The following is a 144,179-nucleotide window of genomic DNA, read 5'->3' as shown; positions in this document are numbered from 1 at the left end:
GAACACACTCAGTTTACAGACAAATACGGGTTAATGTATTCAATTACGGGCAACCCTAAAATAATAATTTGATTTTTTTTTTATATAACTTAATTTACTTGTTAATTTCCTTCTTTACACTAAACCTCAACAATTGATAAGCATTCATTTGTTAATCCAAACGCAATTCTGAAGAAGCCAACAGTAGGAACCATGCTGCTTATCCAAATGGTAGCTGAGCCTCCTGGTTGATTTATTTTTTTGCAAAGCTATTATTGGCTACAACTTTTATCCATCTATGCTTCCAACTGTGTTACAACTTGATGGTTGTATTCCATCCTCGGCGAAAGTTGCAAAAAAAAAAAAAAAATTAAGTGAACTTCAGTTCTTCTGAAACACAGGTCTCTAGATAAAGTCACATGTCTCCAGTGGTGGGCCGTTCTGAAAGTGTACTGCACCCAGGCGCCAATGAAATGCTTCAGAATATGGAAAACTGAAAAAATCATTGATGTGGGGCATTTTCACCAAAATAAGTAATAAGATTTACTGTATTTCAAAAGATTTTACCGTATTTTACATCGAATTTCTGGCTTTTACCAACTAGAAATGAGGTGAAAACTCCGAATTGCTTGCTTTTACCAACCAGAATTTTGTGTTTTCAGGATTTCCATCCTTTATTACAAATATATATATATATATTATATAAATATTTAAATTATTAAAAAATATATTTAAATTACAAATATATGTATATTTGTGATTTTAAAAAAATAAAACAGAAAGTAAATGAAACAGGTGCAGTAGGGGTAAACCAGTAGAGTGAAAAATAAATAAACCAACACATAATAAAGTTGAAAGAGGTGTGGGGGGGGATGAAGATAAATGGTATTGCTCCTGAAATAATTTAGAAAAAGCCAATTAATAAAACACCAAATAACATAAATTTATAAAATGCCAATTAATTCAAATTATCATTGTCCTGAAGACACCAGATCTAAATTACGTGAATTATCACTAAAATTCAAGATTCGGCCCTAAATGTATATCAGATGAACTAATGAGGCTCGTGGCAGAGAAGAAAAATGCATGGCATGAATATAAATTATCAGGCTAGTCTGTTATCAAGTGAAAAATACCTGAATTTTCACCTATCATCCACCTTTAACGTACCCCATACTTTTTTCCCTCTACTGTACTATAGGGAGTACGAAAAACAACACCGCGTTATTGGCGTTCCTCTCCTTCTTTCCCCCACTCGAGTCCACGTCTCTCTGGCATCACATTAAGTAAGGTCAGTAATTATGATCCAGTCCCACTTTTAATAGTTGGGCCACTGCACAACGAGAGACCATAAATTGATCAGTTTCTGACCAACTTTGTAACATCGATGAGAAAATGACTCCATTTTGCTTGCTGTACTTTCGTCACCAAATATCAGCCCTGGAAATTTCGTACCTCCACTAAGACGACTTATGGGCCAATGGGAGCATGGAAAGTGTAAAAGGGTGGGACCTATATATACTCAGGTGAGAACAAAGGAGGGAAAACCTTTTTGCTTGGACAGCAGCTTTTTGGTTCTAGCTTTTAGCTTAAGCTTCCCCTTCCTAGCGTTTCGCTCGCTCTTCTGCTACTTCTGGCTTCGGCTGTAGACTGATTGAAAGCTTAGGGGAACCTTTTTCTCCTGATCGATCGCCGTCCTTCTATCAACTGTTACTCCTATCGACTTCTGTAAAACAGATTACAGAAGTCGATACCACTGTTACCCTGAAGTTTCACTGCTCAAAGACCTCCCAGCTGAAGTTTCCAGTAAGACCTAGTAAGACAAAAGTGTTGCAGGCATACATCCAGACACAGTTGAACAAAAGCATCTAGTATACTGGTAAGTTCTACTTATTTTTACCCTCTTTAATTATTACAGAAGCATCGCTCCTCATTAAAACATTTAAGGTTGTATCACTTCATGATACATTACTTTACGAATTAGAGTCTAACTTATCTAGTCAATCCATTAGTGTTAATGTGATTACACAGACCCAGATTGTTATTCAATGTTGTGGTACAGTACCTGTATGTACATATACACGTATACTCTCGTGTGAAGAGGATTGTAAACTGGAGTACTGGCAAGATTCCACAGGAGGATCACACAAAGATCGCAAACTTATCATCAAACCCTTACCACTAGCTTAAGACATATTTAGTATAATTTCTATCTATGGTAGTGTGAAAGGAAGACATTCTATCTATATTATATGTATACCTTTCAGTAAGTAATAATGATTAATTATGTTTTCTATAAGTATCCTTGCCTCATATCTATTCTCCTGATACACGTTATCCTTAGCACAAAATTTATAGTAAATGAACCATTATTTGCGGCACTCTGAGTCCTTGCTATAATGTATAAGAGGATCTTGGAATGATTAAATTACAACGTATGATCTAAGCTGCAAGTTCTATTTGCCACGACGCTGAATAGAGCTTTAGGGCATAGAGATCATTGTCCTATTACAAAACCACTAGACAATTGCATGAGTTCATTGGTGCTTTTTAAATTAATGCGTGACATGGAAGCTTATGATAGTTATAAGCTGGTCTCTAACCAAGTCACAAAGAAGATAAGGCAGGCAAAGGCAGATTATGAGAAATCTTTGGCAAAGGATGCAAAGAAAAGCAGCAAAGAGTTCTTTGCCTATGTAAACTCTAGAAGGAAAGGGATGAATCAGATTGGTCCACTGGATATTGATGGTTCAACTGTTCATGATCCTGCTCTGGTGGCTAACAAACTAAATGAGTATTTTGCATCTACATTCACACATGAGGAGTTATTTAGGGAGGAGAATGCCAGAGGAGAATTGAACTCTGGCAGTGAGCTAGATGATTTTGTAATAACTGAGAGGAATGTGAAGGAGATATTGTTGAAGATAAACATAGAAAAGGCATCCGAGGTGGATGGGATCTATCCAGTTGTATTAAAGGAGGCAGCAAAGGAAGTAAGCAAACCCTTAGCCATAATTATGAGAGCTTCTTTGGACTCAGGGGAGGTACCCATGGACTGCAGATATGCAAATGTGACCCCAATTCACAAAGGAGGATCAAAGGCTGACACAACTATTTATAGACCTGTGAGTTTAACTTCTGTTCCAGGAAAATTAATGGAGGCCCTGGTAAAAGAAGCACTGCAGGATCATTTAAACAAGACTTCATTTATCTGCTGAACAAATTGGAGCAGTGTGGCATTCGAGGCAAATTGCTGCTATGGATAAAGGGATGGTTGAGTGGCAGAAGACAGAGAGTGGTAATCAATGGTCACTGCTCATCGTGAACTAATGTTATTAGTGAAGTCCCTCAGGGTTCGGTGTTGGGTTCATTGTTGTTTTCTGTATTTATAAATGATATTGATGATGGTATATCAAGTTTAATGTCCAAGTTTGCAGACCATACGAAGGTCGCCAGGGATACTAAGTGTTAAGGATACTAAGAAAAGTACGCTGCTGCAACAGGATCTTAAAAAATTGAGCAGATGGGCTGAGAGGTGGCAAATGAAGTTTAACATTGACAAATGTAAAGTACTACATATGGGAAGCAGTAACCCCAGAGTAACGTATCAACTCTGTGGTACTACACTGACAGTGGGAGAGAACGAAAAGAACCTGGGGGTAATTTTGCAGCAGATATGAAGTTTTCTGAGCAGTACAGACGGTCTGCAAGAGTAGCTCATGGTGTCTTGTCAATGATATGCAGGAATTTTTCTAGCAGGGATAAGGAGGTAATTATCCCGTTGTATAAGGCCATGGTCAGGTCACACCTTGAGTACTGTATACAGGTCTGGAAGCCTCATTTTAAGAAGGATGTAGAGCTGTTGGAACGAGTACAGAGAAGGGCAATAAGATTAGTCAATGGAACAAAGGGTTGCCCTTACGAAGGAAGGCTTAAGTTTAGCAAATTACAGTGCCTGGAGACTAGGCACTTACAGTGCCTGGAGACTAGGCACCTGCGAGGTGATCTGATTGAGGTGTATAAAGCCTTGAATGGTTTGAACATGCTCAATGCTGATGGGATTCTTCCTCTTGCTCAGAATAATCACCTGAGTGGGCATAACTTCAAATTGAGGAAAGACAGATGTGCGGAAGTATGCCTTTAGCCAGCGGGTAGTTGGTGGAGCAGACTTCCATCCTTTGTTGTTAGTATTAGCATTAGCATTAGCATTAGTAGAGGCATTTGATGCAAGAAAGGAAGCTTATGCAGCATCAGCCAAAAAAAAAAAAAAACACTTCCACTTCACCCCTCCGTTCGTTCGAAATACCTGTCCAGCTGGGCTAAACTTATTTAGGCTATCAACTTCCACGACAAAGGATGGAAGTCTGTTCCACCAACCAACCACCCACTGGCTAAAGGCAAATTTCCGCACGCCTATCCTACATCTGTTTTTCCTCGATTTGAATTTATGAACTCTCAGGTGATTATTCTGACCAAGAGGAAGAATCCCATCAGCAATGAGCATGCTCAAACCATTCAAGACTTTATACACCTTTATCAGATCACCTCGCTGGTGCCTAGTCTCCAGACGCTGTAATTTGCAGTGTAATGTTGTGGAAGTTGATAGCCTAAATAAATTTAAGGCTGGGCTGGCCAGGTATTTGGAACGAACGGAGGGATAAAATGGGAGAATTTTTTTTTTTTTTTTTTGGCTGATGCATAAGCTTGCTTTCTTGCATCATGTGCCTCTACTAATGCTAATGCTAATGTCTTCTGGGATCTCTTTAATCAAGGTTTCGTAACATCCAAACCATTCCCCGAACTTAGGCAGTGTATAAAGCATTTTAGGTAATTCGGAGTATTAAAGCCCAGCTCAGCATAACACTGATGCCGTGATAAAGGCCAAGGTAACAGAAGATTAGGCAAGTGAAGGCAGATTACGAGAAATCTTTGGCAATGGATGCAAAGAAAAACAGCAAAGGCGTTACTTATGTAAAGTCCAGAAAGAAGGAAATTAATCAGATTGGTCCACTTGATATCGATGGTTTGACTATTGATGATCCTGCTCCGCCAGCTGACAACTCGATGATTTTACATCTACGTTCACACATGAGGAATTCTGTAGGGAGGGGGAACTATCTAGTTATATTAAAGGAGACAGCAAAGGAAGTAAGCAACCCCTCATAATTATGATTGCATCCTTGGATTGAGGGGAGATCTCCGTGGATTGGATATGTGCGAATGTGTCCCTAAATCACAAAGGAAGATACGAATAATTATAGACCTGTTAGTTTAACTCATTTTCCAGAAAAAATAATGGAGTTACTGGTCAAAGAAGAATTGCTGGATCATCTCGAATTTGAACTCATCTCAACTCTCACCTCAATTCGAACTCCGCCACAGGTGAAACGCCACAGGCCAATCTCAAACTCATCCTGCCTGTTGAAGCTGCTAGAAAAAGTACTGCTGCCGATCCTAACCAAGCAGATCTACCAAATAACCCCACATAAATTCACTATGCAGTTTTACACAGATCAACTGTGACCAATCTTCTAGAAACTACCAACAGGATCATCACAACCTTTGAGAATAGAGAAGAACTAGCAGCCACCTACGTAGACATCGAATCTGCATTCGATATCGTGCACATCCTATCTCCCCTAAAGCTACTAAAAACCACTATCAAATAGGTGGTGACATCTTAGCTTTCCTGACATCTCTGCTGCATAAACGCATAGTGAAACTGTCTGCAGATAACTCCCAATACTGCAAAGTAATCTCGGTTGTACTATCCGGCCTCTTCTGCTCCGCCCTCATTATTCCACTGGTAATCCGAGAGATGAATACTCTAATATATGCCAACGACCTAAAAATACTCAAGCCAATTAAGGCAAACTAAGACCCTCACCAAATCTCGGAAGAGCTAACATCACTCTCTCAGCAATAGCTACCTACCTCAAGCAATTTGGTCTGCGCATAATAAGAAACCATGGTTTTCTCGCTGAAACAAACCCCAACAAAAATCTATCCAGCCCTCAATGGATCTTCTATCCTGCTTGTTCAAAATCACACTGACCTAGGGATCAGATTCGACCCAAAGCTTCTGTTCAGCTAACATGTAGACATGCTTCTCGCAAAAGCCTCTAGACTAAGATGGTTATTCAAGCAGCATTATCAACATGTGACAGACAAATCCACCATCGTCATATACATTTCAATAATTGTTTGTCCCCCACTTCTCTATGCTGCAGAGCTCTGGGCATCCGCATCTCCCTTTACCACCAAACCAATGTTCTCCTCCGAGTATTGGCTCCTGAAATGGGCTTGCCACAAGCTCAGCTTAATTCCCCAGTTCCCAACCACTGCTATGGCCAACATACCCGACATCCCAAGGCTCATGTGGCTCATTGATGAAAGAAGAACCGTCATCACAATCAAACTCATGACTGGTCTCATCTCCTCTTCCTCCTTCTGGGATAACTGTGCACAAAGGATCCCAGTGTCTCATCTGCGAGCAAATCCACAGCCATTACCTCTTCAAACACACCTTCACCTGTCGGACCGGTTCCCTCCTCAGCAAATGTTATTAAGCGTCCAAGATCTAGATGTCGATATCAACAAGTTTAGTCAGGATCGACATTATAGAAAAAGAATACTCCGTACTGGGTAGACAAAGTTCAAGCAACTTTGTCTTTACATTATATTGTTAACCCCTGGCCACTGTGCCGTGACGGAAAGTTGCAACTGCACTACTATGTACATCACTATCTCGCTCTTGCAATAAAGATATCTCTCTCTCTCTCTCTCTCTCTCTCTCTCTAGACAACACTGCAGTTATAGTTCAGACAGAGCGGGGGTTTGTTAAGGGGAAGTCGTGTCTCACCAATTTGATTCGATACTACGATGTAGTCACAAAGGAACTGCATGCAAAAATTAATTTTGATATCATATACAGTACTTGGATATCAGGAAAGCTTTTGATACTGTTGCACATTGAAGGCTGCTGTACAAATTGGAGAGGTATGGCATTAAGGGTAAGTTGCTACAATGGATAAAAGGGTGGTTGAGTGGGAGAATACAGGGAGTGGTAATCAATGGACACTGCTCTTTGTGGAGCAATGTTATAAGTGGAGTCCCCATGGTTCGGTGTTGAGAACATTGTTTTCTATAATTATCAATGATACTGATGAAGGGATATCAGGCTTAGTGTCGAAGTTTGCAGACGATACAAAGGTTGGCAGGGTTGGTAATGATAGTAATGATACTACGCTACTGCAAAAGGATCTAGAAAAGTTACGCAGATGGGGTGAGAGATGGCAATTGAAGTTTAACATTGACAAAATGCAAAGTCTGTGTCGCCTCACAATTTATATGCATCCAATGCAGTTTTCTTCTCTGCCACGAGTCCCATTATTTTATCTGACATCCATTTAGGCTTAAACCTTGAACAATATTTCTTAATTGGTATGAAAAGGCCTAGTAGCCTCCAAGATTAATTCCTTGAATGTTTAGAATTTTCTATTGGTAACATGATCAGTTGGCCCCCCACTATATAGAATTTGAAAACTGTCTGAGACTTATGAAAGCAAAAACCTTTTCCTTATCCCTGATAGTAGTGACATTTTTAAGTTAATAAATCACATGCTGATAATCATATCAAGGGTATTACCCCCCCCCCCCCCTTGGTTGCCTTTCAAAAATGCTGCTGTAGAAAACAATCATCCAATAAATCTACAAAAGCCTTGCTAGTGTGTGAGTGACCAAAGCACAAGTTCTAGTCAACATCTGGGAAGTTAAAATCCCCCATTATAAGACCTGATTTACTGGCCCGCTCTGTTTCTCTGTATAGTTGTTCATTGTACTTATCAGAATCGTTAGGCCTATAACGCACTCGTACTCTGAATTTTTGCTTTACTCATGTTACACCAAACTGACTCAACTTCACACTGCCCATCTGTGTCAACTGGATGCATTGCCTTAGATTTTATGTGTATTTTAAGTAACAATGAAATATCTTCTCCCTTCTTTTCCTGCTTATCCTTTTTCTACACATTGTACTCCATAAATTCCAGCTCTACATTCCTTATATCTGTGTGACACTGTGTCTCTGATATCCCAAGAATATCTGCTTTTGATTTCTTGACCAGCCCTTCAAATTCATTATTTACTTATGTTTTTTTACTACACTCCTAGCACTGGTGTACATGCAAGTATATACGAACCTATTCTTATTCTTGGTTATTCTAACACGGGCCATGTATTTACTTGTTCCATAATTACTCCCAGCAGTCCTGGAAATCCCCAGCACTTTGCTTTCTCAGATGCTGCTCATTCCAATAGAAGCAGCGCAAAAATCACTTTCACCTCTGTCTGCAGCTACTACTAATCTATTAGTCCAAGCTAGCAGTTTTCCGACCCACCGAACGCTGCCTCGATAGCATCAGCAAATATTCTTGTACCCTTTCTATTTAAGTGTATCCCATCCCTGTAGAAGCAGTCACCTCTGTTAACAAGCCCAGACCACATTGAGAAAAATTCTACCCCAAAATAACGTTCGCAATACATTAATTCTCTATTATTGGCCTTGAGGTTCTCTTACGAGATGGAACATAATGGCCAGTCTATTTTAATTTTGTTTTTTGTCACTTGTAGTTTGTTTTCGTCTCCGTTTTCAGTCTTATTTCATGGAATTTGAACCTGGCTATATTCCAGGCATCGCTAAATTTGAATTCATTGGCATTTTGTTGTTTTTTTAAATTATTTCAGGAGTGCGTCTCCAATATCCTTCATCTTCAATCCCCTACCCCTTCTTTTTACTTTATTATGTATTGGTTTATTTTTATTTTTCGGTCTACTGGTTTGCCATGCTACTGGCACTTGTTTTATTTACTTTTATTTAAGATATCATCATCCTTCTCTTTCTTGGTGATTCCCTTCTACTCTCTCTCTCTCTCTCTCTCTCTCTCTCTCTCTCTCAGGGTAACTTAGAATTTTTTTTTTTTTTTTCGGTTGGTGCAGCAAAAGCCTTGGACTTCTTTACACACCTTATGTCTAATAATAATACATTGCCACTGATGTTTGCTATACTAATTTTCTTTCTATTTTCTTGCATACTTAGTTAAAATTTACACACACACCTACCTAAAACTTTGGAATCGTAGCATGTGACAACAGTTTTCGTTATTTTACATATTTTTTGAAATTAGCTTTTTTGCTGTACCTGCAAAAAAAAAAAAAAAAAATCCCGATTTACCCAGAGAGAGAGAAGGGAATCATCAAGAAAGAGAACAATGATGATATTTACTATTACTACCAAATATATATATATATATATATATATATATATAAAATATCACAAAATGTCCAATGATACACCGCTTTATGTTTTGCAGAAACTAACAAATTCTAGAAAGAATAGAGCAAAGCTTATGGAAGCCATTAGGAAAACAAACAAGGGGGTGAAAGAAAGAGGCAATTACAGAAAAGAGAACAGAAGGGGGGGGGGGCAGCAGAAATGGTAAAGAAGGAAAGTCAATACCATGGTATTAGAAGTCTTGAAACTAAAATATAAAATAAAAGGCCCAATGTATACTCTGAAAAAGGGAAAAAAAGAAAAAGGCTGTTGAAAACAGAAATGGGCAGTTGCCTCAATTCACAACTCACTTGACATTAACTCAGACGTTCTCAAACTATGGGTCACTATCTTCAAGGGTTGGTGCCTCCGTAGCCAGGAGCAGCAGTGCGTAGCACATGCTTCTTGATTAGACCGGGGTTCGATCCCGGGACCACCAAATATGGAGGATGCGGAAAGGCCACGGAATGATCACCGCATATCCCCAGAGCAATATGGCCTTAGTTGCTAATGCTTCTTAAAACCAAATAACAAAACAAAACAAACAACAGCTTGCCACCACGTGATTCTTTTGAATGATTCCAACTTCGCTTTGGCCATTTAGTATGATTGTAGAAGCTGATACAATTCGTGGCCACCTCCACGTAGCATAGATGGGTACCAGGCAGTGATTTTGGGTATATAAGTGAATATTTTTGACTTATTTTAACTATCATAGAATTTGTTTCTTGCTAAGTATGTGCAAATACTATTAACAAATTTTTCTTATTGGAAGTTGTGTGAAACCACACAGAAGATTCTTCTAATTTTGCAATAACCCAAGCTGATCACAGGCATAAGGTTTCACATTTTTACTCCATTCATTGGAGTAAAAATGGCAAAAGTTTTATAGAGAAACCATGGCACAAAAAAAGTGAGGATCTAAATGACTCCCCACATGATACCTGTTTAGCCTTTTTTTTTTTTTTTTCCATCACAAACAGAAATGTAAAAGAAATTCATAACTCAGTATACATTTATCAAATATCAGCAACTAAACAATAAATATCTCAGTTGTGAACCAACGACCACATGCTCACCTACAGAGATTTTTTTTGATTTGTATGAGCATCAGTGACAACCACATTGCTCGATTATGTCTTATGTCTGTAAAATTTAAACACTATTATCCAAAGTTGAAGAGATAGTTGCAAACTGCAATCAATAAGTATTTCTCACTGTGGTCCCCCTAAACTTTCATTTGGTTTTTCTTATTTAGTGGGTGTCTGCATTTGCCTGTTGGGTTATATACAATGGGGATTTCCTAGCTCGTTTCTGGCAGCAGATGGACCATACTTTAAGCAGGAGACTATGCTGTAATGTTTCCACTGGGTAAGTGTAGGCTTTAGCTAATTCATTTATTTCTAAAATTTTTGATTTTTTTTTTTACTTGAGACAAAAAAAATTAAGTTTTCCAACATCTTTTTATTTTTAATTTTGCTTATATGCAGGTAGCATTACTGATAGCAGTTTAACTATCCCTTCAAATCAATGTTTGATTTTATAAATTATCCATATAGAGAATGTTTCGATTATAAGACACCGAGTTCTATCTCACTTGGTTCAGGCTATTTGTGATATGAAACTTTTGTATCATATTTGGTAAGAAATTTTTAAATTTGACATCAAATTTAAAACTAAACCGCTTTTAGGGATTAATTTTAGAGTTTGCTGCATACTAACATGATGCTATTGCACAAACTTGTACATCAGTTAAACTTTCATGCAGCCTGAGGCTTAAGCCCTAAAAGCGCTTGTCTGATTCACTTCCTACACCATCAGACATCTCTCATACTGTGGAGTTAACTTCATAACTGAATTGCCATCAATGCATCACCAAGGTACCTACCCACCCAATAAAGACAGGATAACTAGCCTTGAAATGGTGCCGTAGGGTGATGGTATCAACTGAGAAAAAATATCAATAGCTTTCTACATTGGTGAAGCGTTACTTATTCGAGGTAGTGTAATAATCATGGCAACTCCCCATACTTCTCCTTCAACCCATGCACGGTACTTAGTACTATAGGTTTTGATACCTTTCATGTTTGGGGTTTTCATAAAAAAAAAAAAAAAAACTCGTGAAAGTATTCACGAGATACAGGTAGTTCTCGACTTTACGAGTTAATTCGTTCCTAGCATGCGCTTGTAAAATGAAAATTCGTAAAACGGGAATTTATTTCCCATAGACAATGTTAAAAATAGGGGTTACGTTATCAACAATGAAATTAGTTAGCTAATTAGTTTATGTTTAAACAATGATTGATTTATCCAAAAGAAATGAAAACGTAGCCTGTAAAATCAAGCAAATTATAATAATAGAGAAATTATTTATGACTTACAAATGTTAAAGAATGTTTATTCTTCATCATCATCGACTAAATGCACACTCGTTGATCACTCATTATTGGCTCGGAACTTGTTGGTTTGTTATTTGGTTTTTAGGAGCATTAGCAACTAAGGCCATATTGCTCCGGGATATGCGGTGGTCATTCCCTGACCTTTCCGCATCCTCCGTATTTGGTGGTCACAGGCTCAAACCCTGGTCTAATCAAGAAGCGTGTGCTACGCACTGCTGCTCCTGCCCACCCGGCTACGGAGGCGCAAGTTGTTGCACAAGGAGTCGTCTTCAGAAATGCTTCAAGAGGCATTTATTTCCAAGATAATCTTCTCTTTTCTTTATAAATTTCAATAGCATGCATAAGCGTTTTGTAACGGAACAACAAATTGCAACTAACACGATTTGCGCGGAGTAACAAGTTTACAAAGCTAAAAAAAAAAAAAAAAAAGGAATGAAGAGAAGATTCTAAAAATTTATTTGTTTTTTATACGATTGAAGATTTCAGTAGAGGGCAAACACATTTCACCATAATAACGTAAAAATCCATACAATTCCAGGTATTGGTATTTTCACAAATGCAGTAACAGAAAAGCCCAATAAACCGGAAAGTGCAAATCGTTTTTATTGTTTTATGGTCATGACTTCCAGAAATGTGCTTTAGAAAAATATCACAAAGCCTGCACAAAATTGGTTTAATTGCATTTAATGATTTTAATTGGTAATTAATACAATTTATACTATAAAAATGACCTTTTAGGGAGTTATATAATGAAAATTTGAACTTCCGAGGTCGTGGAATGAATTACCAAAAAACAATGTGTTATTGGGCTCACATTACGATATTTTCACGACACGATGGTAATGGATTAATATTGTAAAGCGAGGTACATTGCATCATATAGCTACGCGCATGGTTTGAAATGTGGCATTTATGAATGTTTAACATTTATTTTTTGCAAATAATGTTCATATTTTTGAATTTGTTGATACTTGATACCTGGGGAAAAAAAAAAAAAAAAAACCTTGTAAACCTGGGAACTCGTAAAGCGAGATCTGCCTGTACACCTAAAACATTGTTGTTCTCAGAGTTTGCTGCGTACTAACATGATGCTATTCCACAAACCTGTATATCAAATTTAAAATAAAATAATCGGGCAAATATTGCTGTTTAGATTTTACAATTTGTACATTTAAATTTTGTCTAATCAAGTACTTTTTAATTCAGTGGGAAAGCTGGTCCTCCTCCTCATTTTAGTCTAAAAATGTCAATGATGTACAGTAAACCCCCGCTATTCGTCGTTTCTGTATTCGCCGTCGCTGATTTAATATAAAATGAAACCTAAAAAAATGTGAATTTTAAAGCGCCCTGAACATTTTCCGCCATAAAAAAAAACATGGGCGTGGCTAAAATTATCTTTCCCGGTCAAAACAGCGCTCAGTGGGTGGGGGAAGAGGGGTGAAAAAATCGCGAGCGTGGATGTTTCTCGCTAATCCTTGTTCAGTATGTGTTATGCGCTTGTCATGGAAGGTTTTAACTTTTAATTTATATGCTTACAAATTGAATAAATTTATCAATTTATATGCTTACAAAAGTGATAAATCTACCGTTTTGCAGTGTAAAACAGACTTTTTCGAGTGTGTTAACGGAAGAAAGTGACTTTATTGTGGACAAGTTCTTTCTAACCCGTACAAAAATATGGCTAGGAATAACAAGAGAAATGTGAAAAGATCAAAGAAAGTGATGACATTAGCGAATAAAATCGAGTTATTAGACAAAATTTCTAATGGTGAAAGTGTCTCCTCAGTGGCAAAACATTATAAAATCAATGAGTCAACGGTACGATTAATCAAGAAATCGGAAGAAAAAATCCACCGTAGTGTTCGTGAAAACACGCTAATTGCTTCAAAAATTTGCTCTGTAACTCGTGATGTTAAATTAGAAAAAATGGAAAAAGCTTCAAATCTGTGGACAGAAGACCGAACTCAAAATAAAATTTCGTTAAGTTCACTCATCATTCGTGAAAAGGCAAAACTCCTTTATCAACACTTTAGCGAAACTGGTGATAGCACTGGCGGGATAAGTTTTAGCTAGCAAAGGGGCTGGTTTGAAAGATTTGTTTGAAATTTCTAATAAATATTACATTTAATATTAAATTGTTTCTTATTTTCATTTCGATGCCATCTGCTTGCATTTCACTATGGAGGTACATATAATACATACATAGACAAAATTTTAGACTAGTTTTTCTTATACATTTCATACTTTGGAACGGAACCCCTTTATTACTATGGGAGTCATAACTCAGTATTCGCGGCATTTCTCAGGAACGTAACTGTACTCTGAAAAGAACATAAACTGATTTTATTTGAAGGTGTGGTGGGGGGACAGAAAGAAATAACAGCTGCAGTGTGAGGAAATACACAAAAGTTCTCTTGTAGTTAGCTATTCTACACAGTTAAATGTACATACTGAAAATAATAACATTAATATTAATCAGATCTACAAGGCTCAATAAATTTTAAGCTGCCATGATACTTAAAAGAATAAAAGAGATTACCTCAATGTGGGTTGCAGAATACTTCAGGATGATGCTGTCCAAAAATGTCAACAGATAAAATAATTAAATTAATTCTAGCACTCTCAGAACCATGAATGATCCAATGCACTCTGGAATTTAAAGCCACGAACCTCAAAAACATCAAACAACCCCCATGAAACTGAGTGTGAGAAGACGTTGTGTCAAATTAATTAAAACAAAAAAAATTGATCATGGTATAAAATCAATTAAAATAATGGCAATGAAATAAATTAAGATGAAATATTAAACAAATTTTTTTGAAAATTTCCTCTCTTAAGCTGACTAGGCTTTTCGACAAACACTCTTGGTCACAGATCAGAAATAACATGGTGTGTGATAGTTTCGCAGGGGTGGTTTGATGATTTTCAGGGTCAGGTTGGGGTCCTTGGCCTTCGATTCCAGAGTGAGTTGATCATTCATGATTCTGCGAGTACTAGAATTCATTTAATTATTTTATCCGTTGACATTTGGAGAGCATCATCCTGAAGTATTGTATGACCCAGATTGAGGTAATCTCTTTTATTCTATAAAATGAAAATAATAACATGTACAGCTGTTGCATTATTATTATCTTTTTCTTTAAATAAAATCATTTATGTTTCTTTCAGAAGTACACCAATGACATTTTTTGATGAAACCAAAGGTGGGGAACAAGTTTCCCACTGAGAGAGCAGCAGGTGATTAGGCAAAATGTTAATTTAGAAATGTTAAAACCAAAGGGTTAGTACCTAGTTCAGTTTTAACAACAATTTCAAAAAAATTCAGACCAAATAAAAAAGGTTCTGACAAAAATGTAACTTTAATCTAAAAATAAACAAGACAGCCCCTGTGCCTTTTAATGTGTTAATTACACCATGGAATTTTTAATTCACTTGGAGCAGAAACCATCTGACTTTAGAACTCTGGAATAATTTCTTCTCATTTAACATAAGAAAAACTGGATACTTTTGTCAGCAACCTTTGCAAGCAGCTGACTAATTCAGTCATAGTGAGAAGAAAGCCCAAAAATGTCTTTCCTTCAATCTCGGTTGAGTCAATCTGGTAATTTTCAATTCTGAATTAAGATTGTCAGAAAAGCAACAGCAAAAGTGTTAATTGAAACAACCCATATATAACTGATAATTATTAAGAGGGGGGAAAAAAAAAAAAAAAAAAACCCTAGATATAATACAGAGAATACATAGGATACCAGGACAAAATTTTAGAATGTTTTCTATGTTAATATAAATAGGATTCCACCAGTCTCAGGTACTTTCACTTTTTGTTGCCATAATTTGTCTTCTGACCTCCTCCTCTTCATTATTATAAAATCATTTAATTGGCAGTCTATAATCTGCCAATCTATAATGCATAGGAATCAAGTAAAAATGCAAAAAAATTAATATATAAAAGCCTTTATGTAAGAAAGTTTTTGTTTTTACAAAACTTTATAACAAAACTCACTCCCCATAGCCTGCTGCTATCAAATATTCCCTATTATGTATGCAACCCAACTAAGGTCAACTCACTCATGAAAGGGTTACATAGTTAAATAAGTTAAAGTTAAATTATATATATTCAATGATAAAGTTCTAAATTACAAAACATTACTTACACATTGTATCCAACATTACATATTAGTAACTAGTATCAATACTTCAATTCAGATTTGTATAAAAAATTAATTTCTATTTATTAATATGCTTTTATTATTTCTAAAAATTGGAACAAGTTTGCCATTTTACTGCAAATACATTTGAAATTACACAAAAAATCTATTCACTGGTGCAAATTTTAAACGTGGTTTTTTTTTTTTTTAATTAAATTAATTTTTTTATTAGTATAATCTTAAATTCATTTCATTTGTGTAAACTCGTACACCTTTTCGGATTCACCGAAATTCAAAATTTTCTTATCATAACGTCGTGGGAATCGTTTCTCATTATTGTGAATTCTCAGATGAGCTTTAAGAGCTCTATGTCGTAGAAATGCCTTTCTACATATAGGACATGAAAAGGGTTTCTCATTTGAATGAATTCTTACATGCTCTCTAAGATTTCCAGCTTGTGCAAATTTCTTACCACATATCAAACATAGGAAAGGTTTTTCATTGTTGTGAATTCTCATATGTTTTTTAAGATCCCATCTTTGCATGAATGCTCTATTACATACTGAACATGGAAAACGTCTGTCATTATTGTGAGCTCTTATGTGTCTTTTAAGATTTGAATAGTCTGTAAACGTCTTTCCACATACTGAACAAGGATAAGGTCTCTCATTAGTATGAGTTCTTAAATGCATACGAAGAGTTGATAACTGTTTAAATGTCTTGCCACATTCTGAACATTGATAAGGTTTATCGTTGGTGTGAACCTGTATATGCTTTTTAGCACCTGCAGGGCATGAAAATTTCTTATCGCATATCGAACAAGAAAAAGGCTTCTCGTTAGTATGAACTCTCATGTGAGCTTTTAAAGTTCTGCTTTGTGCAAATGCTCTATCACATAGCGAACATGAAAAAGGTTTCTCATTAGTGTGAATTCGTATGTGCTGCTTCAGGTTTCCAGAATATAAAAATGCCTTACCACATACTGAGCACTCAAACGGTTTCTCACCAGTGTGAACTTGTAGGTGACGCTTAAGACCTCCAAAGCGTGAAAATTTTTTACCACATACTGAACAAGGAAATGGTTTCTCTTCAGAGTGAACTATCATGTGCTGTTTCAGTAAACTACTGTAGGAAAATGCTTTATAGCACAATGAACAAGTAAAAGGTTTCTCATCAGTGTGAACTGCTGCATGTGCTTTCAGGATTACTAACTGCGAAAATTTCTTTTGACATACTGAACATGAAAATGGTTTCTCATCAGAATGAATTATTATATGCTTTGCAAGAGTTCCAGACACAGAAAATCTCTTACCACACACTGAACATGGAAAGGGTTTCTCCTTAGTGTGAACCCTTCTGTGCACTTTAAGAGAACTGGAACATGAAAAAAATTTGCCGCATATGGTGCACTGAAAAGGTTTTTCACCGGTATGAATTCTTATGTGCTTTTTTAAATTTCCTGGTTGTGAAAATGCCTTCCCACACGTGGAACATGGATAAGGTTTCTCCTTAGTGTGAACTCTTAAGTGTAGTTTAAGACCTGCAACGAATGAAAATGCCTTTCCACAAACAAAGCACAAAAAAGGATTTTCCTTAGAATGAATCCTTGAGTGGTTATTGAAATCTCCAATGCATGAAAATGTCTTACCACATACCGAACACAAGAAAGGTTTCTCATTGGTGTGAAGTTTTATATGCTGTGTGAGACATCTGTCTTGTGAAAATTTACTACCACAGACCGAATGTGGAATGGAACTATTTGCGTGAATTCTTGTTTGCTGATTATGATTTTCGAAGTGAAAATCTGTCTTCTCATTAGTGTGTACCCTTAAATGCTGCTTAAAATTTCCAGAAAACAAAAATGTTTTACCACATTGTGAGCAAAGAAAAGGCTTTTCGTTATTGTGAATTCTTATGTGTTGCTGAACAACTCCAGGATTTGAAAATTTTTTTCCACATATTGAACACAGAAAAGGATTTACACTGTTGCTAACTCTAATATGTTTTTTAAGAATCCTGGATCGTGAATATCCATTATAACGTTTTAAACATAGAAATTGTTTCACACTGGTGTCAGCTCTCATGTACCACTGATTCTTCTGTAATTCAGAAAGTGTCTCATCATTTGTTTCACGTGAAGAAAGTAACTGCTCATTGCAAATTTGCAGGTTTTGTTTAAGAAGTGATGGTTTGAGATAAACCTTTGTAATATTTTTCTGTACATGATCTGTGGTATTTACAGAAAGAAATTCGGTACTCAAATATGGTTTGTCTATGGTTCTACACACATAATTTGCAAAATGTTTTACTGAAGATGAAAGTTGTACAGATTCACCATCACAATCATTAATAAACTGTTTTTCCATGATGCATGCCAACTGCTGACAGCACTGAAGGTTGTAACCATTTAATATTTCTTGGCTGTAAAATTGGACATACTTCCAATTAATTCCATGCTATCTTTTAGCATTTCTTTACATGATTATGAAAAGTGATCTTCCTGGATATCAGAGAAGAATTAGCAGTCAGAAAGCCATCTCAACGACCTGTAAAAAGAAAGTGCGTATTTTAGTTAGAACAATATAAGAAATCAATAAAATATATTTAAGAATAAATTATTCAGCACACTTATTTGAAAAATAAATGTAGTTATCAAAATTACCTGAGGTTGTTGCTCTGAAGGCTTCTAGCATTAATAAAATATATGCCTAAAAATCTTAATTCAAAAAACTCTTCTCTACAAATCTATGTTTCAATTTGAAATGGATTAAAAATAAAACGGAAAGGACAAAAAAAAAAAAAAAAAAAGGGAAACAATTAAAATCATGTTGCCTATTTCAAAATGCATTCAGTCAACATGTCCACTAAACAAGCTACCCACGACTAGGCACAGAAACAAAAGTAAAAATAGAGAAAATATTAAGAATGCAATGGCAAAAAAAAAAAAAAAAAAAAAAAAATCTTTTTGAGATTTCACTGAAGAAATGCCATTAAAATAGTATATGCAGAAAAAGAAAACATTATTTATGTACTTGGAGTGACCATGAGAACATGGAGCATGTTTCTTATTGGTTGTTTTGAAACCACATTCTATCCAAGCACTAGACATTCAAAAATTTGCCAGGAGTCTGGCATTCAGAGTGTACACATAATCTAACTCCACTAAGGCAAGGACTTCTATAAAGTGTAATTTGTAGTTGCTATTTAATTTAACTAAAATTTCAGATTCAGGTCTGTGTGCCAAATTCTGCAAGTGAACTGAGAGTTCAGTTTGCCCTGTCATGTTGTGGAGATCGTATTAGTGAAAATACGCATGTTAGCAACATCTGCATCTGACAAAATCTGAGACACTCTTGGTGACAATCTTGTCACCAAGATTGCTCAGCTAAGAAATCACTTTTTCCCTAGGTTTGTTGGAATTTTGAAACATGGAGCTGATTTATGAATACAAGGGAAGAGAAGCTTTATGTCTGTGTTCTTAAAAATATCTGATTTTATGTGCTAATGTTTTGTTTGTTTGTTTTAGTTAGTTGTTGGCACATCGGCTTCGGTGGCCGTAATGCACCTCCCAAGGTTTTTGCAGTACTCTGATCCCGAGGTGGGATTCGAACCCGCGACCTTTGGGTTGCCAGGCAGGCACTTTACCAACCCGGCCAGCCTGGTTGGCATGTGCTAATGAAGTAGGATATAGCAAAGGCAATATTTTGCTACAATGTTCTAGTGCAGGGGTGGCCAACGAGTCGATTGCGGATTTAATTTCGGTCGATCATGACGAATTTTAAATATACAGTCATCCCTCGATCTGTGCACCTTGTGCAATGAAAATTTTTGAGATGGTAGATCGCGGCGCATTTTGAAGGAAAAAAAGTAGGTCGCATCACATATTAAGTTGGCCACTGCTGCTCTAGTGGGTTGCTCCTGTGAGGTGAGACTGCTAAGGCATGCATTATCATCTCATTTATACTAAGGGAATAATCTCTGGCATGTAAGAACAAAAATAAGTATCATAATTCTTGTTAAGCCTACATGCAGATGAACTCAACAGTTATTTTGCATCGATATTTACAAATGAAAAGCCTTTTGTGGCAATGGGAAATTGTGGGAGCGAAGTTAAAAAATATGTAATTAATGATATTGAAATTTCGCAAGATTATTTAATGAAAAAACTTTCAAGCCTACAGACTAGTAAGGCTCCTGGAGTTGATGGAATATACCCTATAATCTTGAGAGAGGCGGCAAGCGAGTGCATTGAACCACTGAGGCTGGTTATGCGAGCATCACTAGACTCTGGGGAGATTCCCTTGGATTGGAAAAGTGCAAATGTATCTCCCATACATAAGGGTGGCTCTAAAAGTGAAGTGGGAAATTATCGACCTGTCAGTCTGACTTCAGTAGTAGGGAAAATCATGGAGGCATTGATCAAGGGTGGAATTCAGGATCATTTGGATAGAATTGAAATTCTCAAGGATACTCAGCATGGTTTTGTAAAGGGAAAATCATGTTTAACAAATCTGGTTCGCTATTTCGAAAGGATCACTCACGAGCTGGATTTAGGAAATAATTTCGACATTGTTTATTTAGATTTCAGCAAAGCTTTTGACTCAGTCCCACATGAGCGGTTGCTTTATAAGCTGGAACAGGTTGGAATCACTGGGAAAATCCTTAGATGGATAGAAGCATGGCTTCAGGGCAGGAGGCAGAGGGTTGTGATAAATGGCTATTCCTCAGATTGGGTTGATGTAAGAAGTGGGGTTCCCCAAGGATCAGTATTAGGACCACTGTTGTTTTTAATTTTCATAAACGACATTGATGAAGGGATAGAGGGCGTGATGTCTAAATTTGCAGATGATGTTAAAATTGGTTGAGTAGTTAATGATCACTGTCAAGCTGAGCTTCTTCAGAGAGACCTAGATAGACTTCAAGAATGGTCAGAAAAATGGCAGCTGTGCTTTAATCCAACAAAGTGTAAGGTATTACACCTGGGAAACAGTAATCCCAAAATAACTTATTCACTTGGTGGAGTTCAACTAAACCCAGTACTGGAGGAAAGGGACTTGGGTGTTACGATACGGTCAGACATGAAATTCTCTGAGCATTGTAAACAGGTTGCAAGGAAGGCCCATGGTGTCCTATCGATGATCTATCGAACTTTTGCAAGTAGAGATAGGGACGTGATAATCCCATTATATAAGGCCTATGTTAGACCACACTTGGAATAGTGTGTTCAAGTATGGAGACCGCACCTAAAGAAAGACATCGAGCTTCTTGAAAGGGTGCAAAGAAGGGTAACTCGCCTGGTGAGATCGGCAAAAGGGCGTCCTTATGAAGAAAGACTTCGAATATGTGGGTTGCAGAGTTTGGAAACTAGACACCTTAGAGGAGATTTGATTGAGGTGTTTAAGGCTCTGAGAGGCATCAGTAAAATGAATGAGGACAAAATTTTCAAGATTATAAATGATGCTAGAACTAGGGGACATAAATTCAAGTTACGCGGGGAAATGTTTAGATTGGACTGCAGGAAGTTTTATTTTAGCCAGCGAGTTATAAATTACTGGAATAAGTTGCCTTCATGGGTGGTGGAGGCCGACAGTTTGGGGAAATTCAAAGGTCATCTGGATAGTACTTTCAGGTAAGGGAAGCGCATAGGATGATAGGATTAATTTCCTTTTTATTTAATTTTTAATTTCATTTTATTATTTTTATTTATTTATTAATTATTATTATTTATTTATTTAATTTTTGTTTTTATCATTGTTTTGTTCGGATTTTTTTTTTTTTTTTTTTGGCTGGTGCAGCATAAGCCATAGGCTTTCTTGCACCATACGGCCGTTACTAATACTAATACTAATACATATGAAAAGCAATACTTGTTTTTTGTATTGGGCACTTATGTATACAAACCAAATTTCTTTGCATCTAACAGTTGGTGTGAGCTGTAGTGTAGGAATGAGTAAAATTAGTAATGAATTTTCTAGAGATACGAGATACAACTTGTTTAGTAATGGTCAAATTTAGGAAATTTATACACCCCAAATTTTCTTAAATACATCCTAAAATTCTTAATTCTTAAATACCCCAAATGGTGTATTTAAGCTAGGGTTGTAATGAATTAAACTTAATAAGGAGGTTGTCTATTATAGTTCTTTTACTTATTATGAGAATATAGTCTGCAATCCTGGTAAATAACAATCTGTGATCTATAGTGGGGAGTACACTATTTTCTACCACATTTAAATACCAGGGCTTTCAATAAAGAATGATCATAATTTTTCATGCACAATTGTACTGCTTGCTATTTCTAGCTGAGCTATGGAACTTAAGACCAAACCAAGCTGCATCACACAGCAACTGTGCAGTTAACTTGTGTGCATGGTGTAACCTCCGCCGTTGGTCAAGTTTATGCCTGTTCGACATGAGCGGATCAGTATGCTGCATTAAGATTTTGTTTCCATCTCAAGAAAACATCAGCTGAAACGTATGAAATGTTAAAAGAGGCTTATAGTGAATTTATGCTTCCATATAGCACAGTTTGCGGGCAGGTTAGAATGTTTAAAGATGGACGTGATTCAATCACAAAAATTAGTGGTCCTGGAGCTCCAGTCACTGCTGTCACCACAGAAACTATAAACAATGCTTCTGTAATCATGAGAGAAGATCGTATAACAGTAAGGCAACTGGCAGAGATGTTGAGAATATCAACAGGGAGCAAGCACGATATTCTCCAAGACTATTTGCATATGACACATATTTGTGCACGCTGAGTTCCAAGACTACTTACACCTGAGCAATAGCAAGTTTGCAAGGGGTTTGTTAGGAGCCGCAATAGATAGTTACTGAAAACTGTGGCGTTCTGCACAAGATGATAATAGCTAATGAAACATGATTTCATCATTTTGACCCAACAATACGATACAAAGCTCTGTTTGGAAATCTATGTCATTGGCAACACGCAAAAAAACGCAGAAGTTGTAGCTTCTGCAGGAATGTTATGGTCATCCCCTTTTCTGACATTCAAGGAATGTTTTATCAGTACCTTACTACAGAACTGTACTGCACACTTTGTGGGATCACATTTGTCACAAATGACCACAACTGCACACAGGTGGGTAGATGCCACATCACAATAGTATAGTAATGTGAGACCTCACATTACTATACTGTCATCAAGTACATTGGTAGCATTAATGTCAAATGTATTCTTCGTCCACCCTACAGACCTGACATTGCACCCTGTGATTTTTTTTTTTTTTTTCCAAATTAAAGAAGCTGCAAGGAAAAGATTTCCAGTTGTCAGAAGTTGTAAAGACATTGGAGGCAATTCTCAAATGCAAAAATGCTTCCACCATGATTTTGCAGAATGGCAGAAACTTTGGAGTAAGTACATTTCATCAAATGGGGACTATTTGGAAAAGGACCATCAAAATATGGATGATTAATAAAGATAAAGTTCTGAAAAAAAGATTATGATCATTCTTTATTAAACAGCCTTCAAAATGCCCAAAAGCATTGATAAGGTTTGCCTAATGATATTCTCTTAATAAGTAACAGAACTATCATAGAGGATTCTTAATTAAATTTAACTGATTTCACTGCAAACTAAAATTCATCCTTGAGGTAGAGACCACCAGCAGTATATAAAGATATATAATTTCATATGCTTTAAGTGCTCAATAAAAAGTACTGCTCCAGATGGAGACTGCAGAGAAATGATTACAATACTTAAGTCCATCCTTCCCTGCCATTAGTAAATGCAGTCATTGCGCATGTTAGTCTCACAGGAGCATGTTTACATATTATGTTCCACTAAAATCAGAGAACTTTTTAGGAATATGGATATAAACTTGTCTTCTTTGTACATTCAAAAATCATCTTCACAGTTCAAAATTCCACCAAACTTAACTACTGAATAAGCAATTTAAAACATACATGTTCGTGTCAAACGGCACCTGGGATTTCTCCCATCTCCGCTTTAAAACATACAATAGAATTTCATAAAATACAGCATTAACAAATTCAAAATTATCAAAAATCTGACAATTTTTGAATATTTCTTTGAGGGTAATCAACCATACAAGGGCAGACTTAAAAAAAAAAAAAAACCACCACAGAGTCCCAATTTACATATCATGTTCCACTAATAATTTCTAAACTCTAATTTATTTCAGTTTTATGTATTTCCTATACTGAAGTCACTGTTACTACAAATTTGCAATATATAAAATCATTAATTTTGCAAGACATTCAATCCTAGTTCACAGTATAGTACTTACTTTTTACAGTAGTATTTAATTTTTATAACATTCTGAAGCACACACAATGTGGTTTTGTTAAGAAAAAATCATGTTTAACTAACCTGGTTATCTATTTTTACACAGTTATCCATGCTGGAGGGAGAAAATAATGTCAACATACAGTTTATTTGGATTTAGCAAGGCATTTGGTTCAGACCCTCATAAGAGGTTAATGAATATGCTGCAACAAGCTCGGATTACAGGCAAGATTCTAAGATGGATTGCAAGGTTGTTTGCACGGCAGAATTGCAATTGCAATGCAGGATTGTAATTAATGGATGTTATTTATTATTTATTTTTTTTTATGAAAACCCCAAACGAGAGGTATTAGAACCTATAGTACTTAGTACCATGCATGGGTTAAAGGTAAAGCAGATGAAAGAAGATATTTGTTGACATTAGCCATGAAGTTCTGTAGATTGTAATTTTCAGGAAATAGCCAGTGGGTGGTTGGTTGGTGGAACAGACTTCCATCCTTTGTTGTGGAAGTTGATAGTTTAAATAAATAAAAGGCTGAGCTGGACAGGTACTTAGAACAGAGAGGTGAAGTGGGAGTGTTTTTTTTTTTTTTTTGGCTGATGCTGCATAAGCTTACTTTCTTGCATCATATGCCTCTACTAATGCTAATGCTAAATACGTATGAAGGAGGCTTGTTCCCGAAAACAGAAGTTGAATAAGTATATGAGGAGTTGATGTTATTTGGTTTTTAGGAGCATTAGCAACTAAGGCCATATTGCTCCGGGAATATGCGGTGGTCATTCCCTTGACCTTTCTGCATCCACCGTATTTGGTGGTGACGGGCTCGAACCCCGGTCTAATCAAGAAGCCTGTGCTACGCACTGCTGCTCCTTCCCACCTGGCTACGGAGGCGCCAGTATATGAGGAAGAAGGAAGTTTGGTTCTGTGTGTTTGAAGTTGGACAGTAAAAGGATTTTGATTGGTTGCACCACATGTTTGGACTGCTTTGGAAGACAGAGTGGGAATTATAGAAGCTAATTCAGAAGAACAGTGCCCATGGAAGTATCTATAGAAAAGGCATGCAGCAGAAACAGTGCAACTATGAGACAGAGAGGAGAGACTGTTAAGAGATGAGTCATTAATTAACCTAACTGCCCACTTCTGAATGAAATCTAGATGCCTGAGAAAGGTTTTGGGAGCACCACCCTAGATGTGGGAACAATATTCCATGGAAGGGTGGATTTGCAATTTGTACAGAGTGAACAGCTGTTTGGAAGAAAAGAAACGTTGGGAGCGAAAGAGAAAACCAAGTTTTTTAGATGCAGAGGAAGCAACATTTGTAATATGTGCTTGTGCCAAGAGAGTAGGCCTCTGTAGCCGAGTGGTTAGGAGTAGAAGTGCTGTAGCACAAGCTCTTTGAGTACACCAAGGTTCAAGCCCTTGACCACTAAATACGGTCGATCTGCCAACCTGCACTGGACTAGCGTGGCAGATTATGGTTCATTTCCCTCAACATGAATTGATAATGGCCGCTGCTTGCTTGCTTACTTACTTTCGTGCCAGGAGAGATATATATCATCTTGATTGGAAATCGGAGTGTCACCAAAGATACGCATAGGAGCAGAAGAATTCTTTTTTGCGAGATATAAGACAAGATTGAGTTTTAGAAGGATTGAAATCAACTAAGATGTCTTTGCCCCACTGGAGATCGGCATTTAAGGAATTGGTGGCAGATATTCGAGAAGTTGAAGTTGATTGAGCAGGGCAAGGTTTCTAAAACTGGACAGTGGAATGCAATATACTATCATCACAAAAACTATGGATAGGATTTCCAATCAAAGGAAGAAGGTCATTAATATACAAGAGGAAATGAGTGGGGGAAAGAACTGAACCTTGGGGGCACTAGCATTAGTGGAGAAGTTAGAAGACAGAGAGCCATCTACCATCACCCTCAGTGAGCAGTCAGAGAGAAAACTGGATAACCAATTACAAAAAACAGTTGGCAAACCATAAGATGGAAGCTTGTTTAGAAGACCTTTATGCCAAACACAATCAAAAGCCTTTAAGATGTCAAGATTGGTATAGCATCAGCTGTGGGGTACCCCAAGGATCAGTTCTTGGCCCTTGTTGTTTCTGATTTTATATAAACAATATTGACAAAGGGATCAAGGGCACGATGTAAAAATTTGCAGATGATGTAAAGACTGGGAGAGTCATTAATGATCACTGCCAAGCAGAACTCCTTCAGGCCAACTGGGCTAGCCAGGTGGGTAAAGTGCCTGCCTGACAACCCAAAGGTCGCAGGTTTGAATCCTGCCTTGGGCTTAGATCAAAGTAAAATGCAAGAACTTTGGGAGGTGCATTATGGCCGCCTCCGAACATTATGGAGGTGCATTTGGGAGGTGCATCAGAAGCTGATGCGCCACCAACTAACAAAAAAAAAAAAAAAAAAAACTTCTTCAGAAAGACTTGGAACAGGCTTCAAGGATGGTGAGAAAAGTGGAGAGTCGTATTAATATAGAAAAATGCAAGGTCTTACACTTGAGGAATAGCAACCTCAAAATAACTTATACAATTGGTGGGGTTGAATTAGAAACTGTAGTGGAAGAAAGGGATCTGAGAGTTATGATACCGACAGATATGTTTTTATTTGAGCAGGTATGTAAACAGGCAGGCAGAAAACTCATGGTGTCCCATTGATGATATACTGGACAATAGAATGTAGAGTTAGTGGGTCATAATTACACTGTATAAGGTATTTGTAAGACTGCACTTGAAACTGTGTCCAAGTATGGAGACCTCATCTAAAGAATGACAATATCACCCCAGGGACTTACATCTGGTGAGTATGGGCTTGGCACACCCAGGGTCCTGAGCTAGCTGGATATCATCATTCTTCTCTTTCTTGGCGATTCCTTTCTACTTCTGACTCTCTCACCCTCTCTCTCAGGGTAACCTGGCAAATTTTTTTTTTGCTGGTGCAGCATAAGCCTCAGGCTTCCTTGCACCATATGGCTAATAATAATATCAGGAAAAATTTTGATTATGTGGGCTACAGAGCTTGGTAACCAGACAATTTAGAGGTATCCTAATTGAGGTCTATAAGGCAATGAGAGAGAGAGAGAGAGTGTGTGTGCACAAAATGAGGGAAGGCAAAATTTTCACAGCTATACAGGATTCCAGAACTAGGAGGCATAAATTTAAATTACAGAGTAAGAGTGGAGAAAGTTTTCTTTTAGCCCAGTAAGTTGTTGCTTACTGGAACAAGTTGCTCCACAAGTAGTTGAGGCTAACAGTTTAAAGAAATTAAAAGGTAAAATGGATAGTTAGCTATGTGAGGAGGAAAGTATATAGCCTATTTCTTATCAACTTTTTATATATCATTTATTTTTCATATGTTACTTTATATTTTTAATTTAATTTTATTATTATTTCTTTTTTTTTCTGCTTAGTGTAACAAACATCTGTGGCATAATTGCACTATATAGCCAATATGAAAAGCCTCAAGTTATGAAAACTACACACTTGGTGGGGTTGAATGAAAAACAGTGAAGAAGGAAAGGGATCTGGGAGTTACAATACAGGCAGATATGAAGTTTTCTGAGCAGTGCATAAAGACAGCCAGGAAAGCCCATGGCATCCTAGCGATGATTTATCGAACACTATCCAGTAGAGATAGGGAGGTCTTAATCCCAATGTATAAGGCAATTGTAAAACCAAATTTGGAATACTGTGTTTGAGTATGGAGACCTCATCTGAAAAAAGACATCGAGCTTCGTGAAAGGGCCCAAAGACGGACAACTCAAATGGTGAATTCGGCAGAAGGACGACTGTATGACGAAAGACTCTGATTATGTGGGTTACAGAGCTTGGCAACCAGGCATCTCAGAGGTGACCAGATTGAGGTTTATAAAGATCTGAGAGAGAGAGAGAGAGAGAGAGAGAGAGAGATTAGTAAAATGAATGAAGGTAGAATTCTCATTTTTCTAAACAATTCCAGAACTAGGGGTCATAAATTCAAATTACAGGGCTTAAGGTTTAGATTAGATTGTAAGAAGTTTTTTTTAGCCAGCAAGTCATTAATAGCTAGAACAAGTTGCCCTCGCTGGTAGTTGAGGCTGACAGTTTGAAGAAATTCAAAGGTCTACGGGATACTTACTTACATGTGTGAAGAGGAAAGCACATAATTTGTTTTATAATATTTATTTACTTAGTGGTTTGGTTTTTTTTGTCAGTGCAGCAAAAGCCTGCGGCTTCCTTGCATTATATGGCAAATACTATTATAGCAATGAGCAAATTTATTTTGTTACATCATGCACTGATCTCATATTGTACACTTTCCACAAGTTCTCTCAGTATTGCATTATAAATAATGAGCACTGCTCTAACAAACAAAAGGTTACTCTTACCAAGAAAGGCTTCAGTTCTGCAAATTGCAGCATCCAAGACCAGGACCAACAGGAATATCTGATTGAGGTATTTAAGGCCTCAAATGGATTGAGTAAGCTAAACGTTGATGACATTCATCCTCTTGCTGAAACTACACATACGAGAGGGCATAAATTCAAGTTGAGGAAGGATGATTGCTGGACAGATGTGCAGAAGTTTGCCATTGACTAGAAAGCAGTTTATTGGTGGAATAAACTTCCATCTGTTGTGGAAGTGAGAGATTTGAATAGATTTAAGGAAGAACTAGACAAATTCTTGTAGATTGAAGTGTGTAGTTTTTTTTTATTTTTTATTTTTGCTGTGCTTTAGAAGCTTGTTTTCTTGCATCATTTGCTAATACTAAATCAGAAGTACATTGCTATTTTAAAATGTCTGCCATTATTCATAACACAGTTTTTACCCTTTTGGTATCTCATTATTGGGTAATTAGCATTAGTAGAGGCATTTGATGCAAGAAAGCAAGCTTATGCAGCATCAGGCAAAAAAAAAAAAAAAAAGTAGGTAAGTATGTACTGTGAGTATTTAGTTGTTGATTATTAATGATAAAGCTGACTTATTTCTCCACATCTTAATTTCCTTCACTCTTGCATTGATGCTCTCAGTAAATCTTTTCTTATCATATTGAACACATCTCCCTCATTTCCTTGATTTCCAGGTATGTGGGCAGATTGATTCATCGATTGACAGACTCAGTGACAGATTGGATAAATGCTGAATAATCTGATGGTAAGAAGGCACACATCTCCACAGTCTGTTCTTTATCTTGTTTTATATCGTCATTTTATATTCTTATTTCATATTTTCCCCTCCTAGAAATTTGCTCATAACTCAGCCAATTCTAAAATTGTAAAATATTCCTACCATGGGCAGGCCCAGGCAGCAATCACCACTGGGACCAACAGCAAATTTGAGTAATTGTTTATCATAACTAATAGTCATGGCATAAGTGATTCATATAAGGTCAAAAGTGCTGGAAGCCACCAGGGCCAAAACCTGCCAATTATTTAAAGAAAGTAGGAATCAGTGACTGACTGGCCCTGATTTATGCTTTCTTAATTATTGTCTCTCATGCACTTAATGCTTTCCAAAGTTAATGAAGAATCTGTCGCTCACCAACTCTTATACTATCTTGAAGCCTTCAGTCTGATTAAACCGCTCCATTAGACCTGTTACTGATCTGTGGACTAATTCCACGGAAAAATTCAGAGAATCTTAATCAATTGCTTTCAAGATTTCCATGGCTTTTGTTCATATCTGACATGAATGTAAGTTTCATCTGTGGTCTGCGTTATGACTTTTGTTACTTGGTAACTAGTTTTCTTCCAGGCTTCTCAGTGTATGTAATGGTGGATGAACCTTTCTTCTAACATCTCAGTAAATGCTGGAATTTTCCAAGGTTTCTGTTTCTTTACCAACTCTTTAATGTATGTTAAAAACCTCCCACTGACTGGACATCCTACGCAGAGATTTCACTAATGATTACATTCCATTCGTGTGTTTAACAAAGCTTTTGCTGCTGAAACAACTAGAGCTTCCCAAATATCCACCACCAGTTACTTAATTGCTGGTAATTCTCCAGTAGAGATGGGAGGAGTTATTTTCAATACTTCTAAAGCTCGACCTGTCTTCTTGCAAAAAGAGAGTCAACAATTAATGTGTTTATCTTCAACACCTAGACAAGAAGACATTTCTGATTTCTTTACTTTGAATAGTCCTGGCTTCAGACAAACCTTTCACAGTTTAAGCCAAGGGTTCCCAACCTTTTTCAAGCATCGACCTCTTACAAGAAAAAAAATTTCCATTGACCCCCTTTTAAAACTTAATTATTACTATAACTCTAAAACTATGTGTGTATACTATATAAACAGTGTTAAATTTAGATTCTGTTCAGATGGAAGGACAATCTATGTACAAGTAGAATTTTAAACTTTTTTTTTAGTCTTCAACACAGAATTTTTGACTTTTTTTTATTGCCTAATTATCTTCAACGGAAACAAACAGGATTCTTAGAGTGGGCATTTCCCTCTACATAGAACCCAAAACACATATTGTTAAAGATTTCAAGATAATTATGATAAGTGTTTGGATTTTTTAATCAGTGGCATATTATATTATGCTCTAATAAAATTTTGTTCGACTGATTGAAATAAGCAAAATGTTCCTATAATAATTTATTGTACAAAATAATATTACATACAAGTATGAAGTCAGTAATAGTAAATAGGAAACGTAAAAAAAATATTTATGAACAATAGTACAAAAAGTATATAAAAATAAAAGAAATTAATATCATATTTATATTATTAATGAAATGGTTGGGCTTGATGTTTAGATATAATGTTTGAAATGTTTGGTTCAAAATTACTTAATATTATTCGTAAATCTCCGCATTTTGATATATTTAATCTACTTCTACTTTTTCTTAATAAATTATTCAGGTGTCTAAAACCTACCTCCACTAAATAAGCACTCAGAAAGGCTAACAATAAAGGTTCAAATATATGTTTTAATCCTGGGCATTTCTGCTGTATATTTTTTGAATTACAAAATTTTGCATAACCATTTGTTTTGAACAAAACTTTTAATTCGAAATCTTCTCTAATTTCAGTTAATTCTTCTTGTAAAGAAATATCTATTCCGGTTATGTCACATTCAAATGGCTCAACAATCCACGATGGTACATCCAAGTTTTTGAGATCTTTAAAGCGAACATTCATATCTTCTTTCAATTTTTTCAAATAATCAGTATATTATATAATAATATATCGTCAACAGAAATTTTTATCTTTTTCGAGAATAGACAGTTGTCTTAAATTTTCAAAATAACAAAAATCTGATTGGTTTAGTGTGGATAAAAAAAGATCAAGTTTAGAATAAAACCCAAGAATAATTATCTGCGCTTGAATAAGATTAATATCTTTTCCTTGTAACTTATTTTGGATGTTGTTAAATTGGGAAAACATATCTGCTAAGTAAAATATATGCCTTTTTAAATCTAATAATTGCATTCCCATAAGTTCATCAATTTGAAGGAGAAATTCTACAACTGTATCGAAAATTTTGACTAATCTCTGTAAACAATTGCATTTGGACAGCCAGCGCACATCTGAGTGAAACAACAAATTATTATATATTCCATCATTGCTATCACACAATTGTGCAAAAAGATGATCATTTAAAGATTTCAATTTTATAATATTTATAGTTTTTATGCACAAATCTAGAACATCAGTTTTTATGCACAAATCTAGAACATCAGTTTTTATGCACAAATCTAGAACATCAGTTTTTATGCACAAATCTAGAACATCATGAAGTTTTTCATTAATTTTTATTGCAACTAAATGTTGTCTGTGCAAAACACAGTGCACTGTTTGAACGTTCTGGACTTTTTTCTTCAGATGAGCTAGAAATCCTCTATATTTGCCAATCACTGCAGGTGCTCCATCACAAGCTGCCGCAATTACATTGCAAATAGGTATTTTATGTTTGTCTAAAAATTTTTCAAAACAATCAAATATAATTTTACCTGTCGTGTAAGTCTCTAATTGCTTAGCAGTAAGAAATTCTTCTGTTATTTCTTCTTTTCTTGGGCTATAATAGTGAACATAAATCATCAATATGCTCATTCTTCCGAAAGTTGCCTCGTCTAACTGAATGGCGAATTTATTTGTTTGTAGATCAAATAATAAAGACTTTTTAATATCCTCAGTCATTTTATCGATGCGACGTTGCACTGTGTTATTACTCAGTGGAATATTTTTTTAATATTAGATCTGGGTCTATCTTCATTACAGTACTTATTACCTTTTTTACTGCAGGTAAAATTAATTTTTCACCCACTGTATGAGGATATCCTCCTTTTGCAATTAAAAGTGATATGTTGCAAGATGCTTCCATTCTACCTTCAACATTTTTAGAAGTGGATGATTTAAAAAATGACTTAAGTCCCGTTTTTGAACGTAAAAGAAATTTTTTTCTTTTAAATTTTTAAAATACTCTAAATTATTTTCTTTTTTATTAGGATGCATTCTTTCAATGTGCTCTTTCATCTTTTGTGGCTTCATAGCATCATTAGTAAATGTTTTTTCAAAGATAAGACATAGAAGCATTGTATCATTTCCCGGCGTATCATAAACCCTAAGCTTCAATATTCTTGGGAATACTGCCAGCACTTTCTTTTTGGTACTGACATATTTATTAAATTTCTTAAAATTAAATAAAAATAATGAAACAATAACATCTGACAAATAATTATTATATATATACTTACAACTATTTGCACAAATTAATATATTTTTATAAACTGCATCTACCATAAAATAAATATAAAACTAATGTATGTTTAAATTTTGACCTTGCTCGTTGCACTCTAAATTCATACTGTTCATAATTCATACTTGCTCGTTGCACTCTAAATTCTGGTCACTGAAACAAGAGAAATTGACCGTGATGGTCACGTAGTGTTCATGTGAACAGTAGACGAGCCTAAAGGGCCCGTATTACACTGTACAACTTGCTAGCTGCACAAAAATACTAAACCAGACTTCTGAACAATACGAAAATTTTAAAATAAATGAATTTAGTTTATAAAAATGTATAAAAAAATTAAATATAATAATACAACATAGATCTTATTTAATCGATTGCCAGTTGACCACTAACAGTTCACTGGCCCCAAAAGACCCCTAAAGATTCATCGACCCCGTTGGGAACCCCTAGTTTAAGCATATCACAAATATTGCTTCCTCTACATCAATTGGTGCCTCCGTAGCCAGGTGGGAAGGAGCAATAGTGCATAGCACACGCTTCTTGATTAGACCGGGGTTCAACCCGTCACCACCAAATACGGAGGATGCGGAAAGTTCAGGGAATGACCACCGCATATCCCGGAGCAATATGGCCTTAGTTGCTAATGCTCCTAAAAACCAAATAACAACCTCTACATCAAAAAAAGCTAGGCTCTCTTTTACTTCTGATCTTAATTTTCTGCTAATGAGCTGCTAACTGTAGATTACAGATCCCACCATCCTGGAATTTTAATCCCACATTCATGGTAGTCTTCAGAACATTTCAAACTCTAAGAGCCTATCTAAAAGAGAACAGTCAGTTTCTGCCTCATTCCTTTTGAACAGATAGTTATTTTATTTACAGTTGGATTCACAAGCTCTCCTTAGTCTTTCTTTACATTCAACAAAATTGTTTGTCCCCTTTCCTTACTAGTCCAATAATCATTGTTGGGTGTGTTCAATATGGCATTCAAAAATCATGTATGTAAATACTGTATTAATCATTATTATAATATTCAAGGCATGTTTAGTTAAGTTTAATAAAACATTTTAAAAATTTAAATTTTTTTAAATGTTTTAACATCAATAGGAGGTTGTAAAAGGAGGTTGAAGGTAATAAAATGCAACTGCAGTACCTTAAGTGAACAGATTTTTTTCAACTTACATATAAACTTTCTTCATAAATATTGCTTAAAAAAGAAATCAAGTGTTATCAACAAAATATGAAAATACAATATGTACCATAACTAATGCTTGTAGTTTCAGAGGTTATTTTATTGTACAGCTCTGACTTGTTTGTGCAGCTATAAAATCCAAATGTGCAGTTCTAATATTAGTTTTGTGTGGTATAATTATATAAAAATCAATAAGGTTTGTAATAATCTCATAACACTGAATCCAATGGCTGAATATGAAAAACGTTAGACAAAACACAGGTTTTTTAAAAAGCATACCTTATATTAACAATATAGTGCACTAAAAAAGTCTAAAATAAATTATATATATAGATATATAATTTAGTAGTATTTAATTAATAGAGTCCAAGTACAGTTCTTGCTTATACTCTGGCACAACTACCAGATCGGTGGAGTTTACAATAAATCAATCAATACAAATGTTAATCGTATTTTACAGTCACAGGCTCGAAACCCTGTCCACTCAAAGGGCATGTGCTACTGCAGTCACACTCCTGGCAACTCGGCCACATCACGTAAATTATTAATCTCATGAATACACAAAGAGAAACAGTACTCTTTGTGTCTTCAGCACTCTAATGACAAAACCCAAACCAGATGCACAATTTATCACATGCAATAGATGAGCGACCATGTCAGTTCAGGTGAAAAATTCAACTGGAATCTCAGACTGGCAGTTATGTGGTTGCAAGAAAAAGATAGAAGTAATTTGAATTTAACCAGCGACAAACGAATTCACTCATAAAGAGTAATAGTTTAAAGGAGTATTTTCAGAAACAAAAACAAAAAAGCTAATAAAGATAATCACAAAAATTTAACTTAGGGATATACACATATACATTTTGTTCTTTTTATTATTTTTCTTTACTTAAATTATTGCAATGCATATGTATAAATAATATATATTAACAATATATGAAATATAACCATATGATTTTATTTTCCTTTTCAATTTCCTACTTGTATATGCTTTTGGAGTTATAAAAACAGCACCTACCTTTATGTTCTCCATTACATATCATTCGAATTGTTTTATTACATACACACATTGAAAATGCCCAAAAATTGGAAGTGGTAAAAAGTTTGAAATATTAGTATCTGTGCTTTAATTTCAAGCTTTTAGTACAGTTATATGGTAAATCCAAGAATAATTTATCACTTCACGTTAGTAAAGGCCCAAATATATATGGTAATCACTTAAAACCCAAACAAAAATGAAACAAATTCAAAATTAGTTAATTTTTTTTTTTAGAAAAAAATGTTTTCATATTTTAGTGCATTATATAGAAACATAAAACAAGTGTATGTGTGCGTGCATGAACCTTAGTAGAGAATCCAAATGCATGGTTACCTAATTTATAATTAGCCCTTTCTATCTTCGAATTTTTGGGTACACAGCATTTTAAAATAAACATACGTTGCCTACACTGGGAACGATGTAAACAAACTGCTCTACTGATAATTCCTAGAATTATTAGTCTCTATGATCCCTTTTCCTAAAGCCAAATTGTACGAGGGTTATAACCGGATTTAACCCTTCTGGGATCTTAAAAGGATTTAAGCGAAAGGCGTCTTTAAATGGGGTAGCTATAGACGTTAAAAAACCTGATGAAATTTCATAAATTTCACCATGGAATCAGAATAGCGTTAAAAGTGGCAGGTGTTATGACCTAAGTTCATTGAACATACGATAATATAAGCCACTTTCATTATCAAACTTCAAATTAATTTATAACTCTCGAGAAAACAACTACAATGAAAAGTAAATAAAATTAGACTAAAAAAAACTTTACAATGATAATAAAACTTACTTAAGACTGGTATTTTCTCACTTTGTTTACCTGAAAGCAGAAATACTTGACTGTCCAGGTCAAAACCAGACATCAAGCAACCCTATCTGAGAAAGTGTAATAAGTGGTATCTCTCCTTCAGTATAATTATTGCTAAAAAATTATTATTTTAAGAAAACAACCGATTTTTATGCTTTCAAAATGATCTTAATAAATTTTTAATTAAAGTTTAGTTTGACAGCAAACTCACCCGATAATTATTCCAACTACTTTAACAACTTCAGATACTTTAATTTCTTTGTAAAATTACTTTTAATGCACATAAATACTGATGGACATAATTAATTTATCGCTTTTATAAAAATAAAAAAGAAATTATTTATTTCAATTTAGATAAACACATGATAATAATAAAAAAAAAACGATAAGATCGATAGCTTCTATACAGCATTAACAAGTCTTAATTTCTACCACCGTACTGTTGCTAGCGCTGTGCATCAGAACATAACTACTTGACAACGATAAACAGAAGAGATACTCTAATTTAATTAAGAATAAGCAAATGGCTTCTTTCACTTAGCGTCGACATATAACAGAATTTTACAAAATACACAGTATATTATATTCACTGGAGAAAATTTCTATTCTGTAGAAGTAATAATGCTGAACGCTTACAGAAATGTGTGGTTAATGACAGTAATCAAGGTATACAACTGCAATAGGATCTAGAAATGTTATGCAAATCGGGTGAGAAACGGCAATTGAAGTTTAACATTGACAAATGACATCACAGTAACATACCAACTGTGGGGTATTACATTCATGGCAATGGAAAATCAAAAAGACCTGGAGGTGATTCTTCCACTTGTTCAGATTACGAACATAAGGGGGCATAAATTCAAATTAAGAAAAGCCAGATATAGAATAGATGTGCGGAAATTTGCCTTTAGCCAGCGGGTGGTTAATTGCTGGAACAAACTTCTATCTGTCGTTGTGGAAGTTGATAAGTTAAATAAATTTAAGAAGGAAATGGACAGACATTTGGAGGGAATGGTGTGATTATTATTTTTATTTTTTTTTTTTGGCTGATGCTGCATAAGCTCATACACTTCCTTTCTTGCATCACATGCCACTACTACTACTACTACTACAGGCTGCAGGACAGCTCATGTGGTCAATGATATACACGCATTTTCCCAGCAGAGATATATTTTAGCATTTAGCATCAGTAGAGGCTTATGATGCAAGAAAGCAAGCTTATGCAGCATCAGTCAAAAAAAAAAAAAAAAAAAACCCACTTCCACTACAGCCCTCCTTTCGTTCGAAATACATATACAGCTGAGCCTTAAATTTATTTAGGCTATAAACTTCCACAACAAGGGATGGAAGTCTGTTCCACCAACCAACTACCCGCTGGCTAAAGGAAAATTTCCGCACATCTATCCTAAATCTGTCTTTCCTGAATTTGAATTTATGCCCTCTCAGGTGATTATTCTGAGCAAGAGGAAGAATCCCATCAGCATTGAGCATGCTCCAGCCATTCAAGGCTTTATACACCTCTATCAGATCACTTCGCTGGTGCCTAGTCTCCAGACACTGTAATTTGCAAAACTTAAGCCTTTCTTCGTAAGAGTACCCCTTTGTTCCATTCACTAATCTTGTTGCCCTTTCTGTCCTCGTACCAGCAGTTCTACATCCTTCATGAAATGAGGTCTCCAGACCTGTATACAGTACTCAAGGTGTGTCCTGACCATTGCCATATACAAGGGAATAATCACTTCCTTATCCCTACTAGAAAAATTCCTGTATATCATTGACAAAACACCATGAGCTACACTTACAGCCCGTCTGCACTGCTCAGAGAACTTCATATCTGCCTGCACAATTACCCCCAGGTCCTTTTCATTCTCTACCACTGTTAGCGTAGTACCACAGAGTTGATACGTTTCTCTGGGGTTGCTGTTTCCCATATGTAGTATTTTACATTTGTCAATGTTAAACTTCATTTGCCACCTCTCAGCCCACCTGCTCAACCTTTCCAGATCCTGTCGCAGCAGCGTACTGTGAATAGTGTCCTTGACAGCCCTGCCAACCTTTGTATCGTCTGCAAACTTGGACATTATGCTTGATATACCATCATCAATATCATTTATAAATACACAAAACAATAATGGACCCGATACTGAACCCTGAGGGACACCACTAATAACATTTGTCCACGATGAGCAGTGTCCATTGATTACCACTCTCTGTCTTCTCCCACTCAACCACCCGTTTATCCATAGCAGCAATTTGCCTCCAATGCCACACTGCTCCAAATTGTGCAGCAACCTTTCATGTGCAAATGTATCAAAAGCCTTTCTAAGATCCAAATATATAATATCAAAGTTATTCGCTGCATCCAGTTCTTTTGTGACTGCATCATAATATCTAATCAAATTGGTAAGGCAAGACTTCCCCTTAACAAAACGATGCTATGTCCGAGCTATAACTGAAGTCTTGTCTAGATTATCCTGCAGTGTTTCTTTAACCAGTGCCTCCATTAATTTTCCTGGAACAGCAGTTAAACTCACAGGTCTATACTTACTTGTGTTGGCCTTTGATCCTCCTTTGTGAATTGGGGTCACATTTGCACATCTCCAGTCTGTGGGTACCTCCCCTGAGTCGAAGGAAGCTCTCATAATTATGACTAAGGGTTTGCTTACTTCATTTGCTGCCTCCCTTAATATAAGTGGATAGATCCCACCCACCCCAGGTGCCTTTCTTGTGTTTATCTTAAAAAATTTCTCCTCCACTTTACTCTCAGTTATTACAAGATTCTCCAGCTTACTGACAGAGTTGAATATACCTCTGGCATTCCCCTCGCTGAATAACACCTCATGTGTGAATGTCGGTGCAAAATATTCATTTACTTTGTTAGCTACCTGGGCAGGATCATCAACAGTTGACCCATCAATATCAAGTGGACCAATCTAATTCATCCCCTTCCTCCTAGAGTTTATATAAGTAAAGAACTCTTTGCTGTTTTTCTTTGCATCCCGTGCCAAAGATTTCTCGTAATCTGCCCTTGCCTGCCTAACCTCCTTTGTAACTTGGTTACAGATCAACTTGTATCTATCATAGGCTTCTGTGTCACGTGTTAATTTATATGTATCCCATGAATTTTTCTTCTCTGTCATATCTCTCATTAGTTCATCTGACATCCATTTAAGCCTAAACCTGAACAATATTTCGTAGTTGGCATGTAAAACCTAGTAACTTCCAAGATATGTTCTTTGAATGCTTCCCATTTTGAATTTGCTGTTGGTAACATCTTCAGTTGGTCCCACTGTATAGAATTTAAATACTGCCTCAGACCATCGTAGTCGCCTTTACGAAAGCAATAACCCTTCCCTTTACCCTTGATGGTAGTTACCTCTTTGAGTAAATCCCAGTTCAGCACACTGTGGTCGCTGCCACCTGGTGGTTCATTTACCTGCAGATTCTTAATGCATGAAGAATCACTACTGATAATCAAATCAAGAGTATTACTCCTAGTTGCCTCCCAAACATGCTGATGTAGAAAACAATCACCCAATAAATTAAAAAAACCTTGCTAGTGTGTGAGTGACCAATCCACAAATTCCAGTCAATATGTGGGAAATTAAAATCCCCCATTATATGACTCTCTGATGTACTGGTCCACTCTATTTCCCTGTACAGTTTCTTATTAATCTCATCAGAGTCATTAGGCCTATAGCACACTCCTACTCTCAATTTTGATCTCCCAATGCTTATGTCACACCAAACTGACTTGAGACTGTACTGTCCAGCGATGTCGTCTGGCTTCACTTCCTTGGATTTTATGTGTTTCTTAACTAGTAGCATAACCCCTCCTCCCTTTCTGTCCTATCTATCCTTTCCCTAGACGTTTTTCACTCCGTGGCTGAGTTAGTCGGTCTCAGGCGTAGATAGCAAGGTTTTTCTCCCCAGTAACTGGGGTTTTTTCGTCCAGCAAAACAGGCAAATCGACCATAAAACATACACAATTTACAGACACAAATACGGGTTAATGTTTTTAATAACGGGCAACCCTAAAATAATAATAATTTGAATTTTTATTTTTTTCTCTAGACGTTGTACGCCGCAAATTCCAGTTCTGCATTCCTTATATCTGTGTGAGGCCACGTCTCTGATATCAGAACAATATCCGCCTTTGATGCTTTGAGCAATACCTCAAATTCATCAAATCTATTTACCAAACTCCTAGCATCGGTGTACACGCAAGTATACATGCACCTATTTCTACTCTTAGCTACCCTAACACAACCCATGTTTTTACTTGTACCGCAATGACTCCCAGCAGTCTCTGAAATATCCTGCATGTTGTTTTTCAGGCTTCTGCTCATTCCAATAGAAGCAGTGCAAGAATCACTTTCACCTCTGCCAGTGGCTACTGTTAATCTATTAGTCTTTGTATCCCCACAAGCTAGCAGTTTTCCGACCCACGTAACACTGCCTCGATAGCATCAGCAAATATTCTTGCACCCTTTCTATTTAAGTGTATTCCATCCCTCTAGAAGCAGTCTCTCCTGTTAACAAGTACAGTTCAGGCTGAAAAAATTTCTACACCTTGAGCCTTGCACAATCTTTCCAGGGTCGAATTGATCGACAAGGCTCTCATCATATACTCCCTCCTATCTTGTCTCGGCCGAATTGCAGACACTTTCAAATTCAACCCTAATTCACGGCTTTTTTTCATCAGTGACCTGTACTTGTTAAGTAATTCTGCCGGTCTCCTACTCTTGATATCATTAGTGCCAACGTGTACAACTATATCACCTTTTGTGCCCTTAAAAGATGATATGAAGGTGATTGTCCCATTGTATAAGGCAATGGTAAAGACATATCTTGAGTACTGCATACAGGTCTAGAGGCCTCATTTTTGGAAGGAAGGAGAGCTTCAGGAACGAGAAGAGAGAAGGGCAACGAGATTGGTGAGGGGAACAAAGGGGCACTCTTATCATGAAAGGTTTGAATTCTGCAAATTGCAGTGTCTGAAAAGTAGGTATCTGCCAGGTAGTCTGATTTAGGTGTTTAAGGCTTTGTATGGAGTGAGAAAGCTCAATGCCGATGACTATGAACATGAAGGAACATGAATTTAAATTGAGGAAGGATGGTTGCAGAATACATGTGTGGAAGATTGCCTTTAGTCAGCAGGTAATTGATTGTTGTTGTTGGAAGAAAGTTCCATTTGTTGTTTTGGAAGTTGATAGCTAAAATTAATTCTAGGAAGAACTAGAAAAAACTGCTGGATGATAGGTGATGAGTTGATAGGTGAAATGCAAAGTGTTTTTTTTTTTTTTTTTTTTGGCCGATGCTGAATCAGCTTTCTTTCAAAAAGCGTTATAGAAGAGAAGGCTTGTGATACACTCTGAACCCTGGGGTATTCCACTAATAACATTAGTCCACAAAGAACAGTGCCCATTGATAATAATTGTCTTCTCCCACTCTTTTTTTTTTTTTTCACTTTATTTATATTTTTACTTATTATATATATATTTATTTTTTAGCCCCTTGCCACTGAAAACTTCAGAAATTAGGTGGCAGGGCCTGCCAGAGTAATTTAGCAATCCCTCTACTGCCTGACCTGCCTCCTCCGGGCTAAGTGTGGCCAACGGGGGGAGGGTCCCACTAGGGACCGAACGACTAAATGGTCAGAAGAACAACATAACACGGCACTACACAACGCTAACACACACACATTACACTTTCTAAACCGCTGGCCTTCACAGAGTTCTGTGATACACAAACAGAGTACACAACGCAGAGATAGGGGGAAACCACTGGAGCCGTTAGACATCGAACAATTTACACTTTCACCCATCCCTTTATCCAAGCAGTAACTTGCCGTTAATACCACAGTGTTCAAATTTGTACAGCAGGTTTTTATGCAACGGTGTCAAAAGCCTTCCTGAAAACTAAATATATGCTACAAAATTATTTTACGCTCCCAGTTCCTTTGTTACTGCATCATAGCATCCAATCAGATAGGTCAGACAAGACCGCTCCTTAACAGATCCATGCTATAACTACAGTATAATTGCATTCCCATCTACATGGTCTTACATTACTTCTTTAACCAGTGACTCTATTATTTTCCCTGGAACAGACGTTAAGTTAAAGGTGACATGAATAATTACAGGTCTGTAATTAACCATGTCACCTTTTCTTTTCCCGGTTGTGAACTGGAGATACATTCGTACATCTCCAGTCCATATAAATCTCCGGTGAATTCAAGGATGCTCTCACAATTAAGGCTAAGCTTATTTAAGACTCACATTAAGGGAAAACTTACTTCCCTTATAATTGGATAGATGCCATCCATCCCAGGCGCGTTTTTTCACGTTTATCTTCACTAATCTCACTTCAACTTTACTTAAAATAAATCTTCTCTTTAACTTGCCGGATAACCACATTCAAAATATTTCTTCACCATTTCAGCTCTATGTGCAATGGCATTTTCGTCCATGAAAAGAAAATCTGGGCCCACCGCGCCCCTAAAAACAGTGCAAATAGCGTTTCAGGATCAGTTTTCGGTACCTCTGCGCAGTTCCGGTACACCTATCAAAAACATGAAGAGGGATGTGGCCGAGTGATCATTATTCAGCCCCACAAGAGAACACCGTAAGTATCCCTTTCTCTGATGTTGGAGGGATCGGATGGTACCACATTCCTCGTTCTTTCCAGATGAAATTACGTCTAAAATCTGTTTGTAGGCCAAAATGGCACTCCTATTTCATTGTGAACAGTGTCGCCGAAGACGCTGTTCACAATAAAACATTTTGTTCTGTTAATTTTGATCAGGGTAGATTCTAAACACGAAACCAGATATGACATTTTGCAGTTTGAGCATTCTGTAAGGCATTCTCTAGGTTTAAAAAACAAGATTCTTCAAATGAAAATTCTAATTGAAGGTAGACTGATAGAGTAATAAGACATTTGAAAGAACAAAGCAAGATTCTTCAAATAAAAATTGACCAAATAGAGTAAAATATACAAGTTAATGAGAGAATATCGTTACCTCCAGCTGAGCAGTTTCTTGATGGCGATTCAGAACAGGATGCTTGAGAGCTATATTTAAGCAGGGAAATGATTCTGAAACTGAGCGGTTTGGATGGTGATAATTAGCATTAGCATTAGCATTAGTAGAGGCATTTGATGCAAGAAAGCAAGCTTATGCAGCATCAGCCAAAAAAAAAAAAAAAAAAAAAACCACTTCCACTTCACCCCTCTGTTCGTTCAAAATTTGAAGAAGAAGAAGTGATTCTTTTGGACACAGGATCTCAGTGCTGCTCAGGATTTCAATAGCTCTTCATCGGTGAAGAGCTCCTGAAAAAGTTAGACCGGTAGAATGTGAAAAAGTTAGACTTCTGTGAATTCGATTATTGAGATGTTGATTTCAGGATTCACAACTAAGGTTTATGAGTCCATTAAGCTAAAAGTATAATTTCATGCTCAACCTTGTTACTTTGGATAGACTTAAAAATTTCTAATGAAACTGCTTGTAATGGATACCAAATAATATCAATTTCTTGGAGAAACATTTTGTTCAACAGAAGTATGCGTGCAAGAGTATTCCAATTGGGAAATATCAACTGAATTAAAGATATCTGATAAGACAGTTATTTCTTTGCAAGTGGACCTATACAATTTAATCATCAACGAACATCATGCAAATTACCATAATTGCAGTACTAAGAAAGCCCTCATGGGTAGAATCACTGTCCTTCCCCATACCTGGTGGAAAAGACCTGAGTTCGAGTCCCGTCAATGACGTGTGGAATTTTTATGGGCCTTTTTCACAACGTGGCTAAGTTAGTCGGTCTCAGCAAGGGTAGCATTATTTTTTCTCGGAAGCTCAGTTTTCCGTCCAGCAATCAGAATATCAACCACAGAACCCACGCAATTCACAAATAGTATACAGGAGCAATATGGCTTTAGTGGCTATGCTCCTAAAAACTCAACAATAACTATGCATTCGCCACAACAGTTCCTATTCAGCTAACGAAAATAAACATTCTGGGTAATTCCACATTCACGAACAGACTCGATGCGCTTTTTCACAACCAATTCGAACCAAATGTCTAAGCTTCCTGATCCTTTGAGTGCCCCCGCAATGATGGAACTGGAGGTATGGATGTTTCATCACCGCTCCTGTTGCCAAAGCATCAAACTACTTCCCTTAGGACGTCGAAAACAATTTTGAGTCACGAATATCCTCAATTTTATGCAGCATTGCCCATTTAAGAAAATACAGAGCTTATTATATATGGATGATTGAATTGTTATAAGATAACAGGGAAAGTGAACCTTGCAGTTCTTGTTAGACCTGCAAGTTACTCTCGAAAATGAGTGTTGTGCATTAATTGCTAGTTCAATGATAATGGCCAAAACTTTTATTTGAATAGTTTTTTGAAGTGAACAATTATTGTTTACTTGGAATTATAAGCGCAGAGGTCCTTTCAGATCCCATGACACTGTTTACAATTTGGCTTTTGCTTCAATATGTTAGTTTCGGTTCAGCATCTCATACAAAACATTTTTGAGAATGAAATTAGCATGATAGCTGCTTTGACTGAAGTGTCTGCTAGAGAAATTAGATCTTTTTTGTTCAATAAAATTGTTTTTTTTTTTTTTTTTTTTTTAATCTCGATTGTCCATCATTGATGTCAAATAGTTTTTTGTTTAATATCATTATTTATTTGACTGTTCCTTTAGTTATTTGACAAAACATATTAACAGTGCACAGTACAAGTTTGAAATTTCAGGCTCTTATTGGTTTTCTGAACTGGAAAATAGAAATTACTATTAGTTTGTTTATATTTTACGCTTTTAACAAAGTTTGTAAAAATTTTGTTTCGTTGACACTAACGTAAAAAAATTTCAAATTTTCATTTTCATTAACAAATAAAATATTACATTTAAAAAGTATAGCAATTCATTAGTAAAACCACTGGTGAACGTCAACGTGGGTGAGTTAGTTGGTCTCAGAGGAGAGTAGCAAGGTTTTTTCTCGGAAAATAGGGATTTCCATCCAGTAAAACAGACAAATCGATCACAGAACATACAGACAATATATATTCATAGTGATCACTGAATTATGACTACCTACTTAATACCTTCTTCGACCACTGTTCACATAGGCATTGACTCCACTAAAGATTTCAAGTCCGTAGGGATCTGCAACAGCACCTGCAAGGAATTCCAGTTTTGGAATGGTGATCACATGTTCATGTCTCACTTCCCATTCCAAAACATCCCACAGGTGTTCAGTTGGATTGAGATTTGGCAAATTTGGAGGGTAATCAAGATATCACCTTCACTGTTCTTTGAACCATTCATTCATAGTGATCCCAATGACATCACACTGTCTCGGAAGATTCTGTTTTCTGTCCACGAAAAAATACATGGCAAGGTACATAATCGGCCTCTAAAAGCTGCCAGACCACACCAGTGAAACATGGTCCATACACACCAGGGGTCCTAATTCTTGCCAGCAAAACATGCCTCATATTAAGTAACCACCACCTTCCTGGACAGTGGGCATCATGCATGATGGGTCAATGGATTCATGTTGCTTGTGCCATACACGAAGGCATCTATCAGATGTTGCACTATGTATTTCGACTTATCCAGCTAGCACTAATTTCCAGTGTCCAACTAGCATGTTGAAACAACATCATTTGCTGTCAACGACGATCAGCAGTGAGAGGGTTTGGGTCGTCTGCTGTGGAACCCCATAATCTGAGTGTATGGCACATCATTTGGGATAATGTGCTTGCATTTCTCAATTTGTATTGTGATCAACTGTTGCAAAGTGATTTACTGTTGAGCTTGTATGTGCAGCACCCTTCGCTTACCATTACCATGTCAGCAGGAGGTGGTTTGACCCATTCGACACCATCCTTTGTACACTGAATGCATGAGCTCCCACAATCATGCCCTTTTGAATCTGCATATCTTTACTACATCCCATATTTGCTAGTTTATCACTTTGACTTGCACGTCCAGATGCAAATTACAGCTGCTTGTCATATGAAGCGGTTTGGCTTTTTATACTGCAAACTATACAGTATTATGGATGAGCTGATCAGAGTGTATATACGGAGTAATATAGCCAAAGTTGCTAATGTGCTTAAAAAATGCTTAAAACCTTACAACAAACTAGTGAAAATGTCAAGTAGAATTAAATCACAAAAAAATTTTCCAAAAATTAAAAACAAACTTGGGCACCTGCTAAGTTCCGCATGATCGTTTTGTTAAGGCACAGGACACTACGTTTAAGTAAATGGAAGAACCATTGATTTAATTGTCATCCTGGCCTCAATGCAAGGAATGTTTATCTGATGGAACAGTTATGGATTTTTCCAGGGCAATTTGCACGACTGAATTCTCTTCAACTGTGACTCGACGATAGGTACCCGCTAAGAGCCTATTCCAATTCAAGGCTCTAAATGGATAAAGGGAATATGATATGAAAAAGGTCAAAAAGCCATCTTAATTAGAAGTACTGATAACTACTATAGTTCAAATCAGGAGTTAAAATATTTCAATATGAAATATTTAAGAATATTTGGCAAAGGATGCAAAGAAAAAGAGTTCTTTACTTATATAAACTCTAGAATAAAAGGGATGAATCAGATTGGACCACTTAACATAGATGGGTTGACTATTGATGATCATGCTCTGGTAGCTTTCATAAATTGAATGAGTATTTTGCATCTACATTCACACATGAGGAGTTATTCAATGAGGGAATGCCAGAAGTTTATCAAACTGTAACAGGGAGCTAAGTGATTTTGTAATAACTGAGCAAAGGTGGAGGAGAAATTGTTGAAGTTAAACATAAGAAAGCTCCTGGGGTGGATGGGATCTATCCAGTTATATTAAAGGAGGCAGCAAAGGAAGTAAGCAATCCCTTAGCCATAATTATGAGAGCTTCTTTGGACTCTGAGGAGGTCCCCATGGACTGGAGGTATGCAAACGTATCACCAATTCACAAAGGGGGTTCAAAAGGTGACACAAGTAACTATAGACCTGTTAGTTTAACTTGTGTTCTTGGGAAAATATAATGGACTCACTGGTAAAAGAAGCATTATAGGATCATCTAGACAAGCTTCAGTAATAGTTAAGACACAGCATGGGTTTGTTAAAGGGAGGTCTTGTCTGACCAATTTGATTGGATACTATGATGTGGTCACAAAAGAACTGAATGTCAAAAAATAATTTTGATATCATATACTTGTATTTCAGATCTGATGAGTATGGGCTCGGCACACTTGGGGGTCCTATCATCATTCTTCTCTTTCTTATTGATTCCCTTCTACTTCTGTCTCTCTCTTTCAGGGTTAATTCCTCTTTTTTTTTTTTTTTTTTTTTTTTTTGGCTGGTGCAGCATAAGACTCAGGCTTCCTTGCACCATATGGCTAATAGTACTACTACTAATAATATTTTCAGGAAAGCTTTTGATACTGTCGTACATGGAAGACTGCTGTACAAATTGAAGAGGTACTGCATTAAGGATAAGTTGCTACAATGGATAAAGGGATGGTTGAGTGGGAAACAACAGAAAGTGGCAATCAATGGACACTGCCCTTCATGCACAAATGTTATTAGTGGAGTTACCCAGGGTTCGGTGCTGGGTACATTGTTGTTTTGTGTATATTCATCAGATATTGATGACGGTATATCAGGATTAATGTCCAAGTTTGCAGATGATACAAAGGTTGGCAGGGTTGTTAACAGTAAAGACAGTATGCTACTCCCACTGGATCTAAATAAGTTGGGCAAATGGGCTAAGAAGTGGCAACTGAAGTTTAATATTGACAAATGCAAAGTACTACATATGGGTAGCAATTACCCAAGAGAAACGTACTGTGTGGTACTACACTCAGGGAAGTGGAAAAGACCTGCGATTAATTGTACAGTCAAATATTAAGTTCACTTAACAGTGCAGACGGGCTGCCAGGAGTCTTGTCAATGATATATAGGAATTTTTCTGGCAGGTGATTGTCCCGTTGTAGAAGGCAATGGTCAGGCCACACCAAGAGTACTGTGTACAGATCTGGAGGCCTCATTTTAGGATGAAGAGTTACTAGGAGTACAAAGAAGGGCAACAAGATTGGTGAGGGGAACACTCAAAGAAAGTCTGCCATAGCTGAGTGGTCAGGCATGCAGGTGCATAAGTACATGTGCCTTGAGTGACCGTGGTTCAAGCCAGTGACTGCTGAATACAGTAGTTTCTTGTATTCTCTCTACCTTATAAACTCTTCTGACTGTGTGGTTGTTCTGGAGTGTAAAGAGAAAAATTTATTTATTTAATTTAACAAACTTTAACAAACAGGTGGTTACCAAGAAAGTCTTAAGTTCTGAAAATTACCGCACCTGGAGAGTAGGCTCCTGCAAGGTGATCTGATTGAGGTGTACAAGGCCTTGAATGGGTTGAGCAAGCTGAATGCTGATGGGATAATTCCTCTTGCTCAGATTAAGAACCTGAGAAAGCATAGATTCAAATTGAGGATAGACAGCTGTAGAATAGATGTTCGGAAATTTGCTTTTAGCCAGCAGGTGGTTGATTGGTGGAACAGATTTCCATATTTTGTTATGGAAGGTGATAGCCTAAATAAATTTAAGGTTGAGCTGGACAGGCATTTGGAAAGAATGGTGGTTTTTTTTTTTTTTTTTTTTGGCTGATGCTGCATAAGCTTGCTTTCTTGCATCGTATGCTTCTACTAATACTAATTTCATTAAATTTAAGAATACTTCAATGTGACTAAGATAAGGTGTTCATATTCTGGTGACTAGGTCAGAGTTCACATTTAACTATTCTGTAAATGAATACAATTATTAACTGTAACCAGCAGTCAAATGCCTTCAACCACTGTCTGCTGAAATGTCGTGCATTGCTGCACTCCCTCAATTAATCACTGGTCTACATTAGGTATGCATTGAAGCAGAAAGCTTTCTTGTGAGATTATGTCCAATATGTGCAAAGTGATGAAGCTAATAGATTATTTTTGTCATGGCCTTTATAACATAGTACTAACACTGATGAAAGGGGTGAAGAATTGGGGAAATGATCGGGGACAGCTAATACTTCTGGATACGAGTATCAATATTGATGCAACTTGTGCAACTTCAAGTTTGATGCATAAGGTGATGAACCGAATTGTTAAATCTGGGTAGACTTCCTGTGACAACCAGCTGGCAGAATTGCTGTCCTCCCCACAACAGGCGGAAAAGACCCAAGTTCGAATGCTGATGAGAGGAATTTTTATGGGCCCATTTCATATGGTTGAGTCAGTCAGGCAAGGATAGGACGATTTTCCCTCCCTGAAACTCAGGGTTTTTTGTCGAAAAAACCAACACATGCAGTTTATAAAAATAATGTATATGTTGCAATACGGCCTAAGTAGTTGATGTACTTAAAACCCTACAGCAAAAAACTTTCAGTGACCACTGTATTATATATTTTGAGAGTCAAGATAGGCAAAATGTTAATGTGGAATATGAGATAGAAAGATATTCTTTAAACACAATGGCATGCACAGAGTTAAATGACTGCATAACGCAGTTCTAGGATCACATGTTTTATCTTTAAACCAATTGTGAAAACATCTTGTGCAACATTTCATGCAATTAAACTGATGCATAGAGGAACGAGAAATAGAAATCACAATGAAATTTTCTTGACAGCAACATATAAAGAACAAGAATAATGCAAGAATTGTATGTGTGGTTAACAATATTTTAATTTGATACAATATGTTGGGTGGGGAGAAGAGTATACTTCACCATAACAAAATTTTTTTAACTTTATCAATAATGCAAGTTAGTTGCAAAAGGTTTTCACTTTAAGAATAATTAAAAATGGCCTCTTAAAGCACAGTTCAAGGTTATGTCGAGGTTGGTCGCAAATGAAATAGATCTGCTCAATTCAACTGAAGAAATTATTCACATGCTTGCTATCACAATTTTCTTAAAAAAATATACATTAATGCAACGGTTCCCAAACTGTGTGCCCTGCAATATTTAAAATTTTAGAGAGAAACACAGATCGCAATCGACAGGTCAGACACCGTGAGAACTACAAGCTTCAGGTAGTTCACAGTTTCAACATTACTCTTAAGTTTTTTAAACCTAACTACTTAATAAACAGAACTGTTAGGTATTTCTTTTGGCCTAGGAGTGCCGTGAAAAAATTACTCAGACACTAAGGGCGCTGTTTTTTTTTTTTTTTTGGTAGTTGTTGGCGCATTGGCTTTTGTGGCCATAATGCACCTCCCAAGGTTTCTGCAGTACTTTGATCCAAGCCCGAGGCAGGATTCAAACCCACGACCTTTGGGTTGCCAGGCGGGCACTTTACCCACCCGGCTAGCCCGTTCGGCTAAGGGTGCTGTGAACTGAGACAGTTTGGGAACCTCTGCATTAATGTATTATAGTAAATTGTTTTCATACCAAAGGAGTTTCTGTTCCTATTATAAAAAAGTGTATACGTGTGTTTGAATATATTGTATGTGTTAATCTAATGATCAGTAAATAAATATTATAAATTCATAAAAAATGTTTTTTTCTCTTTAGAAAAATGAAGGCAAGTTAAAAAAAAAAAAAAAAAAAAAAAACCACAAAAATTTTAGTACCATTCTGGCCTGATTCAATCTTTTCTTATTTGTACTGACATGAAACACTCTATCCCCATTCTTTGCTTGCTTAACCAATGAGTTCTCATAACTGGACGGGCTCTGCTAGTCTAACCCTTTCTGTGGTACTATTATAATGAAGCTGTTGCAAGTTTCAGCACTTTCATTGCTTTTTAAATTTCCCATGCTATCTTTGGCTCTATTAAACTGGCCGACTTATTATTCATCCATACTGACAATCTTACATTTGCTATCATGAACTGTGTCTACTAAAGCCAGTTTATAACAGATGGCTGGAAACACAGGTAGGAGATTGCAATATGTAATGGAAAATTTAAGCCAATTTGTACATTGGAAAACACATTGTTTTAAACGTTCAAAATTTAGATTTACATACGACTGGGAGCCCACATACAAAAAACATTGATTTGCATACATACTTGTGAAAGGGTTAAAAAATCACTAATTATTCAGATACCTAAACAGAAAACTGTGTACAAATTTATAGTAGAGGGAAAACAACCACAAACGTTCAGTGCTTAAAGAGTGTCTCTCTCTCTCTCCCGTTTCATTATTTAAGTCTTTGTCTATTACTTCTCATATTAGCATATGCTGCTACTACCATTTCTCTAATTAAATGGTAGAATGTCACTTCAGAATGAAATTTATTGTTGATGTCTGCATCCTATTTACAAATGTAGTAGCCAGACATAGCCACTTTGTCTCTTCTTCACATTAAGTGATAATAACATTTCTTTACTCAGCTCAACAAGTGACATGATACATACTAAGCAATAGCCTGTAGGGCAGTGCTTCTCGACCTTTTATCATTCATGGACCACTTCAAGCATTCTTTACTTACTGCAGACCACCAGGTACAGTAGGGTTTATGAAAAAACTAGTATTGGGTTGACATTTCAAAAATCCTGTTTTTAGCCATTTATCCATGTTGTGCAGTATACTATACTGAGTATAGGGCTGATATTAAATTCCTGAAATAAATAATTCCAATCTCAAACAAAATATCACTAATTAATTAAATATAATTAAAAATATACTAAAAAAACTCACCCATCATATACAATCAAATAATCACTACAACCAACCGGACCATTAGTGGCCTGCAGACTACAGGTTGAGAAATACTGCTGTAGGGTTATCTGTCCACTTACATCGAAAGAAATCTGTTTCTTCTCATTTGTGCATCGAAAACCATACAGATTTACTTATTTATTCAATGATTACAATCTATCGTGCAATTTTAATCACTATTTTTTATAATTCACAATGTCAAAGGTACACTGAATTTTGATAAACATAAAATAGGCTGAGTTAAGTTGCATATTCAATCACAAAATTCTAAATTACAAAAAAAAAAAAAAAAAAAAAGTGCACATTGTTCCAAAAATTACATATTAGACAAATACCTCAACAACAGTGTATGCTGCTTTCACTCCTTTCTACATTTATTTTTTTTATAAATGTACATTTATATTTTCTGCAGACAACAATATATGTTCTTTACCACATACTGTAAATATCTCAGAGGTCTATTCCTCAGTATGAATTTTACATATTCGTTTTATACAATGCTCTGAAAATGTAAAAAGCTTTTCATTTGTGTGAACTCATATGCCTTTTAAGACTTCCTGAAAATGAAAATTTCTTATTACATATTGAACAATGAAATGGTTTATCATTATTATGAATTCTCAGGTGAGCTTTAAGAGCTCCATTTTTTGGAAATGCCTTTTCACATATGGAGCACGAAAAAGGTTTCTCATTTGAATGGGTTCTCATGTGTTCTTTAAGGTTTCCAGCTCGGGTAAATTTCTTATCACACATTGAACATGGGAAAGCTTTATCATCACTGTGAATTCTCATATGCTTTTTAAGATCCCATTTTTGTATAAATGCTCTGTTACACACTGAACATGAAAAACGTCTGTCATTATTGTGAATGCTTATATGTCTTTTAAGGTTTGAACACTGCGTAAACGTTTTTCCACATATTGAACAAGGATAAGGCCTCTCGTTAGTGTGAATTCTCATATGCATATGAAGGGTTGATAAGTGTTTAAATGTCTTGCCACATTCTGAACACTGAAAAGGTTTATCACTGCTATGAATCTGTATGTGCTTTTTAACATCTCCAGGGCGTGCAAATTTCTTATCACATATTGAACAAGACAAGGGTTTCTCGTTAGTGTGAACCCGCATGTGAAATTTTAAACCTCTTCTTCGTGCAAATGCTTTATGACATAGTGAACACGAAAAAGGTTTCTCGTTGGTGTGAATTCGTATGTGCTGCTTCAAATTACTGGAATCTAAAAATGCCTTACCACATAAGAAACATGAAAACGTTTTTTCACCAGTGTGAATGTTTGTGTGCTTCTTAAGATCTCCAAAGCGTGAAAACTTTTTACCACATGTAGAACATGGAAATGGTTTCTCTTTAGAGTGAACTACCATGTGCTGTTTAAGACATATACTATGAGAAAATGCTTTAGAGCACAGTGAACATGCAAAAGGTTTCTCACCCGAGTGAACAGCTGCATGTCTTTTTAGGAGTACTGACTGTGAAAAAGTTTTCCCACATACCAAACATGAAAAGGGTTTCTCGTTACAGTGAACTATTTTTAAGTGGGTTGTAAGCTTTCCAGACACTGAAAAACTCTTACCACATACTAAACACGGATAAGGTTTCTCCTTAGTGTGCACCCTTCTGTGCACTTTAAGATAACTGGGATCTGAAAACGTCTTGCCACATATGGAACACTGAAAAGGTCTTTCACCAGTATGAATCCTTGTGTGCTTTTTTAAATCTCCAAGTTGTGAAAATGCTTTCCCACATGTGGAACATGGGTAAGGTTTCTCTTTAGTGTGAACTCTTAAGTGTAGTTTAACACCTGCAGAGTACGAAAATGCCTTACCACACACAGGACATGAAAAAGGTTTCTCCTTAGTGTGCACCCTTCTGTGAACTTTAAGATAACTGGAACATGAAAACATCTTACCACAAATGGAACACTGAGAAGGTTTCTTACTAGTATGATTCCTTGTGTGCTTTTTTATATCTCCAAGCTGCGAAAATACTTTCCCACATATGGAACATGGATAAGGTTTCTCTTTAGTGTGAACTCTTAAGTGTAATTTAAGACCTGCAGAGTATGAAAATGCCTTACCACAAAAAGAACATGAAAAAGATTTCTCGTTAGTATGGATCCTTGAGTGCTTTTTGAAATATTCAGAACTTGAAAAACTCTTACCACATACTGAACACAAGAAAGGTTTCTCGCTGGTGTGAAGTTTTATATGTTGTCTAAGATAAATGTCTTTTGCAAATGTCTTATCACACATGGAACATGGAAAGGACTTATTTTTGTTAATTGTTGTATCCTGAATAATATTTTCAAAGTGAAAAGCTACATTTTCATTGTAGTGTACTCTTATGTGCTGTTTGAAGTTTCCGGGAAATAAATATTCTTTAGCACAATGTGGGCAACGAAAAGGCTTTTCATTATTATGAATTCTTATGTGCTGCTTAAAAACTCCAGAATGCGAAAATGTCTTTCCACATATTGAACACGGAAGAGGCTTTAAGGTGTAGCTAACTCCAATATATCTTTTAAGAATTCTGGTTCTTGAAAATCCATTCCACCATTTTGAAAATAAAAACTGTTTTGCATTAGTGTGAGACTTCACATACTGCTCATTCTTCTGTAATTCAGAAAGTGTCTTATTATTTGCTTCAAGTGAAGAAAGTAACTGCTCATTGTGAATTGGCAAGTTCTGTTTAAGTGATGGCTCAAGACAAACCACTGTACTATGTTTCTGTACATGGTCTGCAGTATTTACAGAAAGAAATTTGGTACTCAAATATGATTCATCTATGGTACTACATATATATTTTGTAATATTTTTTACTGCTGATGAAAATTCTACAAACTGACTTCCACAATCATTAACAAACTGATTTTCCATGCTAAGATTCAACTGCTCAACAACACCAAACTTTGTAATCACATTTGTAGTCCCATATTATTTAGAATTCTTTCAATGAATGTTCTTCCTTTAGCATTTCTTTACACAATTACCAAGGCGATCATAGTGGATAATGTGAGAGAATAATGCCAGTCGAACAGTACATCTCAGTGATTACCTGTAAAGAATAAACATATATTTCAGCCAGTACAATATACATAATCAATATAACATATTTAAATATAGGCATTGGGTATACTTATTGGAAAAATGAATGTACCCCTTCTAGCCTTACCTCAGTGCCTACCTCCAGAGTTAAATCCTTATTTTTGTCTCCTTTTGACACTGATTCTACCAATGGTTTTCCTTCTTCGTGAAAATTTCCCCACAACAGTAAATTCTTAAGTTGTTTCCCTTTTAAACTGGATGCTTTGCAAATTTATAGAGAAATCCACTGATCATTAACTTAATTCTGATTAAAGTATGAATTTTGCCAGTGCTAACCAACAGATAACATCTTGGCTTATGTTACTCATCTGTGGACAAGTTGTATGGAAGAGTTGAGAAACTCAAACATTAATCTCAAGGCTTTCAACAGTATAGTATTTGACATTAAGGCCTTCAAGTAAGCTTCCATCTTATGGTCTGCTTTATGACTTGAAAATTGGCAGCTAGTTTTCTAAGTGATCTCACACTACTACTATCATCACTAATACTGTGTACTGCTGACCTGAGAAATATGTTCAGTTCTAACCACCTTTCACTTCAACTTTAGTCTTTAATAAACGAGTATAATGAAAGCAGAACAGAATATTCTTTAATGCTTTCATTCTACTCTTTTATTTCTAATTTGATTACTGAAGAAACAACAGCAAAGAGCTATGAAATTTCTGTAAGGAATTTAACAATTGCTGAACTGCTGGGGGGGGGAGGGGATCCACCAGTTTAGTGTACAAAATCTTAGCATTTTAGAGTACTAGCTCCAATCTGAAACTGCTTTTGTCAAGTCACAGGGACAGAGCATGTTTGTTACAGTATCAGTTCAATAGTACTGTTTCAAAGATTTTGCATATTTTCAGAATATTTAATTTATGATTTACTTTTTTTTGTTGTTATTTTATTTCAACCCTCCGCTACTAATGTGATGTCTGACAGACACTGCTTTCTTTTTCTTTTTAAGTCTGTAAATGAAATCAAATCCTCCCATGTACCCCTCCCATCCAATATTCTCTTAACGCACAAAGATAAATTATTTTTTTATTTGTCATTTAACAGATACTGGGTGAACAAAAGCACAACATGAACAGCTGACAAAAAAATACAGGTGCTGCCCATGTGGCATCTGGCAGATAATTTCAATTTGGAGGATAAGTGACATTGATAATTCTTAAAAATAAGATTAAAGCATTCTTTAGTATTTTTATTGTATTTTTATGTTTTTCTAATTTATTTTTGTTTGATATTTTAAAAAGATAAAAAACTATAGCCTACATTATTAGAAACTATGTTCAACTACTCAGCAAAAAAAGCTATTTTTTTACAAACTGGAATGATTGACATTTTGTATCACAGCAATAACCATGAGCAGCAACTGTAGTCATAAATGTTGGAAAAGTATTAATTGTGCAACAGACTAGTGAAGATTGTGATTTGATTTCAGATTTCATGGTGCATGGGCGACAATGGCCATGATGCACCAAATTCAGACTTGTGAAGAACAATAGTGTTTAGCAACATTTCTTCCAGAGACAGAATCTAATTAACAGAGCACAGAGTGCAAGAAACAACCTCATTAAGAATGTAGTTGTATGCATAATTGTAACCAGCCAGATTCTTTAGTTTTATACAGACAGGGGGCTCAACAGACAAAGATGATCTTGCATTTCAGTAAATGTGTTTGTGGCAGCTCATTTTTCAAAAGAAGTCACCCGTCACGCAAATCATACAGCTAATCATTAATCATTTCCTGATCTACTCTTGCATGCTTGATATGTGAAAGGACATCAGAGTGTAAGAAGTGTGTGTGTTGTTTGGTTTTTAGGAGCATTAGCAACTAAGGCCATATTGCTCCGGGATATGCGGTGGTCATTCCCTGACCTTTCTGCATCCTCCGTATTTGGTGGTGACGGGCTCAATTTATTATTATTATTGTTATTATTTGGTTTTTAGGATCATTAGCAACTAAGGCCATATTGCTCCGGGGATATGCAGTGGTCATTCCCTGACCTTTCCGCATCCTCCGTATTTGGTGGCTCACGGGCTCAAACCCCGGTCTAATCAAGTGTAAGAAGTAAGTGTTGATGAGGAAACACTTCTTGGTTTGGTACTCTTTTAACCCCAAGGGGCTCACATCTACAGGTTCCCCGAGATGGATATCATCATTCTTCTCTTTCTTGGTGATTCCCTTCTATTTTGACTATCACTCACTCACTCTCTCTCTCAGGGTAACTCAAATTTTTTTTTTTTTTGGCTGGTACAGCAGAAAACCTTAGGCTTTCTTCCATATGGCTAATAATAATAATAATATTTTTATTGCAAAGAATGTGAACACTGGATGGAAAGGCATTCCAATGAAACTGGGGATCCCTAACAATGCAGAGCCACTAGTGAAAAATAAAATTGAAATAACACAGATACTGCAAATATCCAGTGTTAACAATCACTGCTTTTTTTGTTTTGTTTTTTAGAAGTCATAGATCAGACAGCTACAACACTAGATGCAATCATTTGGGATGATTTTTTTTTTTTTTGTTTGTTTGTTTTTGTTATTGTGCCCATCCTCCCCTTGCCAGAATACAACTTATAATCTGGCATATGTGAATGAATTAAAAAAAAAAAAAAAAAAATCGCAGAGATCCCACTAACCTTACCTGGAAGTAACACCACTCCCAACCACCATAGCACTACCCTAATTACCTCCTGTGAGTTCATGTTACCTTCTGCCCTACTAACACTTTCTGCACATACAAACAGAGTGGCTACTGTTTATTTGTCAGAACATGGGGATTTAGCTGTGCCCTTGAATAATGGCACAGCTAAATCCCCAAATGTGGCTGTTCTTCCATGATGAATATGAGCTTAACTCTTGAGTTCCTTCTCCAGATATTTTCTGGAAAAGTACAGTTGTGCAATTCATGCACAACTGCAGCATTCTGCAATCCATCACTGATACAAGGTAGTGTACATCTCACCTGGGATAATACTTCTGTAGATTAACTTGGAAATTTGATGTCCTACCCACCCCATAGGAAAAAACCCCTGATGCCATCCACTCCTCTTCTCTATGTACCACTGACTACCATAATGTAGGCTGCCATAGATAAATTGGCAAATGTGAGGGTACAGTACTACACATTTCAGTTGACAGTGATTTTATTGATAAATATAGCAATGTTCACATATTATCTCTCTCTCTCTCTCTCTCTCTCTCTCTAGTGAACTCTTATGACCTTATGCAGTCATCCCAGAGTATAAACAAACACTTACTTAAACAATTTGATTTTTTTAGGAGTCTTAAGGTCTGAGAGCATGCATGGTAATTGTGCCTATGGGAGGATTCTTCCTTCAAGCAGCTGCAGGCATCTATGTGATTCTCCTGTTAGAACAAATTCTGGTATATGGCTGACCTACCTCATGCTTATTCAGTATTAGCCACAGGGTTAATTTCATTAGTCGATTAGTGATATTTTATTAACAATGAAACAATCAACAATTTTAACTTTAGTACAGTTTGTCCACAAACCTGATGTACTTTATCACATATTATTGTGTGAATAGGGTACATGATACAAACCTGAAACCAGTTGAAATTTTAAGATATCCTCCATCACTTCCAGGTGATAGAGGATATCTTCAAGTTTTTATTCACCAGTCAGAAAAGTGCTTACTGTGGTAGATGGCTATACAATTACAAAATTGCAATTATGGCAGAATTTATCAACCCTGAGAAAGTGTGACGAGTACTTTGGTTCAATAAACTGCAGTGTACCACAACTGTTGTGTGTAAATTTTGAACATGGTTTAAAAAGAGGCCAATAAGTAGACTTTCAGTTCTGCAATGGTATGGAAAATTCAGAGGATTCCTGTTTGTACAATCATTCTGACCGGAGTGGTGGACAAACAAAAGTCAGTGAGGGTAAAGTGGCACCAATTTAAAGAAGTCCTATGCAAAGCCAAGAGAAATCCATATAATGTGCCAGTGATGAGCTTAACATGTCAAAATCAACAGTTTGTAACGTTTTACATTGCAATCTGAGGATAAAACTATATGACTCACAGCTCGTACAGAATCTGTTAAAACCGTATGACTCACAGCTCCTACAGAATCTGTTAATCAGTAACAAAACCAAGAGGGTGGAATTTTGTTGGTAAATTCCACCATAATTATAGTCTTGTAGTTATGCACTGCAGCATATCTGACATCCAATCCACTGTATGGTTGTCAGCTTATTTGACATCCAATCAGGTTTAAATCTTGACCTAAATGGATGTCACACTAAGTTCTGTTTTCATTATAGTTTTTCTAAAGATGAAAAAAAATATATATTAAATTAAAAAAAAAAAAAAATATATATATATATATATATATATATACAGGGTGTTTCAGTTAAACGTTTCAGAACTTCTAAGAGGGGTAGGGTACATCCTGACAACTCGAAATCATATAGCAATGTGGGGTCGGAAATGCTTTCCTGAAGCGGTGTTGTACACAGAAGCACCATAAAGAAAAGAGACCGTAAGTGAGAAATCGTTTTAATAATACATGAAAAGAAGCAAAAGGCACATGGATTAAAGTAAGTGTTCGAAGTTTCTTCCACGGGCTACAATGCACGCCTCACATCTCCGACGCATGGACATCCGAACATTCTGGAATACTCCAGGCGAATTTCGAATTTCTTCGGCAGCTACTGCGATTCTTGCAACCAGCTCCTCAGCATTGTCAACAGGGGTGTCATAAACTAGCGATTTCATATGACCCCAGAAATAAAAATCAAGACATGATAGGTCGGGTGACCGAGCAGGCCAACGCACGGGACCACCACGTCCGATCCACTGTTGACCAAATGTGACATCCAGGTAGTTACGAACATCTCCGCTATAATGGGCAGGGGCTCCATCGTGTTGGAACCACATTGTCTGTTGCGTCGATGCAGAAATCTGTTCATCTCTCAAAAGTTGTGGCAATACTTGCTGCAGAAAGATCAAGTAGATAGGTCCGGTTAGACGACACGGTAACAGGTAAGGTCCGATGAGGTGATCTCCCATAATACCGGCCCATTCATTGACCGAAAATCGAATCTGTGCTGCACGACGACTTCTGTGTACAATACCGCTTCAGGAAAGCATTTCCGACCCCACATTGCTATATGATTTCGAGTTGTCAGGATGTACCCTACCCCTCTTAGAAGTTCTGAAACGTTTAACTGAAACACCCTGTATATATGGTAGTAAATGATTTGTTGAAAGAATTTTTTAAAAATTTGCCACAATCTAAAATTTGTTGCAAATTTTTTATACAACTGTTTAATTTATGAAAAGTTGAGACACACGACTGAAAAGGGATGCAAAGGGACTGAAAAAATTAATTGAAGAAAATATGTGAAATTATTAATTTTAAAAAACTAATCTTATACTTATTATCTTTTAAAATTAAATCTGGGATTGCAATGGAAAAACCAGTTTCTGTTGATTAAATGTAACCGATAATACTGAAACCTCCATAACTTTAGCATTGCAAAAATGTTACCATAAAAGGGGCTTTAAATTATCTTAAATTTCAGAATGCAATAAATTGCTTATTCATACTCGCTTTCATTAGCCAGATTTTGACCTTTATATTGTTTCACATGATTCTGTATAATTTAATAATTAAGCTGCATAATAAAAAAACAATTGTATTTCACCTACTGCAAATAATGGCAAATACTTTTATAAGATAATAGCTGTTTGTTATTTGGTTTTTAGGAGCATTAGCAACTAAGGCCATATTGCTCCGGGGATATGCGGTGGTCATTCCCTGACCTTTCCGCATCCTCCGTATTTGGTGGTGAAGTGCCTCCGTAGCCAGGTGGGAAGGAGCAGCAGTGCATAGCACAGGCTTCTTGATTAGACCGGGGTTCGAGCCCGTCACCACCAAATACGGAGGATGTGGAAAGGTCAGGGAATGACCACCGCATATCCCGGAGCAATATGGCCTTAGTTGCTAATGCTCCTAAAAACCAAATAACTAACTAACTAACTTGGTGGTGTTGGGCTCGAACCTCGGTCTAATCAAGACGCGTGTACTATGCTACGCACTGCTGCTCCTTCTCACCTGGTTATGGAGGCGCCAAGATAATAGCATAATGTTAACAATATACAGATTGCACTTCTCACACCACTGCATTAACAAAGCACTAAAGGCACTCTCCAATTATTATTATTATTAGCCATATTGTACAAGGATGCCCGGGGCTAGTGCTGTACCAGAAAACAAAAACTTTCTGAGTTACCCTGTGAGAGAGAGAGAAGGGGGGGGGGGGTGGAGGATCACCAAGAAAGAGAAGAATGATATCCAGCAGCTCAGGACCCTGGGTGTACCAAGCCCATACTCACCAGATATTGGCCCCTGGGGATTATATTTAACTCCATGCTTACTGCTCTGTGGTATGCAAAATAGGAAATGGTAACTATTATGGCAGATATACCCTGAACATAATGCAAATGTCAAACTTGGTTGGTAGTACGGATATATATATATATCACTTGTCAAATAAGGATGGTTAAACACTGAAAAAAATGTTGATGTTTAATCATGATAGGTCGTTCCCCATTTTTTTTTTTTTTTTAGTGTAGAGTCATTTCTAATTAATTTGAAATGATAATAACCAAATACGTGAATTTCTTTTATTATTATTAGCCATATGGTACAAGGATGCCCGAGGCTTATGCTGTACCAGAAAACATAAAGGATCCACGTAGTACATCCTTTACAACCCTCCCCCTTTCCGGTATGTGCAGCTGAAGCCAGACGATGGGATGGATTTAGCACCTGAGGAGGAGGTAGATAATACCAAAGGGAATCAGGAAATGGTTCAGGATTCCCTTGGAAAGATACCTGTTGAGAAAGTGGGAGGGGCACCTGTTAACACTGCACCTCGGTCTCCAGACATCTTAAATCGGTCCCTGGCCAAACAAGATAACTCATTTCAATCTGAATGGCAAACTGACTGAACCAAATGACAAGTCCCATCGTATCCGCACAATGGATAAAAAATATTTAAAAAAAAACATAATAATGATAAATAATACCTTAAACAGATTCACACAGTCTACAAAAAGGCAAAGCTCAGAAAGTCAATGCACAACCAAATAAATATCACAAAATGTCGTATTTATCATTATAAAACATAACAAAATCCTTGCAGTATCTACTTACGTTTAGTATGGTTAAAGACGCCACCTACCATATACTACCATATAAATTCAAGCATTTTTATGCGCAAAAGAAAAAAAAAAACAGGGAAACAAAATCTGCTGTACGTAACTGTCATATACACTGCCCTAGCATTAATATTCGGACACCTGCCTTTAGACAAAAAAAAAAAAAAAAAGTAAAAATAAGAGCTTTTATTGTGTCATTTAATATTTTGTGCTGAAACCTTTTACTTTTATGACGACCTTCAATCTTCGCGCCATGCTCTCAACCAGCTTTTTATAAATTTCACGTGATATGTTCCTCCACTCGGCTCTTAATGCAGCCACCAGTTCGGCCTTGTTCTTTGGGCGATCTCAAAGTGCACGTACCCGACGATCCAATACATCCCAAAGATGCCCGATAAGGTTCAGATCAGCACTCTGGTCGGGCGAATCCAACATTTCCATACCCGTGTCCTCAAACCACTCTGTTACGACCCGAGCAGTATGGCGTGGCTCGTTGTCCTGCTGATACAGGTATGGGCCTTCCCGGAAGTATTGCCATAATGTCGAACGTGCATAATTGTCCAGGCTGTTCTGGTATTGCACAGCATTCATGGTTTTGTCGATAACGACTAATGGACCCAAGCCAAACAATGAAAAGTAGCCCCATACCATGACACCGCCTCTACCAAACTTCAATTATGGGAGAATACAATCAGGAAGCAACTGTTCCCCTGGCATTTGCCACACCCAGGAACGTTCATTAGACTGGTAGAGTGGGAACCTCAACTCGTCTGTCCACAGGGCTGTTTTCCGCTGCTCTATAGTCCAGGATTCGCGCCCCATATAACGTGTTAATTGGCGTCTAGCATTTGTTGAGGTGATCAATGGCTTGTGAACAGCTGCACGACCATTGTAAACCATATCATGGAGTGTCCTTCGTATTGTACTATTTCTGACATTAGTCCTAATACTCTCACAAAGGGTTTGTGTCACTTAAGACAAGGGCAAAATACGATTTTCACAGAATTCTCTTGTCCCGTTCTGTTAGTTTTCGGGTTTACCAGGCCGTTTTTTGGCAGATTCAGTCCCATTTTTCTTCCATTTGCATATGCTAACTGTTGACCTAGGGATCCCCAGAGTGACTGCAATGTCTCGTACAGAACACTCGCTATGTGGCATCCTACTATCATTCCACATTGGAAGTTTGTTAATTCTGTTGAACTTATTATTTTGCATGCCCACTTCTGCAATTGTCTTTTCGAAGCCCAGTGTGCATATTTATAGCAGGTTCTGTGACACGTTGCATGCATAGGACCTGTTTCACCATCCTTGAAGGGGTGTCTGGATAATAATGGTAGGGCAGTGTATATTAGCGCCTCCCTACAACTAACATATACAGTACATGAACGTAAAATTTATGTCCATAAATTGTGTTCGTTCTCGAGATCGATTTGTCTATTTTTCTGGATGAAAAACCGATTTTCCGAGGACCCTTACTATCTGCGCCTGAGGCCATTTAACTCAGCCAAGTAGTGAAAGAAGAGCCCATAAAAAGTTCCGCTCGTCATTGAAGGAATTCGAACCCAGGCCTTTTTCCACCCGGTGGGGGTAGGAAGGCAATTATAACGACTATGCTACCCATGTAGACGCTCTACATAACGGCCGCCGCAGTTTTATCCAGAGAAATCTCATCTGGACTGCGGTACAGAAAACCAGTGACGAAATTATAATTCTAGGTCCCCTGCCAGATTAACAAAAAGCCTCTAGCCTCCAGGTGATCATCAACAACCATACCAAGTCACCGGTCGAGACACCCTCTCCACCCACCATTCTCCCCACGCCGGGTGAAAAAGACAACCCTGGTGTTGGTACCCATGCCCACCGACCGATGATAGGCCAAATAGCCTTGAAACGGTCGTCTGAGTGGTGGTATACACCGAGAATAAGGAATAACAGTCTTCTCCATTGGTGATGCCTTACTTATTCGAGGTAGTGCAATACCAACAACTCGTTGTGAAGGTATTCACAATTTGAGATATGATAAAAAAGATGCCATTTTACCAATTTGGTAATTCACTTACGGAAAAACATGATGCAATTCTACTAACCTTTTCGTTAACTTATATCAGATATAACATAATGAGGACGGGGTATTTTTGATCCGAGATCCGGCCACAGAGTGTTAATGGCAATTTAGAATCAAGGGCAAGCAACAGTGCCAAGAAGGAACAGTCTCAAAATATAGATTCAGGAGGGATATATAAAAGAAAGCGAGATCATCATAGTAGGGAAAGATCTAAATTTAAAGAGTCTTAACATGTTAAAGAAATAAGAGGAAGATTGAAAGCCTATTTATTCGATAAATATAGTCAAGTTCCTACAGCCGCCATGAGAATAATCTTGGAGATGTGGAATGTGTTGGAATCAAAAGCAATGGACGTATATACGGAGAACTTGCTATTGAGGGAAAGATTAGATAAAAAGGCTCAAGAAGTGAAAACTTATGCTGGAGAAATACAAGAAAGTCCAAAAGAAAAGACGGTCACAAAGGTATTGTTCATAAAAGATGATAGTGAAAGATTCAAAACCACTGAAGAGGTGAAAACGAAATTATCAAAAGAAGTAAAACCCTTCTTTGTAAACCAGGATGTAAACCAAGAAGTGTTCCTGGATCAGTTGTGGCTAAGGAACTGTAAAGACTATGGAGTGTCCAAGAAGGCATTCAATAAGAATGTTGAGCTTGTTTCTGTAAATAAACCTAGGAATAGTGATAAGGTTAATTGGGTGCTGGAGGTCAGGCCGAAGGTTGGGAAACTTATCGGAAAGTGATTTTTTTTTTTTTTTTTTTTTGATTTGGTAGTTGTTGGCGCATCGGCTTCTGTGGCCATATTGCACCTCCCAAGGTTTTTGCAGTACTTTGATCCAAGCCCGAGGCGGGAATCGAACCCGCGACCTTTGGGTTGCCGGGGAGGTACTTTACCCACTCGGCTAGCCCGGTCGGCCTTATCGGAAAGCATGAGAGATTAGATACCCTATGGATGGCATATAAATTCCGTGAAATCTTCTCGGTAACACAATGTTTCAAATGCGTAAGTTGTGGACATATTTCAAAATATTGTCAGAGAACTGTTGTTTGTGGACACAGTTCCGAAACAGGTCATTCTTACAAAGATTGTACTGGTAAAAATGAAGGATGGTTTGTAATAATTGCAAACTGAGGAAGAGAGCGACGAACCATGTTGTAGTGGATAAGAATTGCCAATAATATAAAAGAGCATTGCAAATGTATAAACAGAAGATAAATTAAGGCTGAAAAACTGTGGTACAGTTAAATGCACAGAGAGCAAACGGTGTAGCATCACAATTGGCATATGAGATGGAGAAGAAAGAATTAGATACTGCTCTGGTTCAAGAACCTTATGAAGTGATTCATTAAAAACTGTTATTTTGGTAAGGAATGTAGAAATGATGCTGACCAAATTAACTCATCTTTCAGATGAAAGTATGTATATGTTGGGAAATTATTGGGAATTTTGGGATGATCTATTTTGCTTCCTTATATTGTCCACCTTCCGAGGAAATTGAGCCATATATAAATAAGTCAGAGAGGATATGCCATGTGTTATTACCTAATGATATAATTGTTGCTCTTGATTCTAATTCCAATTCCCCACTCTGGGGTGCGAGGAAATCCAATGAAAGTGGTGAGATTCTTGAGGATTTCCTTTCTGCCTCGGGGTTGCTGGTAATAAATACACCAGGACATCAGCATATTTATTGCACTGTACATCTGGAGTCCCATATAGATTTAACCGTGAATCTTAATAAGATTTCTGTTTATAGCAAAATAGAAAATTGACGGGTCCTTGAAGACTTTTCGACTAGTGACCATAACGCAATTCTCTTTGAAATAAGTAGTGTTGTAGTTGCCAGAGAAGAGGAGTTAGTGAGATTTGCGGTGCATACTGCAAATTGGACCAAATTCGACATGGCTTTCTGTACTCAGATAAATAATGTGAAATGGAATGAATTGTTGGATATTGAGCATGTACAAGAGTTACAAAAAGCTTTATATATATCATCAAGGCGTAGTATGTGATAAAATCAATTTAGAAGGTCCTGTAAATTGGCAGAAAGGGATTACTGGATTTACAGAGAAAGGAGTTAAGCACTGTTCGAAAACAATTTCATAACACAATTCTCTTTGAAATGTGTTGGGAAATTATTGAACAAACAGTTTTACCGTCGTGTTGGTGACGTTAATATAGCTGATATACACTGAGTGATCACTGAATTATGACCACCTACCTAATACTTCGTAGGTCCTCCTTTTTCCCTCAGTGCAGCAGCTATCCGACGTGGAAATGATTCAACAGGATGTCGGAAGCTTTCGGGAGGTATGGTCAACTAAGCTGTGTGTAATGCGCTCAGCAATGCAGATGTGGAGATGATTGGTGTATCCAGATGCCTGATATGCCTTTCCATATTGTCCCACAAGTACTCTATGGGATTGATATCGGTGGAATTCGTAGGCCAATCGATATGCTGGAAGTCAGAACTGTGTTCCTCAAACCATTCCTGCACAACAAGTGCCCGATGGCTCGGTGCATTGTCATCTTGGAAGACACCATCGCCATTCGGGAATAAGAACATAGCTGGGTGTACACAGTCAGCAAGCAGTTGACGATAACGGAGACCACTGATACGTTGTTCCACATGCACCAGGGGTACAAGTTTCTACCAGTGAAACAGGTCCGACACCACTGCTTCAGACAGAAAACATTGATGTGATTCAACATCAACCTTTCGCTGACCTTTGCGGTTTTGCTGTTGGGTCGTTGTTTGACACGTCCTAGTACACTTTAACGACGGCAGCTCTCGAACACCCCACCAGTTCAGCTGTTTGGGAAATCGAGACACGAGCTCGTCGAGCACCCACAATCTGTCCTTTGACAAAGTCCAATTCCTTCCTTTTACCCATCACGCTCGGAATTTTACTACCTACTGAACCACTGACACCTTATCTATGCTACGTGGGTCGACTAACTCCGCACTCTCGTACCTCACGTGGTCAACGTGTCGCATTCAGTTTTCATAGGGGTGGTCATAATTCAGTGATCACTCAGTGTATATAAATTAGAATATAGGAGGTTAAGGAAATAATATGTTAAGAGTATAAAGGTTGTAAAAGAAACTTCTTGGAAGAAGTTTGTGAATGAGAAAGGATCGAGAGACCAATGGGGATCAATTTTTAAGATTGTAACTGAAAAAGTATGCTTAATGAAATGAGTTATGCAATTAATAGTAGAAATTTTAATGCCATTGATTGGTACGATTCCACAAACATAATCTTGGATCAGTTGTTTCTGGCATTAGAAATGGAACAAACAGATGCACATCAAGGGATGGTCAGAGGTAATGCTTAATATCAATCTGATAAGGATGAAGTTTCAAAGGCGATTGCACAAGCTAAGGGCGACCAATCGGCCGGGCCTTGATTTGATACAGGTAAAAGTAATGAAAATAGCATTCCATTTGAAACTTGTTTAGATAAAGGTTCCTTTCCCCAGGCCTGGAAAACTGCGCTATTAAGATTAATTATAAAAAGTCCAGATAAGATACTAGAGGAGCCTGGTGCATACCAGCCGATTGCTTTACTATCTGTGCTGGCAAAAACATATGAACGACTATGTATTAGTAGAATTATGATTATATACGAACGAATCCTGTTGTCCTTTTGTAATCGATTTTGTTATAGGAAGGGAAGATCAACAGAAGATGCCGTGTGTCAGACGGTGAGGTATACACAGGAGTTTGAAAATCCACAAAAAACAAGTAAGTACTTGGTTTTTTGTGGATTTTCATGGTGCGCTTGATAGGCTGTGGTGGGAAGGGATCTTAACTAAGTGAAGAGCAACAAAATGTTCTGAAAAATTGTTTTCTGTGTTTCGACAATATTTTGAAGATAGGAAAGTTGTAAGAACAGCTTACACAGAAATTGTGAAAGATGTTGTGAGAGGTTGTCCTCAGGGCTCTGTGATCGGTCCTCAGGCCAGGTGTATGGTAATAGATGAATTCCTGAAACGAGATTATGTGGTGTTGATGCGATAACCTATGCCGATTACCTTCTCTTTCTGGTGTATGGTAATGCTCGAACTCGTATAGAACAGGATGCAAGAGTTTTGGGAGATTTAATGGAATGGTCCACATTATATGGCTTACAAATTTCTGAAACCAAAACTGTGCAACTATTGTTAAAAAGACAATTGAGCAAGAATAGGCGACCTTTGGTTCGTGTACAAGGAGTGTCTGTTCGATATGTCACGACAGTTAAGTACTTGGGTGTGTTGACAGCAGATGAATTTGTCCCATATGCTAAGTATTTGAAAAAGAAGATAAGAACAATGTATGCCAAGCTAAAAAGAGTTATAAGGATGGACTAGGACATAAAGGGCAGAGCACTTAATCTGTTGTATGACTGCCTCTTCGTCCCAATAATAACTTATGCCTCAGCAGCTTGGCTTCATAGAATGACAAGCTGCTGATTTAATTTAAAAGTATATTTTGCATGCTCAAAGGTTCGCTCGTTTGTCGATCACTAGAGTATGTCGAACTGTTTCGACAGACGCTCTTCAAGTTGTTTCAGGTAGGCTGCCGGAGGATTTTTTGATTATGTCCGCTTTGATGTATTGCACAAGGAGGAATATAAGAAAGACCAAATTAATTGTGAGTTCGTGCCCGAATGATGGAAGGCTGTATACCAGACAACATGTACAATCTGAGAAAAGGATACTGTCAGAGTTAATGTTAGAATGACAAAGGAGGTGGGACACCTCAGATAAAGGTAGGGTTACCTACACGTTCTTGCCAAAAGTTAATATTATTGATGTAAGGAAAAAAGTCTGGCAGCAGTTTGGTGTGAATGTAGCCTTCCTTAATACTGGCACGGTCTTGCGAACAGATTTTGAGTTAGCGTTGGCACAATATCAGAATTTCCCATGTGGAGACCATGAGGAAACATCTGAACATATAATGTTCTATTGCAGCTGTTATGTTGATATAAGGAGTCGACGATATTGATGGGAAGGCTTGAGCAAAGATTCTTATGGACTGTTTGTGGAAAAATATGTCGCTTATTTTAATGATTTTGTTTATGCTGTATTTAAAAGGAGAGAGCAAATAAAAGTAAGACAGCATAGCCCGCCTCTCAGTGGCAGGGATGGAAATCAAGTCCACTTGAACAGGCGAGAATTACGATGAATGTCCAAAGTTTATCTCACTTGGGTCGAGCGGCATAATGAGCTCTTAATCTTAGTTACTTGTTATTTTCAGTTGTCTTAAATTAACTAATTAATAAATTGAGTTTTATTATACGGCATGAGTACTAAGCCACATACAGAATAAGCTTCGGCTTGGGTGGTAGGTGCCTTAACGGTATCTTGAATGACCATTGCCTTATACAAAGGGATAATCACCTCCTTGTCTGTGCTAGGAAATTTCCTATATATCATTGACAAAACTAAATTAACGGCTGACAGCCCATCTGCATTGCTCAGAGAACTTCATATCTGACTACATGCACAATTACCCCTAGGTCTTTTTCATTCGCCACCTCCCTGAGTGTAATACCACAGTTGGTACGTTTCTCTTGGGTCACTGCTTCTCACATGCAGTACTTTGCACTTGTTAATGTTAAACTTCAGTTGCCCCTTCTCAGCCCATCTGCCTAACTTTTCTAGATCCTGTCGCATTAGCATTAGCATTAGCATTAGTAGAGGCATTTGATGCAAGAAAGCAAGCTTATGCAGCATCAGCCAAAAAAAAAAAAAAAAAAAAGTAACATAAATAAATAAAAATAACCACTTCCACTTCACCCCTCTGTTCGTTCGAAATACCTGTCCAGCTGAGCCTTAAACTTATTTAGGCTATCAACTTCCACGACAAGGGATGGAAGTCTGTTCCACCCACCAACCACCCGCTGGCTAAAGGCAAATTTCCGCACATCTATCCTACATCTGTCTTTCCTCAATTTGAATTTATGCCCTCTCAGGTGATTTTTCTGAGCTAGAGGAAGAATCCCATCAGCATTGAGCATGCTCAAACCATTCAAGGCTTTGTACACCTCTATCAGATCACCCCGCTGGTGCCTAGTTTCCAGACACTGTAATTTGCAAAACTTAAGCCTTTCTTCGTAAGAGAACCCCTTTGTCCCATTCACCAATCTAGTTGCCCTTCTCTGTACTCGTTCCAGCAGCTCTACATCCTTCCTGAAATGAGGCCTCCAGGCCTGTATACAGTACTCTAGGTGTGGCCTGACCATTGCCTTATACAAGGGAATAATCACCTCCTTATCCCTGCTAGAAAAATTCCTATATATCATTGACAATACACCATGAGCTACTCTTGCAGCTCGTCTGCACTGCTCAGAGAACTTCATATCTGCCTGCACCACCACCCCCAGGTCCCTTTCATTCTCTACCACTGTCAGTGTAGTACCACAGAGTTGATACGTTGCTCTGGGGTTGCTGTTTCCCATATGTAGTACTTTACATTTGTCAATGTTAAACTTCATTTGCCACCTCGAAGCCCATCTGCTCAACCTTTCCAAATCCTGTTGCAGCAGCATAGTGTCAGTAGTGTCCTTGACAACCCTGCCAACCTTCGTATCGTCTGCAAACTTGGACATTAAGCCTGATATACCATCATCAATATCATTTATAAATACAGAAAACAATAAAGGCCCCAATACTGAACCCTGAGGGACTCCACTAATAGCATTAGTCCACGATGAGCAGTGTCCATTGATTACCACTCTCTGTCTTCTCCCCCTCAACCACCCCTTTATCCATAGCAGCAACTTGCCTACAATGCCACACTGCTCCAATTTGTGCAGCAGTCTTCCATGTGCAACAGTATCAAAAGCCTTTCTAAGATCCAAGTATATAATATCAAAGTTATTCCCTGCATCCAGTTCTTTTGTGACTGCCTCATAGTATCCAATCAAATTGGTCAGGCAAGACTTCCCCTTAACAAAACCATGCTGTGTCCTAGCTATAACTGAAGTCTTGTCTAGATGATCCTGCAGTGCTTCTTTCACCAGTGCCTCCATTAATTCTCCGGGAACAGAAGTTAAACTCACAGGTCTATAATTACTTGTGTCAGCCTTTGATCCCCCTTTGTGAATTGGGGTCACATTTGCACATCTCCAGTCAATGGGTACCTCCCCTGAGTCCAAGGAAGCTCTCATAATTATGGCTAAGGGTTTGCTTACCTCCTTTGCTGCCTCCTTTAATATAACTGGATAGATCCCATCCACCCCAGGTGCCTTTCTTGTGTTTATCTTCAACAATTTCTCCTCCACTTTGCTCTCAGTTATTACAAGATTCTCTAGCTTACTGCTAGAGTTGAATACACCTCTGGCATTCCCCTCGCTGAATAACTCCTCATGTGTGAATGTCGATGCAAAATATTCATTTAGTTTGTTAGCTACCCGAGCAGGGTCATCAACAGTTGACCCATCGATCTCAAGTGGACCAATCTGATTCATCCCCTTCTTTCTAGAGTTTACATAAATAAAGAACTCTTTGCTGTTTTTCTTCGCATCCCTTGCCAAGGATCTCTCGTAATCTGCCTTCGCCTGCCTAACCTCCTTTGTAACTTGGTTACAGATCAACTTGTATCTATCATAGGCGTCCGTGTCACGTGTTAATTTGTATGTATCCCATGCATTTTTCTTCTCTGCCATATGCCTCATTAGTTCATCTGACAACCATTTAGGCCTAAACCTTGAACAATATTTCTTAGTTGGTATGTAAAGCCTAGTAGCTTCCACGATAAGTTCTTTGAATGCTTCCCATTTTGAATTTGCTGTTGGCAATATCATCAGTTGATCCCACTGTATAGAATTTAAATACTGTCTCAGTCCATTGTAGTCGCCTTTACGAAAGCAATACCCCTTCCCTTTACCCCTAATGGTAGTTACCTCTTTGAGTAACTCCCACTTCAGCACACTGTGATCACTGCCATCAAGTGGTTCATTTATCTGCAGATTCTTAATGCATGAAGAATCACTACTGATAATCAAATCAAGAGTATTACTCCCTCTAGTTGCCTCCCGAACATGCTGATGTAGAAAACAATCATCCAATAAATCCACAAAAGCCTTGCTACTGTGTGAGTGACCAGCCCCCAAATTCCAGTCAATATCTGGGAAATTAAAATCCCCCATTATAAGACTCTCTGATTTACTGGCCCACTCTATTTCTCCGAACAGTTTCTTATTATACTCATCAGAGTCATTAGGCCTATAGCACACTCCTACTCTCAATTTTGATCTCCCCATGCTTATGTCACACCAAACTGACTCGACACTGCACTGTCCAGCGATGTCGACTGGCTTCACTTCCTTGGATTTTATGTGTTTTTTAACTAATAGCATAACCCCTCCTCCCTTCCTATCCTGTCTATCCTTTCTGTAGACATTGTACTCCCCAAATTCCAGTTCTGCATTTCTTATATCTGTGTGACACCACGTCTCTGAAATCCCCACAATATCTGCCTTTGATGTTTTGAGCAACACCTCAAATTCATCAAATTTATTTACTAAACTCCTAGCATTGGTGTACACACAAGTATACATGCACCTGTTCTTTTTCTTAGCTACCCTAACACAACCCATGTGTTTACTTGTACCCCAATGATTCCCAGCAGTCTCTGAAATATCCTGCATCTTATTTTCCAGGCTGCGGCTCATTCCAATAGAAGCAGTGCAAGAATCACTTTCACCTCTGCCAGTGGCTACTGTTAATCTTTTAGTAATTGTATCCCCCCAATCTAGCAGTTTTCCGACCCACCTAACATTGCCTCGATAGCATCAGCAAACATTCTTGCACCCTTTCTATTTAAGTGTATCCCATCCCTGTAGAAGCAGTCTCACCTGTTAACAAGTACAGACCAGGCTGAAAAAAATTCCACCCCTTGAGCCCTGCACAATCTTTCCAGGGCCGAATTGATTGACAGGGCTCTCATCATATACTCCCTCCTATCGTGTCTGGGCAGAATTGCAGACACTTTCAATTTCAACCCTAATTCACGGCTTTTTTTCATCAGTGACCTGTACTTGTCAAGTAAATCCGCCGGTCTCCTACTCTTAATGTCATTAGTGCCAACGTGTACAACTATATCACCTTTTGTGCCCTTAAAGGATGATATCCGCTCTACAACGTCACCAACTTTTGCCCCTGGCAGACATACCCTGGTCCTATTCCACCTATCCTTTTTACAAAGCATGTTTCCCGTTTCCCTGACAATAGAGTCTCCAACAACTACTAGTTCCTTTGGGACCAGCGCATTCTGCCTTGGGGGTTGCCGCTGTGTTCTGCGATGACCAAGTGCAAGCTCTGGCATTGGTGTGGGCAGCTGAGAGCTTGATGGGCCCCTCACTTGTAATCCTTCGAGGGCATCCACCCTATCCTTCAAGCTCTCATATAGGCCCATAACAATGCTGAGTTGTCGCCTTATCTCCTTACACTCCTTGCATCGCACACACACAAAGACATCCCCCATGGCAGTATCATGTCCCATACTTGACTACTCCGCAAACATCAAGCAAATAGTGCATCTTACAAGGCTGTGATTCAGAGGACAACTGCCCCCCTCAGTTCTCCCCTGGGCCACAGCATTCCCATTAGCTTGAGCCCTTTGCTTTGCTGCTCTGGTTTGAGTCATGATTTAGATTTACTTTCAATAAAATTTCAATTTCTGTACAAAATTAAATCCTAAACTTGTATCCAAACACAGTTATAACGCTATATTTATGTTTCAGTAACGAGTGTTATCTACGAAATATTTACGTTTCAGTAACGAGTGTTATCTGCGAAATCCCTTTATATAACTTTCGTATCAAGTTATGTATTAATTATTTGTTTTTACTAATTATTTATGTTACGTAACCTAAGTGGTTATATGTATAATTAATTATGTTAAATATAATTAATTATATTACGTTTGTAATCTAAGTCGTTATATGTATTTATTTAAACGTACAATTTAACTGCTAACGAAGTTCAACTAACGCTATCTAGTACGGTATATCGTATCACAAGGGCGGGAAAATTACGAACGGTTAGCGGAGTTGAAACACGTGGAAACCTTTACCGATACTTTTATGCAATTACAAGGCCGAGTAAAGAATAAATACACCAAATTAATCAAAAAATCACAAAATAATGTTATACTACTAAATTTAAATCAAAAGTTTTAGAAAAACAATAATTTCAAATCAATAAATAAGAAAAATCCACTTAGCGGCTTTGAAAACGACCGTCTCTAGTAGCCTCGTCAGCAGACTCCTCGCAGTAGCATACTGCTTTTAGTGTTATTAACAACCCTGCAAATCTTTGCATCATCTGCAAACTTGGACATTAAGCCTAATATACCTTCATTCAAACAAAAGGAATGTGGGCTTTTTGAGCATTAGCATTAAACCCTCCCATAACCTCAGGGGTTCACATCTGGTGAGTATGGGCTTGGCACACCAAGGGTCCTGAGCTGGATATCATTCTTCTCTTTCTTGGTGAGTCCCTTCTACTTTTTGACTCTCTTTCTCTCGCAGGGTAACTCGGGAATTTTATTGATTTTTATTCATTTTTTTTTTTTTTGGCTGGTGCAGCATAAGCTTCGGACTTCCTTGCACCATATAGCTAATAATAATAAATAAAATAAAAAATTTTACCCCTGTAGTCGTTCTAAATGCCTGTCCAGCTCAGCTTTAAATTTATTTAGGCTATCAATTTAACAACAAAAGATGGAAGTCTGTTCTACCAATCAACTACCCACTGGTTAAAGGCAAATTTCCGCACGTCAATTCTAAAACTGCCTTTCAATTTGAATCTGTGGCCCCTCAGATTCTTAATCTCAACAAGAGCAAGAATCCCATCAGCATTCAGCTTGCTCAACCCATTCAAAGCCTTATACACCTCAATCAGTTCACCCCGCAGGTGCCTACTCTCCAGGCGCGGCTTTTAATACTTTCGTTTCAATTTAACAGTTCGTCAGTCCCTTCCACCCTTACTGCCTCATTTTCAGCATTGAGTCGAAGGTACGTTACAGAAAAATGTAATTTGATGAATAAAAGGTCGTTATGTGACTGCTCTCTTTCCGTCTCTGGAGTTCTCCGATTGGCTGATAAGGAAAGAGCAGTTTATTTTATTTGCGCTTCTGATTAGCCAATATGCCTGTGATTTTAGCGGGAAATTCGTTAGTTTGTTTGCCGTGTTTCGGTGTCGATGCCTCGTGCTGGTGTTTCTAGTTGCAATAATTTTTCTTAGTTCATGTACATCATGTGATCTTCTGTTTGTCATGCAGCTTTTCTGTGACTCACCCAGGAATTACGCCATTCACTTTGTTTGTCTGCCACGCCCCAGGGCACCCTAATCTAAAGTTTAATGAATTGACAAACGTACAGCGTAATACATATAACTTAAACTTGATAGGAGATACAGAATTCATATAACATACGCTTGGTATGAAATAAGAAATACATATACCGTAAGCTCGATACTGAAATATATATATATATTCAATATCGTAAACTTCACAGCATAACCGGTGCAGTTTTATTACTGCATTAGGATGTTTAGTGCTATAGTTTTAATTATATTGAACTTGAACTGAATCATGCATCAGACCAGAGCAACAAAACAAAAGGCTCAAGGCAGGGGTTCCATGACTTGGGGGAGAACTGAGGGAGTGGTTGTTGTCCTATGAATGACCGCCTTATAAAATGTACTGCTTGTTTGATATTTCTGGAGCAATCAGAAATGGGACATGATACTAACAAGATGATTGTCTTTGTGTGCTCAATGTCAAGTGTGTGGTGCCAAGTGTTATTAGCATTGGCACATGATGCAAGAAAGCAAGCTTATATAGCATCAGCCAAAAAAAGACACACACCCCCTTCTCATTTCACTCATCCACCAGCTCCAAATGTTTGTCTAGTTTTGCCTTGAATCTGTTTAAGCTATCAACTTCTACGACGACAGATGGAAGTTTGTTCCTGCAATCAACCACCTGCTGGCTAAAGGCAAACTTCCGCACATCTATCCTACAATTGTCTTTCCTCAATTTGACCCTCTCAGGCGATTATTCTGAGCAAGAGGAAGAATCCCATCAGCATTAAGCATGCTCAAACCATTCAAGGCTTTATACACCTCGATCAGATCACTTCGCAGGTGCCTAGTCTCCAGATACTGTAATTTGCAAACTTAAGTCTTTCTTCGTAAGAGCAACCCTTTGTTCTATTCACTAATCTTGTTGCCCTTCTCTGTATTCATTCTAACATCCTTCTTAAAATGAGGCCTCCAGACCTCATTTTAAGAGAGTACCGAAACCATTTACGATTTGTAGATGGCATTGTGGTCGTAAGCCACGATCCCAAAGAATTAGAGGAAAATCTTAATCAGTTATGCTGAGTTAGTAAGGATTTTGGATTAAAGATGAATATGGCTAAAACAAAAGTAATGATGAATAAGTATGCCACCGAAAGGGATTGAAGGAGCAGTAATTGAAAAGGTGGAGTCATATACTTATCTGGGACTAGTCATTAGCTGTAATAATGATAAATGGCTGGAAGAGAATAAATTTTGGATGGAAAGCATTCAAGAAATAGTCACACACTGAGGAGCAATATCCCAATTTGTCTGAAACATAAAATATTGAACCAATGTATACTCCCCACCATGACTATATAAGTGAATACATGTTTATATAAGTGAAACTTGGGCACTCACCAAAAGAATGGAAGAGAAGCTATGAACTACACAGCAAAGAATGGAACAAATTGTATTGCGAATCACTGTTAAATAAGAAGATAAACACGTGGAGTAGGCCATTCCGTCAGATGTCAGTGGAATTACCCAACCGAGCGGTGCCATGTACACGGCTGACTTATATACTCAGTGGCTCGAGAGTAAGGGGTTAATTAAAGCGAGACTGTCCCCTCCCATAACGGAATGGTGGGAGTAAATTTAAGGAACTAAAATGGTCTTGGGCAGGATACATAGCTCGAAGACATGATGACATGTCCGTGGAATCACCCAACCGAGCGCTGTGCCGTGTACACAGCTGACTTATATACTCAGTGGCTTGAGAGTAAGGGGTTGATTAAATCGAGACTGTCCCCTCCCATAACGGAATGGTGGGAGTAAATTTAAGGAATTAAATGGTCTTGGGCAGGACACAGCTCGAAGACATGACAGATGGACTAAGAAAATAACAGTGGTATCCGAGAGGAGCTAGAAGAAAACCTGGAAGACACCGACGGTGATGGATAGATGAAATTCATGAGTTTGTGGGTAGTAAATGGATGGCAATTGCACAAAACAGAAGGAACTAGAAAGTTGCTGGAGGCCTTCATCCCAAAGTGGATTGAAAATGGATGATGATGATAGGCCTAATGACTCTGACAAGTACAATGAACGACTGTACAGCGAAATAGTGTGGGCCATTAAATCAGAATGTCTTATAATGGGGGGTTTTAACTTTCCATATTAGCATTAGTAGAGGCATATAATGCAAGAAAGCAAGCTTATGCAGCATCAGCCAAAAAAAAAAAAAAATCTTCCACTTCACCCCTCCGTTCGTTCGAAATACCTGTCCAGCTGAGCCTTAAATTTATTTAGGCTATCAACTTCCACAACAAGAGATGGAAGTCTGTTCCACCAACCAACTACCCACTGGCTGAGGGCAATTTTCCGCACATCTCTCCTACATCTGTCTTTCTTCAATTTGAATTTATGCCCTCTCAGGTGATCGTTCTGAGCAAGAGGCAGGATCCCCATCAGCATTGAGCATGCTCAAACCATTCAAGGCTTTATACACATCTATCAGATCACCTCGCCGGTGCCTAGTCTCCAGACACTGTAATTTGCAAAACTTAAGCCTTTCTTCATAAGAGCAACCCTTTGTTCCATTCACTAATCTTGTTGCCCTTCTCTGTACTTGTTCCAGCAGCTCTACATCCTTCTTGAAATGAGGCTTCCAGACCTGTATACAGTACTCAAGGTATATATTGACTGGCACTTGTGGGTTAGTTACTTGCATTACAGCAAGACTTGTGGATTTACGAAATGTCTGTTTTCTACAGTAGCATGTTCGAGAAGCAACCAGAGGAAGTAATACTCTTGATTTGATTATCGGCAGTTCATGTATTATGAATTTGCAGATAAAGGAAGTACTAGGTGGGAGTGATCACAGTGTACTGATGTGGAAGTTACTTAAAGATAATGATACTGATTGAAGTATATCAGGCTTAATGTCCAAGAATGCAAATGATACAAAGGTTGGAAGGATTTTTAATGGCAGTGACAATGGTATGCTGCCAGATCAGGATCTAGAAAAGTTGGGCAAATGGACTGACAGGTGGCAACTAAAGTTTAATATTGCCAAATGCAAATAACTGTAAACACATGGGTTGTGTTAGGGTAGCTAAGAATAGAAACAGGTGCAGGTATACTTGCGTGTACACCAATGCTAGGAGTTTAGTTGACGAATTTGAGGTATTGCTCAAACCATCAAAGGCAGATATTGTTGGGATATCAGAGACATGGTGTCACACAGATATAAGGCATGCAGAACTGCAATTTGGGGAGTACAACGTCTACAGAAAGGATAGACAGGATAGGAAGGGGGGAGGGGTTATGCTATTAGTTAAGAAACACATAAAAACCAAGGAAGTGAAGCCAGTCGACATCGCTGGACAGTGCAGTGTTGAGTCAGTTTGGTGTGACATAAGCATTGGGAGATCAAAATTGAGAGTAGGAGTGTGCTATAGGCCTAATGACTCTGATGAGTATAATAAGGAACTGTACAGGGAAATAGAGTGGGCCAGTAAATCAGAGAGTCTTATAATGGGAGATTTTAATTTCCCAGATATTGACTGGAATTTGGGGGCTGGTCACTCACACACTAGCAGGGCTTTTGTGGATTTATTGGATGATTGTTTTCTACATCAGCATGTTCGGGAGGCAACTAGAGGGAGTAATACTCTTGATTTGATTATCAGCAGTGATTCTTCATGCATTAAGAATCTGCAGATAAATGAACCACTAGGTGGCAGTGATCAGTGTGCTGAAGTGGGATTTACTCAAAGAGGTAACTACCATTAGGGGTAAAGGGAAGGGTTATTGCTTCCGTAAAGGCGACTACGATGGACTGAGACAGTATTTAAATTCTATACAGTGGGACCAACTGATGATGTTACCAACAGCAAATTCAAAATGGGAAGCATTCAAAGAACTTATCTTGGAAGCTACTAGGCTTTACATACCAACTAAGAAATATTGTTCAAGGTTTAGGCCAAAATGGATGTCAGATGAACTAATGAGGCATATGGCAGAGAAGAAAAATGCATGGGATACATACAAATTAACACATGACACAGAAGCCTTTGATAGATACAAGTTGATATGCAACCAAGTAACAAAGGAGATTAGGCAGGCGAAGGCGGATTACGAGAAATCTTTGGCAAGGGATGCAAAGAAAAACAGCAAAGAGTTCTTTACTTATGTAAAATCTAGAAGGAAGGGGATGAATCAGATTGGTCCACTTGATATTGATGGGTCAACTATTGATGATCCTGCTCAGGTAGCTAACAAACTAAATGAATATTTTGCATCGACATTCACACATGAGGAGTTATTCAGCAAGGAGAATGCCAGAGGTGTATTGAACTCTAGCAGTAAGCTACAGAATCTTGAAATAACTGGGAGTAAAGTGGAGGAGAAACTGTTGAAGATAAACACAAGAAAGGCACCCGGGGTGGATGGAATCTATCCAGTTATATTAAAGGAGGCAGCAAAGGAAGTAAGCAAACCCTTAGCCATAATTATGAGAGCTTCCTTGGACTCAGGGGAGGTACCCATAGACTGGAAATGTGCAAATGTGACCCCAATTCACAAAGGAGGATCAAAGGCTGACACAAGTAATTATAGACCTGTGAGCTTAACTTCTGTTCCAGGAAAATTAATGGAGGCACTGGTTAAAGAAGCACTGCAGGATAATCTAGACAAGACTTCAGTTATAGCTCGGACATAGCATGGTTTTGTTAAGGGGAAGTCTTGCCTTACCAATTTGATTGGATACTATGATGCAGTCACAAAAGAACTGGATGCAGGGAATAACTTTGATATTATATACTTGGTTCTTAGAAAGGCTTTTGATACTGTTGCACATGGAAGACTGCTACACAAATTGGAGCAGTGTGACATTGGAGGCAAATTGCTGCTATGGATAAAGGGGTGGTTGAGGGGCAGAAGACAGAGAGTGGTAATCAATGGACACTGCTCATCGTGGACTAATGTTATTAGTTGAGTCCCTCGGGGCTCAGTGTTGGGTCCATTATTGTTTTCTGTATTTATAAATGATATTGATGATGGTATATCAAGCTTAATGTCCAAGTTTGCAGACGATACAAAGGTTGGCAGGGTTGTCAAGGACACTACTGACACTATGCTGCTGCAACAGGATCTATAAAGGTTGAGCAGATGGGCTGAGAGGTGGCAAATGAAGTTTAACATTGACAAATGTAAAGTACTACACATGGGAAACAGCAACCCCAGAGCAACGTATCAACTCTGTGGTACTACACTGACAGTAGAGAATGAAAGGGACTTGAGGGTGGTTGTGCAGGCAGATATGAAGTTCTCTGAGCAGTGCAGACGGGCTGCAAGAGTAGCTCATGGAGTATTGTCAATGATATACAGGAATTTTTCCAGCAGGGATAAGGTGGTGATTATTCCATTGTATAAGGCAATGGTCAGGCCACACCTAGAGTACTGTATACAGGTCTGGAGGCCTCATTTCAAGAAGGATGTAGAGCTGCTGGAACGAGTACAGAGAAGGGCAACAAGATTAGTGAATGGAACAAAGGGGTGCTCTTACGAAGAAAGGCTTAAGTTTTGCAAATTACAGTGTCTGGAGACTAGGCACCAGCGAGGTGATCTGATAGAGGTGTATAAAGCCTTGAATGGTTTAAGCATGCTCAATGCTGATGGGATTCTTCCTCTAGCTCAGAAAAATCACCTGAGAGGGCATAAATTCAAATTGAGGAAAGACAGATGTAGGATAGACGTGCGGAAATTTGCCTTTAGCCAGCGGGTGGTTGGTTGGTGGAACAGACTTCCATCCCTTGTGGTGGAGGTTGATAGCCTAAATAAGTTTAAGGCTCAGCTGGACAGGTATTTTGAACGAACAGAGGGGTGAAGTGGAAGTGGGTTTTTTTTTTTTTTTTTGGCTGATGCTGCATAAGCTTGCTTTCTTGCATCAAATCCCTATACTAATGCTAATGCTAATGCTAAGGCTCTGGCTATAAAGATGTCTTTTAGTCTAAACTATTGTACACCACCAGGTATCTCTCATATTGTGGAGTTATACTTCATAACTGGGTTGTCACTGTTGCAACACTGGGTACCTGCCCACCCACCGAGGAGAAGCCAACAAGCTTTCAAACGGTGCTGAGGTTTAGCTACCTTCTGTAGTCCGAGGAAATTTCTGGGTAGAGTAAGTTATATTTTTTAGTTCTTTGTTGAAATTTTAGTTTTGCTGACTCGGGTATAGTTGCCGGAGTGGGATTAAGTGCCTTAAGGCACAATTTTGTCTGCTTTCTTTTCCTTTTTTTCCCCAATAATGAGTTTATTCATTTGTGAGAGAACTATGAATTTCAGCTTAGATGCTGAGTATGAACCAAGACAGGTTATTGAAGGTTTGGGCAAACATGTGAAGCTATCAAGATTGCAGGGGTTTACTCTCCTGTCAATGGGATTTCAAATAGTATGTAAGGACTGCATAACCAGAGATATTTTCCTGAGAGGCTTTCCTTTTGAAAACCATTCATATTAAAATGATGTGTATGCACCAGATGGTACATCCTCATCTGGTGGGAAGCATTAGAAGGTATATTACTATAGAGCAGAACCCGATTGAAATGCCGAATTTACATTTGAAAAATTCATTGGAGGAATATGGTAAAGTGACGAAAATCAACATGCATACATGGGAGGGCTTTCCGAAGCTTTATACAGGTAAAGTTACAGTACAAATGGAGATGAGAAAGCCAGTCCCCAACATTATTTTTGTTATGGGTAACCGATTACTCCTGAATTATAGAGCGGTAGTGAAAAAAGTGCTTTAAAATGTGGTAGCCTGGACGATTTAGGCATACACTGCAAGAGTGGGTGGTGTTTCAATTGTAAAGGGGCAGGGCATATTAGCAATGAATGTGAGGAGGCTGGTCACAAAATGGGTAGCTGTTCTACTCTTTCCTATGCAGATGCTACAAAAGGAGGGGTGGTAAAGGATAATGAGGGAAGTCTGATAGAGCCAAACAGTATGGTCATCTTAAAACCATGGGGCATGAATAAAAATGTAATTCCAGAAGAACAAAGGAATTCAATAACTGAAACAGGGAAGGCAAAAGGGCTTCCAAATCCTGCACAGATAGCTTTCGATTTAATGGAAACAGAGGAGTTAGCGAGAGATCAGAAAAGGAGGAAAACAAAGACAAAGAAAACTTAGGGAGAGAGGTTAAAAGAAAGAGGCAAATTGTGGAAGAGGGAAAAAATATCATACAAGATCTGAATGAGTTAAGTTCGGATGACTCTGAAATAGTAGGAGCATTAGGCGAAGATAGGGAAAAGTTACTGGGGATTGGGCATCTAAAGAAATATGTACCAGTAGGGCTGGAAACATTATTTGAAAAGTTAACAGAGTGGGAACAGCAGCTGGGGAAACCCAGAATAATGTTAGAGTACACCCGGGAAGGTAAAGTAGGCAATATTCAATTTATGTGGCGGGACATATTTTTCAGAAATTTAGTGGGGCAAACATTACTGGGAATAGTCCAGCAGTTAAGTAATTCACGAATTTCATGGCTCTTCGGGTATGAACAAGAACTTGGCAAGACTCTATACACTCTAAGCATATCTTTAACGTAATAACTGAAACTTTTAAGGCAAGGTGAACGGTACAGATATGGTAATTATTGGCACTTGGAACATACGGTGTTCATGTTTGGAGGAGCATGTTACTATTAGGAGTGAAAATTCTATTTATTCAAGAAAGTCACTTTTTTAATAGTGTCCAAGTATATAATTTTCAGAAAAGATTTAAATGTTTTAAGTTTCTGGAGCTTTGGAGCAAGGAATGCCAGGGGGTTAGGTATTATAGTTTTTCCACCGATTACAGGAAAGTTCTGTTATCTTCAAAGAGATATAGATGGCAGAATAATTTGCACTGACTGAAGATTGGGCGTGCAAACAATAAGACTGATTAATGTGTATGCACCAAGCACCGCTCCTGAGCGGGTATGTACATTCAATATAGTTTATACTTTTTTATGTTAGGTTCAGAACGATTATTCTGGGAGGAGACTGGAATTGTACCAAATACGGAGGATGCAGAAAGGTCAGGGAATGACCACCGCATACCTCTGGAGCAATATGGCCTTAGTTGCTAATGCTCCTAAAAAAAAAACCCAAATAACTGGAATTGTGTTTCAGATTCGGTTTTAGACAAGACAGGCATGGGTGACCCTACAGGAGGATCTCTGGAGCTCAACAATTTGTGTTTAAAGTATGATCTGGTAGATGTATGGCCACATATATAATATACATGTCTATATATGTGTAATAAACTATACTTTGTTGATCTTTTTTTCTTCAGGACTATTCTCTAATGTACACTTTTGATTGTATTCATATAAGTATTTAAAAGAACCATTAATTGCGGTCACCCTGGTGCCCCCTTATCTAAGAGGTACCTCTGGGTGAAAAAAACACGCCTCTTGATGTTGCAGTTTGCTCTTTACCTCTCAGAGTAAATCTAAGAAAAAAGGAGTTCGTCTTGAAGGGACTGCTAGACGCTCATATCAATACTAGTCTTTCTGGTTTCTCATTTTAGTGTTGGAAACCTGCCTGGAAATCTCGTTATTCGTATTAAACGCTATCCAGCAGGCGCCCGATACCATTACAGAAAAGACTTCAGAACAGTAGTCTGCATAGACTGGAAGCTAGATTCGCACACAATACAGTTGATTAATGTGTATGCACCAAACGCTGCTCCAGAATGGGTACAGTTAATTAATAACTTAAGCCCATTTATGTTGGGTACCAGTTACACTGTTCTTGGGGACGAATGGAATTGCATCTTGGACCCATTCAAAGATAATATGGGTGATTCTGCAGGGGGTTCAAGGGTTGCACTGGAGTTAAACATCTGTCTGAAGTATGATCTTATAGATTAGAATTGGCATTAGTTGAGGCATCTGATGCAAGAAAGCAAGGCAAGCTTATACAGCATCAGCCAAAAAAAAAAAAAAAAAAAAAAAAACACCTTCCCATTTCGCCCATCCGGTCACTCCAAATGTTTATCTAGTTCGGCCTTAAATTTATTTAAACTTCCACAACAACAGATGGAAGTCTGTTCCGGCAATCAATTACCCAGTGGCTAAAGGCAAATTTCTGCACATCTATTCTACAACTGTCTTTCTTAATTTGAATCTATGCCACTCAGGTTCTTAGTCTGAGCAAGCGTAAGTATCCAGTCAGCTTTGAGCCTGCCCAAAGGCCATTACTCAAGGCCTTATACACCTCAATCAGATCACCTCGCAGGAGCCTAGTCTCCAGATGCTGCAACTTCAGAACTTCAGCCTTTCTTCATAAGTGCACCCCTTTGTTCCTCTCACCAGTCTTGTTGTCCTTCTCTGTACTAGTTCTAGCAACTCTACATTCTTCCTAAAATGAGGCATCCAGACCTGTATGCAGTACTCAAGGTGTGGCCTGACCATTGCCTTATACAAAGGGATAATCAGAACCCTGTCTCTGCTAGCAAAATTCCTATATATTATTGACAAAACTCCATGACCTGCTCTGGCAGCCCGTTTGCACTGCTCAGAGAACTTCATATCTGACTGCACATTTACCCCCAGGTCTTTTTCATTCCCCACCTCCCTGAGTGTAGTACAACACAGTTGGTACGTTTCTCTTGGGTTACTGCTACCCACATGCAGTAATTTGCATTTATCAATGTTAAACTTCAGTTGCCACCTCTCAGTTCATCTACCTAACTTTTCTAGATGCTGTTGCAGTAGCATACCGTCTTTAGTGTCATTAACAACCATGCCAACCTTTGTATCATCTGCAAACTTGGACTTGTATTAAGCCTGATATACCTTCATCAATATCATTGATAAATACACAAAACAACAATTACAGATGTATTGCGATGGCAAAATTCTACAATACATGGAGCAACGTGGTACAGGGGCACATGCACTGATTGCATTTATGCACTGAGAAGTATGGTAAATAAAGGGTTAGGCATGTCAGTATTTCTGGATCAAGTCCTGTCACAGTTCACAAATTAGTGATGATGAACCTCCTGCTATGTGAGGCGCCTCCGTAGCCAGGTGGGAAGGAGCAGCAGTGCGTAGCACACGCTTCTTGATTAGACCGGGGTTCGAGCCCGTCACCACCAAATACGGAGGATGCGGAAAGGTCAGGGAATGACCACCGCATATTCCCGGAGCAATATGGCCTTAGTTGCTAATGCTCCTAAAAACCAAAATAACAATAACAACAAATAACCTCCTGCTATGTATAACAATTGATCATGGTAGAGGTACCTAGCACCTAAACTCGGCTTGCAGAATGATCTTTGTAATATTGAGAGTTTAACACATGAGTTGGTGCAGTGTAAGCAATGGACATGGGAAGGATGGGTAAATTTTAATCAGGAAACACACAGCATTCCAAAAATTACCAAAGGAAAGAAGGATGGAAAGTAGGCAAGTGCTAAGGCATCTATATGAAGTAAGATGACTATTAAAGTATTTTTATGATGAAATGGGAGTACAAGAGGTGCACACCTCTAAATGCAGGCAGAAAACAAAGCTGTCCAAATGCAATTGTGGTATAGGCTTGCCGGCAAGGGGCCAGGGTTTATTTTCAATCAATATAACAGGACACAAACAAGCAACTGCTCCATACAGCAGATTCAAGTGGGATCATGCCAATATGATACCACCAATGACATTGTGGAATGTTTTAATGAAGCTTGCAAACAGACGTATGCAGCATTTCACGGGTCAGCTTTACCAGTAAGTTGGGAGATGTCTTGGTTCTCTGCAGCTCATCAGCAGGAACATGACCAGCCAATCTCGATGAAGGAAGTGTCTCTAGCCTTGTGAGAAATGAAAGCAGGTCAAGCGCCAGGTCCAAATGGACTAATAATAGAATTCTACAAGAAAGCTTGGGAAAAGATTGGGCCAATTTTGACTGCAATATTCTCGGATTTCTTCATGGTAGGTAAAGTCTCAAAAAGTTTTCTGGAGGCTCAAACTGTATTTTTAAGAAAACAGGGTAGAACGGGTAAGGAAGTTGGAGACTGAAAGCCAGTATCACTACTTAATGTAGATTACAAGCTATATGTTAAAATACTGAATGCTCGCCTTAAAAGACATCTAGGGTCCATCATAGGAGAAATCAGACATAAGGGGTGCCAGGAAGAGTTATAGGATCAAATCTGGTTTTTTTGAAAGACTTACCACCATATTGTAAGCGGAAAAGTTACAATATAGTCTTAGCTGTTCTTGACCTAGAAAAAGCTTTTGACAAACTTTACCACACTTATCTTCAAAATTTGTTGTACACTGTATGGATTGGGTTTGCAGCTAAGAGCAGCTATTATCAGCCTATACAAAGGGGCAAAAACTACCCTAGTGATCAATGGGTATAGCTTGGGTAAAATAAAACTGGAGCGAGGGGTTAGACAAGGCTGCCCATTCAGCCCTGCTCTCTTTTCGGTGGAGCTGGAGCCTATGCTTAGACAGTTAGATAGCTCTAGAAACACCAAGGGAGGTCATCTCCCTGGATCACATCCTGATTGTAAGTACATAGCTCATGCTGATGATGTTATCTTAACTGTGTCTGGTGGCAGTTCGCTACAGAAGGCACTGGATCTCTTCAGTTTCTTTAGTTTGTCAAGTGGATTATGCCTTAATAAGAGCAAGATAAAATGTCAACAATGGGGAAATGATGCTCCACTAAAACTACCAGCAGGCTTCTCTTTCTCAGTGGAGCCCATCACCATTCTAGAGGTACCCTTTGTGAGATAGCCAGTAATAAAAACCCGATAACTATTAGGCTCCTGGGAAGAAAATATTGCCCAATGGTACCTAGGACTATTATCATTTTTTAGAAGAATATTAATCATGTGGATGGTTCTCATCCCAATAGTGATGAAATTGTGTCAGTAACTACTTTTAAATATCAAACACAGAAAAGGTTACACAGGAGATTATTTAAATTTTTTTTGGAATAATAGGCAGCAAGAGGTGACGCAACAAAGATTGGTTTGTAGAAAGGCTTTTGGAGGTTATGCAGTACCACAATTAAAGTGGTTATGGTGGGCGTATATAATAAAGCACATTCGATTGGCCTTGTGGGATACACATGCAGCTTCCACCCTAGTAAAATACGACATGGGGATGTTCACTAAGTTGTTAGGAGTTGAGTATACAGGCCCTACAGTAGAAACAATACCACCCTTTTATAAACTAGTTATCAAGTATCTTAAGCAATTATCGTTAGGTGGTCTAGATAAAGGGAGGAAACTAAAAGTTTCAGAAATATACTGGAAACTATTTGATATATACACACCACCAGTAGAGAATCCTCGAGAATGGCACAGTTTAAATGTAACCCAGATGTTCAGCAATCTTCACAAACATATAGGAGAGTATAAAGTATAAGAGAGTGGATATTGTTTTAACTCGTTGTGAGCACGGTTCACAACCGAAATACCTGATCATGTATTAAGAAGTTTAGCCTAATAATATTTTAATACGGTTTAAATTTAAAAAGTTTTAATATATGTTTGACAATTGTCTTCTCTTTCTGGTCTATCATTACTGATGAGTTTAGTTTGGGGTAGGTTGATGTGCATTGGCTGTGCTTGACTCTTCCTTGATAGCAGTTAGCAGACTATGTGAATTGAAGACAAGTTTAGTTTTATATAATATCACATATTTTAACAATCCTTTAATAGGGATATGTTCACGTTTTAATACTGTTATATTATATTACATTAACTGAATCAGTTTGATGTGAGCGTCGGGTCAAGATTTCCTACAATAAAGGTATGATATCGATCTTATATTTAAACAAGAGTACTTAAAAGTAGGAAAAATTGGGCTTCGTTGCTCTTACATTTTTGACAAACATATAGGGTATGCGTCGAGAAGAGACTTAGCTTGAAGGATGATACACATGCATTTGCCAGTAGAGGTTAAGTTCCAGGGATACTCAAGCATTGAGTATCAATACTGTAAAGCACGTGAGACAGTAAAATATTGCTTTTTCCCCCCTGTCCTGCTGTTCAATGTATCTGGGACAGGGTTCATAAAATTATGAGAGTACTGAGATTAACAAGGGATCAGGTACTATTTTTGCAGTTTCTGGCACCTGTCTCCAGAGCCACACACATTCTGATGTTCCTAATAAATGAAGGAAAATTAGAAAAAGAAAAATAGAAGGAATCTGTATGGATGTATATAAATATGCTATTCAATCTATGCATGCTGCAATTAGAAGATTTTTGGTGTTAGAGCTACAACTGGGGGAAAAGGGATTTTTACAACACTTCTGTGTCAGTTAGTAGATAAGATTTAAGTGCAGCTTAGGTGGTAAAATCTAGTCTAAGTTAGAAATTAGGGGGCAATAATCTAACTAGCTTAGTCTAAAAGGGATAGGGACCAAGCCAGCTGCAATTCAGGCCTTTCATTGACCAGAATCAACACAGTTTCTGCAGTGGCTAGTCAGTGGTCACAAATTTGCTCCCTTTCGGCAATACACCTCTGAAATTCTTGATAACCACCTTAAAGTTGATGCAATTTACACAGATATATCTAAGGCATTTGATAAAGTCCTGCACGAACAACCTCTAAAAAAACTTAAGCTATATGGTATCCATGACCCTTTGCTCTCACGACTACAGAGCTATATTATGCATCATTCCTTGAGCGTTATCATCAATCAAGTGAACTCAGACCATTTCATACCACTAAGTGGAGTACCTCAAGGTTCCCCTCTAGGTCCTCTTTTCAGTGTTCTTCATAAATGATCTTCCTTCTTTCATCTGCACCACCAATATTCAAGTTGCTCTCTATGCAGATGATCTTAAGATCTACTCAGCTGTGAAGGAGACAACTGATTCTCAACAGCTTCAATGCACCCTCAATAAATTCTCTCTGTGGCTATCTCTGAATAGCTTGTCTGCTAACCCCTCAAAGTGCAAAGTAATCTCTTTCTCATCCTACAGATCTCAACAACTAATAAATACGGAGTACACTATTAACTCTGTGATCATCGAAAGGCGTGACCAAAAGTTAACAACTTGGGGATTCTCCTCTCCAGCAGTGCTAAATTTGATGCCCATGTTCTTAAAATCACCGGCAAAGCATTAAGAACATTGGGATTTATCAAACGAAACATCTACAAGTTCAAAAACTACAGATATGCTGTCATCCTTTATAAAACTACAGTTCTCACAATCCTTGAATTCAGCTCACCCATCTGGAATCCTCACACTAAGACTTTAATTAACAAAACTGAAGTAGTCTAAAAAAATTTTGTCCGCTACATAACGTTCCATAATCCTCTATTTTATCACACAGCATACTATGAATCGCTGTGTGATTACTTTCATCTGAGGCCTCTGTGCACTAGAAGAGTTACTGCTGACATCACTCTTCTAGCGAAAGTACTCACTGGAACTTATAAAGCATCTGGTATCCTTAATAAAATCAACTTCAATGCTTCTTGTAGACAAGTCAGGAACCTTAATGTTTCGCCTTGACTCTGCCACCACGGACTTTATGAAGTTCAGTCCACTAAACAAGATCAGTAAATCAGCAAATGACTCTCCCACTGACTTTTTTGACAATTCCCAATCACTGATAAACTCCATGAACTGGCAAAAATGAACTGCAAAATGACTAGCTCTCATTTGTTTATGTAGTTTATTATTACTTTTTTATATATTTTTTAATTATTATTTTCCTATTCTCTAATTAATTTATTTATTATTTGTTTTACCCGTAACTTAACATAATGCATACCTCTTTTGTACATACGATTTTAATGTTTGAATCTATATCAATGTTTATGTTACTGTTGGATCTCTTATTATTGTTATCAACTGTGTTCATTGTTCTGCTCTCAGATACACTGTTAATGATTAGCTGTTATGTATCTTGTTATTAATAATAAAATAATAATAATAATAAATAAATAAAATAAAATCACTTTCCTAAGTCTAATAGGGACAGAGATGTGGATAACACAGTTTTTATCCCATACCCTTTTGAAAACAGTGTCATCTGGGTGGTGGTATCCACTGAGAATAACTAACAGTAGTCTTCTCCAATGGTGAAGAGTTACTTATTCAGGATAGTGCAATATCATGGCAACTTGTTGTGAAGGTATTCACAATATGAAATATAATTAAAACAATGCCAATTCACCTACCTTGGTAGTTTACTACATATAAAAATGATGCAATCGCACTAACCCATGTTTTATTATTATGCTTTTAAACTTTCCGAACACAAAGTCGTTCTTAATTCAATATTTTACGGCAAAAATATTTGAAATATCACAGAAAACAAGTATCCATTAGTGTGAATTTTTCAAGTGTTTTTTAAGCTCTGCTGATTCTGAAAATCTCACACCACACTCTGAACACATGAAAGATTTCTCATTACTGTGAAGTCTTATATGCTTTTTAAGATTTCCTGACACTGAAAATTTCTTATCACATATTGGACATGGAAATGGCTTCTCTTTGTTGTGAATTCTCATATGAGTTTTAAGATCTCCACGTCGTATAAATGCCCTGTCACACACAGAACATGAAAAAGGCTTCTCATTTGAGTGAGTTCTTATGTGTGCTTTAAGATTTCCAGATTGTGCAAATTTCCTACCACATATCAAGCATGGATAAGGTTTTTCATTACTGTGAATTCTCATATGCCTTTTAAGATCCCATCTTTGTAGAAAAACCCTGCTGCATATTGAACATGGAAAAGGCTTATCATTATTGTGGGCTCTTATGTGTCTCTTAAGATTTGACCGTTTCGCAAAAGCTTTTCCACACATTGGACAAGGATAAGGTTTCTCATTAGTGTGAATCCTTAAATGTAGTTTTAGACCAGTGGAGTATGAAAATGCCTTATCACATACAGAACATGCAAAAGGTTTCTCGTTAGTATGAATCCTTGAGTGCTTGTTAAAATCTCCAGAACCTGAAAATGTCTTGCCGCATACTGAACACAGAAAGGGTTTTTCATTAGTGTGAACTCTTATGTGCTGTTTAAGGTGCACATATTGTGAAAATGTCTTGCCACATACTGAACAGAGGAAAGTTTTCTCATTAGTGTGAACTCTTTTGTGATGTTTGAGACCTCCTGATCGTGGAAATTCCTTACCACAAATGGAACAAAGAAAGGATTTCTTATCTGTGTGAGTCCTTATATGCTGATTAAAGGTTTCAAAGTGCAAAAATATCTTACCACATACTGAACACTGGAACTGTTTCTCACTATTGTGAACTCTTACGTGCTGCTTAAGATTTCCAGAGAATGTAAATGCCTTACCACAGTGTGAGCAGTGAAAAGGCTTTTCATTATTGTGAATTCTTATGTGCTGCTTATGAACTTCAGGATATGACAATTTCTTTCCACATATTGCACATGGAGGAGGTTTTACACTGTTGTTCAATCTGGTATGTTTATTTGGCATTCCAAACGATGAAAATCCACTACGTTTGAAACATAAAAATGGTTTCCCATTGGTGCGAGCTCTCACACACTGCTGCTTCCATGATTCAGAAAACGCCATATCTTTTGCTTCATGCAAAGAAAGTGATTGATTTCTGTGGATTTTTGGGTTCTGTTTAACAAGTGATGGTTCTAGATATACTTTTGTAATATGTTTATGAATATGGTCAGTAGTGCATTCAATATTCAAATGTTTTTCATCTACAGTACTGCATGTATATTGTGACACGTTTTCTGCTGATGATGAAATTTCTGCAAATTGACTTCCATAATCACTAAGATGTTTTTCCATGATGTTAATCAACTGCTATACACCAGTGCACTCTATGACCACTAAATATTTCTTTGCTGTAATCTGCAATATCTTGAAACCTTTACTTCCATATGATGCAATGATGATTTACAATTCTTTCATTAATGAATGGAATTTAGTATTTCTTGGTGTTTATGAAAAGTGACCCTCCTAGGAAATAACTAGAGAACAAGGCCAGGCCTAAAGTCATTTCGATGATTATCTGTAAAGAATAAGCATACGTTTCAATTATGGCAGTACATATACACACAATAAATTTCATAAATTTAGACTATTCAGTAGAATTCTTTTAAAAATGAGTGTGGTTATCTATCAAAAAAAAAAAAAAAAAAAAATGGTAATAATATGAAACTATTTATGAGTTTATGTGAAATATATAATTGGGTATCAAAAAGTTCTTACCCTGACCCAGACAAAACATCAGTAAGAAGATACCATTTTTAATATAAGTTTTCTACATATTAAATAACTAACATGAGAAATTTCATTCCCATAGGCGATCGTACACCAGAGGTGGAGCCCGGAATATGAAGAAGGATGCTATGGTTGACAAAGTGGAGTATTGAGCAGTGATCACGTTCCTGCATTTGTAGGGCAAGGAAGCTCAGGAAATTGACGAAGAAATGAAAGCTGTGTATGGGCAAAATTGTCCATCCTATGACACTGTAAAACAGTGGAAACAGGAGTTCCAGTGCAGTCATACAAGTGTCTTCGACAAGCCAAGGGAAGGCAGGTCATCAACATTCATAGACAGTGAGACAGTTGCAAAGGTTGAGCAGCTTGTGCTGAGTGACAATTTATTTCATTGCAAATGCAGTAAGAATTAGTTATGGGTCTGCCCACAGCATTTTACATGACCATCTGTACAGGTCTAAGGTCTCCGCACGTTGGGTTCCAAGATTGCTGACATCTTTGCAGAAGCAATGTTGAATGCAATGTTCTCACCAACTGTTGGATTTGTGCTACTGCAGCACCCGCCCTATTCTCTTGACCTAGCACCATCAGACTTCTTGTTTCGAGAAATGAAGAAACCATTGTGTGGACGCCACTTTGATTCGTCTCAGGAAGTCATCAATGAAGTGGAATCATGGTCAGGCAAAAAGTATGGACTTCTATGATTAAGGCATTAAACAACTGATCCATAGATGGGAGAAATGTGTTACTACACACGGAGAGTACATAGAAAAGGATTAAAGTTCCTATAAAGTTTCACCTTTCTAGGGTTATTATTTTTAGGCAAGGGTACGAACTTTTTGATATCCCCTCATATAGGTGTCACTAATTAAACCACAAATTGTTATCAAGAAATTATACTGCATACAGCATATTAAAATAACTAAGTTAAACTCCAATACAATACTACTATTGAACTGGCAGCATTTCTGGATTCCTATCATTATGCCTAATCAAGAAAAGATTTTTTCTTGTATTATTAGGTTCAAGATGCTACAGGAACATTTGCCAGTATATCAGCCATCTACGAGGATGCTGCACAGATTTGGGTTCACTGGTAGGGCAGATGCACATAAGCCGGCATCACATGAAACTGCATTTGTAATGGTTTTGTTCATGATATTCATGGACTAGAATAGTGGCAGAAGGCAACAAATTTGGTTACACAATGTTTCATTATAGTGGATGTGTTTGGTGTGTACAGCATGTCCAGAGGGTACTGTACTTCACATTGAAATATATTATTTCAGCAAAGTTGCACGAATTTAGAGGTAATCTGATGTGTGGTGTTGTTTCAGTTGGTATGGATTTGGTCCATTAGTGATAATGACAAAACCACAACCTACCTGGATATTTTTCACAATCATGTGCTACTGTCAAACATCCTTGTGAAAATTATATTGTTATCAAAGCAAGAATGCTTCCGGCACTAAGTGTTCAAATTCAATAGGATTCTCCTTTTGGCATTTAGAGTTTAGCTCTTTCAAACAAAGAAATTCTCAGGCAAATGCTTATAATTTGCCAAAAATAATGTATCCTTCCATGTCAATTAATAATTCTTTGTGCATCTGTTAAATTAAGGCAATTAGGAAAACCTAATTCTAAGAAACTACATATCTGTTTGGTTTGGGGTTTATTGGCGCATTAGCAACTAAGGCTATAATGCGCCAAATCCAGGTCATGTATAAGAAATTAAAATATTCAGTGACCTAATTAGTTAGGCCACCATGTCGAGATATAACATAGATATTAAAGGTATAAAAGTAAAAAATATATCAGCAAAGGAATAACAATTCAATTTTAAATACGGGTAAAAAGGCTTACAGATTTTAAAAAGCTAAAAACAGCAGACACATTGTCATTGTCAGAAAAAATCTGACTGAGTGTATAAGGCTCAGCCAGATGACTAAATTCGGTAAAATAAAAGTCACGTTCATGTCTAAAACGTGGACACTCGGTTAAAATGTGACGTATACTTAAATAGGTGTCACAATTCTCACACATAGGACAGTCGTCTGCCCTCAGCAGAAATGCATGTGTAAGATGACTGTGTCCTATGCGGAGGCGAGCTAGAACAACTTCCTCTCTGCGACTCCTGCGCAGACTAGACTGCCAATGTCGGATTACAGGCTTTATTTGATAAAGCTTGTTTGTGACTTGCTCATGCCAGGATTGTTGCCATTGGGACAGTAATTTATCGTTTATTAGCTGCCTGTAGTCTGTATAGGGGACTAACAGGCAATAAGTGCTGTGGGGTTCTGGTGACCTGGCCGCAGCATCTGCCAGTTCATTTCCTACGATCCCAACGTGGCTTGGAATCCAGCAGAAACGAATGTCGAAAGAGCACTCAGACAGAGAGTGTAGCATCTGCTGAATCCGGGTCACAAATGGATGAGGATTATACCTCATACTAGATAAAGCCTGCAGTGTACTTAGAGAGTCAGTGCACACCATACACCTTTGCTACCTGTGGGTTTTAATGTGGTCCAAGGCTAACTCTATAGCAAACAACTCGGCTGTATATATGCTGCATTGTTGGGGAATCTTTCCAGATATAGAGCGATCTGGAAAGATAGCAGCAGATCCAACAGACAACTCCGACTTCAAGCCATCAGTGAAGACAGGCAAGAAGTTGGAATATTCGGCCCGGTGGGCAGCGTAGAGTTGGTGGTAGACAGAAGGTGGAGTTACTGACTTATCCCAGTTTTTAAGGGAGAAGTCACATGATGGTAAGCGAGCATGCCAGGGTGGAGGTGGTTGCCTTGGTGACTGGGCAACATTGTCTACCATGATGTCGAGCTCTCTGAGCAGCTCTTGGACACGGATACCAAAAGGCCGGTTGGCAGTCTGACGAGTGTTATATAGGTTTTCCCATCGTGGCTTGAAAACGGATGTCCACGTAGGGTTGTCTGGCAGGGATTTTAATTTAAAAGTATATTTTAAAGACAATTGCTTTCGTCGAAGTGACAGTGGTGGTTCAGTTGCTTCAACATATAAACTCTGGACAGGGGATGTTCTAAATGCTCCAGTAGCAATGCGGATGGCTTGGTGGTGAACTGGGTCCAGCCACCTAAGTACACTGTTTCTAGCCGATGCGTTACTTGGGACCCATAGTCTAGTTTAGATCGGACAAGTGCACGATAGAGGCTGAGTAGAGTGGAGCGGTCTGCTCCCCATTTATTGGAGGAAATGGAACGTAGGAGATTCAACTTTCTTGTGCACTTTGTCCGCAGTTGACGAATATAAGGTAAAAATGTCAACTTCTTGTCGAAAATGAGCCCCAAGAATTTTGTCTCGGGTGCTACTGGAATGACGTCTTGTCCGAATTTAAGTTCTGGTTCAGGGTGAAGGTTCCGTTTGCGACAAAAGTGTACGCAGACAGTCTTTTGTGGCGAGAACCTAAAGCCATTAGTCATTGCCCAAGAGTTGATGTGGTCTATGGCATGCTGCAATTGCCTTTCAATGACCCTCATATTGCATGACTGCAAAAAGATGCTAAAATCATCTACAAAGAGGGCACTGTTCACGATTGGAGGAAGTTGTTCAGTTATAGAGTTAACTTTGATAGCAAAAAGCGTAACGCTTAAAACTGATCCTTGTGGAACTCCCTCTTCTTGGCAGAATGGCCGGGAGACAGTGGATCCTACACGAACTTGGAAAGACCGGTCTGTAAGGAAGTTTTTAATAAAGAGGGCAATGTGTCCTCGAAGACCAAAGTTATATATGTCTTTTAAAATTCCATATCTCCAAGCCGTGTCGTACGCTTTTTCCATATCAAAGAAAACAGACACCTGGTGCTCACATTTCAGGAAAGCATCACGTATAGATGTTTCCAAGCGGATTAAATGGTCAAGTGTTGACCTGTTCCTTCGGAAGCCACACTGTATTCTGGAAAGAAGGTCGTTAGCTTCTAAATACCACAAAAGACGAGCATTGACCATTCTTTCCAGAATCTTGCACAAGCAGCTCGTCAGAGCTGCTTGTGCAAGATTCTGCTTGTCAGACATTACCGTCCTATCGTCGTTATCGATAGGACGGTAATTTTTTGGTATTTTTGGATCCTTTCCAGGTTTCGGAAAGGGAAGGACGGTTGCCATATGCCATGAGTCCGGAAATGTCTCTTCAATATATATTCTATTATAGAGACAGAGCAAATGATCCATAGATTCAGATGAAAGGTGTTTTATCATCTCATAATGGATGTCGTCTGGCCCAGCAGCACTCGCCTTGGATAGCGAGAGTACTGCTTTCAGCTCCCATTGTGTAAAGGGCTGATTGTATTCCTCGCGATTGTTAGAGGACAGCTTCAGGTGATGTTTTTCTGATCGTTGTTTGTGTGCGAGGAACTCTGGGGGGTACGATGTTTCTGAAGACACTTTAGCAAATGTCTCCCCAAGAGTATTAGCAATTGCAGTTAGATCTGCAATTGTACATCCATTATGTTCCAGGATCGACGAAGGATGTGAGGTGTATTTGCCCTTCATTTTCTGAACTTTGTCCCAGATAGCTTTGGGATTGGCAGCCCGTGTAAGGGAAGATGAAAATTTGATCCAAGATTCCTTTTGGCTCTGACGTCTAATGTACCGTGCTTTGGCATGTGCACGTTTAAAGGCTATTAAATTATCTGTCGTGGAGTACCGACGAAATATTCCCCACGCTTTGTTTTGAGCCTTCCTAGCTGTTGTGCATTCTCCATTCCACCATGGTTTTGGAAAACGTGGAAAGCGGGACGATGTCCTTGATATTGCAACTGTTGCTGCCTGGACTATACTTTCTGTGATATGTTTTACTGACTCATTGATTGGCTCCTGGCCGACTATAGTGGTATTAAACGTTGCCAGATGTTGAAAGGCATTCCAGTCAGCCTGATCAAGCTTCCACCGTGGTAAACTAAATGGAAGACATGGTCTACCACTAGTTAGGGTGATTATCACGGGGAAGTGATCGCTTCCATATGGGTTCTCCTCCACCTCCCAAGCAAGTGAAGGAAGGAGAGAAGGGGAGCAGATAGAAAGATCAATGGCAGAGAAAGTACGGGTAGGCATGTGGAAGAAGGTGTTTGTTCCCACATTTAGGAGGGAGAGATCATTGTCAGTGAGCATATGCTCTATGACTCTTCCCCTTCCATTGATGTCAGCACTACCCCACAGAGTGTTATGTCCATTGAAATCCCCAAGAATTAAACAAGGGGAAGGCAATTGCATGATAAGATCATCAAGGTCTTTCTGGGGGATGTCAATCCCAGGTGGCAAATAAACAGAGCAGACAGTTAATAAGAACCCCACTGTAAGGCGAATTGCTACAGCTTCAATGCTAGTTGTAAGCTGCAAAGGCTGAAATGGGATCTGGTTGCCGACGAGGATTACGACTCCTCCGTGGGCAGGACCATCCATAATTCTATCCTTACGAATGATGGTAATGTTATGCATGGTGGGGTCATCATTTGCCTTTAAATAAGTCTCCTGTATGCAAAAGCAAACTGGTTTGTGCTTTTGCAGGAGTGCCTTGATGTCGTCAGTATTTTGCTGCAATCCACGACAATTCCACTGTAGGAATTTAGCCATTATTTGGACTTGGTGGGTCCATCAGGCGGCTTCCGAGGTGCTGAGGGCTTAATTTTGTCAGTCTTGGATTTATCCTTCCTGGGGAAGTATGGACGCTGTCCTGTGTCCATTTCTTCCTCAGCGAAGAGTTCCAAAACTGACTCATCATGTACCTCCTTCTGCTCGACATCCATGTTTTCCTGGGTACTAGGTGGTACTTCCCCTTTCTTATTCTTTTCTTTTGCTTTTGTTACTTGTGGAGCATTAGGAGGTACCGATATAGGAGTGGCAACTGATTGGTCTTTCTGTGCAGGTTTTTGGGAGCTTAAAAGATAACGTGCGATGGGTGTAAAGGATTCTTTTGGAAGGATGGACATGTCTGTCTGAGTTCCAATGGAGCATCTCCCTGCTACCTTCTGGGCATAGGTAGGTTTTTTGATGTTGAGAGGTTTAACCGCTTTCCTTGCCTCCTGGTACGATATGTTTAGCTCTGCCTTCAGCCGTCGAATTTCTTTTTCTTCTTTCCACCTCTGGCATGCTCGTGAGTAGGCTGGATGTTCTCCCTCACAATTAATGCAGGTGGGTTTTGTGGCTGAACATGCTGTTGTTTCGTGGTCCTTTGCACCACATCGAGCGCATGCAAGGACTCCACGGCAGGCCATTTGAGAATGTCCATATTTCTGGCATTTAAAACACCGTAAAGGGTTTGGAACATATGGACGTACTGGACAGTTGACGTAGCCAGCTTTAATCTCATCAGGAGGTTTGGGCGAGTTAAAAGTCAGGATAATGCTCCTGGTTTTAACAAGTTTGCCATCCCTACGCGCACTAATTCTTTTCACGGCAATAACTCCCTGTGGTTTCAATTCTAAGCAGATTTCCTCCTCGGTTACGTCGAGAAGGTCCCATTCCGAAATGACACCTCTCGATGAATTGAGTGTTCTATGTGGTGTCTACATATCTGTACTTCACTGTTGAGTATATTGGGTAATTAAGCAGTGCAGACAGGCTGTCAGGGCAACTCGGGTTTGGTCAACTGCCACTTCTCAGTCCATCTACTTAATTTTTCTAGATTTTGTTGCAGTAGCATATCCTGATTACTCACCCTGCCAACTTTCATATTATCCCAAACTTAGACATTATTATTATTAGCCATATGGTGCAAGGAAGGCTTATGCTGCACCAGCCAAGAAAAAAAAAAAAAAAAAAAATTCCCGTCTTACTCTGAGAGAGAGAGAGAGAGAGAGAGAGAGAGAGAGAGAGAGAGAGAAGTAGAAGGGAATCAGCAAGAAAGAGAAGGATGGTGATATCCAGCTCAGGACCCTGGGTTTGCTAAGCCCATACTCACCAGATGTGAGCCCCTGGGGTTAACATGTGTTCATTTATATCATTAATGTATATAAAAAACAGCAATAGGCCCAGCACTAAACCCTGGGGGACTGAAATAATAACATTAGTCCATAAAGAGCAGTGTCCACTCAGTCTTTTCCCACTCAACCATCCCATTATCTATAGCAGCAACTTGCCCTTAATGCCACATTGCTCCAATTTGTACAGTGGTCCTTTATGTACATCAGTATTATAAGCTTTTCTGTAATCAAGTATACTTACTTGTCAGTGACTCTATTGTCAGGGAAAGGGGAAATATGTTGTGCAGGGATAGGTGGAATTGGACCAGCATGTCTCCCAGGGTGAAAAGTAAATGCCATTGTAGAGCAGATATCAACTTTTAAGGACACAAAAGGTGATATCTTTGTAAACCTTGGCACTAATGGTTTTTAGAGTAGGAGATCTGTCAACTTACTTCACAAGTACAGGGCAATGTTGAGAAAAAGTCACGAGTTAGGATTTAATTTAAAAGTGTCTGCAATTCTGCCCAGACATGATAGGAGGGAGTACATGTTAAGAGCCTTGTCAATCAATTTGGCCCTGAAAAAATGGGCAAGACTCATGGGGAAGAATTTTTGTCAGCGTGGTCTGTGCTTATTAACAGGAGAGACTGCTTCTACAGGGATGGGATACTCTTAAACAGAAAGTGTGCAAGATGCTGATGCCATCGAGACAGTGATAGGTGGGTCAAAAAACAGTGAGCTTGGGGGAATAGACAAACTAATAGATTAACTAGAACCACAGGCAGATGTGAAAATGATTCCTGCACTGCTTCTATTTAGAACAATCAGCAGCCTGAAAAGCAAGGTGTTGGAGAATTCATGGCCTTGCTGTGGTTCATCATGGAACAAGCAAATATATGGGCTGTGTTAGAGTAACTAAGAGCAGAAATGTGTGCATGTATACATGCATATGCACTAATGCAGGGCGCATTGAAAATAACTTAGATGAATTTGAAGTACTGTTTAAGTCATCAAACACAGACACTGGGGATAGCAGAGCCACTCAGACATAAACAATGCTGAATATGGAGAGAACAATGTATACAGAGACAGACAGGACAGGAGGGGTGGAGGATTATGCTATTAGTTAAGAAGCATATTAAATCTAAGACAGTAACCCAGTCAACATGGATGACCAGTGCAAGACTGAGTAGGTCTGAGGTGATATAAGCACTGGGTAAACAAAATTGAGAGGAGTGTGTTATAGGCCTAATGACTGCGATGAGTATACCAAACAGATATACAGAGAAATAGAGTGGGGTACTAAATCAGAATGTCTTATAATTGGAGATTTTAACTTTCCAGATGTTGACTGGAACTTGTGGATTGGTCACTCACACAATATCAAGACAATTTCTTGGATGAATATTTACTACAGCAGCATGTTAGAAAGGCAACAAGGGGGGCGCCTCTGTAGCCAGATGGGCAGGAGCAGCAGTACGTAGCACACGCTTCTTGATTACACCGGGGTTCGAGCCCGTGCACCACCAAATACAGAGGATGCGGAAAGGTCAGGGAATGACCACCGCATATCCCCGGAGCAATATGGCCTTAGTTGCTAATGCTCCTAAAAAAAAAAGAAGGCAGCAAGAGGAAGCAATATTCTTGATCTGGTTATCTGCAGTGATTCTACATGCATTTAGAAGCAGCAGGTAAAAGACCCACTGGGTGGTAGTGATCACAGTGTATTAATCTGGAATTTAATCAAAAATATAACTACTCTCAAGGGTAAAGGGAAAGGCTTTTGCTTTCACAAGGGTAATTACAGTGGTCTCAGACAGTTTTTAAATTGTGTGCAATGTGTAACTGATAATTTTACAAACAGCAAATTTTAAATGGGAAGCATTCAGGGAGATAATCATAGAAGCTATTAGGCTTTTCATACCAACCAAGAAATACTGTTCAAGGCATACACCTAAATGGATGTCACATGAACTACTGAAAAAATTCAGAGAGAAGAAAATGCATGGGATGCATATAAATTATAAGGTTATATGGTATATATAAACTAGTCGGTAATCAAGTCACAAAGAAGGTTAGGAAAACTAATGCAGGTTATGAGAATCCCTGGCAAAGAAAACAGCAAATGCTGTTGTTGTTATTTGGTTTTTAGGAGCATTAGCAACTAAGGCCATATTGCTCCGGTGCGGTGGTCATTCTCTGACCTTTCCGCATGCTCTGTATTTGGTGGTGACGGGCTCGAACCCCAGTCTAATCAAGAAGCGTGTGCTACGCACTGCTGCTCCTTCCCACCTGGCTACGGAGGCGCCACAGCAAATGCTTCTATGTTTATATTAACAGTAGTTTGAAGAGGAAATGCACAAGGCATAATTCTTATGGGTTTTGGTAATTAACTATAAAATATTGGTGTAGATACACCATAGTTAACCCATTACATTTTTACATCAAATTACATTTTTACCAACACCCTTTGGCATCTCTCATATTGTGGAAATAACTTCGCAACTGTGATGGCATGTTGCATTACCAGGGTACCTGCCCGCCCACTGATGATGAAGCCCAATAGCTTCGGAACGATCGTCTGGGTGGTGGTATCCTCTGAAAATAAATAACAGTAGTCTTCTCTACTAGAGAAGTGTTATTTATTTGAAATAGTGCAATACCACTATATCATTGTGAAGGTGACCACAATATGAGATACAATTAAAACGATGCCTTGTACGCTACTTATGTAGTTCAAATTTATGGGTTAACTATGGTGTATCTACACCAATATTATATAATTAACAGTAGTAGGAAGAGATTGAAGGACGTTGGGCAACTTGATATAATTAAAAGGAAAGTGGAAGAAAAATTGTTGAAGTGAATCTGAACATAAAAAAAGGCATTTGGGACGAATGGAATCCATCAAATTATATTAAGGGAGATAGCAAAGGTGGTAAGCAAATCCTTAGCCATAATTATGAGAGCATCCTTAGTTTCAGAAGGGGTTTCTATGACATCTCTTTGGCATCTCTCATATTGTGAGCACAAAGGGGTAATAAAAGGTGACGTGAGTAATTACAGACCTGTTAGCTTAACACTTGTTCCAGGGAAAATAGTGGAGTCACCGGTTAAAGAAACATTGCAAGATCATCTAGATCAGTGGTTTGCAAATCCCTAGGGGTTCACGAAATTGTTCTAGGGAGCTCGCACTAAAAATTCTGTGATGACGTCTGCTTAGATTTACATTGAAAATTTTGGAAACAAGATTTTGAAATGAAAAGGGCAGAATTATTAGGACAAATTGTAGGATAAGAATAGACTTTAGATAGTGGAAAATAAGTAGCTTAATGAGAAATGGATATAATTTTAGTTCTATGTTTCCCAGAGAAAGCAGTGCCCTTAACCAGAACAAATCATAAAGACTGGCAGTTGAAAGCTTTGAAGTGTTTCCAGTGAGAAAGATAGGGAAGGAAAGATAGATACTAAGCTCGAGGAGCTAACAAATAAATTTATATATATGTAATAATTAAATGAAGGCAAGGAGGAATGAGGCAAAATAAATAGAGCAGAAAGTGATTGGCCAAGTTGTAACGTGAAGGAAGGGGAAAATGGTTCATGGAAGAAATATATTTCTTCTGCACCAAAACTCCATATATTATATAGAATAAGTTATAATTATTATATATAAATTATTATTATATAAATTATAAATAAATGGAATATATTATATTTCATATATATTTATGGAATTTTGGCGGGAAATCAAAATTTCATATTTTTTATGGAATTTTGGCACGAAGATGAGAGTGGTATGTGAAGAAGGGGTTAGTGAGTCAGTCGAAGTGGAAGAAGGGGTTCGCGAGTCAAAAGAGGTTGGGAACTACTGATCTAGACAAGGCTGCAGTAATAATTCAGACAGCATGGATTTGTTAGAGATGGTCTTGTCAGACCAATCTGATAGATTACTATGGTGCAATAACAATGGAACTGGATGCAAAAAATAATTTTGATATCATATGCTTAGATTTCGGGACGGCTTTTGATACTTTTGCGCATAAAAAGACTACTCTACAAATTGTAGCAATGTGGCATTAAGGGCAAGTTATGGCTACAGATAAGGGGATGGTTAATTGGAACAAGACAGAGAGTGCTTATCAATGGGCACTGCTCTTCGTGGGTTAATATTATTAGTGGAGTTCCCCAGGGTTCAGTGCTGGTTCACTGTTGTTTTCAATATTTCTTAATGATACCGATGAAGGTATATCAGGTTTAATGTCAAAGTTTGCAGATGATACAGAGGTTAGCAGGGTGGTTAATGAAAATAATCAAGGCTAGCTATGGCAACAACATCTAGAAAAATTGGGTCAATGGACTGAGAAATGGCAGTTTAAGTTTAACATTGACAAATGCAAGGTACTGCATATGGGTATCAGTAATCCCAGAGTAATTTATGAACTATCTGGTACTACACTGGAGTAGAGGAAAATGAAAAGACCTAGGGGTACTTGTGCAGTCAGATATGAAATTCTCTGAGCAGTGCAGACATGCTGCCAGGGCAGTTCGTGGGTTTTGTCAATGATATACAGAAACTTTGCTAGCAGAGATAAGGAGGTGATTATCCTCTTGTACAAGGCCATGGTTAGACCACATCTTGAATATTGTATACAGGTCTGGAGGCCTCACTTTAGAAAGTATGCAGATGTGCTGGAACGGGTGCAGAGAATGGCAACCAGCTTTCTGAAGAGAAAAAAAGGGTGCTCTTACCTAGAAAAGCTTGAGTTCTGTAAATTGCAGAGTCTGGAGACTAGGCTCCTGTGGAGAGATGCAACTGAGATGTTTAAGGTTTTGAATGGATTGAGTGAGCTAAATTTTAATGGAATTCTTCCTCTTGCTGAGACTACACACAAGGGGGTATAAATTCAAGTTGAGAAGGATGGTTGCAGTATAGATGTGCAGAAGTTTGTCTTCAGTCAATGGGTGGTTGATTCTTGAAACAGGCTTCCATCTGTAGAAGTAGATGGTTTGAATGTTCAAGGAAGAACTAGAGAAATTCTTGGAATGTATGAAGTGTGTAGTTTTTTTTTTGACTGATGCTACATAAGCTTGCCTTCTTGCACCATTTGCCACTACTACTACTTACCCATTTTAATTCCAGCCTATTGCTGGGTTGACAAGGAAGCCAGTTTTCTCCATTTAACTCTTGTCTTCCCATCATTCCTCTCTTTCAGTTCCATCCAGCTAATGCCTCTTCTTTCCACATCAGTTTTCATCTCTTCTTGCTATCTTCATCTTTGCCTTCCTTGTGGTCCTCTACTCTTCATTTTCATTTCTAACATCCTCTTTGGCAGTTTTTTTTTTATGCTACCTTCTCTTCACATGTGCCAATTACCTATCTGTTCCTCTCAGTCTTTTCTTGTAATTGTTCTTCTTACACTTTCTCCTGAATGGCTTTCTTTCTTTCTTTCTCTCTCTCTCTCTCTCTCTCTCTCTCCTAGTCTTTCACACACCTTCAGTGACTTCACTTCCTTTACTTACATTCTAATATCTTTCTCCCACATTACCAACGATTCAAATGAATAAATTTGCATATATTTCTAAGGAAATATATGCAAATTTATTTGATATACATTCTGTTTCTTATAAAATTTGCAAATAAAACATACTTTCAAATTGCAATGTTGTAGTTCTGGTCAAAATGCGCGTGCTGCCGATATTTTGTTTTGCATATATTTCCTTAGAAATATCGGCAAATTTATTTGCTTTATACTTTTACATTGAGTGTAATTCGAATTTCGGATTATATGTATAAGAGCCCTCGGAAAATATTTCGTCCAGGGCTCAAATACTCCAAAGATGGGCCCTGATAAACGTAGCCGTACACGCTGAGAACTTCTATACAGATATTTATAATCCCGTATTCAGTTTAATATCCGCTATTCTTAGTTGTACATTAATTTGTGGGTTAACTGTGTTCAATTTTGTTTTTATGGTTCTACCCTTCCGCCCACAATCTGCTCCCTTCCAAGATGTGCTGAAAGGCGATAAGAAATTGAGAAACTAGTTTAGGCGCTGACTAGCGGTCATCGTTAGGCTTAGGCCGAATTTATCTTTTGATAAAAAAAGGAACTAATTTTAATCACTTGCCTTTATGATTGCATGGATATCCACGAGGGAATTCACATTATTATTGACATTCGTTTGTGAGTTTGAAATACAGCTGTTTGTTGCATTCGAAAAAATGTATCGCATTAATGACACTGAATACTGCCTGGCGCAGGCTACAGATGATACAAAACATCTGTTACTTTGTCACTGACTATAGTCACTGTAGTGATACTGTAGTCACTCTCACAGCCAACGATATCTGTGAAAAGTATCTGCTACTAAATCACAGTTTACTCGCAATATACCATGCAACTTGGTATTTGTTATTATTATTATTAGCCACATAGTGCAAGGAAGGCCGAGGTTTATGCTGCACCAGCTAAAAAAAATTTCCGAGTTACCCTGAGAGAGAGTCAGAAGTAGAAGGGAATCATCAAGAAAGAGAAGAATGATGATATCCAGGTCAGGACCTTGGGTGTGCCAAGCCCATACTCACCAGATGTGAGCCCCTGGGGTTATGAACATCACCATCGGAAGAAGGATTGAAATGGCCAAGCAGTATTTTATTATTATTATTATTATTACTAGCCATATAGTGCAAGGAAGCCTAAGGCTTATGATGCACAGCTAAAAAAAAAAAAATCCGAGTTGCCCTAAGAGACAGAGAGAGAGAATAATGATGATATCCAGCTCAGGACCCTGTGTGTGCCAAGCCCATAGTCACCAGGTGTGAGCCCCTTAAAATGAGACCTGCATTGCGCAATGCAAACCTGGATCTCCACCTTAGAATCCAGATAATGAGATGTTACGTTTGGTCAGTTTTGTTGTATGGTGCTGAGACATGGACGCTGAAAACTAGCACCTCGAAAAAACTAGACGCATTTGAAATGTAGACATATAGAATGCTAAAGATACCATGGACAACAAGAGTGACCAATGAGAGTGTCCTGCAGAGAACTGAAAAAACTAGTATTTTGCTGAAGGACATAAAGAAAAGAAAAACGGCGTATCGTGGACAGCTGATGAGGAAAACAAATACGCAATTCCACGGCTAATTATTGAGGGGTCGAAGAAGAATAAAGCCTGGGAGAAGACCTACATCGTGTCCTGATAACATTAAGAATTGGATAGGACTGAACACCGAACAGCTGTTCAGTGCTACCAGAGACAGAGAGACATTTGCCGTGGTGGTCGCAGATTTCCTTTAGGAGATGGCACACAAAGAAAGAAAGAAAGAAAGAAAGAAAGAAACATTTGTTATGAGTTCCACTACATTCGAACTCATAACAAAGTTCGAGTTCCCAGAGATGAGCTTATTATTATTATTGTTATTAGCCGTATGGTGCAAGGAAGTCTGAGGCTTATGCTGCACGAGCCAAAAACAGTTCTTGAGAGAGAGAGTAATCACCAAGAAAGAGAAGAATGATGATATCCAGCTTTGAACCCTGGATGTGCCAAGTCAATACTCACCAGACGTGAGCCCCTGGGGTTGGAGCCGGTTCACACCGCTTCGTGCGACCCAGTTGTGAAACTGGTGAAATAGGGTTGAATTTGAAAGTGTCTGCAATTCTGCCCAGACACGATAGGAGGGAGTATATGATGAGAGCCTTGTCGATCAATTCGGCCCTGGAAAGATTGTGCAAGGCTCAAGGGGTAGAATTTTTTTCAGCCTGGACTGTACTTGTTAACAGGAGGGATTGCTTCTACAGGGATGGGATACACTTAAATAGAAAGGGTGCAAGAATATTTGCTGATGCTATCGAGGCAGTGTTAGGTGGGTCGGAAAACTGCTAGCTTGGGGGGATACAAAGAAAAATAGATTAACAGTAGCCACTGGCAGAGGTGAAAGAGATTCTTGCACTGCTTCTATTGAAATGAGCAGAAGCCTGAAAAACAAGATTCAGGATATTTCAGAGACTGCTGGGAGTCATTGCGGTACAAGTAAACACATGGGTTGTGTTAGGGTAGCTAAGAATAGAAATAGGTGCATGTATACTTGCTTGTACACCAATGCTAGGAGTTTAGTAAATAAATTTGATGAATTTGAGGTATTGCTCAAAACATCAAAGGCAGATATTGTTGGGATATCAGAGACTTGGTGTCACACAGATATAAGGAATGCAGAACTGGAATTTGGGGAGTACAACGTCTACAGAAAAGATAGACTGGATAGGAAGGGAGGAGGGGTTATGGTATTAGTTAAGAAATACATAAAATCCAAGGAAGTGAAGCCAGTGGACATCGCTGGACAGTGCAGTGTCGAGTTAGTTTGGTGTGACATAAGCATTGGGAGATCAAAATTGAGAGTAGGAGTGTGCTATAGGCCTAATGACTCTGATGAGTATAATAAGAAACTGTACAGGGAAATAGAGTGGGCCAGTATATCAGAGAGTCTTATAACGGGAGATTTTAATTTCCCAGATATTGACTGGAATTTGTGGGCTGGTCACTCACACACTAGCAAGTCTTTTGTGGATTTATTGGATGATTGTTTTCTACATCAGCATGTTCGGGAGGCAACTAGAGGGAGTAATACTCTTGATTTGATTATCAGCAGTGATTCTTCATGCATTAAGAATCTGCAGATAAATGAACCACTAGGCGGCAGTGATCACAGTGTGCTGAAGAGGGATTTACTCAAAGAGGTAACTACCATTAGGAGTAAAGGGAAGGGTTATTGCTTTCGTAAAGGCGACTACGATGGACTGAGACAATATTTAAATTCTATACAGTGGGACCAACTGATGATTTTACCAACAGTAAATGCAAAATGGGAAGCATTCAAAGAACTTATCTTGGAAGCTACTAGACTTTACATACCAACTAAGAAATATTGTTCAAGGTTTAGGCCTAAATGGATGTCAGATGAACTGGTGAGGCATATGGCAGAGAAGAAACATGCATGGGATACATACAAATTAACACATGACACAGAAGCCTATGATAGATACAAGTTGATCTGTAACCAAGTTACAAAGGAGGTTAGGCAGGCGAAGGCAGATTACGAGAAATCTTTGGCAAGGGATGCAAAGAAAAACAGCAAAGAGTTCTTTACTTATGTAAACTCTAGAAGGAAGGGGATGAATCAGATTGGTCCACTTGATATCGATGGGTCAACTGTTGATGATCCTGCTCAGGTAGCTAACAAACTAAATGAATATTTTGCATCGACATTCACACATGAGGAGTTATTTAGCGAGGGGAATGCCAGAGGTTTATTCAACTCTAGCAGTAAGCTAGAGAATCTTGTAATAACTGAGAGTAAAGTGGAGGAGAAATTGTTGAAGATAAACACAAGAAAGACACCTGGGGTGGATGGGATCTATCCAGTTATATTAAAGGAGGCAGCAAAGGAAGTAAGCAAACCCTTAGCCATAATTAGGAGAGCTTCCTTGGACTCAGGGGAGGTACCCATAGACTGGAGATGTGCAAATGTGACCCCAATTCACAAAGGAGGATCAAAAGCTGACACAAGCAATTATAGACCTGTGAGTTTAACTTCTGTTCCAGGAAAATTAATGGAGGCACTAGTTAAAGAAGCACTGCAGGATCATTCAGACAAGACTTCAGTTATAGCTCGGACACAGCATGGTTTTGTTAAGGGGAAGTCTTGCCTGACCAATTTGATTGGATACTATGATGCAGTCACAAAGGAACTGGATGCAGGGAATAACTTTGATATTATATACTTGGATCTTAGAAAGGCTTTTGATACTGTTGCACATGGAAGACTGCTGCACAAATTGGAGCAGTGTAACATTGGAGGCAAATTGCTGCTGTGGGTAAAGGGGTGGCTGAGGGGGAGAAGACAGAGAGTGGTAATCAATGAACACTGCTCGTCGTGGACTAATGTTATTAGTGGAGTCCCTCAGGGCTCAGTGTTGGGTCCATTATTGTTTTCTGTATTTAAATGATATTGATGATGGTATATCAAGCTTAATGTCGAACTTTGCAGACGATACAAAGGTAGGCAGGGTTGTCAAGGACACTACTGACACTATGCTGCTGCAACAGGATCTGGAAAGGTTGAGCAGATGGGCTGAGAGGTGGCAAATGAAGTTTAACATTGACATATGTAAAGTACTACACATGGGAAACAGCAACCCCAGAGCAAAGTATCAACTCTGTGGTATTACACTGACAGTGGTAGAGAATGAAAGGGACCTGGGGGTGGTTGTGCAGGCAGATATGAAGTTCTCTGAGCAGTGCAGACGGGCTGCAAGAGTAGCTCATGGAGTATTGTCAATGATATACAGGAATTTTTCTAGCAGGGATAAGGAGGTGATTATTCCCTTGTATAAGGCAATGGTCAGGCCACACCTAGAGTACTGTATACAGGCCTGGAGGCCTCATTTCAAGAAGGATGTAGAGCTGCTGGAACGAGTACAGAGAAGGGCAACAAGATTAGTGAATGGAACAAAGGGGTGCTCTTACGAAGAAAGGCTTAAGATTTGCAAATTACAGTGTCTGGAGACTAGGCACCAGCGAGGTGATCTGATAGAGGTGTATAAAGCATTGAATGGTTTGAGCATGCTCAATGCTGATGGGATTCTTCCGCTCGCTCAGAATAATCACTTGAGAGGGCATAAATTCAAATTGAGGAAAGACAGATGTAGGATAGACGTGCGGAAATTTGCCTTTAGCCAGCGAGTGGTTGGTTGGTGGAACAGACTTCCATCCCTTGTCGTGGAAGTTGATAGCCTAAATAAGTTTAAGGCTCAGCTGGACAGGTATTTTGAACGAACAGAGGGGTGAAGTGGGAGTGTTTTTTTTTTCTTTTTTTTGGCTGATGCTGCATAAGCTTGCTTTCTTGCATCAAATGCCTCTACTAATGCTAATGCTAATGCTAATGGTGGAATGGCAATAACTTTTCAAGGACTGAAAGTTACCTGAACTTAAGTCAAATTGTTCATAAAGAAATCATTTTAGTTTTATATTTAGTAAGCTCGTTTAATTTGATGTACAATATTTAATTTTTTTTTAAAAACATTATACTGAATATTCAATGTCATCTCATGTTCTACAATAAAAAGAAATAAAAATGTTATAATAATATTAGACAAATCAGTGATATCATACCAAAAAGGGTTCACGAATACAATAAGTTAGACATCTTCTGATATTAGCATTAGTAGAGGCGTATGATGCAAGAATGCAAAGGAGCATCAGCCAAAAAAAAAAAAAAAATCCTTCCCATTTCACCCATCCATTCACTCCAAAACTTTGTCTAGTTCAGCCTTGAATATTTATTTAATACACGAACCACGAAGAAAAATATCGGTGACCTTCAGCATATATGGCATTGACAAAGGCATCATTCAGATGGTAGAATGTATACAAATCTACTCCCTCTGCACCACAAATGAGAAAGGTGAATAAATCAAGGAAGCACGGGCACAGTTGCTCTGTTCTCAAATACTACAGGGGCACTGGTTTCAAAACGTTACCGTGACCATAATATATGTATTCCAAAGTCACAGACTACCGAAACTGGGCATTTTCCTTAAGTCTGTCTACAGGAGATATGAACAATAGGCAGCTTAATTGAAGGAGACTGGACTGAATTGCATACGCATACAAAGTGCCAAGTTCAAATTTTAGTATACAAATATAAAACCACGTTATCTGACAAGGACGTGGTCCTTGAGGTTGTCACAGACATTCTCTCAGATATGCCAGACAAACTGTACTTGCTACCTGGGAGTCTAAAACGCTGATGGAACTGATATTCGGGTGACACTCAAGTCAAGTGGACCCAATTTCAACGAAGTCCGGACGGTCTCTGACAGCCAAATCCTTTGCTTGCACCTTCACGATGGTGGGACTGTTAGTAATTCTGGGTATAACCTTCATGCTCAAGTACATGGTGGGTGACCACCCAGATGTGAATCAACGCAAGCAGGGGTCGAGGTGTGGCGCCCACACCACATGGAGGAAAGCCGCCCCTCTATGTTACCAGGCAGTACTAGGTGGTAGATGACTGTCATCAACCGGTGAAATACCACCACTTTGCTTATTGGAGGCTTGAAGTGGTGGAACCCATGTTTAGTCTCTAGAGCTAAGGTCCGGCCAACCCTTCCCTATTTCTTCCATCATGCAGTATGATTGATGATTTTTGAGGTTATGATGAATGTCGTGGCGAGATCCAATATTCCTTACATTTCGAGGGTACAGCTCTAAAACGGTTTTCGCAGGCCGGCCGCTAGTTAGTACACCGGACCAAACCTATTGGTAACTCTCTAGGAGGCTTTCGGATCAGCTAGTGTATAATCTTGCTACCTCTACTCTGCCAGATAGTGACTGGAGGGAGTCCGAGTAGTGTGTATGCGGGGAGCATTGTCGAGGCCACGTTATGTCAAGAATCTGGGTATATTCTTACCACATGTACGCCATATCCAAAAATTTCATTGCTTCATACAGCATGTCCCACCCACTTTTTCTTACTATTGAATACACCATGAATTGTCAAAATAATAGAGCAAGCTTATCTGAGAAAAGATCTAAACCTCCCAAGGACTTCCTAATTCATTTCACAAATATACGTGGTCTCAATTCCAATCTCAAAGATGTCTATTTCCACTTGCAGTCTTCCAAACCCCATGTACTTTTTCTGACTGAATCTCAGTTATCGGTTGATTCAACTACCGCTCATCTCAGATGTCCAAATTATTTGCTGTATGATTCCTTTCGCCTCAAAGGTGGTACTTGTGCATATGTCCGTTCTGATATTCCCTGTCAGAGACTTGGCAATTTGGAATCTCCTCTCTTTGATCTTCTCTGGCTTAAAATCTCTCTACCTCATTGTGTCAAATTCATCTGTTGTCTCTACCGTTCTCCCAACTGGACTAATCACTTGGAGCTCTTTGACTTCCTCTCTTTGCAACTTGACTTTCTCCAGACCAACTTTCCTAACAGTGAGGTAATTTTCCTTGGTGATTTTAATGTTCACAACTGCAGCTGGCTTCCGTTTTCTAGTCACATCGACCCAGCAGGTCGAGATGCTGAGGCTTTTGCAATTACTAATGACCTAGCACAGATTGTTCATTTGCCTACGAGAATACCGGACAATCCTAATCATACAGCCAATACGCTTGATCTTTTTCTCACAAACAAATTTATTTATTTATTTATTATTATTATTTTTTTTTTTGGCTGGTGCAGCATAAGCCATAGGCTTTCTTGCACCATGCGGCCGTTACTAATACTAATACTAATACTAACAACCCTTCTAAGTACAAGGTCGAAGTGAGAGGTCCTTTAGGCACTTCAGATCACAACTTGGTGATTGTCTCTTCTCCAATGTAACCTTTATCTCATGGCTATTCCCAACCTCGTGTTGTTTGGAATTACAAGAATGCAAAATGGGATGACCTGCGAGACTTCTTTTCTTCTTTTCCTTGGTCTGATTACTGTTTCAAAACTTCTGATGTCAACGTTTGCTCAGATCGTGTCAGTGAAATTATTCTTGCAGGAATGGAATCCTTTATCCCACACTCCACTTTAAAATCTCGTCCTTTATCTAAACCTTGGTTTTCCAATAAATGTGCTAAGGCTGTCCAAGAGAAGAATGTTGCATATCGTAATTGGCTTGTTTCTAATTCTTCAGTTTCATTTTCTGCTTACACCAAAGCTCGCAACAATTGTAAAGCAGTTATTAATCAGTCCAAGTCCAAACTAGAGTTTGAACAAGCTAAGAGTAGAAAGCTTGCTTCTTGCCCTAATGGTAGCCGAGCATTCCGGTCTCTTGCCAAAGCTATTGGCAGCAACTTTTGCCCAACTCTGCTCCCACCACTGTCCAAACCAGATGGTTCTGTTGTCACTTCAGCCAAGGATAAAGCTGACCTAATAGCATCCCATTTTTCTTCCAGCTCATGTATTAATGATCTTGGTAAAACACCTCCCACCATTCGTAACACGCTCCATTCAATGCCTCCTGTGGTCTTCCGTCAAAAGGATATCAGAAGGATTTTGATGAATCTTGATGCTAAGAAAGCTCCAGGTTCTGATGGTATTTCTCCACTTGTTCTCAAAACCTGTGCTCCTGAACTTACTCCTATTCTTTGCCGCCTCTTTTCACTTTCTTATTCCAAAGGTGTTTTTCCTTCTGCTTGGAAATTTGCTCATATCCAGCCAGTTCCTAAAAAGGGTAACAAATCCCTCTCATCCAATTATCGTCATTGCAATTACTTCTACTCTTTCTAAAGTAATGGAGAAATCAATTAACCGCCAACTCTTAAACTACCTAGAAACCTTCCGTCTGATCAACGATCGCCAGTATGGATTCCGTCAGTGTCGATCCATTGGTGATATTCTGGATTATGTTACACATTTATGGACTAATTCAATGGAAAGGTTCAGTGAAACACAAGTAGTTGCTCTTGACATCTCAAAGGCTTTTGATCGTGTTTGGCATAAAGGTCTTCTAAACAAGCTTCCATCTTATGATTTGCCAACTGTTTTTAGTAATTGGTTATCCAGTTTTCTCTCTGATCGCTCACTGAGGGTGATGGTAGATGGCTCTCTGTCTTCTAACTTCTCCACTAATGCCGGTGTCCCCCAATGTTCAGTTCTTTCCCCCACTCTTTTCCTCTTGTATATCAATGACCTTCTTCCATTGACTGGAAATCCTATCCATAGTTTTGCCGATGATAGCACATTGCATTCAACTTTCCATTTTGAGAAACCTTGTCCTGCTCAATCAGCTTCAAGTTCTCGAAAATCTGCTGCCAATCCCTTAAATGCCGATCTTCAGGTAATTCTCCAGTGGGGCAAAGACAACTTTGTTGATTTCAACCCTTCTAAAACTCAGTCTTGTCTTATATCTCGCAAAAAGGATTCTTCTGCTCCTATTCTTATTTTTAGTGACACTCCGATTTCTAGGCATAATGATATATCTCTTTTGGGGATTACCCTGACTTCTAATCTCTCTTGGCACAAGCACATTACAAATATTGCTTCCTCTGCATCTAAAAAACTTGGTTTTCTCTTTCGCTCTCGGCGTTACGTTTCTTCCAAACAGCTGCTCACTCTGTATAAATCGCAAATCCGCCCTGCCGTGGAATATTGTTCCCACATCTGGGGTGGTGCCCCCAAAACTTCTCTCAGGCTTCTTGATTCCATTCAGAAGAGGGCAGTTAGGTTAATTAAAGATTCATCTCTAAGAGAGTCTCTCCACTCGCCTTCTCATAGACGCACTGTTTCTGCTGCATGCCTCTTCTACAGATACTTCCATGGGCACTGTTCTTCTGAATTGGCTTCTATAATTCCTGCTCTCTCTTTCAAAACAGTCCGAACACGTGCCGCCACTAGCCAACATCCATTTACTGTCCAACTTCAAACAGACAGAACCAACTTTTCATCTTCCTCATTTATTCATTCAACTGCCGTTTTCTGGAACAACCTTCCTTCATACGTATTTCCTGAAAATTACAATCTACAGAAGTTCAAATCCAATATCAACAAATATCTTCTTTCGTCTTCTCAACCTTCAACCCAAGCACGGTACTAAGTACTATAGGTTCTAATACCTCTCGTGTTTGGGGTTCACATAAAAAAAAAAAAAAAAAATCTCAAATCAGCAGTTGAGGAGTGATTCCAATAGTTGGATTCTGTGTGTTAACGAGTATAATTGCTTCCACTATTTGTTTGGTTTTTGATGCATTAGCACTTTAGGCCATATTGCGCCGTATATATTATATTTGTAAATTGCGTGTGTTCTCTGGTCGATTTGCTTTTTGCTAGAAGAAAATCTGAATTTAACTAAGTTACAAGACTGTTGAGGGAAATAAAGGCGTGCCCTTACCAAGGAAGTGTTCACTTTTACAAATTGTAATGTCTGGAGACTACACGCCTGCAAGGTGATCTTATTGAAATGTTTAAGACTTTGAATAGCCTGAGAAAACTCAATGCTGATGGAATTCTTTCTATAGCTCAGGCTACACATGAGGGGGCATACATTCAATTTGAAGAAGGATGGTTGCAGAATAGCTGTGCGGAAGTTTGCCTTCAGCCAACGGGTGGTCGATTGCTGGAACAAGCTTCCATTTATTGTTGTTGAAGTGGATAGTTTGAATTAATTCAAGGAAGAACTAGGCAAGTTAATAGGAATTCTTTTTTTTTTTTTTTTTTGGCTGATGCTGTATAAGCTTTCTTGGATCATTTGCCACTACTAATACTGAAAAAAAAAAAAAAAACCTTTTCCGGGATAAAAAAAAAAAAAACCCACACTACCTGCGCCTGAGACAGTCTGGCTCAGCCACATTGGAAAAAGAGTTAAAAGACCCATAAAAATTTATCGCGTCCAGATTCGAACTCAGATCTTCTCCAACCGGTACGGGCAAGACAGTGATTATGCAAAATGTGCTAACCATGAGGTCTAATTTTCCCTAAGTTATACCCAACCAGGAGACTGTGTTGCAAAACAATTCCCCCTTTATTTAAGTTTAACATTCACTCTTTATTTTTACTATTAACTCTTTATTTTAACTGTTTTAAGGATAGGAATGTTGCGAACTTTCATTGAAAACAAGTTAGATAGTATGAATCAGAGCCGAAATACTCAATATGTTCTACGTTGATAATAATATTAGTAAAATAATAAGAGGAGTTTACTTCAATATAGTACGTAGAACACTGCCGTATGATACCCTCCAGTTTCCGTTTTAATTTCTGGAGGGTATCATACGGAAGTGTTCTACGTACTATATTGAGGTCAATTCCTCTTATTATTTTACTAATTGAAAACAAGTGTGCTGAAATTCGCACACAAAGAGATTTCATCCGGTCAAAGAAACTGAGAAAACAAGGTGTCCTTGTCATTTCTTTTAGCGATGTATTTTATGCACACAGCCAGGGCACATATTGAATGAAGATCAGATTTTTAAGTGAGTGCTATTTATCTGTATAATCCTCATAGAAAACACTTTATTGAGATTTTATTGATAAAACCCCAGTGTTTCTAAAATCTTAATATTCAGATAAAGTTCTGTCTTAATTTATGTCAAAAACTTAAAACCAAGCTAGTTGAAAACTAAGTGCTCTGCACTCTAATCGTTACACCAACCCAGGGGCTCACATCTGATTAACATAGCAGTGGCCAATACTAGCAATGTCCAGAACACCCATGAGGCAAAAATTAGGAAGTGCACGAACCTGAGACATGAGGTCAAGGAGATGCGGCATATGCAAGAAGTAACGACCATCCCGATCATCGTGTCAACCACAAGTATGGTGCCAAAGACCCTACATCAGCAATAGGTCTCCCAGAGAACACCTACAAGGAACTCCAGAAAGTCGCAATCCAGAACGCTTGTAGGACAGTCAGAGAGTTCTCGACCAACAGTAACACTAGACATTACAATCACCCTGTGCACTTGGTAACAGTACCCGTTACTGAATGGAATCCCCCAATCAGGGAGAAATAATAATAATAATAATAATAATAATAATAATAATAATAATAATCACGCTTAGCATGCACTTCCTCTAAAAACTTCCCACAGTCATGACTAGTGGACGCTGCTGAAGAGAAAGGAAGTTAGTCAGTTTTTTTCTTTTCACTCCCAAATGTAATACCAACGACGCTTGTAATAACTGCGACTTAGTTCTTAGCCTCTGTACAGGCGGGTGCATGGAGAACTGAAAGGGTTACAACAGGAGGATGAAAACATATCCCTCATCCTTAAATTCCTACTGGATGGCTACCAAAAAAAAAAAAAAAAAAAACTTATATTAGGCACCCGAATATTTAAATTCATATGCAGCACCCGAATATTTAAATTCATATGCAGTTAGTGCACGTACCTGACGATCCAATACATCCCAAAGATGCTCGATAGGGTTCGAATCAGCACTCCGGGCTGGCCCACCCAACTTTTCCGCACCCATGTCCTCAAACTACTCTGTAATGACCCGAGCAGTATGACATGGCGTGCTGTCTTGCTGATACAAGTATGGGCCTTCCCCGAAGTATTGCCATAATATTGAAAGTGCATAATTTCTCCAGGCCGTTCTGGTATTGCACAGCATTCATCGTTTTGTCAATAACGACTAGAAGATCAGCGTGCATATTTATCAGGTTCTGTGATGTGTTGCATGCATAGGGCCTGTTCCCATCCATAGAGGGGTGTCCAGTTATTAATGGTGGGACAGTGGATATCTTGGCATGGACACTGCAAGGTGTTTCGAGATGTTCTATCATACAGCCACAATGCGTTGCACAATATATCCAATAATGCCCGCACATAGTCAGGTGGACAGTCATAGCATCAAACCAATGAAACCAGTTAGGAACTTGTCATACTGCACATCTTGCTGCCACAATCATTCCACATTCAAATTTGAGAGCTCTTGGTGCCAACTCATTTTTCCTCACATACTCAAAATCTGATCATGTGTGCAAATCTGTAAACTGTAAAATGATGCGCTGTTCCAATTTTGGGACTACATCAACATCACAGACCAGTACATTTTTACAAAGGGGTATTGCTAATGCAAATCCAACTCTTTGTGCATGTGCATTTACACTGTGAGGCAATTGAAAGAGGCTGGTGCTAGAAAAAAAAAAAAATAACGGTCACACATACAAGTAAATTAGCCTTCGAACTACCTTCCTCCCATGTCTACACGCTGCATGCAATGATCACAAAGCAACTGGAACAACTGGTGGATGTCTGTGACTGGTATACTGTTCATTGTTCTCATCACAGCTATTTGAATGATGTTGACGTCGTGAAAATAACAGCCTTTCGGTGGTGCCACCTTGAGCTTCAGGAACAAAAATACGTTGCACGGGGATACGTCTAGTGAATATGATGGGTGTAACAAGTAAGCAAACTTTTTTTGCTTGCAACAAATTCCTGATAAATGATCCTTGTGGCTTCATGTGTATAGTACAAGATGAACCAATTGCTGCTTTTCCATACTGAGGCCGCACATGACATTCTCTACAGAAAACATTTAAAGAGGTCCAGATAGTAGGCATTAATAACACGAGTCACTGGGCATGAATTGTGCAAAATTTCCTTACTATCATAGAAAATGAGCATGGTTTTGATTTTTTGACCTTTCTTGAATAAACTTTTTTGCTTTGTTAGAGTTTGCCGACTTTCACTCCACATTTTCCTGCAGGGTCGTACTGAAAATGCCACATCTTGTCACCCGTAACAATCGAATTCAGAGAGTTGGATTTGCTTTCAGCAGCTTCAATAGGAGTTCTCTGCAGTGTTCAACTCAAGACTGTCGTTGACCATCCATTAACGAACATGGAGCAAACTGTGCACAGACCTTAATTTTTTTCTAACCCTGCATTATTATTTGATAAATTGTTTTCTTATTAATGCACAGATCTTCTGATACCATTTGGAGAGCATGACACATTGATCACTGGCAATGATTTGCCACTCCTTTTCAATCAACTCTGGAATTCGAACCGTTTTTGCTTGGCCTGGATGTTTGTTGCCTTCCAGTGATACTCTTTCATGGGCGAAACGTTTATGCCACTGGGACACATGCATACATGATACAACCAATTCGCTCCATACACTTGCTTCATCATTTGAATTGTTTCTGTGACATTTTTGTCTACTCAAGCACAAAGCTTGATGTTTGCTTTGTTCCACTATCCCTCCACAACACAGACATAGGAAAGATGTGCAGTTCAAGCTCAAACTACCTTCTGAAATAGTGACAATTTCGACCAACCTTGACTGCAGTGCTCCAGGCAACACCAGCACTGGTTTACCAATTGCTGCACTGTGTATATTTTAGATTTTCAAATTAAATAAGAATGTGTTGTGGTAATTGATAAATTTGGTCATAGCTTTTCTTTAGTATTTGTTTCTGATTACTGGAGCTCAGGGAAGTAAAAGTTAAGATGTTTCAGTACATTGCAACACTAGTGCACCTGCCTCAACGTAAGGAACCATGAATTATAAAGTTACAACTCTGAGCATGTATTTTAGTGTTAATTACTACCTTACATTAGAATGACATGTAAATTAATTGAATGTATAAAGTACTCCATGACCATTTTTTTTTTTTTTTTTGGCTGATGCTGCATAAGCTCCTACACTTGCTTTCTTGCATCATGTGCCACTACTACTACTACAAGCATTAGCATTAGCATTAGCATGAGTAGAGGCATTTGATGCAAGAAAGCAAGCTTATGCAGCATCAGCCAAAAAAAAAAAAAAAAAAAAAAAAAAACCCACTTCCACTTCACCCCTCTGTTCGTTCAAAATACCTGTCCAGCTGAGCCTTAAACTTATTTAGGCTATCAACCTCCACCACAAGGGATGGAAGTCTGTTCCACCAACCAACCACCCGCTGGCTAAAGGCAAATTTCCGCACGTCTATCCTACATCTGTCTTTCCTCAATCTGAATTTATGCCCTCTCAGGTGATTTTTCTGAGCTAGAGGAAGAATCCCATCAGCATTGAGCATGCTTAAACCATTCAAGGCTTTATACACCTCTATCAGATCACCTCGCTGGTGCCTAGTCTCCAGACACTGTAATTTGCAAAACTTAAGCCTTTCTTCGTAAGAGCACCCCTTTGTTCCATTCACTAATCTTGTTGCCCTTCTCTGTACTCGTTCCAGCAGCTCTACATCCTTCTTGAAATGAGGCCTCCAGACCTGTATACAGTACTCTAGGTGTGGCCTGACCATCGCCTTATACAATGGAATAATCACCTCCTTATCCCTGCTGGAAAAATTCCTGTATATCATTGACAATACTCCATGAGCTACTCTTGCAGCCCGTCTGCACTGCTCAGAGAACTTCATATCTGCCTGCACAACCACCCCCAAGTCCCTTTCATTCTCTACCACTGTCAGTGTAGTACCACAGAGTTGATACGTTGCTCTGGGGTTGCTGTTTCCCATGTGTAGTACTTTACATTTATCAATGTTAAACTTCATTTGCCACCTCTCAGCCCATCTGCTCAACCTTTCCAGATCCTGTTGCAGCAGCATAGTGTCAGTAGTGTCCTTGACAACCCTGCCAACCTTTGTATCGTCTGCAAACTTGGACATTAAGCCCAATATACCATCATCAATATCATTTATAAATACAGAAAACAATAATGGACCCAGCCCTGAGGGACTCCACTAATAACATCAGTCCACGATGAGCAGTGTCCATTGATTACCACTCTCTGTCTTCTCCCCCTCAACCACCCCTTTATCCATAGCAGCAATTTGCCTCCAATGTCACACTGCTCCAATTTGTGTAGCAGTCTTCCATGTGCAACAGTATCAAAAGCCTTTCTAAGATCCAAGTATATAATATCAAAGTTATTCCCTGCATCCAGTTCTTTTGTGACTGCATCATAGTATCCAATCAAGTTGGTCAGGCAAGACTTCCCCTTAACAAAACCATGCTGTGTCTGAGCTATAACTGAAGTCTTGTCTAAATGATCCTGCAGTGCTCCTTTAACCAGTGCCTCCATTAATTTTCCTGGAACAGAAGTTAAGCTCACAGGTCTATGATTACTTGTGTCAGCCTTTGATCCTCCTTTGTGAATTGGGGTCACATTTGCACATTTCCAGTCTATGGGTACCTCCCCTGAGTCCAAGGAAGCTCTCATAATTATGGCTAAGGGTTTGCTTACTTCCTTTGCTGCCTCCTTTAATATAACTGGATAGATCCCATCCACCCCGGGTGCCTTTCTTGTGTTTATCTTCAACAGTTTCTCCTCCACTTTACTCCCAGTTATTTCAAGATTCTGTAGCTTACTGCTAGAGTTGAATACACCTCTGGCATTCCCCTCGCTGAATAACTCCTCATGTGTGAATGTCGATGCAAAATATTCATTTAGTTTGTGATCATCAACACTTGACCCATCAATATCAAGTGGACCAATCTGATTCATCCCCTTCCTTCTAGAGTTTACATAAGTAAAGAACTCTTTGCTGTTTTTCTTTGCATCCCTTGCCAAGGATTTCTCGTAATCTGCCTTCGCCTGCCTAACCTCCTTTGTAACTTGGTTGCATATCAACTTGTATCTATCATAGGCTTCTGTGTCATGTGTTAATTTGTATGTATCCCATGCATTTTTCTTCTCTGCCATATGCCTCATTAGTTCATCTGACATCCATTTTGGCCTAAACCTTGAACAATATTTCTTAGTTGGTATGTAAAGCCTAGTAGCTTCCAAGATAAGTTTTTTGAATGCTTCCCATTTTGAATTTGCTGTTGGTAACATCATCAGTTGGTCCCACTGTATAGAATTTAAATACTGTCTCAGTCCATCGTTGTCGCCTTTACGGAAGCAATAACCCTTCCCTTTACCCCTAATGGTAGTCACCTCTTTGAGTAAATCCCACTTCAGCACACTGTGATCACTGCCACCTAGTGGTTCATTTATCTGCAGATTCTTAATGCATGAAGAATCACTGCTGATAATCAAATCAAGAGTATTACTCCCTCTAGTTGCCTCCCGAACATGCTGATGTAGAAAACAATCATCCAATAAATCCACAAAAGTCCTGCTGTGTGTGAGTAACCAGCCCCCAAATTCCAGTCAATATCTGGGAAATTAAAATCTCCCATTATAAGACACTCTGATTTACTGGCCCACTCTATTTCCCTGTACAGTTCCTTATTATACTCATCAGAGTCATTAGGCCTATAGCACACTCCTACTCTCAATTTTGATCTCCCAATGTTTATGTCACACCAAACTGACTCCACACTGCACTGTCCAGCGATGTCGACTGGCTTCACTTCCTTTTTATGTGTTTCTTAACTAATAACATAACCCCTCCTCCCTTCCTATCCTATCCTGTCTATCCTTTCTGTAGACGTTGTACTCCCCAAATTGCAGTTCTGCATCCCTTATATCTGTGTGACACCACGTCTCTGATATCCCAACTATATCTGCCTTCGATGTTTTGAGCAATACCTCAAATTCATCAAATTTATTTACTAAACTCCTAGCATTGGTGTACACGCAATTATACCTGCACCTGTTTCTATTCTTAGCTACCCTAACACAACCCATGTGTTTACTTGTACCGCAATGGCTCCCAGCAGTCTCTGAAATACCATGCATCTTGTTTTTCAGGCTTCTGCTCATTCTAATAGAAGCAGTGCAAGAATCTCTTTCACCTCTGCCAGTGGCTACTGTCAATCTATTGGTCTCTGTCTCCCCTCAAGCTAGCAGTTTTCCGACCCACCTAACACTGCCTCAATAGCATCAGCAAATATTCGTGCACCCTTTCTATTTAAGTGTATCCCATCCCTGTAGAAGCAATCTCTCCTGTTAACAAGTACAGTCCAGGCTGAAAAAAATTCTACCCCTTGAGCCTTGCACAATCTTTCCAGGGCCGAATTGATCGACAAGGCTCTCATCATATACTCCCTCCTATCGTGTCTGGGCAGAATTGCAGACACTTTCAAATTCAATACTACTACTACTACCAGCACTAAGCAACTACAGATAAGAGGCACAGCAGTGGACACTGCTCATTGTGGACTAATGTTATTAGTGAAGTCCCTTAGGGTTCAGTGTTGGGTCCATTATTGTTTTCTGTATTTATAAATGATATTGATGATGGTATATCAAGCTTAATGTCCAAGTTTGCAGATGATACAAAGGTTGGCAGGGTTGTCAAGGACACTACTGACACTATGCTGCTGCAACAGGATCTGGAAAGGTTGAGAAGATGTGCTGAGAGGTGGCAAATAAAGTTTAACATTGACAAATGTAAAGTACTACATATGGGAAACAGCAACCCCAGAGCAATGTATCAACTCTGTGGTACTACACTAACAGTGGTAGAGAATGAAAAGGACCTGGGGGTAATTTTGCAGCCAGATATGAAGTTCTTTGAGCAGTGCAGACGGGCTGCAAGAGTAGCTCATGGTGTCTTGTCAATGATATACAGGAATTTTTCTAGCAGGGATAAGGAGGTGATTATTCCCTTGTATAAGGCAATGGTCAGGCCACACCTTGAGTACTGTATACAGGTCTGAAGGCCTCATTTCAAGGATGTAGAACTGCTGGAACGAGTACAGAGAAGGGCAACAAGATTAGTGAATGGAACAAAGGGGTACTCTTACAAAGAAAGGCTTAAGTTTTGCAAATTACAGTGTCTGGAGACTAGGCACCAGCGAGGTGATCTGATAGAGGTGTATAAAGCCTTGAATGGTTTGAGCATGCTCAATGCTGAGGAGATTCTTTCTCTTGCTCAGAATAATCACCTGAGAGGGCATAAATTCAAATTGAGGAAAGACAGATGTAGGATAGACATGCTGAAATTTGCCTTTAGCCAGCAGGTAGTTGGTTGGTGGAACAGACTTCCATCCGTGGTCGTGGAAGTTGATAGCCTAAATAAATTTAAGGCTCAGCTGGACAGGTATTTCGAACGAACGGAGGGGTGAAGTGGAAGTGGGTTTTTTTTTTTTTTTTTGGCTGATGCTGCATAAGCTTGCTTTCTTGCATCATATGCCTCTACTAATGCTAATGCTAAAATGCTAAGAGGGGTATACATATGTATTGTGCTGTAGGATAAAAGAATATAAAATAAAATAAGTGCAATAATAACATTAAATGGTAAAATGTAAATAAAATAAAAACTGAAATAAATTAAAATCACCAGATACCTCTGCACAAATTCTTTTCAAGAAGTCACAGCGTGGCCATGGTTTACAAGCAGTGTATTTCAATAATATACATATACAAAGGGTGGCAGATGAAGTGTGTAGTATTGTGTCTTGGTAGAATGGCTATTTTTAAATGGCACAAGCAATTCAGTGAGGGCCATGAGTTGATTGCAGATGACCCAAGACCTGGTCAGCCTTCCACCTGAACTCCTGAGCAAATTGCAAAAGCCCAGGAAACCTTTTGGTGTGAAGTGGTTTCACCATCAAGACAATGCCAGTCCATTGGCTAATATTGTACAGCCAGCGATCATTGACATAGGTGCTAAGGTTCTGCCACATCCCCCTGATTTATCAGACTTAACTCCAAGTGATTTCTTCCTGTTTCCACATCTGAAGAAAGCTCTGAAAAAAGCAAACATTTCGCATCTGACAATGCTTGAAGAGCCACAATGGAAGCACTTCGCAGTCTTTTGAAAAATGGCTTGCAAGAAGCATTTAATGTCCAGGTATGATGGCGGAGGTGTGTAAAGTTCAAGGTAGACTATTTTGAGGAGAAATCCACAGAAGATTCAGATTATGATAATTAAAATCAGATCTTGCACCAGTCTGCAAGGTGCCTCCGTAGCCAGGTGGGCAGGAGCAGCAGTCCGTAGCACACGCTTCTTGATTAGACTGGGGTTCGAGCCTGTGACCACCAAATATGGAGGAGGCAGAAAGGTCAGGGAATAACCACCGCATATCCCTGGAGCAATATGGCCTTAGTTACTAATGCTCCTAAAAACCAAATAACAACAACCAGTCTGCAAATTAAATGTTGTTGTTATTTGGTTTTTAGGAGTATTAGCAACTAAGGCCATATTGCTCCGGGAATATGGAGTGGTCATTCTCCGACCTTTCCGCATCCTCCATATTTGGTGGTGACGGGTTCGAACCCCGGTCTAATCAAGAAGTGTGTGCTACGCACTGCTGCTCCTTCCGACCTGGCTACGGAGGCGCCTGCAAATTAAATGATCACCCCTCGAATATTGCACTGGTTGAACCAAAAAAGGTTCTACTTCCATCTTCACAAATAAAGCTGGGATTAATATAGAATTTTGTTAAAGATTTGGATAAAGAAGTAAGTGGATTCTGGCTGATGCTGCATAAGCTTGCTTTCTTGCATCATATGCCTCTACTAACTAATAAAGAAACCCCTTAAAGATAATGCATTTGAAACAGCTACAGAACACTGAACTAGCAGTTGTGCACGAATTTCTTGGAAGAAAAGAATATAATTATAAATTTTTGGTGTTAACTTTACTGCAGTGTTATAAAGATACTGCCTGCTGAATGCCTTTAAAAATTCATTTGCTTCATTCCTGTTTTTTTTTCACTCAAATTTGGGAGATATAAGTAATGAACATGGGAATTTTGATCAGGACATAAGGAAGTTGGCAATTTCAGACCAGTTAGTCAGACTTGAGTGATAGGGAAAATCTTCTAGGGAATTATTGTTGTTGTTGTTGTTTTGGTTTTTAGGAGCATTAGCAACTAAGGCCATATTGCTCCGGGATATGCGGTGGTCATTCCCTGACCTTTCCACATCTTCCATATTTGGTGGTGACGGGCTTGAACCCCAGCCTAATCAAGAAGCATGTGATACGCACTACTGCTCCTTCCCACCTGGCTACGGAGGTGCCCTGGGAATTATTAAGTCAATCCAGGGTCACTTAGATAGGAATGGCATTCTGAAGGACACACATTGTTTTGTTAAGGGAAAACCATGTTTAACTAACCTGGTAAGGTATTTTGACACAGTTACTCAAGAGCTAGATGTAGTGAACAATTTCAACATAGTTATTTAGATTTTAGCTAGGCATTTGACTCAATGACTCCTTATGGGAGGTTACTGTATAAGCTTGACCATGTTGATATAGCTGGAAAGATTCTAAGGTGGATTGCAGGGCTGGTCATGATTAATGGAAATTCTTCAGATTGATGTAAAGTCAGAAGCAGTGTCCCAAAGTTGACTTCTTGGACCACAGTAGTTTTGGATTTTCAGAAATGACATCAAATAATGGATAAAGGGTGTAATGTCAAAATGCACAGATAATGTAAAGATTGGGAGAGTTGTTAATGATCAGTGCAAAGCGGTGTTCCCCTTCAGAATGACTTGAAGAGGCTTCCAGAAGTCAGAAAAGTGGCAGCTACATTTTAATGTATCAAAATGCAAGGTCTTACATGTGGGAAATAGCAACCCAAAAGTAACTTATACACTTAGTAGGGTTGAATTTAAAAAAAAAAAAAAAAGAGCACAAAGCAAACTGGGAGTTATGTGGGCAGGTATGAAGTTTTCTGAGCAGTGTATACAGCCAGAAAAGCCCACGGTGTTCTATCAATGATTCATCAAATAATAACCTGTAGAGAGAGGGAGGTTATAATCCCACTGTACAAAGCAATTGTAAGATCACATTTCTAATACTGTGTCCAAGTATAGAGATCTCATCTGGAAAAAAGCATTGAGCTTGTTGAAAGTGTCTAAACACAGGCGACTCGCATGATGAGATTGACAAAACAGCAAAGGCATGAGAAATGACTATGTGGGCTACAGAGGTTGGCAACTAGGCACTTGAGAGGGGACCTGATTGAGGTTTATAAGGTTCCAAGAGGGGCTAGTACAGTAGGCTTTCAAGGTGCCATTATTTCAATTTTTACATTATCTAGACAGTTTTATTTTTAATATATTTAATACAGAAATAATGAGGCTAAATAAGAAATAGAGAGTTAAGAGTGCAATTTTATTAACTGCACATAAAAAAAAGACATAAACATGTTCACGATCCAGTGTTATATTCTGCCATTAATACACTCTTGCTTATGCCCTTTTCTATTTTCTTTATTATATCGTTTAGTCTGTGTGGGCAGCACACAGTGGTATCATCACCATCCTCCCCACACTGGGTGGAAAAGGCCCAGGTTCAAATCCCTTCAATGACATGAACTTTTATGAGCTTTTTTCACTCTGTGGCTGAGTTAGTCAGTCTCAGGTGTAGACAGCAAGGTTTTTCCCTAGAATCTGGGGGGGGGGGGTTGCCAGCAAAACATGCAAATCGATCAGAAAACACATACAATATACACACACAATACACATGGGTTGATGAATTAATTTTCTGGGTGACTCTAATGTAATAGTTTGGATTATGTCAAGTTTGTCATTAAGCTTCACTGTTGTTCTTTTCTGCTCTGTATGAAGTTTAACTTTAGGAGCCACAGTGAGGGGTTTTCAATTTAAAATAAATGTAAAACAGTGGTTTAATCCATGATAAGTTTTGATTTTCAAAATGGCAAATGTAAACAAATACAGTATTCATGTGACTTGTTATTTTCTTTCAGCAGTCTACTGTAAAATGAATGAAGGTGAATTTTCACAGTTATAAAGAATTCCAGACTAAGTGCTGTAAATTCAAGGTACAGGGGCAGAATTTTAGACTAAATTGTAGGAAGTTTTCTTTTAGCCAGTAAGCTGTTCATTATTGGTAAAAAGTTGCCTTTGTAGGTAGCTGAGGCTGACAGTTTGAAGGAATTCAAGTCAGCTGGATAGTTACCTGTGTGAGAGAGAAGCACATAATTTGTATTTTCTTATCTACATTTTTTTGCTAGTGGAGCAGCAAAAAGCATGTGGCTTCCTAGGAGTACCAGGGTTGCTGGAATAGTCCTATGTTGGCAGATTGATGCTGATTTCTTAAGAGTGAAAGCAATATGGAGTTTAAGTAAAACGCTGAAGCAAATATTTCTGCGGAAATAGAATGCTTGTAGTACATTATATGTTATATGTATTTTAAAATGAATGATACTTATTTTTAAGATATATGTATCATTGTATATTTGAATTTGCTTGTTCATGAAGTTACCAAATTTTCAGTATTATTCAGTAGACATTACAGACACAATTTTGAAATTTTTTGAATCAGATCCATTTTTTTTAGAATCTGTAACTTTTGCTCCAAATTCATGAAAAAAATAATTTTTTTTGTCGGCTGGTGTAATCAGCCCTGACTGAGGCGCAATGCACATTACCAGTTTTTTTTTTTTTTTTTTTTGTTTCAACATATTTGCTTTGACCCTAACTACAAACACCAGTGTGTAATCTGAAAAAAGCCTAGGCCTTAATCTGATTTCGTCAGCTGAACATTACTTGGTCTCAATTAAACTAGGCTCTAATATCAGCCATCTCTGAATTTCACAGGTTTTCAAAAAGTAGAAAAATGGTTGTCTGCCAATGAGCTGTACATAACATAAATTAAGCTGGGACTTCAAACATATCTATAGACAATGTGCTACAACTGAAAATTAACTTTGTCCTGCAGAATTACATTTGGAGGGCAGTGGTGTCCAGTGGAACCTGGCTTTCTACAATACTGTTTTTTCCTTAACAGAGAATTTATTAGGTGCAGTCACATATGTGCATATTGGCAAATATAACTTGACAAATCTTTCAGAAAGATTTGTCAAGCTATCTAATATTTCATAAAAATCAGACAAATAGAAATACAACCGAAAATTACTTTATATGGAAAAAATTTATATCACAGGCTAGTGCTACTCAAAGTGTGGTCTGCGAACTGTTTTTCACCAGTCTGCGAGATTTGTATTTTACAGTACCGATCCGCAATGGATTGGAAATAAAAAACGTCCTTCACCACAGATAGTTTGAGAAGCACTGATATAGACTACTCATAACACTGTATATTGTAGTTGAAGTAGTGGATACTGCTTGTTGCAACTGGCTGGATGAAGGAATGGGCTCTAATAGCACAACTGCATATGACAATACATACTGCAGATGACAGATTCACATTGTGAGCATGGGTGCTGGCAGGCTATTTTGCAAGGTGTGGGAATAAATGTTTTGTTCACCAAATTTTGAATATATGCAACATCTTAATTAAGTCAAGTAAAATTAAGAAAAGAATTGGTGGAAATGAAGATTTTATGAACACAACTATATCATAATTTGCAGAGAAGATTGCAATTTTTATTTAAAGATAATGACAAAAATTAACGAGGTTTAATTCTGTTTTGCAAGTTATTTTAATTTTGTTTTTGATTTGATAAATTATTTGAATTAATATTTACTTTTTTTTTGTAGAATTTGTATTGTTTTATTATTTAAATAAATTAATGAAAATATTAAAAATTGTCTATTACTCCGAAATGCAAAGGTGATGCACTTGCACCATGCTGCCAGCACCCATGATTGTGAGGTATGTGTGGTAATGTGAAAACTCACTTTTAATATATTATTAGTTAATTAATCTGTAATGAGATAATTAGTTATTTAGTTTTCGCTCCTATTAATGAAATGTTACCTAATTTGTTAATTTTGTTGTTCTGTATGATCTGTGTTTCACTTACGTTTATCCAGACTACCCCAGGAAAAAAGAATAAACTTTACTCTGACAAACAGCATAACTTTAATTAAACACTGTAAACAAGGACAGGATTGAATCGACTACTGGTTTGCAAGAACTGGGTTCCCTCCATAGAATGTCAAAAATGAGACAACAAAAAACAAAAACATAATTTTAATAGATGTTATCTATGTACACAGCTCTCAAACAGCATTTCCACAAAACATCTATAAATAAAACAAAAGAATTACAAAGGACATATCTTAATAAATTACATTTTTCTATACTTTGCCTTTAATTAAAACAAAGAAAATGGACCTTTTCTTCAAATCCCAGATATTCATATCCCACACACATTTTTCATGTCTACTGATCCCTGTATAACCATTAAAGTTAGTTTTGAAAAAGATGAGTATTAAATGGCTTAGTATTACATACATTAAAAATTATAAAACTTTCCAATTAAGAAAATTTATGCCTGTTCTTCAGTTTTGTTCAAAAAACAGTGCAAAAGTTATTCTGAAAAGAATAACTTTTACACTATTTTTCTTCTTTTACCCTTTTATGAATATGTACATGCACACACATTTTGAGGGTTCTTTCATTATGTCCGTATATATAAATGTAGGTTCTCTAGAAATGCTAGGGATGCACTGCCATCTATCAACTGTGTTAACAAGTAATTGCTATTCTTATATTTACAACAGTTTCAAAAATAAGTGTAGGAGAGTGCATGCCTATGATTATCAATGTTCCTTACACAAGCCAAAACTGAAGGAATTCTCTGGAATTCAGTTCCAGAAGCTGATATAACTGATCAAATAATAAATATATAAATGTGGAGGATATCACTTGGTGGGGGGAGGGGGGAGCAATTATGAGATTCATTGAATTTGTTTTATTTTGACAATAATCTCACTTTCATAAATAAATAAATAAACTGGCTATAAAGTCAAAAACAGGAAAAAAATTAATATTTAAAAGCATTTATGTACATGACTTCTCTCTTTTCTTACTTGCCTGTACATCTGACCACAGAGGAGATCAAAGTATCGGCCTAGGTCCCAAATGTGATGCTCTCAATACAGGTAAAATATTATGGAGTATAGTATTTTTTAACTGCAGTTATATCTTTATGTGAATTGTGACTTCAAGGTGATGCACACACTGCTCGAAACTCACTCACAAATGGGCTAATGCACCTGATGTGTTTGTGAAACTCAGAAGGTTAAACAGAACACAACTACACGGTTGGTTGGTTATTAGGCATTTTATGGCACATCAGCATCTAAGGCTATTGTGTGCTGAAAACAACAACTACACAAATGTCCTCCTTTGGAGTAAGATACATTTAAATTTCCCATAAAATAAATCAACGAGAAACATACAACTTTCCATAGGATACAAGACCATCATTATGTGGAAAAACTATTTATAAAACTTAAATAGCAAACACAGTAAAAGAAATTATATACATTATTTCTTTTATATACATTATTTACTTTACTTTTTACTTCAGGTTTAGAGATGCTGATATTAAAAGTTATTTTTCTCACATTTTGCTTTACTGAAACAAAAAAAGAAAAAAAAAATTGCATACATACACTTATAATAATCTGCTTTTCTCGCAATGCATGCTAATGTGCACAGTTCATTTTGATAAACCTACTCAATTAAGAGATGAATAGGTTTATCAAAATGCTAGTTATGTGATGGCTTATTAAAAAAAAAAAAATTTCTGTTCCAATTATGCATACTATATGCTTATTTTCTTCACATTAATACTGTAAAATGTTGATTCTCCAAATGAAATGGGGCCACAGAGCTCATGTTACCAATTGTGACTAGTTTATGTACAAAACTGATTTCCTGAAATTGTTGGTACCATTTAGAGCTAGCGAGCATGGGTGATTTGTTGGCCGCTTAGCCATCATGGTGATTTAATCACCTTGGTAGAACACATTATTGCACATGGATGTAAATGCAATAGTGGTCATTTTTATCGCAGTGGTTTTAAAAATGCAACTCATTCCATTTTTGCAGTGATGATGCAGTTGCCATGTTGGCATATGAAATGCTTGTTAACATGTACAGATGCGTGCATGAGTGGTCAAATAACTGCTTACACAATGGTGCACAAACTAACCATTCAGTAACATTTTTTGAAATGGGTCTGAAAAATTAATTATCGAAGTCAAAAAAAAAAAAAAAAAGACTAGAACTTTTTGCTAAAACATACCAGAATATAGCAACAAAAATGTAAAAGAGAAGCTGTGGATAGAGGTGTGTGAGGTGGCTATACCAAACTGGGGTCAACTAGATATAGAGGGAAGCGGTACAAAAGGTAAAAAAAAATTGTTTATCATTTGAAAAACTATTCAACAGTTTCCATTTATGTATGTAATATATGTACACACAATTCAGGGAACAGCTTTCTTAGTAAGTTAAAAAAAAGTTAGGTTAACTTATATTGCATATCCAATACTAGACTACATTTTTATGTTCCGAATCTTATTATACTGCCAAGGTAAGCGACCCTGGGGTGAAATGAAATAATTTCTAAAATTTTCTAAAATATTCTCTAACAGTCGTTCCTGTAACAGTACTTCTAGTTCATTCCAATTGCTTCAATACTATCAAGGGGACATTCATGTAAAGTATCTTCAAATTGTATCCCATCTCTTTTAAGAACAAAATTATAAAGTGCACATACTTTTATTATAATATCATAAAAATTGGGATGAATGTTAATGAAAAAGCACAATGAAGAACCCACCATTTATTATTGAGTATTCCAAATGCACATCCCACCACTTCTCCTTACTCTTGTTAATCTGTAATTATAAGTGCTTGGTGGTGGTGGTTGTTGTTAGATTTGTTGGTACATCAGCAACTTAGGCTATAATGCAGTATAAGTGCTTGGAACTACTTCAATTTCAGTGTGGGTATGGCCATAAGACATGCTCTGAATTACTTAACAAGTACAGGTCACTGTTGAAAAAAAGCCGTGAAGTAGGGTTGAATTTGAAAGTGTCTGCAATTCTGCCCAGACACGATAGGAGGGAGTATATGATGAGAGCCTTGTCGATCAATTCGGCCCTGGAAAGATTGTGCAAGGCTGAAGGGGTAGAATTTTTTTCAGCCTGGACTGTACTTGTTAACAGGAGAGATTGCTTCTACAGGGATGGGATACACTTAAATAGAAAGGGTGCAAGAATATTTGCTGATGCTATCGAGGCAGTGTTAGGTGGGTCGGAAAACTGCTAGCTTGGGGGGAGACAAAGACTAATGGATTAACAGTAGCCACGGGCAGAGGTGAAAGAGATTCTTGCACTGCTTCTATTGGAATGAGCAGAAGCCTGAAAAACAAGATGCAGGATATTTCAGAGACTGCTGGAAGTCATTGCGGTACAAGTAAACACATGGGTTGTGTTAGGGTAGCTAAGAATAGAAACAGGTGCATGTATACTTGCGTGTACACTAATGCTAGGAGTTTAGTAAATAAATTTGATGAATTTGAGGTATTACTCAAAACATCAAAGGCAGATATTGTTGGGATATCAGAGACGTGGTGTCACACAGATATAAGGAATGCAGAACTGGAATTTGGGGAGTACAACGTCTACAGAAAGGATAGACAGGATAGGAAGGGAGGAGGGGTTATGCTATTAGTTAAAAAACACATAAAATCCAAGGAAGTGAAGCCAGTTGACATCGCTGGACAGTGCAGTGTTGAGTCAGTTTGGTGTGACATAAGCATAGGTAAATCAAAATTGAGAGTAGGAGTGTGCTATAGGCCTAATGACTCTGATGAGTATAATAAGATACTGTACAGGGAAATAGAGTGGGCCAGTAAATCAGAGAGTCTTATAATGGGGGATTTTAATTTCCCAGATATTGACTGGAATTTGTGGGTTGGTCACTCACACACTAGCAAGGCTTTTGTGGATTTATTGGATGATTGTTTTCTACACCAGCATGTTCGGGAGGCAACTAGAGGGAGTAATACTCTTGATCTGATTATCAGTAGTGATTCTTCATGCATTAGGAATCTGCAGATAAATGAACCACTGGGTGGCAGTGATCACAGTGTGCTGAAGTGGGATTTACTCAAGGAGGTAACTACCATCAGAGGTAAAGGGAAGGGTTTTTGCTTTCGTAAAGGAGACTATGCTGGTCTGAGACAGTATTTAAATTCTATACAGTGGGACCAACTGATGATGTTACCAACAGCAAATTCAAAATGGAAAGCATTCAAGGAACTAATCTTGGAAGCAACCAGGCTTTACACACCAACCAAGAAATATTGTTCAAGGTTCAGGCCTAAATGGTTGTCAGATGAACTAATGAGACATATGGCAGAGAAGAAAAATGCATGGGATACATACAAATTAATGGGTGACGTGGAAGCCTATGATAGATATAAGTTGGTCTGTAACCAAGTCACAAAGGAGATTAGGCAGGCAAAGGCAGATTATGAGAAATCCTTGGCAAAGGATGCAAAGAAAAACAGAAAAGAGTTCTTTACCTATTTAAACTCAAGAAGGAAAGGGATGAATCAGATTGGTCCACTGGATGTTGATGGTTCAACAGTTGAGGATCCAGCTCAGGTGGCTAACAATCTAAACGAGTATTTTGCATCTACATTCACACATGAGGAGTTATTCAGGAAGGGGAATGTCGTAGGTGAAGTAAACATTGGCAGTGAGCTAGATGATTTTCTAATAACTGAGAGGAAAGTGGAGGAGAAATTGTTGAGGATAAACATAAAAAAGGCACCCGGGGTGGATGGGATCTATCCAGTTATATTAAAGGAGGCAGCAAAGGAAGTAAGCAAACCCCTAGCCATAATTATGAGAGCTTCTTTGGACTCAGGGGAGGTACCCATGGACTGGAGATGTGCAAATGTAACCCCAATTCACAAAGGAGGATCAAAGGCTGACACAAGTAATTATAGACCTGTTAGTTTAACTTCGGTTCCAGGAAAATTAATGGAGGCACTGGTTAAAGAAGCACTGCAGGATCATCTGGACAAGAATTCAGTTATAGCTCAGACACAGCATGGGTTTGTTAAGGGCAGGTCTTGTCTGACCAATTTGATTGGATACTATGATGTAGTCACAAAAGAACTGGATGCAGGGAATAACTTTGATATTATATATTTGGATCTTAGAAAGGCTTTTGATACTGTTGCGCATGGAAGACTGCTGCACAAATTGGAGAAGTGTGGCATTCGAGGCAAATTGCTGCTATGGATAAAGGGATGGTTGAGTGGCAGAAGACAGAGAGTGGTAATCAATGGACACTGCTCAACGTGGACTAATGTTATTAGTGGAGTTCCTCAGGGTTCAGTGTTGGGTCCATTGTTGTTTTCTGTATTTATAAATGATATTGATGATGGTGTATCAGGCTTAATGTCCAAGTTTGCAGACGATACAAAGGTTGGCAGGGTTGTTAAGGACACTACTGATACTATGCTGCTGCAACAGGATCTGGAAAGGTTGAGCAGATGGGCTGAGAGGTGGCAAATGAAGTTTAACATTGACAAATGTAAAGTACTACATATGGGAAACAGTAACCCCAGATCAACGTATCAACTCTGTGGTACTACGCTGACAGTGGTAGAGAATGAAAAGGACCTGGGGGTAATTGTGCAGGCAGATATGAAGTTCTCTGAGCAGTGCAGACGAGCTGCAAGAGTAGCTCATGGTGTCTTGTCAACGATATACAGGAATTTTTCTAGCAGGGACAGGGATGTGATTATTCCCTTGTATAAGGCATTGGTCAGGCCACACCTTGAGTACTGTATACAGGTCTGGAGGCCTCATTTCAAGAAGGATGTAGAGCTGCTGGAACGAGTACAGAGAAGGGCAACAAGATTAGTGAATGGAACAAAGGGTTGCTCTTACGAAGAAAGGCTTAAGTTTTGCAAATTACAGAGCCTGGAGACTAGGCATCGCCGAGGTGATCTGATAGAGGTGTACAAGGCTTTGAATGGCTTGAGCATGCTCAATGCCGATGGAATTCTTCCTCTTGCTCAGAATAATCACCTGAGAGGGCATAAATTCAAATTGAGGAAGGACGGATGTCGGATAGATGTGCGGAAATTCGCCTTTAGCCAGCGGGCAGTTGGTTTGTGGAATAGACTTCCACCGCTTGTTGTTGAAGTTGATAGCCTAAACAAATTTAAGGCTCAGCTGGACAGGTATTTCGAACGAATTGAGGGGTGAAATGGGAGTAGTGGTTGTTTTTTTTTTTTTTTTTTTTTTTTTCTTTTTTTTTGGCTGATGCTGAATAAGCTTGCTTTCTTGCATCATATGCCTCTACTAATGCTAATGCTAATGCTCTAATGAAGCAAGTGCTTCATCTCCCACAATTACAAATAATATAGGTTCACACTGTTCTCATCTTGAGGTAATGGCCTAGGCTGTAGAATGTTTAATTGATTTGTTTCTAATTTCTTACATAGATTTGACTGCTTAAAAATATTATAATCATTAGATGCACTGTATGACCCTACATCAATGCTAATTAAACAGTAATCTGCATCAACTAAATCCACCAGAACCATGGAAGAAAGATATTTTCTTTTATAATTTCTGGAAAAGGAAATTAGAAAAGAAAATATCTCTATTTTGAGCAATTACTATTCTTTCTGCCTACTATTTAGCAATGAGAACCTTCTGGAAATTACTCTCCACTACAAACGTTAAGCAGGATGGAAGAAGGGGATACCCAAAGAACAGAATATCAAAACAGACATCCTGTAAATGAACAAATGAAAGACAGAGAAAGCATAAAAATCCTACATATGAAGAATCTTCTACAAATTCTGAAGGACAGTAAAACAGAAGATATTGATGAAGACGAGTCCTTTCTACTGTCATTACTGCCATCTTTCAAAAACTTCCAGTCCAACAGAAATTAACAGCTAAAGTGTAATTGTTACAAGTTTTAACTTTTCTACAAATAATCAAGATCCTGTAAATCATACAGTTAGCCAACAGTCTCACATGAACAGTCAGCCTTAGTTTCCACATTATTTTACTATAAGTTCAGTTGGAATGTCTTCCAATGTTTGAATACTGCCACGAACTCAGCCTCAAAAGATGATTCTAGTTCAGCCGACGCCATCTTAGATTCTGACACATATTCCATCTACTGGAAATTATTATTCAAAGTTCACACCCAAGCCCTAGACCATCTTTTTGGAGTACCTCTATTTCATATCTTTCATCACCTGACAACCGTACTGTTCAATCATCATCTGAATTGTTTGAAATTCGTCAACATCTTCATGTAATATGGTTAAAACTATATTACATGAAACAGCATTTTGTTTGTAAACTGAGTATATAAAGTGTAAATAACAAAAAATAAAATAAAATTGTTTCTTCTCACCTTAGAGTAAAAGCTAATCTTTCTTCTGGTGTTACAACCATCCTCATATTTTTGTTTTGGTATGTAATGTGTGGCTCTATCACGTGTAATAATCTGTCAAATGATCACTTTCTCATTCTAAAATACCCAAAAAATTTTTTTTGGTATATACACAAGTCATCATATAATTTGTTAAACTGGCCTTTTAGCAGTTTTTGGCTTATTAATGGATGGACTTGCATTTTCTTTCTTTGCATTTTTCGAAAATGTAATAATAAGGTACATACCGCATATATTGTCAGATAGCTACCTGCTAGCAATTTTTTCACTGCTCGTGCACTTACTCAATAAAAATACGTTAATCATTGGCCAGTTTGTACAGTAATGCTTAAGTGGTTGTTTGACAGTTCATACCTGCATGTGTTAAGACTTTTTCTTCTGGTTTTTCAATGCCATAATTGACAGATAACATTATGTGTTTACATATCAGATATCTTTTAGAATCACTTATATTTAATAGAAACAAAAATGTTCATTTTATAGGCTAGTCATATATTTGTAGAAATCCTTTAAACTGTTCGGGTTTTCATAACGTATTAGCATTAGTAGAGGCATTTGATGCAAGAAAGCAAGCTTATGCAGCATCAGCCAAAAAAAAAAAAAAAAACCCACTTCCACTTCACCCCTCTGTTCGTTCAAAATACCTGTCCAGCTGAGCCTTAAACTTATTTAGGCTATCAACCTCCACTACAAGGGATGGAAGTCTGTTCCACCAACCAACCACCCGCTGGCTAAAGGCAAATTTCCGCACGTCTATCCTACATATTATTATGTAGGATAGACGTGCTTACGTCTATCCTAATAAGACATAGGATAGACCTACGTATTATTATGGCATACTGACTAATAGAGAAAAAAAATAAGGTTAGCTGATTTTTTTCTGCAAGTAGGGACTCACTTTATTACTTCTATCATAAAATGTTTTTCGCAGTCAACAAAAACACAAAACTAAAATGGCACTGGTTTCCTGACTGATGTAAGGTACCTCAAGTACTCAACCCTCCATCACTCGCTTGTCCCCATTTTGTTTTAATCAAAAAAAATGAATTTTGTTTTTTTTTACTGAATTGAAAACAGTGATCTATTAATTATGATATGCTAAACTCAAAAAATATAAAATGAAAAAAAAAAACAATAATAAAGTTTTCATTGTATTTTTCAGAATTTAAGTTTGTTCATCCCAAGGATTGAAATGCACATGGTATCTGTCAGATGCAACCTAACCATCTGTATTTTTGTCAGCTATTTGCATTTATCTGGTAAAACCATAGCTCTATGACAAGATTAGACAACTGTCGTTGGCATCTCACAGATGACACATGGCAATGGGAATTTCCCAGAAGAAAGACATTTGCATTTGCTCACCTGGCTTCTGTTAAAAGCCAAAGAAAAAAATGAAATGTCTCATAATTGACAGTATACCAAAATGTAAAATATACAACCAGTTAGAGACTGCTGGTGGGCAGAGGTACATAGGAGGATTTCATTTCATTTACAAATTTAAGAATATAACAAATAACAGAAGCCAAATAACAAATAGAAGAAAAAAAAATAATAAAAAAAAAATAACAGAAGACTAATGATTGTCACTGCCAGGTGCAAAACCAAATAATACTATATTCACTATAACAATAATAATTTTCATTTTGTCAAAAAACAGTGTTGCCTTGATTATTATTAATTACCGTATGTTTTACTTCATAATATGCTACAAACAAACAATAATAAAATATAAACTATATATAATAAGTATCATTCAAAAATTTACTTTATAGACTTTTAATGTTGCAAATTTATAACCACGTCATCTTTTTCTTTGCGTCTGATGGCTCTTTTGCTTAAAATTCTGAAAACTGATTTGTGCAATTATTAATAAAAAAATTTTCCATTATGTGAATTGTTCACTTTTGTTGTCTAAATGGTCCCCTTCCCCGAAAGAAGTCTTGAACTGTTACTTTGCTTTGGGATCTGTGAAGGCCAAGACCACCACCGAGCCAATATTCTATGCTGTCAGTATCAAAGTATTCACACAGGCACAGAAGATATGTGCCAAGGGAAACCCCATCTCCATAGGGGTGTAGGAGCCCTATTATTAAAAGCAAAAAAGTATACATAAATAAAAAGTGGCTTTTCATGTTCTAAGGCACTGAAACCATCTTAGATGGTTTCAATGTAATTAAATATAATAATCTTGATGCATAATTTTGATGTCTGATTTAACCAGTACAGTTCACTTGGCATGCAGGCAACTTGTCTGTTACATTTAGTTTCCACTCATGAAAGCCCTGCCCCCTTCCCTCAAGTAAATGTAAATAAACCTGTGCTGGCAAGTTTATTTAGATACATCATATCATGCTGCATTGCCACACCATCTGAATGGTGTGGCAATCCAATCCAAAAGTCTTGGTTCCTTAGGGTCCTAAAGGGTCTTAATCTGCCACTGTGGAGTAGGTTTTAATTTTTTACATCTTTTAAAAGTTAGACTGTGGAAATCACTATATACTAAAATGTGGAAGAGGTTTTCATTATAATGAAATCTGTGCTTTTACTTCAAAAATACTACCTATTATTAACATCAACTATTACACATGGAGTAAGATCTGACTGAAAATTAACTGCTACATACTGAATGTGGAAAAGGTTTCTCCTTATCATGAATTTTAATGTGTCCTTTGAGATGTCCGGATTGTGAAAATGCCTTGCCACATATAGAACACGGATAGGGTTTTTCATTACTATGAATTTTAATGTGCCTAGTAAGATGTCCTGAGTGGGAAAATGCCTTGCCACATACTGAACAAGAAAATGGCTTCTCGTTAGTGTGAATTCTTATGTGCTTTTTAAGATTTCCAGAGATTGAAAATCTTTTACCACAAAAGGTACATGGAAAAGGTTTTTCGTTGGTGTGGACTCTAAGGTGCTCTTTAAGGTCTCCAGACTGTGCAAAACCTTTATCACATACTGGACATCGAAACGGTCTCTCGGTACTGTGAATTCTATTGTGCTTTTTAAGATATCCAGCATGCAAGAATGATTTACCACAAATAGAACATGGAAAAGACTTTTCATTACCATGTATTCTAACATGCATGTTAAGATGTCCTGATTGTGAAAATTCTTTACCACATATGGAACAAAGAAAAGGTTTTTCATTGGTGTGAACTCTCCTGTGTATTACAAGATTAAAAGATCGTGAAAATTTTTTACCACATATTGAACAAGGATAAGGTTTTTCATCGGTATGTATTCTAGTATGCATTCTGAAATGCGCAGCATGTGAAAATGACTTGCCACACATAGTACACAGAAAAGGTTTCTCATTAGTATGAACTGTTGTATGTGCTTTAAGAGCTCCAGAGCGTGAAAATGTTGCACCACATACTGAACACAGGAAAGGTTTTTCATTAGTGTGAATTCTTATATGTACTTTAAGGTTTCCAGAGAGTGAAAATTTCTTACCACATATGGGACAAGTAAAAGGCTTTTCTTTATTGGGAACTTTTGTATTCTTTTCAGGATTCTGTGATTCTGAAAATGGCTTATCATATGCTTCAGAAGAAAAACAGTTCTGATTATTGCAAATACTCTGCTGCTCATTAAAAAGCACAGATTTCCCATATTTTTCATTCCCAAAATGTTTCTGGGCTTCTGCAGTGCTGATATCAAGAGATGCATTTAAATAAGTTTCATTTCCAGCTTTGCACATATATTCGGTGATATTTTTTGCTGCACATAAAAATTCTGAAAACCGATCTGTGCAATTATTAATAAAAAGATTTTCCATTATGTGAATTGTTCACTTTTGTTGTTCAACTCTGTAATACAGAACTTATTCTATGCTAAAATTGAACACTAAATATTTTCTTCTTCAAATCACATATGTTTAATCTTTATATCCTGATTAGGTAAAAAGGTTTACACAAAAATTTCCTTTATGTAACTTCTTACAGTATTTCGTTGTATGATTCTCAAAATGAAGTCAGCTGAATAATAAACAAGGCACACAGCCATCGATAAGATCACCTCACTGGCTACCTGTAAAAAGCAAGGATAAATTTCAATTATGATAATAACATATACAGTGATAGATATAATAAATAAAAATATAGAATAAATTTAATTATCCAGACTGGCTTGAAAAATATCTAAGGATTGATTCAGAATAATCACTGGTCTCCCATTTCATATACTGTATATTTGCCCATATATAAACTTATTTCATATTTTCCATATATACAAAACAGCTTCATGTAAATTTTTTCAAAAGACCATGAATCAAAACACACAGTGTGCAGTTGTCTAGAAACATTTATATACAACTAAATACTTCAGACATAGTCTAAAGATTGTGATCCACTAAATTAGGAACACCAAATAACCAGATTATGAACTGCTGACCCAAACCATAGAAACCTATTGCCTCATATGGGCATTCTGAACCTTATTAGTTCCTCATCAGTTTCACCAGATAGGTGAAAAAACCAAATGAAAAGCCATTCTTGACCCACTGTTATAAATACTTTGAGTGCAAGTATTTCAACCCCAGTTGAACTGAAAAACATATAATAAAATAAGTGTGGGGTGACAAACAAATGAATCAAACACAAATAACCAGAGGGAGTGATATTCTTGATCTGATTATCACCAGTGATACTTCATGCATTAAGAATCTGCACATAACGGAACCACTAGGTAGCAGTGATCACACTGTGACACTATGCTGACATGGGACTTACTCAAAGATGTAACTACCATCAGGGGTAAAGGGAAGGGTTTTTGCTTTTGCAGAGGCAACTAGTGATCTCAGGCAGTTTTTAATTCTATTCAGTGGGACCTACTGATAATGTTACCAAATGAAGGCTGAGAAGCCAGAAGATACTTGTTGACATTAGACTTGAATTTCTGTAGATTGTAATTTTCAAGAATCACATGTGAAGGAAATTTGTTCCAGAAAATGTAAATTGAGGGAATAAATGAGAAACAAGAAAAGTTGGTTCTGTGAGTTTAAGATGGGCAGTAAATGTTGACTCGTTGCGGCACATGTTCGAACTGGTTTGGAAGAGAGAGAGGAAATTACAGAAGTCAATTCCGAAGAACTGTGCTCATGGAAGCATCTACAGAAAAGGCATACAGCAGAAAGAGTACGTCTATGAGACAGAGGGACTTTGTAAGAGATGGATTAACTTAACTGTCCTCTTTTGAATGGAGTCTAGAAGTCTGGGAGACATTTTGGGGCACTACCCCAGTTGTGGGAATATTCCATGCTAAGGAAGATTTACTATTTGTAAGGAGTAGATGGGTAGTTGTTTAGAAAAGTAAAGCAGAGAGCCAAAAAAGAAAACCCAGTTATTTAGATGCAGGAAATATAGGGCATGTTTCAAGTAAACAACATCGGGAAAAACAAGCCAAAAGACAGCAGTATTTACTACGACGGATTAATTTGTGGTGGGATAAACAAATGAGATGAAATGCAAAGGGCTATAAATTTAAGTTCATACAAGACGTCCCTCCAAACATCTGGCAAGTTTAAGAAATTTCCTGTCGTTTATAAATGTTTTAGCATATCATCTGGCCATATAAAAGTTCATAAGCAGTTCTTTAGCTTCAATGTTTTAAATATAATAAATTTAATAAGCATTATTTAAATTTAATGCTCAAATAAGAACAGGAGGAGATTAACTAATGAATACAACTTACCATAAATCAACACCGGGTCTAGCAGCTCTCACTTTCAAGGATCCACCTGTAGTTTATAAATATTCTGATATCTCATCTGACCATATTTCAGTAGACAGAAACCTATCTACCACAGATAAATAACTTCTAATAACTTTCTCGCACATGACAACATTCTAACTAATATAAACAAACAAGCAAAACACTGGCGGAAGTCCTTCTCGACAACCGGAAGCACTCATGAATTATTCGATTACGTTTGCAAGTAGCCAAATTGCTATCCACCTGACCTCTATCTCTAAAACAGTATTAAAAATTAGAAAAATATCAAAAGTATTCAAAATTAAGATGAGTTCAAAATTAAGGAGTATTAAAAATTAAAATGTATTTATAATTAAATTAAAAGCGGTGGTAAAACTACTATACTACTAGATCTACCACCACGGGGAAGCCCGATGGTTGGTTTGGTACGAAGAGCACCCGCACGAAAATCGCGGGGAGGAAGTAAACGATTTGTTGTTATGGCTCCGAATTAAAGCCCATGTGTTAAATTGCACTGAACCAAAAATAGTATAGAAACGAATAAATGCAAGGCTTAATATGGCTTATGAACTTCCTTAGCATGAAGTGCACTCTATTAAATCTGGCTCACTGTGTGATGCCTGTCAGGGTGTCACTGCGTGAGCGTGCCAGCTAAAAGCAGGTTAGCATTAGTAGAGGCATACGATGCAAGAAAGCAAGCTTATGAAGCATCAGTAAAAAAAAAAAAAAAAAAAACCACCCATTTCATCCCTCCATTCGTTCCCAATGCCAGTCCAGTTCAGCCTTAAACTTGTTTAGGCTATCAACTTCCACAACAAAAGATGTAAGTCTGTTCCACCAATCAACTACCCGCTGGCTAAATGAAAATTTCCGCACATCTATTCTTCAACCCCCAGGGGCTCACATCTGGTGAGTATGGGCTTGGCACACCCAGGGTCCTGAGCTGGATATCATCGTTCTTCTTTTTCTTGGTGATTCCCTTCTACTCTCTCTCTCTCTCTCTCTCTCGGGGTAATTCAGAATTTTTTTTTTTTTTTGGCTGGTGCAGCATAAGCCTCAGGCTTCCTTGCACCATATGGCTAATGATAATAATAACTCAATTTGAAACTGTGTCCCCTCAGGTTCTTAATCTGAGCAATAGAAAGAATCCCATCAGCATTCAACTTGTTCAACCCATTCAAGGCCTTATACACATAAATCAGATCACCTCGCAATTTGCTGAACTTAACCCTTTCTTGGTAAAAGTACTCCTTTGTTCCCCTCACCAATTTTGTTGCCCTTCTTTGTACTCGTTCTAGCAACTCTACATCCTTCCTAAAATGAGCCCTTCAGACCAGTATACAGTACTCTAGGCAAAGTAATAGGTACACGTAGCAAGCAGGTTGCCTAGCTCATACTGTCGTCCCTGAGAAGCTGCTTTAACCTGCTTACTGACCGTGGATACACAGAACGCTGGTGGACCAGTGTCTGTTGTCAGTTCGGAAAAC

At 38.0% G+C, this 144,179-nt stretch overlaps 3 protein-coding genes across 3 annotated transcripts; all 3 read right to left on the bottom strand.

The window, feature by feature from the left end:
• Window positions 1-16,102: 16,102 nt before the first annotated feature.
• LOC150092006 (uncharacterized) lies at window positions 16,103-17,941 on the bottom strand. Its single transcript, XM_090370830.1, has one exon. The coding sequence runs from the start codon at window positions 17,939-17,941 to the stop codon at window positions 16,103-16,105; it is 1,839 nt and encodes a 612-aa protein (XP_090226956.1).
• Window positions 17,942-52,125: 34,184 nt separating this feature from the next.
• LOC150092005 (uncharacterized) lies at window positions 52,126-53,871 on the bottom strand. Its single transcript, XM_090370818.1, has one exon. It carries the CDS (start codon window positions 53,869-53,871, stop codon window positions 52,126-52,128), a length of 1,746 nt encoding a protein of 581 aa, XP_090226944.1.
• Window positions 53,872-90,622: 36,751 nt separating this feature from the next.
• Window positions 90,623-140,758, bottom strand: LOC150092004 (uncharacterized). The gene is made up of 3 exons (XM_090370806.1): window positions 139,601-140,758; window positions 136,198-136,298; window positions 90,623-92,061 (listed from the first exon to the last, which is right to left on the bottom strand). The coding sequence occupies exons 1-3, from the start codon at window positions 140,756-140,758 to the stop codon at window positions 90,624-90,626; spliced, it is 2,697 nt and encodes an 898-aa protein (XP_090226932.1). The 3' UTR covers window position 90,623.
• Window positions 140,759-144,179: the final 3,421 nt, after the last annotated feature.

The sequence above is a fragment of the Mastigoproctus giganteus genome, chromosome 1 (genome assembly GCF_048544385.1).
Source record: "Mastigoproctus giganteus isolate SK-2022 chromosome 1, ASM4854438v1, whole genome shotgun sequence".
Lineage (NCBI taxonomy): Eukaryota > Metazoa > Arthropoda > Arachnida > Uropygi > Thelyphonidae > Mastigoproctus > Mastigoproctus giganteus.
The sequence above is the reverse complement of the archived record's forward strand: the minus strand, read 5'-3'. Positions and strand labels throughout refer to the sequence as shown.

Excerpts from the sequence above, each read along its gene's own strand:
- LOC150092006 (XM_090370830.1), bottom strand. The coding sequence starts at position 17,941 with ATGAGAGCTGACACCAGTGTGAAACAATTTCTATGTTTAAAACGTTAT.
- LOC150092005 (XM_090370818.1), bottom strand. The coding sequence starts at position 53,871 with ATGTGTGATAAGACATTTGCAAAAGACATTTATCTTAGACAACATATA.
- LOC150092004 (XM_090370806.1), bottom strand. The coding sequence starts at position 140,758 with ATGGAAAATCTTTTTATTAATAATTGCACAGATCGGTTTTCAGAATTT. Across the intron at positions 136,299-139,600 it reads AGAAACCTTTTCCACATTCA|GATGTCTGTTTTGATATTCT; the intron begins GTATGTAGCAGT and ends GTTCATTTACAG. Across the intron at positions 92,062-136,197 it reads AAGGTTCTCATTGCTAAATA|TGATTATGGAAGTCAATTTG; the intron begins GTAGGCAGAAAG and ends AAAACATCTTAG.